Below are 121,896 nucleotides of genomic sequence, written 5' to 3' on the forward strand. Positions count from 1 at the left end.
TTATCACAGAGAAAGGAGCTTCAGTTGAGGAAATGCCTCCATGAGATCCAACTGTAAGGCATTTTCTCAATTAGTGATCAAGGGGGAAAGGCCCCTAGTGGGTGGGACCATCTCTGGGCTGGTAGGGTTCTATAAGAGATCAGGCTGAGCAAGCCAGGGGAAGCAAGCCAGTAAAGAACATCCCTCCATGGCCTCTGCATCAGCTCCTGCTTCCTGACCTGCTTGAGTTCCAGTCCTGACTTCTTTGGTGATGAACAGCAATATGGAAGTGTAAGCTGAACAAACCCTTTCCTCCTCAACTTGTTTCTTGGTCATGATGTTTTGTCCAGGAATAGAAACCCTGACTAAACAAATTGGTACCAGCATAGTGGGGTATTCCTGTGACAACCTGACCATGTTTTGGGAGGACTGTGGAAGGACTTTGGAACTTTGGGCTAGAAGATCCATTCGGTGTTAAGAGCTCTGTCAGATGTTGTGTAGGAGCTTGGAAGATAATGTTGAGAACAGTGCAGAAGATGGAGGCCTGGCTTGTGAAATTTCAGAGGGAAAATTAAAGACTCTTTTCAGGGCCATTGCTGTTTTGATTGTGAAGATTCTGTAGTTCTGGTTAGCTGGGGCTGAAGAATCAGCTGTGATTAACAAGATACCAGAACTAATAAAGCAAAAACTTTGCATTACTGGGACTATTGATGCTGGTTAGCTGGAGCTAAGAAATTAGCGGTGATTAAGAAGATACCAGCATCATTGAGGTGACATCTTCTGGGAAGTGTTTTCTGAGAGCACAAAGAGGCTGTGTTCCAGAAATAGCCAAGGTTCTACTTCATGCTGCAGCAGGACTTGGTAATGTGTAAGGGTCACCCAGGTGGTACTGGTTTTGAAGGCATGAAGGGGTCACAAAGAGCAGCTGAAGCTCGGCACTGTGAGAGGCCATTGGTGAAGGTGCAGCCTCAGTTGCAATTGATGGCCCAGGACTGAAGGGGTCATGCAGTGTTTTGGAGATGCCAGTACCATGAGATGACCACCAAGAGCAGCAGCAGTGGAGTACAGGCATCTGGAGCCTAGAGGACGATGCGTGTGCTACAAAGGGCATGGCTGGAGAAGTGACCCAAGCTCTTGGAGGATCCCAGAAGATCGTGAGTTGGATCCCAGACATTGGATGGTTGGAGATTGATTTTTGCTTTTGATTGTGACTGTGCCCTGATATTTTCCCCCTTGAAGGAAGAAAATATTTTAGTGGAGCCCACAGTTAAGAGACTTTTAATTGTAAAAAGACTTTGGATTTTAAAAGAGATGGACATTTTAAAGAGATTGAAATTTTAAGAATATGTAAGGACTGTGGGACATTTAAAGTTATTTAGACCTTGGGGATGAATAAGGATGTAAGGATTGAAGCTTACTAGTGATGTGTTTATGTGTCAAGTTGACAAGGGGTCAATTGTACTGGCTAGTTTTGTGTCAACTTGACACAGCTGGAGTTATCACAGAGAAAGGAGCTTCAGTTGAGGAAATGCCTCCATGAGATCCAACTGTAAGGCATTTTCTCAATTAGTGATCAAGGGGGAAAGTCTCCTTGTAGGTGGGACCATTGCTGGGCTGGTAGTCTTGGTTCTATAAGAGAGCAGGCTGAGCAAGCCAGGGGAAGCAAGCCAGTAAAGAACATCCCTCCATGGCCTCTGCATCAGCTCCTATTTTCTGACCTGCTTGAGTTCCAGTCCTGACTTCCTTGGTGATGAACAACAGTATGGAAGTGTAAGCCAAATAAATCCTTTCCTCCCCAACTTGCTTCTTGTGAATAGAAACCCTAAGACAGTGGGTATGCGTGGAACACGGTCTCTTTGCCAGGTTTATGTGACTGTGTTTGGACACGTTTTCTCTATAACAGGAAGTAATGCAGACGAGGTGTTTACATGGGGAGGGGGGGGCTGGTGGCCAAGAATCTCTTCTTTCTTCCGAGAATACTCCATATACTAACACAGAGTTTGTACCCGTTGCCGATGGTACAGAAAGGGATTTCTGTAATAGAGATGAGCTCTACAAAATTTGAGCCCACAAGGCCATAATGGAAGCTGGATTACTGATGCATGCTAATAAATGAGATGTGAAAGAATGTGTGACAGTGGCAGAAAATCCCAATTTTTAAAAACAATTTCTATTAAAAATTGCCAATGGTATATCCAAGCGTGTTGTATTCTTATTACAAGAGTGGCTTCAAGAACTGGCACGGATGGCGTCACCACTGAAGGTAAGGTGACCTCTTTTCCCAGAATGTGGACCGATGGAAGTGCTGGACTTTACTTGAAAGCTGCAAACATTAATAGATTAAAAAAAAAAACTAACAAGTTTGTTCAATAGGAAGGAAAAGATAAGGCTTTGTATTTGAAAACAAGGTGAAGTCGCACCTCCAGTCTGCTTTCTTACTCATCCCTCCTAAGTACATTAAAGTTGGGGTTGGCATTTTATCACGGGGAATCCTCCAGGACATTGTGTAGCCAAGAGAGAGTACAAATGGACAAGGAGACATTTTGAGCAATTGACACACAGCTATCTGTGTGCCCCCTTCACTCCTCAAGCTGAATGCTCCATCCTTTATCCTTCAAGTTAAAATCAGGATGCATACTGTTTCCACTATTTAAAGATGTACTAGAGGCAGGCAGATTTCTGAGTTCGAGGCCAGCCTGGTCTACAAAGTGAGTTCCAGGACAGCCAGAGCTATACAGAGAAACCCTGTCTCGAAAAAACAAAAAAACAAAATAAAGATGTACTACCATGAAAATTATTTTGCTTAAAGTTGTGTATCTACCTCAAGGGCATGCTAACAGCTTCCATTTATGTTCTAAAGAAAAGCACAGAAATTAGTAATAGCCTTACTTAAGTGTCATTGCGTACACCCTGTTCCCTTCCCTCTGTTCTGTATTAGTCAACTCACCCCTGCCCAAAATTACTGAGCTGCTCTTAGGGAAAGGCATGAGACTGTGTATGAATTTCTGCTGCACAGTAGCAAATGGAAACACAATGCATTGTGGGATATCTGCCTAGTGCATTAGTTTTGAGTCACGATTGGTAGAACTGCACAGTGAATAAGTATCAGGTTTCTTTGTTTGTTCGTTTGTTTTGGTTAGTTCTTATTCCATCTAAATTACAGAATAAAATTTTAATTAGCCAATCACAAGAAAATAGCAAGGAGAATGAATTGCTTACATATGGGCCCTGGCATAAGGCAAATGATAGCCTGGGCACTCCATGCCACCTAGACCCAGTGCCCTTACCCGCTTCTCCCACAGTTCAGCTGTGTCTGTAAGCTGCTTGCTGTCAAGTTGTGCAACAGAGAACAAAAGTGGGGTGTGAGTTCATGTGTGAAAGCCAGTATCGTGTGCTGCTTCTTCCCCGTCACCCAGGCTTCTCCTCTCTCTCAATTGTAAAACGATGAACACACACTAAAGGGTGAGGGATTCAGTATAAGAATTGTGTTAAAGTTCTCCATACACTTGTGTTAGTCTATGTTATGACCGTAAAGATCTCAGATAATGAGCTTATAAAACTAAAAGGATTGTTTGGGCTCCGTTTTGAAGGTTTACCCAATAGCTGACTGCTCTTGCCGCTTCTGCCCAGGGGTGCCAGCAGATCAGGCAGCAGTGTAGAGAGCAACAGTCACCTGCTTCAGGGTGTGAGACAGAGAGAAGGGGACAGGGCATCCCAGAGACCTGTCACATCCCACTAACTCCCAAGTCCTAAAGGCTCCCCCCACTCCTTGGAGCTGGGAACAGAGCCCTTAACTCATGGGCGTCTGGGGGACACCCCAGATCCGAGCACACACCAGGCTGCACCAAGCAGAGGAATGAATTCCTGAACTAGAAGGCAGGCCTTTTATTTTGCCTACTCAGAGGAGAAATGGGTCAGAATGGAAATGAATGAAGAAGCCTACACAGCCCACGGGGCATCACACAAACAGGACCTTTGTATCCATTCTAAGGGGAGATGAAAAGAAGAGAGACAAGAAAGTGTACTTTATAAAGCAGTGTTTGAAAACTTGCCTCATACCTGGAACGGTGCAGCCTTCCAGATCCACAAGAGTCAAAGAATCCCAGTTAGGTTCAACTCAAGAGAACCTTTCCCAAGCATGTTATAATCAAGGTGTCAAAGACAGAGACCTCCAGATGTGGAAAGAAAGATGTCAAATCACACTAAAAGAATCCTCATTAGACAACCAGCAGATTTCTTAGCAGGAAATTATCAAGAGACATGGAATAATATACTTAAGAGGACTGAAACTATAAAGAAATTCCAGCCAAAAACACTGTTGCCCGGCAAGCTATCCCTCAAAAATGAAGATAAAAAGAAAAAATTCTTCTCAGAAAAGCAAAACCTGGGTCAAGAGAGGTGTCTCAGTGGTTAGAGCACTTGCTTTCCAAGCAGAAGTCCTGGCGTGCACAGAGGGATGGCTCAGTGGTTACAGCATGCTGGCCAGGCATGAGAACTGGAGTGCAGATCCTCAGAATCCATTTTCATGCCATCTGGGCATGGTAACCCCTTGTACTGGCTGGTTTTGTGTCAACTTGACACAGCTGGAGTTATCACAGAGAAAGGAGCTTCAGTTGAGGAAATGCCTCCATGAGATCCAACTGTAAGGCATTTTCTCAATTAGTGATCAAGGGGGAAAAGGCCGCTTGTGGGTGAAACCAGCTCTGGGCTGGTAGTCTTGGGTTCCATAAGAGATCAGGCTGAGCAAGCCAGGGGAAGTAAGCCAGTAAAGAACATCCCTCCATGGCCTCTGCATCAGCTCCTGCTTCCTGACCTGCTTGAGTTCCAGTCCTGACTTCTTTGGTGATGAACAGCAGCATGGAAGTGTAAACCAAATAAACCCTTTCCTCCCCAACTTGCTTCTTGGTCATGATGTTTGTGCAGGAATAGAAACCCTGACTAAGACAAATTGGTACCAGCATAGTGGGGTATTCCTGTGACAACCTAACCATGTTTTGGGGAGGACTGTGGAAGGACTTTGGAACTTTGGGCCCAAAGATCCGTTCTGTGTTAAAAGCTCTGTGAGATGTTGTGTAGGAGCTTGGAAGATAATGTTGAGAACAGTGCAGAAGATGTAGGCCTGGCTTGTCAAATTTCAGAGGGAAAATTAAAGACTCTATCCTGAGCTAGTGCCTCACCAGCAAGAACACACTGGGGCAACCGGATTCTTCTGCAGCAAGCTTTATTGCTTCATCAGGAGGAAGACCCCGAACCCCAGAAAATGGTGCTGCTTATATATACCTTAGCGTGAAGTGTCAGCACCTGATTTGTTGCTCGCCCATCGCCTCATTGCTACGCCTCGGGATGGGCAGTGACTTGGCACGAATTCACTCTTGCACCTGCGCACATTGCTTGTTTACCAGTTAGGCACAGCGGAAGCCGGAGCCATCTTGTAATGGCGATTGCTTACGGCTCTCCACAAGACTCTTTCGAGGGCCATTGTTACTTTGATTGTGAAGATTCTGTGGTTCTGGTTAGCTGGAGCTGAAGAATCAGCTGTGATTAACCAGATACCAGAACTAATAAAGTGAAACCTTTGTATTACTGGGACTATTGATGCTGGTTAGCTGGAGCTAAGAAATTAGCGGTGATTAAGAAGATACCAGCATCATTGAGGTGACATCTTCTGGGAAGTGTTTTCTGAGAGCACAAAGAGGCTGTGTTCCAGAAATAGCCAAGGTTCTACTTCATGCTGCAGCAGGACTTGGTAATGTGTAAGAGTCACCCAGGTGGTACTGGTTTTGAAGGCATGAAGGGGTCACAAAGAGCAGCTGAGGCTCAGCACTGTGAGAGGCCATGGAAGGCCATTGGTAAAGGTGCAGCCTCAGTTGCAATTGATGGCCCAGGACTGAAGGAGTCATGCAGTGTTTTGGAGATGCCAGTACCATGAGATGACCACCAAGAGCAGCAGCAGTGGAGTACAGGCATCTGAAGCCTAGAGGACGATGTGTGTGCTACAAAGGGCATGGCTGGAGAAGTGACCCAAGCCCTTGGAGGAGCCCAGAAGATTGTGAGTTGGATCCCAGACATTGGATGGTTGGAGATTTTAGCTTTTGATTGTGACTGTGCCCTGATATTTTTCCCTCTTGATGGAAGTTTTTTAGTGAAGCCCACAGTTAAGAGACTTTTAATTGTAAAGACTTTGGATTTTAAGAGAGATTGAAATTTTAAGAATTTGTAAAGACTGTGGGACTTTTAAAGTTATTTAGATCTTGGGGATGAATGAGAAACTAAGGGTTGAGGCTTACTAGTGTTTTTTTTGTGTGTGTGTCAAGTTGACAAGGGGTCAATTGTACTGGCTAGTTTTGTGTTAGCTTGTCACAGCTGAAAGAAAATGCCTCCATGAGATCCAACTGTAAGGCATTTTCTCAATTAGTGACCAAGGGGGAAAGGCCCCTTGTGGGTGGAACCATCTCTGGGCTGGTAGTCTTGGGTTCTATAAGAGAGCAGACTGAGCAAGCCAGGGGAAGCAAGCCAGTAAAGAACGTCCCTCCATGGCCTCTGCATCAGCTCCTGCTTCCTGACCTGCTTGAGTTCCAGTTCTGACTTCTTTGGTGATGAACAGCAGTATGGAAGTGTAAGCCAGATAAACTCTTTCCTCCTCATCTTGCTTCTTAGTCATGATGTTTGTGCAGGAATAGAAACCCTGACTAAGACATCCCTGGAATTCCAGCCTCAGAGGATAGAGATGGGATCCTCAGAGCAAGTTGGCTAATAAGACTAGCCATATTGGTGCACTCTGGGTTTGATTGAGAGACCCTGCCTGCTTCTGTGATTAAGGTGGAAGAGTGATCAGGAATGATTACTGACACCAGTCACGGGCATTCTCACACACACACAGGTGCTCCCAATGCAAACAGGCATATACACACATGCATGTCACACATATGTGGGAACAGAAAAAAAAAAAAGCAAAACAGAGGGAACTCATCAACACTAGAGCAGCTACTCTTGGCTGATTATCTAAGAGTAGGTGTATATGGACACCAAGAGACAGCTCTCTATGTGAGATTCTTAGTAGGTGGGTGGGACTGGCCCTGGCAAATACTGTGCTGGCCTTGAGTATGTGCTAATGCCTTGAACAGCAGAAATAATGAGTGGAAGACTCTCTGGGGGAGTTTGTAGAGCCATCAGCCAGATGCAGGTGCACATAGGTCACTGGCTAAGTCTCATACCACTGAGCCATCTCTCCATCCCCTCTGATATGGTTTTAATGTGCCTGTGCTCAAATGGTCCTGACATAAGTCTCAGCTCTGTGAAAGGATGCATCCTTACAGGAGTCTCAGCCTCAAGACAGCATCAAGTTTGGTAGGATGGGTCACAGGGCTCTGAGGGTGTGTGGTAGTACAGATGTGAGGAATCTCGACCATTCTTCAGATGGTGTTCAGGGCCTCTGAGGACTCCTCCATAGTCATCTGTTAAAAATGTTAAAAATATCTGGCTTATTTATTCCCATAGGAGTGTTGAGCTGAGTCTCTGCCTGCTCTAAACCACTAAGATTGTATAAAACAGTAGCTTTTGGGCTGTGTATTCTCTTGGGTAACTTCATCTTCTAAGCAGCATTAGGCTCATTTGGGAGGAGGTAGGATGACTCTGCTCCTTGCCATAAACATAGCAGTATTGTCTGTTCATCACCACAGAGTGACAACTTTTCCCTAAAATGGAAAAGGTGCCACCTTCAATCTTCTTAAAATACACTTGGGACCATTTGAGCACAGGCGCATTAAAACCATATCAGAGGGGATGGAGAGATGGCTCAGTGGTTAAGGACACTGGCTGTCCTTCCAGGGGACCTGGGTTCAATTCCCAGGAACCACATGGCAGCTCACAACTGTCTGTAATTCCAGTTCTAGGATATCCGACAGCCTCATAGACATGCAGGCAGGCAGAACACCAGTGTACTGAAATAAAAATAATAAATTAAAAAAAAACATATCAAAGAACAGCCTTATCAAACACTGCAGTTCAAGGAAGGAGGCCAAGCCCCACCTGGACTCAGTAAAAAGCAGGTGCCTATCCTCACGATCTTGAAAATCCCCTGTAGCCTGTTGTCTGACCACCTGATATGCAGCTCCAGGCAGACAACTCCGACTGCCCCTGGAGCATCAGCTCAGCTTCCTGCGAATTACTGACTCATCCCATACTAGTGTCACCTGTCTATCATTCACTTGCTGTGTAGACCACGTACCACAACTTTCCTCCACAGCTGCTCTTGGAAAGAGGAAATCCAGCAGAAAGTATCATTGAGCTGTTCCATTTTCTCTCTTGATGAATGGGAGGCTAAGGCACCACTGCCTCTGCTGCAGAGCAGGGCCCCTCACCTGACGGATATTTTCCCACAAAGAACTATAAGGACAAAATAATTGTGCAGGGCTATTGTCCCAGACATCTTGTTGACCTGTGCCTTCAAAGTGTTTAGTTCCTTCCCATTCGGTTCAGAGGGAAGTGGGCCTGCGTAATTGACCAGGAAATAAAGGCACACGGGCTGTTTGTGCCCCCATTAGCTAGCTAATGGAGGTCACTATGTCTGATTGGAGTCAGGTTAATCATTCAGAGAGCTGTGCAAGGGAGACTCCAGATCTTCTGTTTGTTCATCCTGTAATTATTTTTCTGGCCTTTTTCATTGAAGGTATGGTCAACATGCTGTTATTTTCTAAGTGTCTTGTGCTTTCTTGTTCCTTTGTTGAACTCTCTTTCTCTCTCTGACTTTTCCTGTATTATTGCTCTGCTCTACAGAGAGCAATGCCACAGTCACATGGGGAGGCTCGCTGAGTTGCTCTGCAGACAGTGATGTGAAGGCCTTATCTAAGGTCCACAAGTGACTACTACACATTGAAAACGTCTTCGTTGTCCACAGAAAAATTAATTCAACAGAATCTCTAAGGAGGTCTGACAATGTAGCTCAGTAGCTAGAGTGCTTATTCACCAAACACAAAGTCTGGGCTTGAACCCCACTACTGAGCACAAAGCCCAGGCTTGACCCCTATCATAGCATAAACTGGGAATGGTGTTGCTCAACTGTAATCCCATCACTCAGGAGGTGGAGGTAGAAGGATCGAAACTTCAGTCATCCTCAGCTACACAGTGAGCCCGAGGCCAGTCTGAGTTATGTGAGCTCCTCACTCCAATCTATCTATCTCTATCTATCTGTCTATCTGTCTATCTATCTATCTATCTAGGTCAGAAGAAAGAAAAGAAAAGAAAGAAAGAAAGAAAGAAAGAAAGAAAGAAAGAAAGAAAGAAAGAAAGAGAGAGGGAGAGAAAGAGAGAGAGAGAAAGAAGGGAAGGAAGAAAAAAGGAAAGAGAGAGAGAGAGAGAGAAGGAAGGAAGAGAAGGGAAGGGAAGGGAAGGGAAGGGAAGGGAAGGGAAGGGAAGGGAAGGGAAGGGAAGAAGGGAAGGGAAGGGAAGGGAAGGGAAGGGAAGGGAAGGGAAGGGAAGGGAAGGGAAGGGAAGGGAAGGGAAGGGAAGGGAAGAAGGGAAGGGAAGGGAAGGGAAGGGAAGGGAAGGGAAGGGAAGGGAAGGGAAGGGAAGGGAAGGGAAGGAAAGAAGGGAAGAAGGGAAGAAAAGAAGGGAAGAAGGGAAGAAGGGAAGAAGGGAAGAAGGGAAGAAGGGAAGAAGGGAAGAAGGGAAGAAGGGAAGAAGGGAAGAAGGGAAGAAGGGAAGAAGGGAAGAAGGGAAGAAGGGAAGAAGGGAAGGGAGGAAGAGACCTTTAAGGAACATTTATAACATGCTAACAATTCTATAGTTTAAAGATAATCCATCCTGGGGATGTAATGGTAGAGGGCTTGCCTAGCATGGCTAAGTCCCTGAACTCAATTCCCAGCATGGAAAAAATTAATCTTGCAACCTTATTTTTCTGTCAAGGAAGACGTCTCCTCGGTGATTCGTCTGCCTGCCCTGGAGCCGCCTGCAGTGCTGCTGCTCCTGGCCGCCACCCGTGTTTGGTTATTACCTGTAATTTTTGCTGATGAAGATATTGGGATCATGTCTTCCGGCTCAGCAATCCGGGCCTGTCTGACTCGGGCTGACAACTTACAGGAATGGAGTTTGCAGGCTGCAGAGTCACCAGCCACTGGGTTGGACTCTGGGCTCTATGTTTAATGTCCTCTGTGACTTCACTAGCCTATATTTTCCTCATCACTGAAGTGAGGATAATATTAATATTTATGTCATACACGTTGTATGAATGTTAATTATGAACTGAAGTAAATTGGCTAGGTGGGATGCCTGACAGGGCTCAGGGTTTGCTTGCCGTCTGCTACTGTGTTGGGGCCAACTTCCCCAGTTAGGCACAGCAAGCCAGGGACCTACGGCCCATAAGCCTTTTCAGGGTCCTCAGACATAATTTCATTTTAATTCTCTTAGATTTGAATTAAAATGAGTGTGAAATGAGGACTACCTAATACTTCTTTCAGCCTGAATTATACTTGTCTTTTAAGCACTGCAGTCATAAAAGACTGTTTTATTTGAAATTAGGGGCCTTCGAAGTGAACATGCTGGGGACCTGGGAAAGCTACCACATGGCTGTAACTTTTAACAGGTGCGACCAAGGTCATACTAAGAGCTTCAGCAAAATGAGAGAGGTAAAAAACAAAATGTCAACATTGTAACCTGGCTGGTCCCTGAACCAGGGGCAGTCAAGGCAGTCAATGAAAGCAGTGGGGGCAACAAGAAAGAAAGAAAGAAAGAAAGAAAGAAAGAAAGAAAGAAAGAAAGAAAGAAAGAAAGAAAGAAAGAAAGAAAGAAAAGGAAGGAAAGGAAGGAAGGAAGGAAGGAAGAAAAGGAAGGAAGGAAGGAAGGAAGAAAGGAAAGGAAGGAAGGAAGGGAAAAGGAAAAGAAAAGGCTTTTGTAACAAATGAGTATGTCTTGTCAACCATCCTCGTCAAAAATGAAACACAGGCCTTGGAAAAGAATGTTACTTTAGTTAGCTAGCTGCTCAGTTAATTTCTATGGCTCTGTGTGTTTGCTACCCCCTGGGGACACGTCTGCTTATAAAGCTTGTTCTGTCCAGAGAAGGGTGCTGCTCACATTGGGTGGCACCTCAGCCTCGCAAGGTCTGGGATTACAGTTGTGTCCCATACTTCATGATCTGGGGTTTAGATCCGTAGCCTTCTCACTCTAACACTTCCAATTACTCTTTTTATCTTTCTAACTTGGCCAGGGTCTGTTTTGGTTGTAACATTGGGGAGTCTGGATAAAAGTGTATCTATCCTCTTCTTAACACTAGTCAAGCTAATCTTTCACAGATCTTCTCAGAGGCCCTTCGCTCTGACAGTAGATTGCTTCAAGTTGACAAACCTGCCACATTCAGTTACATAGAGAATCTGAAGCTAACTGGGGCTGCATAACACACTGCCAAAGCAGCAAAAAAGGAGGAAAAGAAAGAGGGAAAGGAGGCAGAGAAAGGATAGGCGAAGGAGGAAAAGGAAGAAGAGACAGAGCGGCTTCTGCCACCACTGCCATTTCACCAGTGTTAGAGGTCAGGAATGGAGGTAGGTACAGAATGTAATGGTGTGATAGGCTCGTGGATTCCGTCATCTTCCTATCAGTTCATTTCTTCTTCTGTGTCAGAGTCCCTTGATCTGAGATAACATTCTGTGGAATCCCTTTATGATAGACCAGCTTTGGGCAGGTATGTTGATTGACACTACAGACAAAAAAAGGCAAATCCTTACCCAGCAAGAAAAGCACACTGCTTTTGCCAGGGTGAAGTGATCTCATCCATTCAACTTGCCTGTGCAGTAACTGGTACCCTCCTTCAAACAATGGGACCCTATCATTACCATTTGCAATAGATATTTGTCATTTTGGATGACCTCCATACGAATAGTCTCCTTATCTGAGAAGCCTCCAACAACAGAGAGAGATCAGGCTTCATCTCCCGTTATAGAAGCCCAAGGAGGGCATTACATTGCCCATTTCCTCAGAGCCCAAAAGGTTGACCAGATGCCTCTCCTAGTTCTTCATTCACAGTGTGGGGCAGTCAGCTTTTTATCACTGAACAGGATCGTGTTTTGTTTTGTTTTGTTTTGTTTTGTTTTGTTTTGTTTTTCGAGACAGGGTTTCTCTGTATAGCCCTGGCTGTCCTAGAACTCACTCTGTAGACCAGGCTGGCCTCGAACTCAGAAATCCACCTGACTCTGCCTCCCAAGTGCTGGGATTAAAAGCGTGCACCACCATGCCCGGCTACTGGACAGGATCTTATGTAGCCCAGGCTGGTCTCAGATTCTACATGAAGGAGAGTGTGGCAGCTAGTTTTAATTGTCACCTTGACACGATCTATCACTAGAGAGAATGGCCTCTGAGAAGGTCTGTGAAGGATTAGTCACAGGAGTCAAGATACCAAAATCTAGTATTAGGAGAGTTCTGCTGCTTAGCAACAATGAGAACACAGTTGATTATCCATGAGTAACCATGGTGACAGCATCCCCATGAAAAGTCTTAGCTTAGTGGTGCTTCCTTTATTTCCTGCTAAGATTGTTGGTGATTATGGGTTTTGTTGTTGTTGTTGTTTGTTTGTTTTGTTTGTTATTTGCTATTTCATTTGTTTATTCTCTTTTGAGACATGGTCTTACTCTGTAGCCTACACTCACAGTATTCCTCCTGCCTCCGCCTCCCAAATTCTGGGATTACAGTTGTACCCCATACTTCATGATCTGGAGTTTAGATCCCTAGCCTTTTTGTTCTAATACTTCCAATTACTCCTTTTATCTTTCTAAGTTCTCCAGGGTTCGTTTTTGGTTACAACACTGGGGAATCTAGACAAAAACGTATTCTCTCCTTAACACAAGTCAAGCAATTGGCATGGTAGTTAGTCCAGGCAACAGAAAGCTATTGACCATTGCCTGTAAAATGCAAATACCCAGGCAAAGCTAGAGTAAGCAGTGTGGCAAGTACGTTCACAGGACAACATACACATAGCCTGAGCAGCTGGGGCAGTGCCTCACTGAAGGAGAGAGAGAGTCAGAGGCAGCTGATGCAGTTACTGTGGTAACCAAACAAGCACCACATTTCTCCCACTTATATTTGGTTTGTGAACGCCAATGACCAAAATCTACCTAGTGTGAGTGATTTGTGCTCATTCTGCCATGTGGCCTGTCCTCCTTCCTCCTGAGAAGAAACAGCTGAAAAGGAGAAATAATCACACCTTCACTGCCATCTTTTTCCCTAGAGTTCCTAGTGTTTGTTAAATACAGCAATATTTACTTCCACACCATTCTGAATCAGTCCTCTCTCCTTGCCTTTCTTCCTCTCGCTCCCTTCCTTTCTCCCTCTTTTCTTCCTCCCTCCCTTCCCTCCTTTTCTTCCTCCCTCCTTCCTTCTTTCCCTCCCTCTCTCCTTTCCTCCCTCCTTTCCTTACATCCTCCCTCCCTCTTTTCCTTCCTCCCTCTTTCCCTTGCATCCTCCCTCCCTCCTACCAGTCATTGTCTTATCTGTCACAGCTTTCACTTTATGAAAGCTAATATGTATATTTCACTTTGAGAAATAATTGAGACAGAGAAATGTAAAAGACAGAAGCAATGACTGTCAACAATCATATTACCTGGACACTTACAGCATTTGTAGTATATATCTGCTTACCCATTTAACATTTTATTATTCACTTTATTTCTCAAAACAACATTTTAAGACAACCACATACTATCATATAACATTTTTACTCATTCTTCTGATATTCAAAGGGAAATTATGACAATCATTTTCTCACATACCTAATGGCTCTTTTGACACAGTAGAACTACTAGGTTAAAAAAATAAAAAAATATTAGTCTATTAAAAGTACATTTGGGGGACTGGATTGCTCAGTGGTTAACAGAACTTGGTGCTCTTCCAAAGGGGCCATGTTGGGTGACTCGCAGCCACCTGTAACTTCAGCTCCAAAGGACTTAAACACCCTCTTCTGGCCTCATTGAACACACACACACACACACAGAATACCCTCGTACAAACACATACTCATAAGCAAAACCATATTAAAAACCTTAAAAATATCTTTAAAAGGCATGTTTTGATGTTACTTTTCAGACACATTTCACTAGCTCACACTTTCAGTTTGATTTTTAACAGAAAAGATGTCATCTGTTTTGATGCACACTCTCTGGAGTCTTTGCGCAAAGTCAATCTCACATGATACTTTTAAAACATCTTAGCTGGCTTGATATAGTATTTCAGTGTTCTCTGACATATTTAGGTTATACATCTGTGGTGGAGAGATGACTCTGTTGGTAAAGGTGCCCACCGTGAGAACATGGAGACCTGGCTTCAGCCCCCTAGTACCCACATAAAAAGCCAGGCAAAATGGAGCCTACAGTAGCTGTACGGACAAGGCAGAGAAACCATTCTAGCCAACCAATGGGCTCTTATTTCAGTGAGAGAACCTGTCTTAAAAACAAATGGAAAGAACTGAGGAAACCACCCTGTCTGGACCTTTTGCCTCCACACACACATGCACATAAACATGAACACATACACTTTTATATGCACACATACAAAAGTCCTGCTCCTGCTTTGAGAATCATGTTGCCATTCATCTGTGATATCAAACTCACAAACGTACAACTTAGTAAGGAAAGATGCCAGTGCAGCTTCTTCATCAGAAAGACGCCTACTATAAGCCCGTAAGCTTATTTTAGGGAGGAGGAAAAGTATCTCGACTATAATTTCTTTTTCTTAATTAATTTTTTATTAATCATTCCATTCATTTATATCTCAAATGGTAGCCCCCTTCATCGTTACCGCTCTGCACCCCCCATCCCATCCTCCCTTTCCCCCCTCTCCTTTGCCTCTATGAGGGTGCTTCTCCACCCACCCACTCCTGCCCTACCACTCCAGCATCCCCTTACACTGGGGCATCAAGCCTCCACAGGACCAAAGACCTCCCCTAACATTGATGTCAAAGAAGGTCATCTCCTACTACATATGTATCTGGAGCCATGGATCCCTCCCTGTACACTCCTTGGTTGGTGGTCTAGTTCCTGGGAACACTGGGTCCAGCCAGTCAACATTGTTCTTCCTATGGAGTTGCAATCCCCCTCAGACCCTCCATTCCTTCTACCAGCTCCCCCACTGTGGTCCCTGAACTCACTCTGATGGTTGGCTGCAAGCATCCACATCTGCATTGGTCAGTTGTTGGCAGAACCTCCCAGGCAACAGCCACACCAGGTTCCTGTCAGCAAGCCCTTTTTGGTCACAGCAACACAAAAGGACTATAATTTCTTGATATAACTGACTAACCTGAACAAAGAGCAATAACTGAATAATTCAACATCGAGCATGTCTGCCATTGACTGTGCAGCAAATGCTATGTGTACATTTTCTATCCTGTGGTAAACCCATTTCTGCAGGAGTCTTAAAGTTCAGTTGTTTTATCTGAGTCTAAATATTATAGTAGCCTTGTCATGTCACCACAAAGTAATTTCTTAAAAGCAATTGCAAGCTATAAAACTAACAATTATTCGATAAGGTGCTACTGAAGAAGCAAGATGCTAGGGGCTGATAAGACATATAATTTGTGGGGGAAAGGACTTCAGAAGGTGGTAACTCAAGTACCATTGACCCAGACAGTGTGTAGAGGAGAAATTGATGCTGGTTTTCTTTCTTTACAAGGATGTCGATTCTACGCTGTCTGCGTGGCCTCATAGTAAGAGGTATTTGGGGTAACATTTTTCAAGTCAAAAGCCAATGTGCCACTTGCTTTAATTTCCAAAGTACAATGAGGTTTTAAACCAATCCTCGGACCCAGGATTTTTCAGCCAAGTTTATGGCCCATTGTAGTTGATTTGTGTTATTTTATTCTTTAAAAAAAATGGTTTTAGAACTTTGTGCCTTAGGAGGAATGTCATCTTTCTTTGACATTCAATCATTGCCTACCGAAGAGTGGATTTCAGGACTCCCTTATACAGTATATGTGCATAATCTTGTTCACGTACATCCACACTGTGTCTCCGCTTTGCTATATCCCTCTCTCCGTGGTAACTGGATCACACTTTACTTGAACCCACATTAATTAAGGGTTTATAAAGGCTGTTCACATACAAAGACAGTGCTTTAAAGATATAAAGTGAAGACTTCATTAAGAAGATAACTAAAAGCCACGTGATTTTCTGGTGTTAACACTAGAATTAGCTGGCCAGAATAAGCGAGTTTAAAGTCAATAGCAGTAAGGACATGGGGGGGGGGGCTACAAGTCAGCGTTATCCAGAAGGGAAATTGACACTGTACATCAAAGCTGTAAAAGTGTCCATCCTTGTTGGCTAGAAATCCATCCTAAGAAGACAATTACTTCTGCAGAAAGATTTATGTGAATAGACTCATTGTGTCCTTACCCACAAAATTAAAAAATAGAAATAACCAAGAATCCAATAACAGGGAGATATCAGATTGAAGCCCATAAAACTGATTATATTCAACTACTTCAGTACCCATGTAGTGAATACATTACAACGATTGGACATAATTTATAAATCAGATTCATGGATTAAAGAATCATGGGGTGGAAGAATATTTAATGGAGTGGAAAAAAAATCACAGTGTACTGGTTAGAGAGCAAAACAGGGTACAGCAGAACTCTAAGTAAAATGCCCTGCAGTGCTGGGTGAGTACATACTTGCGTGGTAACTTGTCACATATGTATATTCCCTACGGTGAGGGACTATGAATTTATGTCTATGCATAGTTGTGTATGTATCGCCTTTAATTGGCTATGATAACTTGGCATTGTTTTGTGATCATTAACACACACACACACACACACACACACACACACACACACACTTTGCTTCCACTGGAGCCATTCACAAACGGCTTTGACCTTCACAAAGAGTCGTTGACCTTCCTCCTTTACAGCTAAATGCTGGTGACTGAAGGCAAACACTGTACTGTCCACTCCAGGATTGGCTCTGTAGCTGAGCAGTCAAGTGAGGAGCAGGGCCTGTAGGGAAGAGCATCCCTCGTGCTTCCTAGAAGGCCAAAACATGCTCAGTGGAGGAAAAGGATTTGAAGGGGAGCTCCTCCCTGGGAGGATTGGGGGTGGGGCAGGGGCTTATAGCTTGCACGGGCTGACTGACCAGGGTTTGGGGCAGGACAGCAAAGGCTGAGCCAGGGTTGCTGGGATTCCTGAAAACTTGCTGAAGCTCATGACAGGGAAAGAAAAGCAAAAGAAAAGCCAGAGGGTCTGTCTCTATAGTAGCGCTCACTGTACTGTGGGACAATGGTTTTGATGCCATTTCCCAGTAGGATTGGGGATGAACTGGGGGAATTCTTGGTAGTCCCCTGAGCACCAGCATCCAGAGCCATGCTGAGAAATCCAATTGAACTGACTCCACATTCCACTCCAAAACACGTTATAGGACAAAACCATGTTATAGAATCGAGCAAATGGTGAAAGTCATGAGGAAATCCAGACCCACTCCAAGACACATGGCTTCTTTAAACTACAGATTCAGTTACTTCAATGTCCAGCGCATTTTCTCAGAAAGGACTTGGAGGAAACTCCCTCCCAGGACCTGAGAATTTCTGACTTGGTGATGAGCAAGGGGTTCTTCCCAAGGTCTCACAAAGCAGTACATTGAAAAAGGCTGGCGAGAGTTACTGAGGAAATGCACAGACTCGCTAAGTAGGTTCATGTGGACAGGGACTGTACACCGGCGGTTTAACTACAGCTCACTCCTCAATGGCTGGTAGCAGCCACATGCAGAGCTCTGACTTAATCCTAGCATTGCCTCTGAGCCAAGTGTCCTTGCCTAAATCACTCGGAGTCCATGTTTGTCTGTGTGCAAGATGAAGGCAGTAATAACACAAGTTAAGGGGTCCTGTGGAGATTGAGTTGAAATGGGGGAAACTATGTTGTTTAGACATAGAAGGTGTTGTTGTCCAACATCTCTTCTGCTTCGTTTGTCTTCTCAGTCCGCAGTAGTGTTGCTGGTTACTCTCATTCATTTCACTAAGAAACACAGTGTACTTCCATCAGCAATGGTAGCTTTCAATGACAGAGATATGGAAAGAGAAGTTATGACAGATGAGGCAGGAGGATTATACGTTGAGAACAACCTGGGCTGTCTGAGTTCCATGCAAGCCTAAGTTAAACAGCAAGATTGAGAAGAGCAGTACTGGGGATGTAAGTCAGTGACAAAATGCCAGTCCAGCGTGCACAACACCTTAGGTTCAGTCACTACAGAGAGACGGGTGGAATACTTTTGAGTTCTCAAGTCTTTCTGTCTTATAAGTCCATTTGCTGTTGTCTTTTTCTGTAAACAAGCATACCAATGTCATGTTTCAAAGATAAGTTTGATTTCAAAGTTGAGTTTGTTTATCTCAGAAATAAGCTCATTTAAACTTTTATTTGGGGGTCTGGAGAGATGTATTAGCAGTTACAGGCACTCACTGAAACAGGGTCTTGTAGCTCAGCTGTTTGCTAAGTCTGACTCTGAACTGATCCCCATACTTCCAATTGCCAAGGCCTGAGATTACAGCTGTACACCACAAGACCTGGCCTACATTTAGTGTGTGTGCAAGTGTGTGTGTGTGTGTGTGTGTATGTGGGTGGGTGTGTGTCAGAGAGAGAGGAGAGGAGGAGAGGGAGAAGAGGGAGAGAGGGAGATGGAGAAGGAGGAGAGGGGGAGGGAGAGAGGGAGAGGGAGAGAGGGAGAGAGGGAGAGAGGGAGAGAGGGAGAGATGGAGAGAGGGAGAGAGAGAGAGGGGAGAGGGGAGAGGGGAGAGGAGAGAGAAGGGAGGGAGAGGGGGAGGGGGAGGAGGAGGGGGAGAGGGAGAGACTACATATGCGGAAGCCAGAGCTGTTGTCTTAGCAGCAAACTCCTTTATCTGCTAAGCCCTCTTGCCTGCCTCTTACATTAGATTGTAAGAAATCTTAAATCTGGTGTGACTCCTGGTAGGTTGCCCATGTGGCAGTGAGTGGTGCTCCACCAATATGCATTTGGGCAGCACTATATACTGGTTGTCATAGCTAGGGTTCCATTGCTGTGAAGGGACACCATGACCAAGGCAACTCAGATAAAGGCATATACTTAATTGGGGCTGGCTTACAGGGTCAGAGGTTCAGTCCATTATTATCATGACAAGAAGCACGGCAGCCTGCAGGCAGACATGGTGTTGGAGGAGCTAGGGTTCTACATCTTGATCTACAGGCAGCAGAAGGGGGCTGTCTTCTGCAGGCAGCCAGGAGGAGGCTCTGGTTCCACACTGGGCAGAACTCCAGCATAGGAGACCTCAAAGCCCGCCCCCAGGGTGACACACTTCCTCCAATAAGGCCATACCTCCTAGTAGTATCACTCTCTATGGCCAAGCATTCAAATACAGGAATTTGTGGGGGCCAAACCTATTCAAACCACCAGATAACATACAATAAAGAAGTTCCCAAATCTACTTAGTTTCACTTAACTTGGTATTTTAAAAATGAAAGACATGGTGTTGACTTTGAAGACATGTTGATATTTCTAATTTACTTTCAAATAACGTCAAGGTAGACGCAACCTGTGGTCCTACGTGTGAAGGGAAGCTTAGTGCCCCGCTAGCACTTCAGCTCCAGAAGCAGTAAATGCCAACACTCTGGTTATGAGCATCTCAGAAAGCCCTGCAATCTGAAGTATTTTCAATAAATACAGAAAATCCTGAGAAATACCCTACAGTTTTCTAATTGGCTTGGTACAAACATTAGTCTTTTGTTGTTGTTGTTGTTGTTGTTTTGTTATTTTTCGAGACAGGGTTTCTCTGCGTAGCCCTGGCTGTCCTGGAACTCACTCTGTAGACCAGGCTGGCCTCGAATTCAGAAATCCGCCTGCCTCTGCCTCCCAAGTGCTGGGATTAAAGGCATGCACCACCACTGCCCAGCTGAAGGTTTTTTTGTTGTTGTTTGGTTTGTTTTTTTTTTTTTGTCATTATTTTTTTATTGGTGAAAATTCTGACTATGGAGCAGAATGAACTATGGAGACGAGCTCTGTCTGGTAAAACTCAGAGCCCTGAAGGTGGATGATGGACTGGCAGAGCGGAGCATTTTAGACATTCACTATTCTCTTATGAAGAAGCCACACGGATCGAGCATGTCCTGTCTTGTTTTACATGTATGAATGGTGGCAAAGTCTTAGTCTTTTGTTTTCTATGCATTTTGCTGTTGGTTTTGTGTTGCCTGACATTTACTGTAGAAGAAATGGAACTTTCACATAAGACAGATGTTCTAGCTGCAGGTGGTGGCACACACCTGTAGCCCGATTGAATCAGCATTGTTTCAACTACAAAGCCACCCTGGGCTACATAATCTAAAACTAGCCCCCTGGGATGCAGAGTGCAATTCTGTCTCACTATATACCAACAAAATACTTTAAAAATATGGGGAGCATCGGTGCCATCAGTCTTCTCAGAGCAAAGGTGTGTGAGCCATGCTCCGTTCCTTACTTGTCTGCTGCTCTGGCAGCATATTCTGGCAACCATACTTTGGAAAGAAAAGAGTTCCAGAGCGTGCAAAGTTCATTATGGTAGAGAAAGCCCATCAGCAGAAGCCCAAGGCCAGCCTGGCAGTCAAGAACAGACAGATCACATTTCCTATGCATACTGGAGGCGGGAGAGGGGAAGGAGGAGAAGGAGAAAGAGGAGAAGAAGAAGGTGAAGAGTAAGAGGGACCAGGTTATAAAACCTCATAGCCCACCAACAGGATGTGCTTCCTCTTGCAAGGCTCCTAGAGGTCCTATAACCTTCCCAGGTGGAGAGCAAATATTCATGCCTGTGAGCCTACAGGGGACAATCCGTGCTGAAAGCACAGCACATGCATGCACAGATGACTCCTCTGTCATCAGACATCTGCACGTGTGCAGCAATGGTCTGATGTCTGCTTTCAGCAAGCAGCATAGTGAGAGTTGAACTTGACTCACATCTAATGTTTCCAGTGACTCCTACTACTACCTTAGAAACAGACAGGCTGGGGTGAAGGATGCAGGTCACGTGGGGATGTCTGCCCTGTTTACATGGGGTCCTGGATTTAGTCTCCACCATCACAAAATAACAAGAAAATAAAAATAGTACTCCACAAGACTCAAGTATTCTTAGGGCTTTGTTTGCAATAAAATTCACCTTTGAAGATATAAGCCAGGCATGGCAATGGACATCTTTAAGCCCAGCACTAGAGAGGCAGAAACAGGAGGCTAGATCAGCTTGGTCTACAGAGCTAGTTACAGGTCAGTTAGGGCCACAGAGTGAGACCCTGTTACAAATAAATATACATCTAGATGAGTGGGCTGTAACCCAGCTCAGTGGTAGAGTGTTTGCCTAGCACTCAGGAGGTCCTGGGTTCAACCCTATTTGTGAGAAAACAAGAGGAAAAGGAAATCATTAGGCAGTGTGGGTTGGCGAACATAAGATCTGTAAGTGGGGAAATAGCTGAATAAAACAATTCTAGAAAGCTAAGGGAGAAGACGACTTCTCCTGAACGTATAGCCAAGCTTGCACTTATTTTTCTGACTGGATTACCTCTGGCAAGGGAAGACGCTGAGGAAATGAGTGAACCTCTTAAGAATGTGTCCAGTGCTCCAGCCTGGAAATAATCCCAGAGCTGTGAAGTCCCGCCAGCCTCTCAACTCTGTCCCGAGCAAAACGATGAGAGAGAAAATAACTTCCTGTTGTTATGTCTGTGTGGCTGTCATCCATGGAGCCCAGGAACCAAAACAAAAAGTAAAAAACAGCAATGGAACATTTTCATGAGCGTTCTGAGTTATTGAACATAGCTGGGCCGTTCTAGAAACTGAGCTCTTTTGATGACCCCTCCTATTGAGACTGAACTAAGAAAAGAAATTCCTTCTTCCTGTAAGTTGACTTCCTCCTGACAATAAAGGACAGGGTCAGGCAGAATTGTGCCACAAGAACAATTATGTACAGGTAAAGGTCACCTACTCATGTCAACATGACAAAAGTCCAAGTTCTGTGGCTTCATGTACCTAGCCCATCTTTACAAAAATGTCCCTCGGGTAAGCTTAAATGTTCTAGCAGGAAGAGTCAGTCAAGTTCCTAGAATCAGTTAACAAAATCCTTGTCAGTAAGCTCTCGACAAGAAGCAGTTGTTGACCTTAACCTAAGGGACCATGGCAAAAGTGGGAGTCAGTGGCTTCCTCTGTACTTCCACTGTGAAGGGCTGCATAAAATTCCCTTCCAGGGCCAATGAGACACTCAACAAATAAGGATGCTTGCCGTCAAGACTGACAGCCTGAGTTGGACCCCAAGATCCCACTTCGGTAGAGGGAGTCAACTGATTCCCACTAGTTATCCTCTGAGAGAGAGACAGATTGAAAGAGAGAGAGAGAGAGAGAGAGAGAGAGAGAGAGAGAGAGAGAGAGAGAAGAAATTGAACAGAAGCACTTGTCCTTTGAAAATCACTACACGTTCCTGCAGACATCCATTGATAGAGCTATGAATAAAGAAGATAGGATACCTGTGTTCAGTGGACTATTATTTGGTCTTTAAAAAGAGGGGCTGCAGAGATGGTTTAGTAACTAAGGAGTTTGGTTTCCTGCTCTGGGGACAGGCAGTTCACAACTCCAGCTCCAGGGAATTGGACACCCTCTTCAAGTACCCACAGACAGTTGCATGCATACAGACACAGAAACATAAACAAAAATAAACTAAACCTTTAAAGGAAGACAGGAAAACAACCCGTCAACATGCTATGATGTGGATGAAGCTTTGGGATGGATGAAGTTAAGTGAAAGGCAAACGCCATGATCCTACTGAACCAGGAATTTACAGTGATACAACGCATAGACAGAGGCTGTGGTGAGCTCAAGGAAGGAGGAAAGGGCAGCTATCATCATCCAGCTGTGGGAGGAGGTCTGCTGCATCATCCAGCTGTGGGAGGGGTCTGCTGCATCTCCACTGTGGGAGGGGTCTGTGGCATCATCCTTCAGGATGGAAGCCTGAAGACTGGCTGCACCCAATGCTAGTGTAGTTAAGTCCACCAAACTACACAAGGATGGTTCAGACTTGTGTTGTTGACCACAACTTTTATTTTTTCAGTTAAAAAAATTATATCACAGGTTCATTAGACCAAATAATAAGTTTTATTGTTGATTGCATATGTGCATTCTTTGCTTTATTATGTATATATGTATATTAAAATAATAAAAGCATTAAAATATGAATGATGATTTATTAGAAGATAATCTACTCAGATCTTCGTTAGGACTTTTAAGACATTTTTATTTTATGTGTAGCTGCGTGAGCATATGCCACTTTGTGCCAGACAGGCTATTGGATCCCCTTGGAACGAGAATCATGGCAGTTGTTAACCATCTGACCTAGGTGCTGGGAACCAAGTTCTGGTTCTCTGGAAGATCAGCGGGTTCTCTTACCTGCGAAGCCGTCACTGCAGCTCAGATCTTCCACCATGTTGAAGAAGTGGAAACACAAGAGGTGAGTTAGTCAGAGGCTTCCACGGGATTCTGAACAGGAGTTCGGATACCTCAGTAGTGTTACTGCTTGGAGCCAAACCCTGATAGAGTCTTGTCATTCTGCTCCCTTTGGCCAGTAAGAGAAAGACAATCAGGCAGTGGGCGCTCCCTGGCTCTATCACCATTCCTCTTGGATTGTCTGCCTGTCTGCCCTTGGGGTGTGCTGGCTGGATTGAGCAGTGACCAAGAGTGACAGTGGTGGGCCAGGGTTGTGACTGAAGTCACAGCAACTTATAGGGAAGAGGCTGGAATGGAATGAAGATGCCCACTGCGCAAATATCTCAGGAGAAGCATGCCAAGAAGAGGAGCCACGGCCTGTGACGTCCATAAAGTCGGTGAGCTCCGCACCACAGAAGCCCAGCAAGGCCAGTGGGCTGAAGCAGAGGGAGGATGCCGAGCTGACAGGGCCGGACTGAGGAACCTACATTTGCTACTTTCAAGCAAAACCATTGGAGGATCTTATGTGAGGGAAGGTCAATTTGATAATTGGTTTCTATGCCATTGCTATTGTTTTATGAATGTGGAACCTGGGGCAGGCATGACGAGTGTGAGCAGGGATGAGTTAGGAGTGGGGGCAGGGATGAGTTAGGAGTGGGGACAGGGATGAGCTAGGAGTGGGAACAGGGATGAGTTAGGAGTTGGGGCAGGGATGAGTTAGGAGTGAGGGCAGGGATGAGCTAGGAGTGAGGGCAGGGATGAGTTTCAAGGCTGCAGCAATAGACAGGGCAAGAGAGAGTGGGAATCTGGGTCTAGGCTAGGGTAAAGAGAGAGACAGAGAGAGAGATACACAGAGAGACAAAGAGACAGATAGGGAGAGAGAGAGTCACATGCTTTGACATAGTCAGCCCTACCCCCCATGGCCCACTGGGATTTCTCACTGATCCCTTTTCTCAGTGTTTCATGCCATGTGTCTATGCCTCTCTCTCTCTCTCTCTCTCTCTCTCTCTCTGCATGTGTGTGTGTGTCCTCTATGAGAGAGACATGTAATATTTATCTTCTGACGTGCTTATTTTCTAAAACATGAGACGCTCCATCCAATTTTTCTACAGAAACAATCCAGCCTCGCCCTTCTTCACTGCTGAAAAATACCCCCATTGTACCACAATTTCTTGAGAAGGGCTGGGCTCGTGTGGTTTTGAAAGGCTTCTACTGATTTTTTTGGTAAGTGAAGAAGGGCTTGGGTAGTTTTGAATTTTTAGATTTCAGTTATAGATAAGCAGCCAGGTGAGTCTGAGCTGTCCTGTGTGGGTGTGCTGGGGGCTCTGCTGACACAGAGCCATGAAGAGCCAGGCTTCCTGTCCTGTTCTGCAGGCTTTCCCGAGGACAGTCCTTGCACTGTGTTTCCTGTTGACAGTGGAGAAGTCAGTTTTGGCCTTGACACATCAACTGTAGTACACAACGCAGGGAAAAGCAAGTTAAGAAGAAACAAACACAGGCTAACAAATGTGTGGGGCTGCGGGGGGAGGGGGGGCTCACAGCTCTAGCAAAAAAATGAAAAAGTGGAGCAGACATGTTGGGACTCAGATCCACATAGATTTCCCCCACTGGTCTTCTCTCTTACCTACCATTACTTTACCTGCCCAGGATGCTGAAACGTCTTGCTGCCCTCACAAAGACACACACACACACACACACACACACACACACACACACACACTTACACACATAACTAAAAATAAAAATAAAATCTTTTTGCAAGGAAGCGGTAGTGGGAGAGAGATGACTCATGATTAAGAGCATGGACTGCCCGTGGAGAGGACCACTGGGTCAGTGGCATGGTGGTGCACACCTTTAATCCCAGCGCTCAGGAGGCAGAGACAGGCAGAGCTCTGTGAAGTTGAGGTCAGCCTGGTTTACAGTGTGAGTTCTAGGGCAACCAGAAAAAAACCCTGTCTCAAAAATAAAAAAGACAAAAAAAGGGGGGGGGGCAAAATCTTCTTGCACTCTTGAACCCTTAAAAAGAATTTTACAAATCAGGGCATCGCTTCAGACATTTTAATTGCCTTCTAAAAATAAGTGCAAAGCTGAAGATATATTAACGTTTTAAAGTACAGTTGCCTGGCTAGAGAGAGAGTTAAGAGCATATGCTGCTCTTGCTAAGAAAGAGTTCAGATCCCAGGGATCTATCAGGCAGCTCACAACAGCCCGTAACTCCAGCTCCAGAGATCTGGCGCCCTCTTCTGGCCTTACGGTGGATCTGCACTCATAAGTGCTCATACCCACAAAGTAACACACATATAAACATAATTTATTTTTAATTAAAATATTAAAAAAAAGAAAATGTATAAAAACCCCACACAGCTTTTAGGTAACTTGGAGTGTTAACAAAAACAAAAATACAAACAAAACGAAACAAAATCAAACAAAACAATTCATTTAAGCACCACCGTGCTGTCTTCCCATCTGATAAATCCATTGCCTCCTTAAACCCTGCTCAGCTGTCTAGCCCTCACTTGCTTTTCTGCAATGCACACATGTACAAGCTTTACTGTTGATGTGCAGAGCATTTTCTGAGACTTATTGTTAGTAATTGAGGCACGGGGGTGGGAGATGCTATGGTTCACTGGAGAAAGCCATTTGCTGACTCGGCTAAATTCCCCACACCCCACGTGGTGAATAGTCAACTCCTGAAAGCTGTTCTATGACCTTGATGCGTGCTCTGGCATGTACACACACACACACACACACACACACACACACACACAAATAAATATAATAATTAAGATTGGAAAAAATGAAACTATTTTTGCTTTATCCAGACATCAAGGGAAAATCAGAAAAGGTCTCTCACTGAACGTGAAACTCGATGATGTGACTAGACTGGCTGACCAGCAAATCCCCAGAATTCACACGTCTCTACAGCCCTCCTCCCGCGTATTTTGAGAAAGGTATTCAAAAGAATCTAGAAGAACTGTCTGGGACGGGTAAAGCTGCCCTTAGAAAACTGAGGGCCAAGAAGCGGGCCTCCCGCTCTCTCTTGGGGAGCTGGCAGGGTCACGCGCTGTCGGCGGGATGAACACGTGTGTTCTCGTGGTCACCAGGCAGAACAAACTTTGCTCTGGGTCAATGAAACCATTCGCATTCTCCCAGCCTGGCTGGTGGGAACGCTTCTGAATTAAGATGGGGGAGTGTTTATCACCAGTGCCTCCGTAATGACTTAGGACTCGGCTTTGCTTTTCCACTGGGGTCACCTTTTGCGCTGCTGGGAGATAAGAGAACTGAACCGTTGAGCTGATAAGAGGCGCAGGCTGTTGCTTTTCTCCGGATCACCTCTGGATCTGAGTGAAATGTAAACAAAACCGCAGGTGCATTTGAACGTGAAACACATTCTCCAACAGAAGACTCGCTTGAGTGAGCTGTCCCTTGCTGGAAACAATGGGCTGCTAATCCGGTGACTGGAGGCAGCCCGCTTGAAGCCGTGTGTGATCCTGGAGGCCATTACAGCTGAAATGGAAATGCTAGCTACCCACCTTCCCTATAATTTCTCGGGAATCCGCAGCCGGCTGCGATGAAAAGAGCAGCTTCCAGCCATTCACCTTCCCTTCACAGTAACCTTGATAAGCCTTATGCAAAACACATTTTATTTTAAATCTAATCTCAGGTATTCTGCCATTGGAGTCTCTCTGTCTCTCTGAGAAATTAAAACCCAGAGATTCTAAGGAATTTACCCACGGGGCAGTGCTGAGATCCAAGAACTGACACCGTCAGACTGAGAAAAATGGAGACTGTCTTCACAATGCACTCTGGGAAATTTGGATCTGGACTTCAGAGTACCTTAGGTGATTCTTTCCCCCTGACAAAAATCCAGATGAAAATTAATCTTCCTTTTACACAGAGTGTGGTCATTTTTCTACTCTGGAGAATGTTAAAGTAGGGGACATTCTTGGAATAAGAATGGCAAGCCCCCATTTCACTTAAAAGTTTCCCCAGTGTAGAAGAAACTTTCTCATCTATGATCTCTGCTGGACAGCAATATGCCATCAAGGGTGGGCCAAAGGGTTGGTGGTGTAATTCAGGTAGCATGCTTGCCTAGCATGCACAACGTCTGCTCTTCCATAGGACCCAGGTTCAATTCCTAAGCCCCACATGGTGACCTCCAACCATCTGTAAACCCAGTTCCAGATGATCAAATGCTCTTTTCTAGCTTCTGCTGCCATTGGGCAAGCACAAGGCACACAGATATGCGTGCGCCTATGAAATGAAAGTGACATTTATAAAGACGAGGAAGGAGCTAGAGAGATGGCTCAATTGATAGAATGTTTATCACACAAGCGTGGGGTCTGAGGGTAACCCCCAGAACTCACACAAAGTGGGTGACACCAAGGCTTTCACTGAAAGAAGGCAGAAATGGGTGGAGGCAGAGACAGGAGGGTCCCCGGAGGCTTTGGGGACAGCTGTCATAGCTTATGCAGTAAATAACAAGAGACTCTGTCTCAAACAAGGAAGATCAGAACCAACCCCAGAAGTTGTTCTCTGACCTCCACATGTGGGCCATGGCATGTGCACTGGCATGCACACACAGTAAGAATAATGCAGAGAGAGAGAGAGAGAGAGAGAGAGAGAGAGATCCCACACTAGGCTCTGAATCCAGGAGAGGTCTGTGTGCCTATGGTGATCACTCAGGGGTCCACAATGGGATGGTAAGATTTTCCCCCAACTGAGATCTTCAACTGAGCCTTGGATCTACCCTCACAGTTAAGAGGAGATGCTTAGCTAGATGCACGCAAGTAGCAGGGAGCTCCTTTGACTGGAATGATCTGATGGTGGACCTCTGATCTCCACATGCCCACCAGCATCTTCAGGGCATGCAGAGGAAGTAATGCATGCCACTGTCAGAGAAAGGCCATCACTGGGACCCCTCCTATCATATTTTAAGAGACAGGCTAGGGGTAGACTGAGGCTTTAGACCCCTACTGCAGACCAATGGTCTGCATGTAAATGGAAGTGAGAAATCTGGAATGCAGATGTTTATGGCTCTCTTGGACACAGGTGCTCAAGTTGCTCTGCTGTGGGTCAAATGTCAGAGGAGCCTCAGAAACTCAAAATCCAGGCTGGCATATCATGAAACCAAGTCGTTTGGCATTTGTAGCAGGCTAGAGACTATGAGTGCCTCCTGTACACAGAACAAAGCACTGGTCCTGGTGCATTCCAGATGTGGCTCTATTGAGCAGGTCATCAAGGGCAGCCTATGTCACAGGAAGTGGTCCAAACTGATATTATACCACACTACACTAGCCCAAAGACCATAACTATTTTAAGAAGCCTTGGAGGCTGGGATCTTGTGACCCACCATTTCCCTGTTTTGTTTTGTTAATATGAAAGAAAAGCAGGAAATAGTATACATATACATATATATGTATATATAACACATATATGTTTTTATTTGTGTGTATGTGTGTGGGTACACATTTGTATGAATGTATGCTCATGAAGGACAGAAGAGGATGTCAGATCCCTGGAGCTGGAGTTACAGGCAGTTGTGAGCCAACCAATGTCAGACTCTCTCTCTGGTCCTCTGAAAGAGATGCTGACACTGAAGAGAAGTGACTCTTGGCACTGAGATGTCCCTCCAGTCCCTTCCGTTTCCCAATTTGAAAAGTCTGCTCTATAAGGGATGTGTCCAGGACGTGAAAGCTACAGCAAGCCAGCACCCACTCAGCTCCACAGCACCTCTTGATCGAGGCCTCTCAGATGTGTGTTCAAGCCGAACACGACTTGGCAGGTGGCCACTGACCCGGCCAATGATGCTTTCTCCAGTTCCTTAGGGAAATTGGCCATGACTAATATGCCTTCGTGTGGCTAGGGAAGCACGCAGTGAGACAACTTCCATGGGGTTGGACCAGCAGAAGAGTGAGCTCCCAACACAGGTCTTCTGTCTGAATTACATAGATAACATCACTGTGGTTGGCAGTGATCAGAAAAAAAAAACATTTCATTTGAAGGACAATGTGCTCCAGGCAATCACCTCAACTAGGTAGATCATTAATTCTGATAAAAGTCAGGCTGGCCTAACAAATAACTTTTTGAAAGGAATAATTTAAGTCAGAGTATGCTGTAACAAACCAAGCAAGCTTTAAGGAAAAATCCATGACGCATGGTCTCCTAAGCTCTAAAGGCACCTTAACCAGTGAGAGCCAGCTACTGACCATGGCACCTTGGCCAGTGAGAGCCGGCTACTGACCGTGGCATATTCTGTTGCTAGGCATTTCCTTTTTCCTCTGCCCCCCTACCCACCCCTAAATGAAATGACAGAGGAACAGAGGAAGAAGGGCACAGCTGTGTGTAGTGACACTCACCTGTAATCCGTACCACTTGGGAGGGGGCAGTAGGAATGTCAGGTGTCCAAAAGCATCCTCCAAGACATAGTGAGTTCAAGGCCTGTGAGATTCTTTAAAAAAAACAAAACAAAACAAAGCAAAACAAAACAAAACAAAACAAAGAGGATGGATGTTTTATTTGTTTCTCACAGTGTTGCAAAGCCAATGCTTCAAGGTGGGAAAACAACAGCCAACACAATACATGGTAAAACAAAGACAGCACTCTCCTTCCTCTGACACTGTACAACATTTCCCTGCATTCCCAGGCATTTCCAATGAGAAGACACTAAGTCTCTGAACAAAATCCAGTGCTGGATATGGGCACGTTACAAAATTATGTAATATACACCACTGTTATCTTGAATTATGAAAGTCTTATAACCAGTAGGTAGGGTCTCACCATGTAGCTGTGGCTGGTCTGGATCTTGAACTAACATCTGCCTGTTGAGTTCTGGGATTAAACAGTGGTCTGTCACCAAACCCAGCTTATAACCACTTTTCACCGCAGATGATCTTAAGAATTCTAAACACCAGAGCTTAACCCCTAGGCCAAATGCTTAGTGTGGTGATTATCAAAAACCTGTACACTGTGTTTATCCACATCCATTAAGAAGTTGGGGGTGGGTCTAAAGTAGCATTGTCAAGAACACTTTCTTTCCATCAGTATTGCTAAAAGTTATTTCAAATCTTCCATTCTCCGCTGGTTTAAGACAAGTATGCTAGAGCAGGTCACGTCCAGTTTTATCTGGAAGTGGAGGGGTGCCATCCATGAAAGTGGCTGGTGCCATGGTCACTCCTCAGTGGACTTCACGTATTTCTCATATGCTTCTTCACTCATCATTCATCTAGCTCTGAAGGGTCACTCAGAGTCATCTTCATCAGCCAACCATCTTAACAGGATTTGGTGACGAGCCCTGGGTTTGCAGCAAATGCTTCATTGACTTCAGTTACCTCTCCTGACAGAGGTGAGGAGAGTTTACTGGCAGCCTTCACGCTCTCCAAAGCGCCAAACTCCTCTTGTTTTTTCAATTTTGTCCTCACTTCGGGCAGACTACAGTAGACAGCATCTCCCAAAGCTTCCTGTGCAAAATTGCTGATTCCCATTGTTCCAAATACCTTCCTCTGTTGTTACCCATTCATGTTTCTCTGTGAATTTCTGCACCGACAGCAAAGCACATCTGGTGTGCATCTAGCGGACAGCTGCAGTGTTCGGTGTTTAGGGTCATGGTGGCAGGAGGCCAGGGCGGTACCCAGGACACAGGACACAGCCCGAGGTCCCGAGGGTAACTCACCCATGAGATTCTTTTTTTTTTAATTGGGTATTTATTTCATTTACATTTCCAATGCTATCCCAAAAGTCCCCCACACGCTCCCCCACCCACTCCCCCACCCACCCACTCCCACTTCTTGGCCCTGTGATTCCCCTGTACTGAGGCAGATAAAGTTTGCATGACCAATGGGCCTCTCTTTCCACTGATGGCCAACCAGGCCATCTTCTGATACATATGCAGCTAGAAACACGAGCTCCGGGGATACTGGTTAGTTCACACTGTTGTTCCACCTATAGGATTGAAGATCCCTTTAGCTCCTTGGGTACTCTCTCTAGCTCCTCCATTGGGGGACCTGTGATCCATCCAATAGCTGACTGTGAGCATCCACTTCTGTGTTTGCTAGGCCCTGGCACAGTCTCACAAGAGACAGCTATATCTGGGTCCTTTCAGCAAAATCTTGCTAGTGTATGCAATGGTGTCAGCGTTTGGAAGCTGATTATGGGATGGATATAGCAGTCTCTAGATGGTCCATCCTTTCGTCACAGCTCCAAACTTTGTCTCTGTAACTCCTTCCATGGGTGTTTTGTTCCCAATTCTAAGAAGGGGCAAAGTGTCCACACTTTGGTCTTCATTCTTCTTGAGTTTCATGTGTTTAGCAAATTGTATCCTATATCTTGGGTATCCTAAGTTTCTGGGCTAATATCCACTTATCAGTGAGTACATATTGTGTGAGTTCCTTTGTGATTGGGTTACCTCACTCAGGATGATGCCCTCCAGGTCCATCCATTTGCCTAGGAATTTCAAAAATTCATTCTTTTTAATAGCTGAGTAGTACTCCATTGTGTAAATGTACCACATTTTCTGTATCCATTCTTCTGTTGAGGGGCATCTGGGTTCTTTCCAGCTTCTGGGTATTATAAATAAGGCTGCTATGAATATAGTGGAGCATGTGTCCTTCTTACCAGTTGGAACATCTTCTGAATATATGCCCAGGAGAGGTATTGTGGGATCCTCCAGTAGTACTATGTCCAATTTCCTGAGGAACCACCAGACTGATTTCCAGAGTGGTTGTACAAGCTTGCAATCCCACCAATAATGGAGGAGTGTTCCTCTTTCTATACATCCTCATCTGGCCACCCATGAGATTCTTAAAGGTCCTCAATTTTATTCATTTACTTTTGATTGTAATTTACTACAGTGTCTCATCTCACATAGCCCAGGCTGGGCTCAAATCAGTTTGCAACCAAGCATGTGCCACCATCCCTGATTTTGTGCAGTGCTGGGACAGAGCTAGGGCTTTGTACCTGGTAGGCAACCCCTGTACCAGCTCAGCTGCATCCACAGTCCTCCTTGGTTCTTTTAAACAAAAAACCTGGACAACACTTGCCAATACCAACTGGGGCTGATAACAAGAACATGGCACTGCTGGCCTTGGCTGAGCACTATCTCTGGTAGCACTAACCAAATGCCTGTCTTTAAACAGCAGCGGTTGGCTCGTCAGTGGACACTAAATCGGGATAGAAAATACCACCGGTGCGTTATCAGTGCTGCCAAGACTTAATCTACCTCTTTTCAACTGGGTCAGTATGAGCTGTCATTAAATCGACTTCGATCATTAAGTAGAAGCAGAACACAGGACCACGACTAAGCGGGGCTCCAGAATGTCACACACCTTCATGAGTCAGTAAGTACTTAGTTCACAGAAACTCAAGAAGGTCTACTACTACCACTACCACTCAGTCACTACTACAAATTGAAGGCCTCTCCCAAAGGAGGTTTCCCGCAGGACATAGCCTGATAGAACAACCCAAACGTTACTCTGCTGAATGGCAGTACTCTCTGCTCTTTGCATGGTCGAATCATGAGCCATGAAGGACAAGACTCAGCACCCTAATGGACAAACTCAGTGCCACACAGCCAGCCACACAGGCTGCAGCCAACTCTCCCTTGCACACTCTGTGCTATACCTCAGACCTCTGTACCCTACCCAATGACCTCACTACAGAGTCAGGAAAATTGCAAACAAACAAAGCCAAATTCAACCTGTAAGATGCCAATCTGGGGACAAGATCTATAGCAGAAACTAGCCCTGTGCTACAAGGACAGTGGCACATACCTGTAACCTTGACACATACCTGTGACCCTCCACAGGCAGATGTGCAGGGTCATCTTGAGTTCTCCAGGTCAGACTGGAAACAGATTATATCTCAAAACAAAAACATAGCCTGGTCAAAACCACAAATATTTGTTGTTTATGAAAATGGACATAATAAAGGCCCATTTACCAAGCCATAACAAGTAGAACACACAGGTCTACACAAGCTACTCCAGACCATTAACCATGAAGTTTCCAGGGTTCATAAACAAAACACTACAGAAAGGCTAGACACACACCTGTGACCTTTTGTTTGAAAAATGCTAAAGATGCAGAGGGTACCTTGTTCCAGGCATTGTGTGATGGGAGATTAGCCTTACCTGTCATCTGGACATGAAACCCCATGAGGGATGACTTAGCCTCTGGGCATGAGTAAGGGGTTGTGTTGTTTAATTGTTGGGTTAATATAAGTGGGAAAACACAAGGAAACATTGGACTGCACCATTGTCAGAATGTTGGTCTGGCTATTTCTAAAGTTATGTGTCCCCCCACCCCCACCCACCACAAGACTATGGAGCTGTAGAACAAAATTACTACAATATGGCTGAATGCCCCTAATCCAAAACTCTGAAATCCTATTTCCCATTCCGAAACTGTTTGAGCACTGATACTATGTTACAAGTGGGAAATTCCAGACCTGGTCTGATATAATGGGCTGCAGCTAACACCAAAAAAATCTAAATAGAACCTTGACCAGATTGTGTGTGTAAGATGCATATGACCAGATAAACAGACTTCACATTTGGATTCAGGTCTTACCTCAAAGGTGCCTCATTATGCGTATGCAAATTCTCAAACACTTGAAAACAATCTAAATCCTACTGCTTCTGTATTTTGAACAAAGGCTACTCAACATGGAGTAGCTTTAAGACCATACCTGCTGGACTAGAGAGATGGTTCAGCGGTTAAGAGCACTGACTGCTCTTCCAGAGGTCCTGATTCCCAGCAACCACATGGTGGTTCACAACCATCTGTAATGGGATCTGATGCCCTCTTCTGGTGTGTCTGAAGACAACTACAGTGTACTCATAGAAGGAAATGAGGAAATCTAAAACAAACAAACAAACAAACAAAAGCCTATATCTGTTATTTTCTGTTATTTTTTTTTATTTATTGAGACAGGGTGTAGGTTTGAATGAGACTAGCACTTATAGGCTTATATATTTGAATGCTTGATACATGCTTGGAGAAACTGTTTGGGAAAAATTAGGAGGTGTGCTGAAAGAGATATATCACTGGGGGTGGGCTCTGAGGTTTCAAAAGCCTAAGCTATTCCCAGTTAGTTCTCTCTGCCTCACATTTGTGGACCAAGGTGTGAACTCTTTGCTGCTGCTCTAACTCCAAACCAGTCTGCCTGCTGCATGCTCTCCAGCATGGTGGTCGTGGACTCTAACCCTCTAGAGCCCTGAGGCCCAAATCAAGGTCTTTCTTTTGTAAGTTGCCTGGGTCATGGTGTTTTGTCACAGCAATGGAAAAATAACTAGGACACGGGATCTCTATGTATCAAGTGCTCCAGCACAAACACACACAGAGAAAGAGAGGAGGAAGAAGAGAGAGGGGGAGGGAAAGAGGAAGAAATCAAAATGGAAAAAAAAAAATTAACTTTCGTTTCTTCCTAGTACAGAACTAAAAACAAGGAAAAAAACCTACCTCTTCTTAGAAATCAACAGGAGGAAATTATATCAACAAGAACAAAAGTCCATTAATTAATTTTGGTTGGCAAGGAATTTGACTGTGCAGAGAATCATTACATAATTAATTTTAGTTGATACTCAAATAATTCCTTCTATTTCAGAGTAGAGCAAACATTTTCAGAGTTAAATACTTGTGTAGCCCAGTGGTTCAAACCCCCTAGGTACTGAAAGGCTCACTCTAGGAGTGGGTTTGACATTATACAGCGTTCATCTTTAAATTGTCAACTATAATGAAGACTATACGAAGCCATCAAATACTGTTGGCGGAACACTGTCCCTTTTCTCAGCTGCCTGTGAGTTGCTATATGATATTGATTTTTCTAGAGTCTCAACAAATTTAACCATGACTAAAACTTTTCCCTCAGTTTACAACAGAATCTGTAGTTTCTGCATGTGTAGCATTTTATCTACATGGACCAGGGAAAAGTCTTGGAAGATGGTCAAGAACGAAGAAAATGTGAATGGGTTTTGACCACACCTGCTCATCATGCCTGAAATTCAGCCCAGGTGTATAAAAAGAATTCCCACCTTCTTTACTGAGTTTGGCTTCATTCTAAGCACAAAGGAAAGAAAGAAAGAAAGAGAGAGAGAGAGAGAGAGAGAGAGAGAGAGAGAGAGAGAGAGAAAGAGAGAAAGAAAGAAAGAAAGAAAGAAAGAAAGAAAGAAAGAAAGAAAGAAAGAAAGAAAGAAAGAAAGAAAGAAAGAAAGAAGAGAGGGAGGGGGAGGGAGGGAAGGAAGGAAGGAAGGAAGGAAGGAAGGAAGGAAGGAAGGAAGGAAGGAAGGAAGGAAGGAAAAGAATTTTTGACATACTAGTTGTCTGTTAACACATGTGAAATTTTACACTGAACTATAAATTCAATATCCACACAATAGCATGAAGTCAGAGGACTTGTGGAAGTCCTTCCACTGTGCATTCCAGGATTTGAATTCAGGTCCTCAGGCTTGACAGCAAGTGTTTTACACACAAAGCCACCCCACTGGTTTCTTTTGGATGATTTTTGCTAATGGGTAATCATCTTTACTGTAACTGACTTTCAGAGTGCTTCAAATATAACTGTAAGCTTTAATCCAAGAGTGGTGAAGGAGCTGAGTGTGGTGACACAAGCCTGTACTCCCAGTATTTGAAAAACTGAGGCAGGAGGATCTCCATAAAATAAAGACAAAAAAGTAGTGGGATTTTATGTAACGTTGACACCCACAAGGCTCAGGTAGCACACACCTATAACCCAGTGTCAAGAGGGCTTACAGCCAGGTACCACCATGCTGCCTTTATGCAGTTCCAGGGCTTGAACTGAAGTTCAATGCAAGCTACACAAGCACTCAAACAACTGAAGTACAGCCCAGCCCTCGTCTTCGTTTTCGGAATGTGTGACGTGGGAGTGGGGTGCTTCCAGCTCTAATGTCCATCATCCCGTCTGGAAGGAGATATGGCAATGCACTGTGATGTAAGCACCTCTTACATTCTGAGACTAGAACCTCTGCTGGACCTTACAGCCATAGTTAATAACCGAACCTGCAGTCACTTAAAACTTCAGAGCGCTATTCTGCTGTCCTGCTATTCTGCTGTGTTCTCAGCCAGTTTCTTTAAACCTGCTTTTATGAAAACAATGTAACAATCGACTTTACTTGCTTGGATTTTCCAGAGTCAACCTTTACAGCCTACACTAATGTGTAACTGTAATTTTAAATTATGTACTCTTCCCTGACCCAGATAACGCATAAAGCTGCAAAGACAAAGGTTGGAAGCAACTTCCTAAAATCCACCATAAAGGTTGAGTGAAACGTTTATGGATGTTGGTTGATAAACAATAATGCTTGTTGTCTGGGGCAGTTCAGATGAGTTGGAGCCAGTGGTTTAATACCTTGTAAAACTGTGAAAGATTTCTGTAAGTCACCTATTCCTTTCTCAGTAGGACGCTTTCTATGCTGTGAGAACAAAGGCCTTTGTTAGGAACACACACGCTCAGACAGTCACACATGGACAGACACACTTCGTCACACATGGACAGACACAGACATAGGGAGAGATTCACAAGACAACTACCATTTTTAGGCAGGCAAAGGTTCTGACTCGCATGACAGAGGACAGAAGACACACAGGGAGCAGGAAAGAGAGAATTCAAATCTGGACTAGACCTTGGTTAAATGCCTCCAAGGGGGAAACAACCTTCTTCTCTCCTTAATGCAATAGGAAGGTGCTCTGGGTGTACATTCTCAAAGTTAATCACTCACTGGTCTTAATCCAAGCAAAGAAACAAAAGTGAAAGTCCACAGAGCCGAAATTTAAGGCTGCTAGGAAATCAGTCAAGTTCTGGGAAAGGCTCACAGTTGGAAATCAGCAGACAAACAAGTACCTGCAGGCATACCCCAGGAAAACAGCTCTCCTGAGACCCTGTTGTTTTGTAAATGTTAGAAAGGCCTGGTAAGGTCAGCTCTGAGCACCCTTGCTAGCTTCTCTTGGTTAGGACTGTGAGCCTTCTCAGACTAAACTGGAAGTTAATTAAACTTCTCAGACTAAACAGCAAGGCAGATCATGCTGGCTGACAGAGGCACACATGTATTTATGTGTTTCTGTTTACTTACTTTAGAATATTCTTATACTGAATATTATAATGCTAATATATGTTGTCAGTACATGTCAGACTTGCATTTTCTCCTGGGGCTCATCTTTTTTCTTCTACCATCATGAATGTAGATGAGTAAAAGAAAAAAAAATGACAAGACTATACAGATATACATATGTGCACATATACACATATATGTGTATACACATATATATTTCCATGGGTTCAAGGACAGCCTAGGCTATAAAGTAAGCCCCCCACCCCCATGTCCCTACTGAAAGGAGACAGGGGAGGAGGAAGGGGAGGCAGAAGACAAAGAGAAGAAAATGGAAAGAAAAGAAAAGAATGTTTTCTTTTTTCTTTTATTTTCCTTTTGATTTTGGAAGTTTAATATTTTTTCCTTTTTTTTGCAGATAGATTTTTTAATTAGGTATTTTCTTCATTTACATTTCAAATGCTATCCCAAAAGTCCCCCATACCCTCCCCCTCTAACTACCCTACCCACCCACTCCCACTTCTTGGCCCTGGCATTCCCCTGTACTGAGGCAGATAAAGTTTGCACGACCAATGGGCCTCTCTTTCCACTGATGGCTGACTAGGTCATCTTCTGATACATATGCAGCTAGAGACACGAGCTCCAGGGTACTGGTTAGTTCACATTGTTGTTCCACCTATAGGGTTGCAGATCCCTTTAGCTCCTTGGGTACTCTCTCTAGCTCCTCCATTGGGGCATCTGTGATCCATCCAATAGCTGACTGTGAGCATCCACTTCTGTGTTGGCCAGGCACCAGCATAGTCTCACAAGAGACAGCTATATCTGGGTCCTTTCAGCAAAATCTTGCTAGTGTATGCAATGATGTCAGTGTTTGGAGGCTGATTATGGGATGGATCTCCGGGTGCAGCAGTCCCTAGACCGTCCATCTTTTCGTCTCAGCTCCAAACTTTGTCTCTGTAACTCCTTCCGTGGGTGTTTTGTTCCCAATTCTAAGAAGGGGCAAAGTGTCCGCACTTTGGTCTTCATTCTTCTTGAGTTTCATGTGTTTTGCAAATTGTATGTTGTATCATGGGTATTCTAAGTTTCTGGGCTAATATCCACTTATCAGTGAGTACATATCATGTGAGTTCTTTTGTGATTGGGTTACCTCACTCAGGATGATGCCCTCCAGGTCCATCCATTTGCCTAGGAATTTCATAAATTCATTCCTTTTAATAGCTGAGTAGTACTCCATTGTGTAAATGTACCACATTTTCTGTATCCATTCCTCTGTTGAGGGACATCTGGGTTCTTTCCAGCTTCTGGCTATTATAAATAAGGCTGCTATGAACATAGTGGAGCATGTGTCCTTCTTACCAGTTGGAACATCTGGATATATGCCCAGGAGGGGTATTGCGGGATCCTCCGGTAATACTATGTCCAATTTTCTGAAGAACCGCCAGACTGATTTCCAGAGTGGTTGTACAAGCTTGCAATCCCACCAACAATGAAGGAGTGTTCCTCTTTCTCCACATCCTCTCCAGCATCTGCTGTCACCTGAATTTTTGATCTTAGGAAAAGAATGTTTTCTATGATAAGAAAAATACCGATAATCCCGGAGACTGCAAAGTGGAGGGTTGAGTTAAAAGCTAGCCTGGGCTATGTAATGAGACTCTGACTCAAGTCAGACCAAGCACCCTGCAAACAATAAGGGCGAAAGAAAGAAAGGGAAAGAATTTAAGTCTAAGCATAAGAAAAAGAATCATTCTATATTTGTCAGAAGAAACATTGAGAAAAAGAACTGTGTGTGTGTGTGTGTCTGTGTGTGTGTGTTTAAGAGAACAACATAAAAGCTAACTCTACTGCTTCTTGTTTATTAAGTTATGTTTAGGTTTGGTCTGTTGCTATGTATTGTAATGCTAAGTGAGGGCCTCCAAGACCTGATTGTACCCAGAGATGAGAGTTTGCACATAGACCTAAGTGATGCTATGTGACTTTGCTCCCAAGTTATTTTTAATTAGTAAATAAAAATGTCTACAACCTATAGCTGGGCAGACTTGAGATAGGTGGTGCTTAGTGTTCTCTGCCTGGGATCTGAGGAGAGGCAAGGAGGGAAGAAGAGGGGAAGAAAGGAAAAAGACTCCATAGGTTGAGTCATGGAAACATAGCCCGGAGGGCGGGCAACTGAAGTTAAGAACAGCCCAGATGAAACACAGTAATAACTCGGGGTTATCAATAGGAAATAGATTTTAATAGCATAATGGGTAGATATCTGCCCAGCTCTAGTGCTGATTAAGGCTTATTGTAAACAATAAAAGGTGTGTGTCTTTTTTCCAGAAACCGAATGATCAAAGGCAGAGTAAAAACCTCGGGTTAGGATTAAATATTTCAACAACGAAGTTACATCCACTAGATTATTTTCTGAACACAAATTTTCTTTGTCCGAGATGGTTGGAGGTCTTTCATGTAAAAGAAAGGCTCTGTCAAGGTCGGTAGAGCATTGAAATAGCAGACCATTTGAGTCTCCAGTGGCTGAGGCAGGAAGAGGAAAGGGGTCACCCTCTGTCTCAGTCCAGCTGCATCCTGCCCCTAGGGGAGGAACAGGGTTCTCTGCCCTGACACTTCCCACTACAGAAGGCAGGTTAGCCTTCGGGTTGAGCAGCAACAGCTGCGGGTGTTTCTCCACTGAAGAAAAATTCCGAAGAGGTGAACTTGAAATACTGAAGGAAAGGAAACATAAGGTTCAAGTCACTTACATCGCAGAGTAGAGCCTTAATCCTGCTACTGGAGCCTGGAAGCCATCCTAATTACCCAAGCCTCCGATGGAGCAAGCATGATGAAGCAAACCTAGAGACAGAGATTGGTGGAGACAGTACTATTTGAGTTCAGGTTTTGGGGTTAACGATTTCCCTTTTTCAAAAGGAAACAGGCCGACCAGATGTCTCCATGATCAAACCTAACAGTTTGACAGAACCAGGCGCCAGCTTTGCTCTGTGAACAATGAAAGCAAAGGATTTGATTCTTTGTTTCCCTTTACGTTTCTGGAAAATTCCAGTGCTCAGCCCAGGAAGTCTCGTCTGAGAGCTGTCAATTCTGTGGTTGCACAACAGGTTGTTGTGAATTTACAAGGCAGGACAGACTTGCCAAGTGCCCTTGACTGAACTTCAGTGTCCCCTACTGCTTCTTCCCGCGCTTTGCTTCCTCCAGCTACATTCATAAAGACTATGCAGGAGGAAGAAGCAGTGTTGTCCCCAGAAAACCAGTTTCTATAGTAACTGTAGCAGCTGGCTGTCGAGGTAAAGTTAGTGTATAATGAATGTGTACTGTTTATGTATCTACATTCTTTGAAGGGGCAGGCAGGGGTAAGTAGGAGTCTCATGCAGTCCAAACGGTTGTCAAAACCAGTCTGTCACTTGTCACTAAGGATGACCTTGAACTCCTGGTTGTCCTGAGTGCTGGGATTACTGGCATTAGTCACCACATGTGGCTTTGCATACCTGTACTCTTAAACACTGAGTACCTTTGCCAGCCTGCTGTTCTCCCAGGTGGAAATCACCCTCTTCTCCATGTGATGAGGTGTTACGAATTCTGCAGGACTTGAGGTCAGCACTGCAGATTTCGACCCTTGGAAACTGCTCCTGAGAGATTAATGTGGCTTTTTTCCAATCATATATATATATATATATATATATGTGTGTGTGTGTGTGTGTGTATATATGTATATATGTGTGTATGTGTATATATGTGTGTATATGTATATATACATATACACACACACTCTGTATGTATGTGTGTGTATATATATATATATATATACATATACACATAGTGTGTGTTTGTGTGTGTGTGTGTGCCTTGTATATGTGTGTACGTGTGCCTGATGGGGCTAGAGGAGTAGCAAATACTCCCAACCCTTGAGCACCATCTCTCTAGTCCTGAGATTCATTGTAGCCGGCAGCAGAAAATTAATTTGCTTATAATTTTCAGGAAACTGGGTGGAGTATATCATAGATAAATTTTGAATTGAGTCCAAAATAATAAGGTAGTGTATTCTTTTGGTGAGGGTGCTAAGTGCATTGTTGGGGTCAGGTCCTGTCACAGGAACACATTCACTTGGCTGTAGTCCCAGCTTTAAGTACATTACTGTATTCAAGTAATTAAGTGAGCTAAAGCCTATATTAATGTAAAAAGAAAAAAAAAACTCGAAGTCTTCTCCTGCATGGAAAAAAATCCAAATTGTTTTTTTTTTTTTTTTTTTTAATTCATAGAGAAGGAGAAAAAAATAAGAAGCAAAACCAAACAGATTAGCTTTCAAATGGTAAGACACAGGGCACTTCAAAGTGGCAGGGAATAGAAAAACCAAGCTGGATTGCCCTGAACACTTCCTCCCTGCTGACTAGCTTCCAAAATGCTGAGAGACACCATGTAGGCTAACGGGAAATGAAAGTTACCAATGGACATAGATCCCGCATGCCACAAGGCAGGGTTTGGCCCCTGAGCTGTGACTGTTATGAATGTAGCTAATCAGTTTCTAGTTGAAACTAGTCACAGGACAGAATTTTGGCCAGGCTCTGTAAACCTGCCCAAATCCCCAAAGCTGGGAAGGTCATAGGCTGTAGTGGTTTGAATAAGAATGGCCCCAAAGGCTCATATATTGGTCATTAGGGAGTGGCAGAGAATAGGAGATCCAGCATTGTTAGAGTGGTTAGGCCTTGTTGGAAGAAGTGTGTCACCAGGAGTGGGATTTGAGGATTCAAATGCTCAAGCCAGGCCCAGTGTCTCTCCCTGCTGGCTTCAAATCCAGATACAGACCTCTCAGATGCTCCTGAACCGTGTCTGCCTGCATGATGCCATGCTTCCCACCATGACAATAACAGACTAAACCTCTGAACTGTAAGCCAGCCCCAATTAAATGCTTTCTTTTTTTAAAAAAATTATTTTTAAAAAAATATTATATACATATGTATATATAAGAATATATGTATATATGTATGTATATATGTATATGTATGTATATATGTATATATGTGTATATGTGTGTATATGTGTAGATATGTATAGATATGTGTGCATATATATATGTATGTACACACACACACACACACACACACATATATATATGATGAGTACAATATAGAGACACCAGAAGAAGGCATCATATCCCATTACAGATGGTTGTGAGCCACCATGTGGTTGCTGGGAATTCAAATGCTTTCTTTTATAAGAGTTGCTGTGGTCATGGCGTTCCTTCACAGACAGACAGGAGCAGAGCCATGAGGCAGAGAAGAGGATGGAGCACAGAGAAGAGAGAAAGGGGGAGAGAGAGAGAGAACAGCCAGGTATACCTGGGAACAGAGAGCTAGAGTAGTGCAGCAGAGCTGTCCTGTTCTAAGCAGCACACACCTGAAGTACCTAGTGAGCTATTGCTAGGTTCCTGGGAGGAGCCTAGCCGAGTCTCCCCTTAAGCTAACACCACAGTCGTCCATCAGCAATCTTGTTAATAGCACACTGGGGGAAGAAGAGAATTCTGAAGGATGTTTTTGCTGGGTTTCTTAGTGATGCCGAGTTTTTGAGCCAAGCTTTCTTCAGGCTCCACAGTGAGAACTATGATTTTAGAGCCTCTTGTAGGTATTATGAGCACCACTTTCAGAAGGGATAACTGCCAGTGATACCTGGATGAACTGCTAGGCACCGCTAGGCAGCAGACATTGGTAGGCACCCAGGCACATGCTGGCACACACAGACTGCACACAGGTAGGCACTGGCACACATGCAGCAGATTGGCACCCAAGCCACACATAAGTCTACACAGACAGACAGACAGACAGACAGACAGACATGCAGAGACAGGCTGCCAAAGGTGAAGGGGAAAAGGAAAAGGCTTGGATGCTAAGGCCAGATTTATACAAAATCATACAAAAGCGGCATCCTGCCAAAGTAGTTGCTGCGCAGATTGTATCAGTGTTTACCTTTGGAATCTAAGACATCCTGAATCAGCCTCACCCTGGCATCCATCACTAGCAGCCTTGGCCTGTGCTGCCTAAACAAACCCGGGCCCTAAGGCTTCATTCTCCACAGTGAGTTCCAGACACAGCACTGCAGCTTCTGAGCACTGAATCTTTGCAAAGGCCATTTTAGCTTTTTGAGCCTCAGCTTCTCTATCCTCTCCAAGTGTGGTAGAGAGTGGGGCAAGAGACCAGTCTGGGCTGGAAATTAGCATAGGAGGAAAATAACTGGTCAAAAGGCACCCTAGAAAAAAGAAAAAGAAAAAAAAAAGATAAAAAAAAAACAAAATTAATTAATTAATTAATTAAAAAACAAAAAGGAACCCTGGAAACCCCTACTGGTACAGATGCAGAGCCACTCTGGAGAGTCTGGAGTAGTGGAGGGTAACGTTAAAGTGCACACTCATGGGCCCGGTGGTTCAGAGCACTTGCAACTCTTACCGAGTACCTATGGTAGGTTCCCAGTGCTCGTATCCGGCAGCTCACTACAGTCAATAATTTCAGCTCTGATGAATCCCATGCCCTCTTGTGGCCTTTATAGGCTCCTGGAACCAGCATGGTACATGGGCTTACACACACTACCCAACTACTTAATTTCGCTTTTGAGTGGTGATTTTACGTGCTAATGAGCCTTGGAAGGGGTAAACTTGAATGTAAGAACCTCAGGTAACAGATAGGACATTCCTAGAAAAGTGAAAACATGCAAATGAGTGAAAAAGCCTGTGTTCTGCATATCCAAACCACTGGCATTGTGTGGCATAAAGTCCTCATCTTTGTATGGTAGGGCAGTTTGAGCTACTGAACTCTTGCTTTGCTCCTTACTGCTTCCTCCTTTGGAAGTGTGTCTTCTCTTAATAATCCAGCCTTACTTCTCCTGGGCTTGTGAGCCTTTGCTCTATTCCTTCTTCGTGGACATAAGAATGTAGGACTGCTTTGGAAGGTCCCTCTGAGCCTGGGATGTTCTGATATCAGAGATGTTCACACAGAATTAGCGTGAAGGAACCTTGCCAGGTGTGTTCTGTGCACACATGAGCCATGCTCCCAATTAGTGAGCATGCAGATTCCGGTGTCTCACTCAACAAACATAGGCGTAGAGTTTAGGAAATCATCTTGGATTTGAGGTCCGGGGAGGCATTCTGACCTGAAAAGCATAGGCTGTGGAGGCACACAGACATGGATTTAGCAGAGCCTTCGTGACCTTTCGGATCGCTTATCTGCTCTGTGTAATGTTACACTCTTTGCAAAGTGAAGAGCTTCCTTGCAAAACGCCTGAGACAGCGTGGATGCAATGAATAATTCCATCTCCAAAGACCTTCCAGGAACCAAGGATAAATGGTACCAACACAGGGTCAAACTTAGTACATCCTTTTATAATTAGGACCATATTTCAAGGTCAATAATGAAAATAACTTAAGCAAATTCTCCATGATGAATTTTTGAGATACTCATTATTTTTTATTATTTTGCATGTGTGTGCACGTGAGTGTATTGTGTGTGAGTGTGCAAATGTGCAGGTACCTCTCCTGCTCTTCCAAAGGACCTATGCTACTCACAACCAGCTGTACTATAGCTTCGGGGGATCTGAGGTTCTTTTCTAGCTCTGAGGGCCCCTGAATATACATGGCAAACTTACACACACACACACACACACACACATTCACAAGAATAAAAATACTAAAAAATAAATAAGAATAAGGTGGAGGAGAGTGATAGATACCTGATGTTGACCTCTGGCCTCCGTGTGTGTTCATAAGACCACCCACACTTTAATTATCCTACTTCATCATTGTTAGGCCTCCATTTGCTCAACCCATGAACTAAACTCTATTTTAGATATGTACTATAGGAAAAACAGTGTATGTGGGTTTTGACCCTACTGGTGATTTCAGGCATCCATGTGGGGATTTAGAATATGTCCCTGTGCACAAGGACCTACTACTACAAAGACTTGTGCCAAAATAGAAGTACAAGAATACTCACAAGATGTAAGTCTGTTTTTGTTTAGAAGCGGCACATGGCCCCATAGGGCGTTAGATGACAGTGGAGAGACTCCTGAAGGCCAGAAGAGCTCCCGATCAGCTAGGTGTAGAGCCTCACTACAGACACGGAGACGAAGGCTGAGCAGACATCCATCTCTCCAGAGCAGAAAGCAAACGCATGCATCAGAAACAGTGGCAAGCTGGCTGGAGGTGGAGTCCGGTCAGTGGAGTGCTTGCCCACAGCGCCTGTAGCCCTGTATTAGATCCTCAGCACTGAATAAACTGGAGGCAGAAGCAGGGGAGCAGAGGTTCAAGGATAGATACAGTTTATGAAGTGTATATAATAGAATGCCATGGAAGTTAAAGAACAAAGTCCTGATATGTACCAAGTGGTAAAGAACCAGACACTGGAAATACACGACTTACACAATATTTAAAAGCTGACAAACCAGCCATCACAACAGCTAGTCTAGGTGAGGCTACATTGGATGAACCATGTGGGGTGATAGAGACATTCCATAGATGTACCTTTAAGAGTCATATACCTTGTATGCACATTATATGCAAATTCTGTCTTATTACACATATGAATACAGGATCCAAAATATTAATAAGTTACATAGGATATGGAATGTATATAATAAAATATAAAAAGCTAACAGTGACTGGAAATGCTGTTGTCAAGCAAACTCAAACTTCACAGGTTAGGGTGTTTGCTTTTGGTATGTATGGGGAAGGGGGCTTAAGAATGGGTCTTACTCACGTAGCCCAAGCTGGCTTCAAACCCTACATCCTCCTGCCTTTAGCTGTGCTGAGATTATGGAGGTATGGGGAATGGCTGAGTGGTTAAGACCTCTTTCTGCTCTGAGTTCAACTCCCAGCACACATATCAATCGGGCAGCTCACAACTGCCTGTATTTTCAATTCTAGGCATCCTAACACCGTCTTCTGGTTTTCAAAAGCACATTTCCACACATGGTGCATACACATATGTGCGCGCGCACACACACACAAACACAAAGTAAGTAAAAACAATTTTTAAAAGGTAGTTGAAGAGATTATTTTTAGTTCCAGAATCTCTCTCTTTGTAGCACTAAATGTAAATGTGTGTCAACTGTGCTAACAGAGAAGTCGGGGGTTGTAAAGGGGTAGTGATCTATTTTCAGAGATGAGTATATGAAAGGCTTGAGGTGAGCCTGAAGTAACAGCTGGCTGGTTTCAGAAACCTTGGTGTCATGGGTTATTTGATAGGGTCTTTTCCCAGGCAGTGCTACAGCTCTTGTGCGATAGATGCTTTCAGATGATGGAGTAATTCTCACACATCTTTATTCCTTCAGGATAGGATCTTATATACAGTTTTGGGGTAGGTTGGGCCTGTCAGCAGGTGCTTGGCTTGGCCTGAGATGCCTCATCTACATGAGGAGGGACTTGTGGGTGCTGTCCCTATGTGACCGATGGCCACAATTCTTTCTATGGGGGACTGTGGCCATGTTACAGGGGCCTGGAGTCAGGAGCAGGCAAAGTTACTATTGTCCCTTCTAGGTCTCCGGGGCTTCAAGCCCTAGTTCAACCTGACCAGGCTTCCTCTCACAGTCCACTGCCCCACACACTTATAAGTGGATATTATCCACAAAGTACAGAATAATCACACTACAATCCACAGACCCAAATAAGCCAAAAAACAAGGAAGATTCAAGGGAAGATGCTTGAATCTCACTCAGAAGGGGAAATAAAATAGACATTGGAGGTGAAAGGAGGGAGGGACCTGGGTGGGAGAGGGAATGGGGAGGGTGGAAATTGGCTGGGCAGGGGTCAGGGTGGGGAGGGGAGGAGGGTACCTCTATGTCCTATGACAGAGACCAGGGATGAGGAAGGCTCCAAGATGCCAGGGAGTCTCTAGCTGAGGCTCCTATCAGTGGAGGATATGGATCCTGAAGTGGCCATCTCCTATAGCCAGGCAGGACTTCTGTGCAGGGATAAGGACACCAACTCACCCACAAAACCTTCCACCCCAAATTTGTACTGCCTACAAGAAGTGCAGGGACAAAGACAGAGCAATGACTGACCCAACTTGTCCATCCCATGGGCAAGAACCGATCCCTGATGCTATTAATGATACTGTTATGCTTGCAAACAGAAGCCTATTGTAATTGCCCCCTGTGGGGCTCCACCAGATGCCAATGGAAACAGAGGCAGAGACCCATAGCTAAATGTTAGATGGAGCTAGGGAAGTCTTGTGGAAGAGTTGGGGGAAGGGTTGAGGAGCTCAGAAGACATAGAGACTCCACAGGAAGACCAACAGAGCCAATTAACCTGGACCTTTGGAGGCTCCCAGAGACTGAACCATCAACCATAGAGCAAGCATGGGCTGGCCCCAGACCTCCCACACATATGTAGCAGACTATAGTTTGGTCTTCATGTGGGTCCCTCACCAACTGGAGCAGGGCTGTCTCTGAGTCTCTTGCTGTCTGTGGATCCTGATCCCCTAACTGGGCTGTCTTGTTTGGCCTCAGTGGGAGAGGATGCACAGGGTCCTGTGGTGACTTGAGGTGCTGGGGTGGGTTGGTGCCCAGGGAGGACCTCCACTGTCTCAGAGATGAAGGAAAAGAAGGTGAGGCAGGGACCATGTGATGGAGGACTGGGGGCAGGGGAGGGGATGGCAGTTGGAATGTAAAGTGAATAAATAAATAAATACATAAATAAATGTAAGAAATGTTGTCCTTTGTGAGAGTTGCCATGGTCATGGTGTCCCTTCACAGCAACAGAAACCCTCTAAGACATCAAGTGATCTGATACCCTCCTCTGGCCTCTCTGGACACCTAAACACAAGTGCCATATGCTTACACAGGCACTTAACTATACAATGAATAAAAATTTTAAATTTAAAATAAATATATACATATCTTAAAATACATTTATACAGAAAAAGAATATATTCCAGTTTCTCTGAAAAGCCAAGATCAAAACATGTGCTCTTGAGTAAACTAATTAGCTTATCAATTTCCTAACTCACAAAAGATGAAAGAATATTTAAGGAGGCAATATTTGTGATGTAATTATCACAAATATGAGCATTCAGTATATCCTGTTTCTTATTGCTAGTGTTTCACTCTAGATTTTATGCAGTATTTAAAAAAAATGTCTTGCACTTAGAATTTCAGGTAATGTAGAAAACAGTTTATAAATAGAAAATGATTCAGAGTAGCTTATGTGTCATTTTGTTCTATTTTGGTTTTGTTTTTGAGACAGGGTCTGGCTGTGCTTGAACTTCATATGCAGTGGAAGGTGGCCTTGAACTCATGGTCCTCCTGTCTCTACATTCTGCATGTTGAGACTGTGAGTATGCTATTAGTCTAGCTTACATATGTGTATTTAGTGGTTTTTAATGTCATTGAAATGTATGTACAATTTGAAATGAAAGCTAACCCACACACTGTGATGTTGGTGCTTCATAAGCTCCTCCATCCTCTGTTTCAAAATTAACATATCCTACAACTCCTTTTGTCTCTGATGTACCAAGCATGGCAGCCAAGCCAAGGAGGAAGGAGGGCACATCACTCCATCACCAGCAACCATGTCCCCTCTGGTTTACAGCAATTTTTCTGTATTATGTCATGCCAATTTCAGAACTAGAAAAACATAAATAAAAGCAACTGCGTCATCGGGGCTTAGAGGTCACTTTAATTTGGCTACATAGAACTTCATGTGCTGTTTGGGACACAAATTTATTATGGGACCAGTGAAAAGGACAAATGTTGATGGTGAGAGCAGACAGAACATTGTTCATTACATTATCTTCTTTTTCGACTCCTGCTCAGTAGAACTGGAACAATAATCCAAGCTTGACTATAACTGACCTGCCTATTGTCTCAATCCTAGGAACAAACTTGGGGCAGGATTGTAGAACCCATGTGAAGAGTGGGGCCAGACCCCAGGGAAGGCTTGAAGTAGGGACCACTGCCTGGTGGCAAACTTCATCTCCTGCTTCTACACCATGCCCTTCCTTCCTGCCCACGTTTGTTCCAGACCTCCTGTTTCTATGTTTTCTCAACAAGCTCGTTCTTCTCATTCTTAATAGGCAAAACCAACTTAAGGAAGGATGGCTTAGCGAGGCTCAGAGTTTGGGGGTTCAGCCCAGCCTGGTGGAGAAGCCATGGCAGTAGAAGTGTGGGGTATCTGCTCACATAATATCAGTGATCAGGGAGCAGAGAGAGATGAATGGATGGTGCTCGCTTGCTCTTTCATTTGTCTTCAGCTGAGGAGCCAGACTCTGAGACTGTGTTTCATGCAAGGCTAGTCTTCCCACTCAATTAACCTCATCTAAAAAGACTCTAAGGCACACCCAGGAGATTATCTTCTAGGGGATTGAGATTCTGCCCAGTTGACAATATCAACCAACTTTTCCCAGTTCACGGTCTGTCAGTAAGGGAAGTCGGGGTAAGAACTGAAGGAAAGGTGACCACTGGTTTGGTCTCTCTAGCTTGCTCAGTGTGCTTCCTTATATAGGGCAGGACCACCTGCCCATGGATGGCACTGCCCACAGTGGCCTGGGTCCTCGCAGAGTAACAATAATTTTGAAAAATATATCACAGCCAGGCAATGGTGGCACACACCTTTAATCCCAGCACTTGGGAGGCAGAGGCAGGCAGATTTCTGGTTCGAGGCCAGCCTGGTCTACAGAGTGAGTTCCGGGACAGTCAGGGCTACACAGAGAAACCCTGTCTCGAAAAACAAACAAACAAATAGTATCACAGACTTACCTATAAGTTAATCTGTGAAGGCATTCTCTCAGTTGAGTTTCCCTCTTCCTAAATGACTTGAGTCAAGTACACACACACACACACACACACACACACACACACACACACACACACACCAAGAAACCTAACTAGCAAAGTGTTCCTTCTTCTAGTGCCTGGTCTGGTAATGAGTATGGGTGCTGTCACTTTATACCAATAGGTGGAGAGGAGCAACAAGCTTAAAATTCAACTAATTCAGGCCCCGAGCTGGTGCAAATGTATCTGCCACACTAGGCTGGCCAATGGAGTTCAATCCCTGCAACTCACATAAAGACTGAAGGAGAGATCCAACTCCACAAAGTTGTCTTCTGACCTACACACACACACACACACACACACACACACACACACACACACAGCCAGTTTAGTGCTGGGCTCAGTATTCACAGAGAGCTCTCATTCAAGGCCTAGTAAATAGGGAAAGAATTAGTTCCTCATTCTTTTTTCTTTTTCTTTTTTCTCATTCTTGACATCAGCTGTGTCCCTTCATGGGCCAGCACTGGAGGAACCAGACAGGTGTGGTCTCTGGACTTCATCCTTCTGAAAGATCCTGACAGAATGTAAAAGGTGACAGAAGCCCTGAAATTGGCAAAATAGACTTCATTGTTAGTAGAAGTAGCTTCACTGATTTAGAAAAATAGAGATGCACAATGCTCTGGCCGCTCCTTGAACCCATGTGTCTGCCAATTTTCTGACGGTTCCTTGAACCCAGGTGTGTGCCCACTGCTGCACCTCACTGCCAGGTGTTTGTGATATTGGTTGCTGAGATAGAGTCAGAAAATCTCCCCAGCAGCCACAGTCGAGACCAATCCAGAATTGCTGCACCTTCATTAGAGTCCTTCCTTATTTCCCTCCCGTACCCATTTCTTGAGAAATCAATCATTTTAGAATAGACATTGTTTAGATCTGGAAATCCCCTGCTCCCTCCTTCTCCTTTTCCCCTAGAGGACCTATAAAAACTTGGACCCCTTTCCCCTCAGGGTCGGCTCCTCTACCCCTGCATGGGATACAAGTCGTCCCCGGAGCTCTGGCTTTCCCCAAATAAAAGCCTCATGTGGTTTGCATCAAGTTTGGTCTCTCGTGAGTTCTTGGGGGTCCGCTATTATCCCAAGACCTGAGTGAGGGTCTCCCTTTGGAGGTCTTTCATTGGGGGCTTATCCCGGGATTGGCATGACCACCCACATCTCCAAAGACCCACTTGGAGGTGAGATTTCTTATCTAAAAATATTTCTGTAAGTCGGCAAGGCTCAGTACTGAAATTTGCAGCCTCTATGTTTCATGAGAAACAGAGACTTGTGCCTCGGGATGAGGCACAGAGTGTGAACAGCAGACGTGCTGGAATCACCGGCTGCCTGCTCTGGGGGACTCCCGGAGCGAGGGGAAGGACTCCAGGAGTCCATCTGGGGCAGGGAGTGAAGAGGCCTGTAGTCTTCCTAGATTAGAGGACTTATGCACTTCCCCGACATTTTGCATTTCTGAGTTGGTTTTGTCTGTCTGTTAGAAGACGGGCATTTGTCAGTGTGTGTGTGTGGTTTTTTGTGTGTCTGTTTCATGTGTATTTTGTGTGTGTGTGTGTGTTTTATGTTTTCTGTGGTTTGGATGATGGACAGACTATAATGACCCCCCCTAAGTTTGACTTTAGACCACTGGACTGAAGTTAGGTCAAGGGCCCATAATCTTTCAGTAGAAATTACAAAAGGACCTTGGAAGACTTTTTGCGCCTCCGAGTGCCCGGCTTTTGATGTAGGATGGCCACCGGAGGGGACTTTTGATTTGACTCTTATCTTTGAAATTAAAGCCATTGTTTTTCAGAGCGGACCTGGGTCCTACCCAGATCAACATTACTGTCTGGCAGGACCTCATCCAGAATCTGCTGTCATTCCCAGCATAGGTCAGGCTCCTGAGCCCTGACCCTTTGCAAAACAAAAGCGAAACCAAAGGTTCTGCCCGAAATGGAGCCTCCTCTTCAACCCACAGATTCCCCCCAAGAGGGGCCTCCTGAGTGGTCAGAATCTCCTCCCCCTCCACCCTATCTTCTACTCCCTCTGCAGGCCCAGCCCTGGGACCGCTGGCAGCTCAGCCAGGGGACTGGGACCCAGAGCCGACGAGCCCAGAGTCCCCCAGCAGATGGACCTCCTGACACCACTTCTGCTTTTCCTTTGCGAGCTGTGGGCAACCTGCCTGTGGACCCGCAATCTCTGCAGATCTGTACAATTGGAACACTGGGTTCCCTCTGGACTGGCCAGATTGGAACTACAACACGGCTCAAGGTAGGGAGAGGTTGGCAGTTTACCACCGGGCTCTGGTCTAAAGGGAGCGGCGAGACACCCCACCAATTTGGCTAAGGTAAGAGAGGTGATGCAGGGCCCTACCGAGCCCCCGTCTGTTTTTCTAGAAAGATTGATGAAAGCTTATAGACGCTATACTCCTTTTGACCCAACCTCTGAGGGTCAACAAGCTACGGTCGCTATGGCTTTTATAGGGCAATCAGCATCAGATATTAAGAGAAAGTTACAGAGACTAGAAGGATTACATACCATGGCTTTACAAGATTTAGTCAAGGAGGCAGAAAAGTGTATCACAAGAGAGAGACAGAAGAAAAGAAGAGAGGGAGAATAAAAGGGATAAAAGACAGGAGAGGAACTTAAGCAGGATATTGGCTGCAGTATTAGCATAAAAGAAGGAACATAAAAGAAGCATAAAAGAAGGAACAGGCCTGAGAATAGACAGACAGGGTACCTGGGCAACAGGGAACCTAGACCTGGAGGAAGAAGATCTGTCCAGAAGACTTTAGAGAAGGACCAATGTGCCTATTGCAAAGAAAAAGGACTGTGACTCAAATACCGGCACTGGCTACTCCAAGACAGGTGAGAGAATTCTTGGGCTTTACCCCCTGACCAAGGAAAGTAGAGAATTCAGATGGATATCAGAACATCAGAGAGCCTTTGAAAATATCAAGGAGGCCCTTTTGACTTCGCCAGCCTTGGCATTGCCAGATCTAATCAAACCCTTCATCCTCTATGTTGATGAGAGGGTGGGGTTGGCCAGAGGAGTTCTTACTCAGGCTCTAGGGCCGTGGAAGAGGCCCATGGCATATTTGTCTAAGAAGCTGGACCCAGTGGCCAGCGGATGGCCCACATGTTTAAAGGCCATTGCTGCAGCAGCCTTACTCGTTAAGGATGCCAACAAATTAACTTTGGGACAGCAAATAACTGTGGTAGTCCCCCACTCTCTTGAAAGCATTATCTGCCAGCCCCCAGACTGATAGATGACAAATGTCCGGATGACCCACTACCAGAGTCTGTTGCTAACTAAAAGGGTCGTGTTTGCTCCTCCTGCTATCCTCAATCCTGCTACCCTCCTGCCTGAAATGGACTATTCCTCGCCCGTTCACTGCTGTGTGGATATCCTTGAAGAAGAAACCAGGATCCAAAGTGATCTACGCGACCAGTCGTGGCCAGGCGTTCCAAACTGATACACAGATGGAAGCAGCTTCCTAGTAGAAGTTTTTATAGATACCTTTTCAGGATAGGTGGAGGCCTACCCAATGAAAAAAGAAACTGCCAATGTTGTGTTAAGAAGATCCTAGAAGAAATTTTTCCATGGTTCAGAATACTTAAGGTAATAGGGTCTGATAACGGATCTGCCTTTGTTGCCCAGGTAAGTCAGGGACTGGACATCCAACTGGGGATTGATTAGAAATTACATTGTGCTTATAGACCCCAGAGTTCAGGACAGGTAGAAAGGAAGAATAAAACTCTAAAAGAGACCTTGACTAAATTGACCTTAGAGACCAGCGGGAATGACTGGACAGCCCTCCTTCCCTTTGCCTTGTTCCGCATCAGGAACACAGTGGGAAAATTTAAGCTCACTCCATATGAAATCCTGTATGGGGGGGGGGGCTCCCTTGATCACTGAAGTGGGCAAAGTGTTAGATCCTCTAGAATTTAACCCTGGTCCTTCATTGTTTACACGCATGAAAGTCCTAGAAGTGGTCAGAAACACCGCCTGGGAGTAGCTTAAGGAAGCCTACGAACTAGGAGATTTAATGGTACCACACCAGTTCCAGGTGAGAGATGCAGTTCTCATCCGATGACATCGAGCTGGGAATCTAGAACCTTGTTGGAAAGACCCTTACATCATACTGCTGACCACCCCCACTGTTGTCAAAGTAGAAGGCATATCTTCTTAGATTCATGCCTCTCACGTAAAGCGAGCTCCTGAAGAACAAATCCCCTTGGTTGACCAACCTCATTTCTACTCTGATGGGCCCTCTAATAATTTTGCTCTTACTGCTGACATGTGGCCTGCTAATTCTTAATAAATTGGTGACCTTGGTGTTAAAGAATGGATTGGTGTCGTCCAGGTGTAAGTACTAAGACAACAATACCAGTCTCTGCAGAACCTTGAAGAAGAGATTGCAGTCTAGTTCTAAGATTAGAACTAGTAACTAGAAGAAGTGGGGAATGAAAGATCCTGACAGAATGTAAAAGGTGACAGAAGCCCTGAAATTGGCAAAATAGATTTCATTGTTAGTAGAAGTAGTGAAAGACCCCCGGAGGGCAGACACTCACTCAAGCCTCGGGACAGCCGCGCACCCAAGAAGACACTGAGACCGAACTTAAGATGTAGAGAGTAAGATTTAATACAGCAACGACAAGAAAGCACATAAAAAGCACATAAACCAGAGCTCTGGGATCGAAACTCATACACCCAGCATGGTGCAGAGGAGAATCGATGCCCGGCCCAAATTTTTACAGGCTTTTATAGGAAAAAGCCAGGGGAAAAGTACAAGTTTTACGTCACCAAGGGGTCGTGTCCTATATTTTGGCAATGTACCCGATCTATTGGAACATTTTGGGGTAGTACCAGGAGGCCCCTATCTCAAAAATGTTCTTGGAACAGCCCTCAGTTAGGAGGGGTAGGACTAGGTTTGTTCCAGGAGACCCTTATCTAAAAAATGTTCCTGGAACAGTTTTCAATTGGGAGGGGGTCGGACTCTGGGGTAAAGAGTTCAGGAATGTACTCTGAGGTAAAAAGTTCAGGAGTGTTCCGGGAACAGTCCCCAGATGGGAGGGGTAAGAGGACTCTGAGCTGAAGAGTTCATGGAGAGTTCAGGTGTCCAGTAATTTTCCTCTTTCAGTAGCTTCACTGATTTAGAAAAATAGAGGTGCACAATACTCTGGCCACTCCTTGAACCCATGTGTCTGCCACTGTTATGACCATTTCTTGAACCCATGTGTGTGCCCACTGCTGCACCTCACTGCCAGGTGTTTGTGATATTGGTTGCTGGGATAGAGTCGGAAAATCTCCCCAGCAACCACAGTGGAGACCAATCCAGAGTTGCTGCACCTTCATTAGACTCCTTCCTTGTTTCCCTCCCATACCCATTTCTTGAGAAATCAATCATTTTAGAATAGACATTGTTTAGATCTGGATATCCCCTATTCCCTCCTTCTCCTTTCCTCCTTGAGGGCCTATAAAAACTGGGACCCCTTTCCCCTCAGGGTTGACTCCTCTACCCCTGCATGGGATACGAGTCGTCCCAGAGCTCTGGCTTTCCCCCAATAAAGCCTCGTGTGGTTTGCATCAAGTTTGGTCTCTCGTGAGTTCTTGGGAGTCCGCTATTATCCCAAGACTTGAGTGGGGGTCTCCCTTCGGAGGTCTTTCACTTCTGCCTATGCCTCCCACCCTCTGAACTAGAATCAATCATTTGAATTGGTCAGACTTTCTGGTCCATCGCCAAGCAAAGAAGGGTCCTGATTGATCTGGAAGGAGAACATTGAGTGTGTACTGTCTGGAGGCTACATCTCGTACCTGGTATTTTTGTGGGGCAGATACTGAAAGCAGGTAGATATTGTTCTATTTCACACAGGCAAACTGGCTCTCTTCCATTGCCGGAGCAATTGCTCTTCAATTTCAATGGCAGAAATAATAAGTGTAGTTCTAGTACAATATCTATGTCCATTATCTTGGCTCAGATGGATAAAAAACAGTGACTAAAAATATACTGCTAGCCTATTTGTTTCTGTGATAGGGAAGGTTGACCTTGAACTCATTGTACAGCTGAGGCTGACCTTGAACTTCTGATCCCCTGTCTACACTCCCCCAAGCACTTGGATTAGAGTTGTGTACTATCACACTTGGTCCCTGGGGTTCTGGTGATCCAACAAACTCAGCCTTTACGGATGTTAGATGAGCTATCGCTGAGCCATACCCCTGACTTACATCATTTTTTGCCCTGCTGGTCTTACATCAGAAACATTTTCTTTTATTATTATTATTTGTGTTTTAAGCTTTGTTTAGAGAACATTCAGAGAAAATCTGCTGTGATACAAATTTGCCTCAAATCCATTCTGAGTTGTATATTTGCTTTTCTATTTTTCTTTTTTAAAAAATGCAATTTACTCCTTTTCCCACACCAAAAAACGTTAACAAGCCATTGGTAATCTGTCAGAAAATTGCTTAATATCTTTTGCCACTCTCTCCTGAACATCAGTTGTATACATGAAAATGTGCTATAAAGGTCCCTGGTGCTCGGCCCTTGCTGTGCTGATTGATGCTCAGCACCAGGCTTGCCTTTCCAGAGAAGAAAATCTCTAGGCTACTTCCACCTTCCGAACAGGAATCTGCATCCCGACTAGATGCTGGGCTGACTCCCATATGCAGGGTGACATTTAAGAAATACTGGCTTAGCCAGGTGGTGGTGGTGCACGCCTTTAATCCCAGGCAGGTGGATTTCTGAGTTCGAGGCCAGCCTGGTCTACAATGTGAGTTACAGGACAGCCAGGGCTACACAGAGAAACCCTGTCTCGAAAAAAACCAAGCAAACAAATAAAAAATAAAAAAATAAAAAAATTAAAAAATAAAGGAAAAGAAAGGAAAAGAAAGAAAGGAAGGAAAGAAAGAAAGAAAGGAAGGAAGGAAGGAAGGAAGGAAGGAAGGAAGGAAGGAAGGAAGGAAGGAAGGAAGGAAGGAACACTGGCTTGGGGATGGGCGTGGAGATGTCTCAATGGTTGAGAGAGCCCTGGCTGCTCTTCGGAGGACCCCGTGTGGTTTTCAGTACCCACACGGTAGCCCACAGCACTCTTTACTCTATGGCTGCAGAGGCTGTGTCTTGCCCAGCAAGGTCCAGGTAAGACTGAGGCCATTGCTCCAGACTGAGCTGCGGTCTGCAGAACTAGCACGTTTAGTTCCTGCTATGTCCTCTGTCCCGTGTGAGCCAAGCACCAAGCTTTTCTCCTTAATCCTGGAACATATTACGTCTGGGTTTCCTTTTTTAAATGTGGCCATCAAACAGAAATCCCTGCTGAGCTTTGCTGGAACCGACCTGGTAGTTTTGACTTTGGAAGGCCACGCAGCCTGGTCTCATTTGATATTTTCTGAAGTGGTTCCTTCACATCTGAGGAAGCACGATGCAGTGCATGGGGTCTTCAACAACACAGTAAAGCCAAACGGTCCCGTTCTCTCCCGCTACAGTGACTAGGCCTTCAAAACACAAAACGCCATTTCCCCCCCAAGTGGATAGCAAATATATCTACCTTGAATAAAACCGTGGAAATAATATAAAATTTAACAAGCTGAATCACTTTGGTGGGCAGAGGGATGAGTCATGATTTAACAAAGAATCAGGGTGAGTCCCGGTTTGTTTGGAAAACTCATTTTCTTTCAGGTAGTCAGGAGAATTCAAAAGTTTTCCTCTACTGCCAAACCATACATAATTTAATTTATTCTGTGACAGAATATGACACGGCTTCTTGTTCATCTTTTGTAAATAAAAGAAAACTACTGGGAAATGTTTTCTTTTCAATTTTAAGGAAAATAGTGTATGCGTGAGGTGGCTAGCAACATTGACTTTCACGGGCGCCCTCTGCTGGCACCTGCTGGAGACATTTTTATTTTTATTTTTATCTTTATATATCTATTGTGGACTTCAGCGTTTTGTTTTGATTTGATTTGTTTTCACGAGCAATGAGGTTATGGAATCTTCCTCTCCATCTTAGGAAAGCTGCTGAGGCTAGGTATATGTCGGAGGTATCTTTGCATGGAGGGCCAGAGAGGCCATGTGTGAAGTGTGAAGGGGAAACCTGGAATTCCCTGGAAACCCCAAAATGATGCAGATGCCACAGCCATGGGACACCTGCCAAGGAAAGCTGTTAACAAGATGCGGAGCCTGCACAAGAGGGAGAAGTGTGTTGTCAACAAGGCTGGAAAAAGTTGGAGATCTGAACAGTGCTTTGACATCAGACATGAATACAGTATTTGGAGATTGCTCAGCTGGTTTTCAATCTTGCTTTGATCCACTATATCCTCACTATGCCGTCTTCCCTCCCTTTTGGAATGGTAATGTATATCCTGTGCCATATGTTGGAAGCATGTGATCTGCTTTTTTATTTTGATTTTACAGGGGTTTCCGTTAAGAGGTTGCCACAGTTCAGAAGAGACTTTGGGCTGACTTTTGAGGGTGGACTGAATGCATTTTTACAGTGTGATATGGCTACCAGCCTATGGGGACCAGAGTGTGGAATGTATCATGTTGATACCAGACTAAACCTCTGAGACTGTAAGCAAGCCCCCAGCAGTTTACTTTGTCTTTTAACAGTTGCCTTGGTCATGGCTCTTCCCAGCAACAGAACTTAGCATAATACATTCAAGTTCAAAATAGGATAATAAATGAGATGGGCAGACACAGCCAGCTTTAGAATTTGTTTTCACTACTGATACTTCTCTGGCTGAGATGGTTCAAGTCCACACTCATCTTTTCTAATATCAGCACTGAGGACAGACATGGAACTCTATAGCCCATCCACAGAAGGCTTCACTTGGACAGGGGAACATAGTGTCATCTGGAAGGTCACAGAACTACCTGTCTGTGACAAAATTACAGTTACAGTTAGTCTAGGGGAAGAAGATTTGGGGCTGTGACCTGGAGACAAAGAAAGGAAGGGATCAGTGGTTCCAGTTGGAACCAGACAGTGCAGGCAAGGGAAGGGCCAGAGGCATGCTTCCAGACGGACCCATTTTATTTCCAAACAAGATTGCAAGCATGAATAAACTTCCCCAGTACCATACTGGGTTTCCATTCTATAAAATGTATTTATTCCTAATGCTCTTCATAAAATCTGCCTTCCCCTTTGCAGTGGGGAATTGGGCAAGAGTCAAAGGTTAAAAGGTCATGCACAAAACATTCCATTCGGCATCATTCTGTAAGTCTGAGTCCTCACAGAAAACACCCAGAGGAGTTTACTATGCTCTGCAGCACCTCAAGATTGTCCTTCAGTATTCCAAAGTGTGACCTCCTCATAACACAGGAAAGCGAAGCCAGGCTGTCTTAGACCGGAGAGATCAGGCTGCAGAGTGTAACATACCTGGAAGAATAAAGCCCCAAAGAACAACGAAACTAACATATCAGATGATGCGGTGGTGGCCCCTCTGCCCCCATGTTCTCTTGCATCTTTGAGACCCCTTCAGACATCTGCCACCATTTACTGTCCATGATTTCTGCAGAATTTGGCTCACAGTTTGGGAAGAGAGATGCCATTTTGAGAAACTCTGTGAATAATTACATTTTCCTCTTTCTCAGAGGTAGATAAAGTCAAAATATAGTTCCCACCTTTAAATGGTGCAGAAGGGAGCAGGAATGGAGCTTCAGGTGTAGCTCGGGGGTAAAGCGCTTGCCAAGCATGTAAGGCCTGGGGTTCCATGCCCAACACCTTAAAAGATGGCTGTCACTCAAATAGGAATGAAAATATCAGGTTTAAAAAACACTGTGATTCCAGCCCCCCATAACAACTTCAGCTGAAGATGGGTATCAATTTACATCATAAATGTGAACCACAGTAACCCTGTGGAGGCATTAATGCTATGTGGCCAATTAAAAAAAAAACAATTTATGAGCAAAGTCAGTCTTCAGAGATGAGTAGGTTAGTGTATTCTGAATTATGACCTACTAAAAATTACCTTAGAAAAGACTAATATTGGAAGAGGCCTCAAAGATCAGGTTATTCTACTCTCAGATTTTAGCTAAAAGGGAGACCAGTGACATGGGCACATCAGCAAGGTAGCCTGTGCAGTAGTTATTTCCATATGCAGACAGCACACGCTCACGCTCATACACTCACACACACACACACTCTCTCTCTCACACACACACACACACTCACACACACACTCACACACAAACACACTGTGACATTGCTCTGTACATAAAGGTGCTGCAGCTTTTATGATAAATGAGAAGTCAGTGAGTAAATTCCCACTTGTTATCCTGCTGCTGGAAACCAGAAACACGCACCCTTCCTAGAGTGGAAAGGTCCTGCCCTCTTCATGATGAAATGGATCAGGACTTGGCTGAGTGGTCTCTGCTCAGTCCCTTAACGTAGCACGGACTATCAGCAGAAGCGGGGTGATAGGAAGAAAGGCAGGGTGCTCAACTCATATCTAATCTGGAATCCCTTACTATGCAAGATGCCCACACTGGCAGTGAAGACCTTCTATGAAGGTAAGGCTCGGCAGTTAGAACTTCAGGACAGGAATGGAAGGAGAACTAAGAAGAACAGGCAGTGCTAGCATCTGCCCTTCACCCAGAGGATTCCCGGGTGGGTTCCCCTGGCCAGCATGGGCAGAGTGAGTCTTACCTAAGCTGTTAAACTACAGGTTGGTTCTCCCTCATCTGAACAACTCGGGACCAGAGTATCCAAGGTTTTCATTTTTCTAGACATTAGAATATTTGAATTGAATATACATAATAAAATATCTTAAGAATGGAACCCAAATGTAATTGAGATATTCATTTGTGCTTTTTATACATCTGATCTACATAGCCTGAGGGTAGCTTCACACAATAGGTTTAAAAATTTATATACAAAATAAACGTTCACTGGAATTTTCCACTTATAAGACTTGACTCAAAATTTTGGATTAAGGATGGCCGACCAGCATCATGTACCTAGTACAACATGACGTACTAGGTAGAAAGTTTCTAATTATTTTAATTTGCATATGCAGATAAATATCCAAGTATTTGACCCTGACTTACATGTGGTGCCTACCATTCTTATCTATCTCCTCAAAAAATTACATGTTGATATAACTTTATGGTAGTTTTCTTTTTAAAATACCTTTTATCTTAAAATTTTTATAATGTTTTTCAGAAAAACCCTGTTTAGCTATATATATTGACATTAAATAACTTAAAAAATAAACAACTGCTATACCAAAATAGTCCCATTTTCAGCTACGAGTGAAAAGGTTGAGTTTTCGATGCCCTAGGCCTTCTGCCAAAAACGGACAAAGCCTTCTACAGGCATTGCTGGTCATCTTAAGCTATTATTAAACATAACTTATTTCCTTACTCCCCCGAATATATACACGCGACTTCTAGTAATTTATGCCAGGAGTACTCTTAAGTAACAACAGACCGTTATTTTTCTACCTTTACTTATTTCATAATAGGAAAGTTACTCTACAGTTAAATAAGTTTGTTCCCCAAAGATTTCCCCAAGGACATATCCAGTGCAGGTGGCCTCCCGTTTTCTTAGGAGAAAAAAGTAACATTCAAGTATCCCTTTAGCCTCACTGAATTTACAGCAGCTAGCTCAGAAAATTCACACTCCTGAGGAAGAAAAGCTTTCGAGAAGAAATCTGTCTTGCTAGAAATCCTGTCAAAATTCCCACAGGAAAGACAACATCCTGGGAGGCAGAGGCTACACAGTCCCAAGGGCTGGCCTCAGAGTGTCCACTAGACGCTGCTCTGCAACCCGCGTCAACCGGAGCAAACTGAAGAAAGGCTCATGGTTGTGTTGTTGTTGTTGTTCCTCAGAATTTGCAACCTTACCTAAACTTTTAAAAACCGCTCTGGAAAGCACACAACAGAAGCATGACCTAAGGCTATTTCTAGCTCTTCAAACTGTGGCCATTCCTACCTAGCACTCGGGCTTCAGAAAAGAACAGCAAAAACTGAGTCATTTGGGAAACCACGTTCAGATGTTCTTAACCGCGTTAGTCAGAGTCACTTTGCAAATTATTATAAGGTCTGTAGGGTACAGATTTCAGTACTAATGCAAAACGAGGGAAAGGTGCAGATGATTGAAATGCGCAGTGGTTTTTTTGTTTTTGATTTTTTTTTCCAAAGCAAACGGAGGTCAAGAGCTTCGTGCCTCTGAGGAGTTTCCTCCGTCACAGGTTTTGATCCAGCCATTTGATGTAACTATTCCTAGTCCGGATTCCCACGGAGAAGTTGGTCGGCCAGCTTGTAAAAATCATACAGCCGTGGAAGCCGTCCTCAAAGTGGTCCAAGGTCACGTTCACACCCGCACTCTCCAAGCGCTTGGCGTACATGATCCCATCGTCCCGCAGGACGTCATGCTCGCAGGTGAGGATGTAGGTCTTCGGGAGGGCCTCAAGCACTTCCTGCTCTGCGATGAGCGGAGAAGCAGCAGCGTCCAGCAGTTGAGGGATCTCCTGGACGATCCTGGCATTCCCTGTGGTCTGCATGATAGGCTTGTAGTTCTTTTTGATGGACGAGGGCAACAGGGATGTCCAGTCGAGACGGGCCCTGAGGGCTGCAGCCCTTTCTACATCAAGTGAAGTGTGGTTGTTCACAATCATCGCCTCTACAAAGTCGTAGTTACCCTTGAAGTAGTCTAACCAGTACCTAACCATGACGTGGCGCGGCAGGATCGGAGTGTTCACGCTTTGCTGGTAAGAGGGTGTGTTGAAGTCCAAAGCCTGCAGGACTGGGTAGACCAAAGCCTGCAGTTTGAGCTTATTCTTCAGGCTGGCAACGTAGGTAAACTAGAATAGAAGAAACATATTTCATTTTGTGTGGATCCTTTTACAGAATGCTTTAAATAAATGAACACGTTTTCCCCTCCAGAATTAAAGCGCACCAAGCTACTGGACAATCCCTAAGGAACGGTTTACTGTTTGTGACTCATAGATTCAAATCAATTCATGGTTATGTGAACTCTGATGTCGCTAAACCCCCAAGAATACTCTACTTGTGTCTATTCTTTTGTAAGAACACACCTCATTGCGTATTACCTATGAGTAAAGTGTGGGCCACATTTAATTTTTTATTCCCTATGTCAAATGGCAATGGCTTCTGGAATAGGGGGGGGGAAACTCACAAATCTTCCTCTTCTAGTGAAGGATAGGGACTGTGAACGCAGGGACTCCAGGGTTTACATGTGCTCGGTGACAAGCTGGGACCTTAGCCTCTCTTCTGGACAGGCACGCAGGGAGCACTTGCCCAGAGTGAGCTTGATGTGGAAAGAAAATGACTTCTAAGGGCAGCAACCTCAGCTTACCAGTGACTCCCCAGGGTGACTATATTGTAATTCCAGCATTTAAAATTCTAAGAGTAGATCTAAAAAGAAGGCGGCGTGTTCCACAGGAACTGAACAACCATCACTTTGGAAGTCCCTCTCCTGGTAAGATGTATGTGACAACCGTGTGCATATGGTCTCCCTGCATCCCTGGAACAGTCCTGAAGCCAGACGACATTGTCTTCTCATTCCCAAGGCTCACAGAACAAAGGGAGTTAAGCCATGGACTTAACAGCTCTCCTATCCGAAGCAGAAAGTCTGTCTTTGAGGCCTATGAGCCAGGCATGGTGCTATGCACCTTCAGTCCCAACACTCTAGGTGGCTAAGCCAATAGGATCAGAAGTTTTGGGTTAGCCTGAGCTATACCGTAGACCTCATCTCAAAACAAAAAAACAAAAACAAAAAGAAGCAATAGAAACTGGGAGTGTGGTAGTACAGGCCTGTAATCTCAAGCCTTGAGAGGTAAGAGGCAGGAGGACCAGAAGCCCAAAGTCATCTAAATTACGGAAAGAATTTGAGACTAACCAGGGCTACATGATATTCTACCTCAAACAAACAAAACAAAACAAAAACTAATAATAACAATAAAAACTACAACTTTGGAAATTGGCTTAGTCTTAGAAATTTCTCTTAGAATTCTAATAGCCATAAGGACTGAAATTTAAGCCAAAATATTACATTGTGTAAATCCAAACAGTATGAGGCCAGTGGGGTTAGTTCAGGTCTTCCTGAGGAACACTAGCATTTTCTGAGACACTTTTCAGCACCCACTTCAGAAAACCCCGTGAGAAAGGCCCCGGGACAGTCACGTGAGGGTGCTAGCTACCCACATGGCGGGTAGCCCAGCACCGCGTGTGAAGACTGTGGGCGACAACTGCGCATGCTCACCCCATCCCATCTATCATAAGGACCCAGAGGCGGAGCTGTTGTTACCTGCTGTCCAAGGGCGGCGGCCAGATTCCCACCAGCACTGTCTCCAGAAATACCGACTCTTCCAGGGTCGACCTTGTACTTGTCTAAGACTTCTGGCTGCAGGAAATATTTAGTGGCACGGATGACATCATGGATTTGCTCCGGAAAATAAACCTGTGGGACTAGCCTGTATCTGTGAAGACAAAATTGGTGTTCATTTCAGGATATCACCACGTTTTAATGGCCACTGGACATTTAGAGAGAGAGAGAGAGAAAAAGGCAAAAGCCAGAAACAGACAAGAAATTAAAACAAATATATGATATAAAAATAAACCATTTGTTTTCTTGTAAAGTAGGCAGAGGAACTTGGTATGGACGAAGTCCTTTTTTAATTGTTCAAGCTGACTCTTCTACTTAGAGTCCCACAGCCCAGTGTTAGCTGAAGGAGTCTGAACTGGGGAACTGCCTTCATCAGACTGGACTGTAAGCTCATCTGTGGGGCACTTTCATGCTTACTGAAGTATGTGAGAGGGTCCATCACACTGTGGGCAGTATCCCCGGGACAGATGTCCTGGGTTGCTATGGAAGCAGGTTGAGCCCTATCTAGAGAGAGCAAGACAGTGAGCTGTGATGCTCTATGGCTCCTGCTTCATTTCCTCCTTAGATCTCCCCCCAGCCTCCCCTCAATGCGGACTTGAACCAGAATGTGTATGCCAAGTAAGCCTTTTCTTATTTGGCCACAGTGCTTTTGGTCACGTTTTATCACAGCAACAGAAAAACAAACTACAACACCAACCATGGTGGGTGAACAGGGATACTCCCAAGGGGAGGCTGAGGCAGGAGGATTGGGGTTTGATTGGGTGGAGGGAGGGGTGTCTCTGTGACCACAAAGGTCAGCGGAGTGTCCGTCTGTATGAAGCAAGAAGCAAGTGTCATTCAAGGCGACTCAGTGGCTGGTGTGGGTTCAAACTTCAAGAGTCTGACACTCGACAGGTTATTTCAGGTAAGTATGGCACAATCCAGAAAGAGTTTCCTGGTGATAATTAATTCCATCCCCTTTACCAATAAAGCTTAAGGCTTGACTACATCAAAACTCTTTGTAAAGTACATGTGGCCCTTCCATAACGATGGGTTCTGTAGATTGACTACATGTGGCATCTTAATGGTCTGGGAGGGGCCAATCTGGTGTGGTCTTGGCCCTACAAGCAGCACAAAAGGGTCACCAGGCTATGAACTATATCCATCCCCAGCCTTCTGGGAGGAAAACAGGTTATACATCTCTTTCTCTGAAGAGATAAGCCTGTGTGACTAACATTCCTGGATTCCCTAGTGCTTATCTGTGAGCACAAGGACCTCTGTGCCCTCTTCTACTGGATGAGGCCAGCCTGGCTCACATCTCAAAAAGCAGCTTTTCAGACACCAAACTGCCCACCGCCATCAGCTCAAGGCTGGAGTGTGCAGGCGCTCCTCGTTAGGATCCATAACGAACTTTGGGGATTTATTTCGGAAAGTCTATCTACCACTCTGGTGGCTCTGGGCGAAACGCTAACTAACAGCATCAGCCAATTCACTGGCCTCAACTTACCACACTTCATTCGCTAACTACAGTAAAGCTGTCTGCTGGAGAGGCCTATGCAAGGAGCTATTCAGTCCAAGGAACGCACTTACACAGTGCAACATGAGTAAAATGTCTTTTGAACAACAAAGGGAAAACTAAGTTAGCATACAGCCTCATCCGGATCCTCCGGGGTCTCCCCATGAGGCACTCTTTGCAACACCTGAGGGCTCTGTCATCTTATTCTGTAGAAAGTGTCAGAACCCTGATCGTGACAAGGGCCCACGCTCAAGATGGTCTCGGTGTGTATGGATGGTCCTGTCTGGTTCTCACACGTTCCCATCCTCCTCCTGTGCTAATTTGACTTATCCTTGGAGCCTTATGCTTCTGGGGCTGAGCTGGCCATTCAAGGAGTGCCTTGGGCTGTAATCTCAGTCTCTTATGGAGCTGAGGCAGAATCCTGAATTCAAAAATCCTGCTGGTTCACACACTAGCCTGGGACATTTAATGAGACCTTGACATAAAATGGAAAAAAAAAAAAAAAAAAAAGGCCTGGGGATGGGGATACAGGCTCAGTATAGCATGTAATACTGCTCCATAGACAGGAGGGGGTTACACTATTTATTCCACTAGGTGGCGACATCTCTCAATATTGGAGTTATCCCTGCTCCTCCATGTAGTTTCTGATTTCAAAGAAAACAAACAAAACAAAAAAGAGATGCACTTCAGGAGTCAAGACATGAAAATATCTTTTTTTTTTTAATTCCATCACTGTCTTAGAGTTTCCGTTGCTGTGATGAAACACTATGAGCAAAAAGCAAGTTGGTGAGGAAAGGTTTACTCAGGGCAGGGACCTGGAGGCAGGAGCTGAAGCAGAGGCCATGGAGGGTGCTGCTTCCCATGGCTTGCTCAACCTGATTTCTTATAGAACCCACGAATGGTACCACCTACAATGGGCTGGGCCCTCCCCCGTCAATCACTAAGAAAATGCCCCACAGCTAGATTTTATGAAGGCATTTTCTAGATTAAGGTTCCCTCTTTTCAGATAACTCAAGTTTGTGTGTCAAGTTGTCATAAGACCAGCAAGCATTGTCACTTCCCCACATATCATAATAAACAGAATCCCTAGTTGCACAAGGGGTTAGTTCAGTACAGAGCTGTACCATGATACACACATGCATTTACCAAGTTTTCAGGCACTCTTCTACAAAGGGCCTCAGAGTCTTTGGGTTGAGGGAAATAAAATCTGGGAAACCTGGTAACCTACTAATTAATCATTTCAGCTAATAGCTTACTGAACTAATATGGCAAGCAATCCTGAGAACCAACAGATCATCCCGCTAGTGCCTATGGTACCATTGAAGATGCACAGTCTAGTCCGACCTAGTGGTACTAGCCTGTGCTCAACTACCAGAGACCAGGGGAGAAAGCCCAAAAGTTCAAGACTGGGCTGTAAAGTCAGTTCAAGGCCAGACTGGGCAACTTATTAAGACTCCATCTAGGGGAAGGAAGAACAGTGACCTAGCATGTGTGACTCTAAATTCAATTACTAGTACCCCTAGTGCCACCATACCCATAATCACTTAATCTCTGTGCAACCCTTTTCTTAAAGACCATTTCTAACCGTGTAGTGCTGGCTCAGAACTCACAAAGATCCACCAACTATCTCTGCCTCCCAGACACTGGAATTGAAAGTGTGCACCACCATACCCGGCACCTCTGCTTGAGCTAAAATATTCCTAAATTTTACTCGGTAAGGAAAGATACTGCTGGGCTGGAGAGATGCCTCAGTGGGTAAGAGTAATGACTGCTCTTCCAGAGGTTCTGAGTTCAATTCCCAGCAACTACATGGTGGCTCACAACCATCTGTAATGGGATCTGATGCCCTCCTCTAGTGTTCTAGTGTGTGTGTGAAGACAGCTGCAGTATACTCATATAAATAAAAAATAAATAAATCTTTAAAAAAATGAAGAAATTCAGGAGACTGCCACATTATCAATATTTAAAATAAAAACAAAAGATACTCCTTTTGTATAGCAGAGAGTGAATATACTGAAAGCAGTGAGATTCCAGTCACTTCAATGTAGCAACATTTACCTGAGAGAGCTAATAACTTTTGCAATGTATTTATAAGATATAGAAAACTTAAGAGTCAGGAGGAAATTCATGGGTGGTTTATCTAAAGAAAAGAGACAGCCTGGCCTAGCAGCAGAGACCAGTAATACCACCAGGCTGGGATTAGAGTGAGTCCCAAGAGTGAATTCAAAGTCAACCTGGGTTAACTGCAGACGATCCTCTCTTAAAACATGAAACAGAACAAAAGCCTGGCTGTACAGCTCAGTGGTACAGAATTTGCCTGGTATATGTGAGCCCCAAGAGAGAAAGGGAAGGACCAAGGGAGAGAGTGTGCCTACTGTCTGCTGCTCAAGCTATGTCCCTGGAAAGCACTGGAAAAGTGTGTGTCACCTTATCCAACTCAGAGCTAGAATTGTGTGTGTGTGTGTGTGTGTGTGTGTGAGAGAGAGAGAGAGAGAGAGAGAGTGCATGTTGTTGAGTATGTGTTTTTGCCACACACTGAAAGTTCACATTACTTCATTTGTGCAGTAAATACTCTTAGTGTCTCAGAACAAACATCATGATTTGGTTGGATTAGCAATATTCCTGATACAAAATTACCACACATGAACACCATGCTTTTTCTTGTTGGGAGAGGTGGCACACACCTATGATCCTGGCACACAGGGCTTAGAGGCAGGAAGATGAGAAACTCAAGGTGTATGTCAGCTATGCAGTGAGCTTGAGGCAAGCCTGAGCTGCATGCCATAAACTACAGAAAGCCTTACCCAAGGTAAAACGTGTTATCTCTCTCAGCAGATGGGCTAATCTGCACCCAGACGTAACTCTAGCGCCAGGCTAATCTGCACATGTAACTCCAGAGCTCTGGTCATCTATACTTATGTAATTCCAGCATTGTGGTACTCTGCACACATGTAACTCCAGCACTGTGCTAATCTGCACACATGTAACTTCAGCACTGTAGTAATCTACACATATATAACTCCAGCACTGAGGAGACCGGGGAGGAGGGACACACAAGTTTGAGACTAGCTGAGCACCATAGCAAGTACAAGCCAGCCAGAGCCATAGTTGCAGGCCAGTGTCTCAAACAAGCAGCAACATAAATATATCACACACATGCTTTCTTCTAAATTCTGACTGCACTTCACCTAGCAGCTTCTCAAAAACACTGAGGTGTGAGCCCTGCCCCCCAAATACTCCAATTCCACTACTGTTGGATCTCTCCAACATCTATCTTAAAAGAAAAAGCCCCAAGAAGTCCCAGTGTTGCACCAGGTCAGACACATCAGAAGCCTATCACACATCCTCCTTTCTCTCCCCTCCTCCCGGGCCACTTCCTGTTTCTTCCTGTTTCCAGGATTCTTCCCTATCATTTCCTCATCAAAAGTCCCCTCCCTTTCATTCCAAGTGACACTTCTTTCAATAACTTTTTGAGTCCCTCTTTTCTGGCCGCCAAGCCCTCTGACAATACACTGTAACTCAGACACCTCAAATTTCTTGAGAAAAGAAAGGCTAAGACTAGTCAGATGTCAGACAGTTCGACTGAGCCCTGTGAGCTAACACTTGGTTTTGCTGAGGCAGTGTCTCCTGGAGCCCAGACTAGCCTCAAACCACGAAGCTCAGGGTGACCTTGAACACCTCCCCCTGAGTGCCAGGATTATAGCCATGGGTTAAATGTCTGGCATAAAAACCAGGTTTCCTGCAATGCAGGCACTCTACCTCCCGCCCCAACACTTACTTTAGCATTTACTACGGTGACCAGGGGAAAGAGGCAAGGCCGAGAGACTGGTAATCTGACATCCGGAATCTCACTAATGTCCAACATGGTTGGAACAAGTATTGTCCCTCAAAACTGACATAACCTGGAGGCCATGCCGCCTGCTGTCTGCAGAAGGACAACGTTCGCCTCAGGTTGTGCCAGGTGGGTGAGAGGTTGTATGACGATGGAGGATGAAATCATCTTCCTGTTAGATTCAGCGCAACAGACAGAAGGGTCACAGCCTTTCCAGATACGGGGTTTTTTTCTTCTCCCAAGGAAATTTCAATCAGTTCATCATGGAAACCATAAAAGGCTTACCATCCTTCAAAAGTTTAGAGAACTTCTTCAATAGGGGAAATCCAAAATAAATTAATAATTATATACAGCTTAAGCTCTCTCTCGGATAGAGACAACTCGAGAGGAACAATCTATGCGTTCTTTTATCTAAGTTCTTTTTTTTTATTATTATTATTAAAAGAACAAACAGTAGGGGCTTGGAATGGAGCTCAGTTGGTAGAGTGTTTGCCTTCTATGAAGCCCTGGGTTCCACCGGCAGCACCACATAAACCCAGGCATGGTGCCACATGCCTACAAACCCAGCTACTCAAGGAGTGCAGGCAGGAGGATCAGAAGTCCAAGGTCACCCTTAGCTACATAGCAAGTTCAGAGCCAGCTTTGGCTACATGAGACCCTGGTTTTTTGGTTTTGATTTTGCTTGGGTTTTGTTTGTTTGTTTGTTTTTGTTTTGTTTTTAAAGGAGGAGGAGGAACAAGCAGGAGGAGGCGTTCAGACAGCAGCTGTACTGGAAATCAAGAGCTGTCTTTTTTCTGTTGGAAGCGCAGTTTGGAGACCAGTCTTCCTTGCTGTTTCCACTTTCAACACTGGACTCTTGAGAACGTGAAGTGTTCACACCTCCCTGACTACCAATCCTTCAGCAAAGGAGGGTGGCCATTAAAGACTTTGACTGACTGGATAGACAAACACTCAATAAACCAGGAATGGTGGCTCTTATCTCCCCAGCACTTCAGTGGCTGAGACAAAGATTTCTGTGAGTATGAGGCCAGGCTGGTCCATAGGCTACAGGATAGCCTCAGCTACAGAACGAGATCTGGCCTCAAAAAAGGTGGGAGAAAACAGATAGCTCAGTGGGTAAAGCACTTGCCCTGAACACTCAAGGAGGGTCTGATTTGAATCCCCAGAACCCACGTACCAAACACATAACATGGCGGTATGTGCTACTAATCCAAGTATAGGAAAGAGAGAGACTGGTGAGAGCCCTTGGGTAGACAGCTCCAGAGGAAGGACACCTGTGGTTGTTCTTTGATTTCTCTATGCTTGTCACATGCATCCACAAACAAACACACCCAGTGGGGACCCACAAATCAGATCCGTATTGGGAGGATCCACAAAAATCTTAGAGGTTTGGGGCCCAGATGTGAAGCCTTTTTAAACAGTGCAACTCTCGCAATGTGCTGTTCCCAGCTTGCGACTTCCAGAGGCTCACAAAAGCTCAGTGGCAGAACACTTGACTAGAATGTGTCAGGTCCTAAGTTTGGTCCCAAGTTTGTGAGAAGGAAATGCCTTCCTGAGACTCATCTGTAAAGGCTGAGACACTCCAGTTCCAGGTGCTTACCTTGACTCCCTCCCCATTCACAAACAAACCTCACCCTTAACCTCAGCCCAGACACTCTGACAGCACTACAGAAGGAACCCAGGCTATCCAGGAGACTGTGGGCTTCTAGCTTCCTCTCCTGGTGTAACTGCTGAGGCTAAAGAGGGATCCGCAAGACCCAGTGTGAGCCAGCGGAGCCAGACTTCCCAGCTTACAGGGGTTTTCTCTGTCATCGCTGGAATGGGAATACAGCATAGCTCTGTGTGTGCACATGTGTCTCACAGTACAAGTATGTGTGTGCATATATACGCAGAGGCCACAGGTCAACCCTGGCTGGCATTTCTCAAGATGCCACCCACTTTCCTTTTGAGACAGCATCTCACTGGCCTGGCACTCACAGGATAGACTTGGCTGGCAGGCAAGTGAACCCTGGGAGCTATTCCTCCACCTCCCTTGTACTAGGATTACACATTGGCACTTTTCTCCGGTTTAAGTAAGTTCTGGGGATAGGATTTAGGCCTCCATTCTTACACAGTAAATACTTTGCCAAATAAGCTATCCCTCTGAACCACTCCCTCCCATCTCAAATTCTAAAGGATCTCACGTGGAAAGAGAAAGGCCTCAGCATTTCTTCCCCTTTTGGGATTTTATTTGAAGAAGCCATCAGGGAGACAACACAATTTAACTAAGAATGTCTGAAAGGAGCGACTTTCACCTTAGCTTCAGCAAAGAAAATCAAAGAAAATTTTCTGGAAGCAGCCACAGGCTCCTCTCCGTAGAGTTAGACTGAGTGACGTTGTTTGATACTGGCTGGGGCAGTCGTGGCCAAGTGAGCATGCGTTGAGCTGATCTCGGTTTGTGTTGTTTTGTTTGGTTTGTGTTCAGAGAGGTTCGAGTTGAGCTGATCTTCTCAGTTTTTGCTGGGTTTTTTGTTGCTGTTGTTTTTAATGTGTGTGTGTGTGTGTGTGTATGTGGAGAGAAAGAGAGGCTGGAACCCAGAACCTCACACATTTGAAAAGAGCAGTCTACCCCTGTGTCACCTCCCCATAGCTCCACTTAACCACTCCAGGAAGAGAAAAACAAAGCAAGGCAGATTTAACAGTGAGGTAGGTGACCGTGTGGCTTTCAGATTGCCACATACCTAAAGCTACATAAGCACAGTGTCCCATAAAAGCACCGTGGCCCCAAATTTTATGGAGAATAAGAACAAGGCCCTGAAGTGTTCAGTGCTTATACCAGGACAACCATCAAAGCCCACGCACATCCCCATCTTGTGCAACTGAACTAACAGCAGGAACCTCAGCTCAGCAAAGCTTCAAGCTCTCCCAACATTGGGTGGAACGTTATGTGGTTTGAGGCATTTATATAGAATAGTGAATAAATACAGAAGAAATTATTTATTTAATTAAAAGCAAAAACTTGGATGTTTTCCACAACAAAGAGGGTTGTATAATGAATCCCTTATAGAATTTAATATTATCCAACATCCAATGTGTGTTGACAACCGAGAATATCCAGGTTTATTAGTATGATGGGTAACTTTGGTTGAGACAGTCAATGTTGGACTACCTGAATCCCAGTCTGTAAGCCACTCTAATAAATCCTCTTTACATACACATTCATTCATATATACACATATGTACATATCCACTCTCTTGACCTGTTCCTTTAGAAAACCCCAACTAGCAAATTATCTCATAGTGTACCTTTGAAAAGAAGGTGTGAATCTCTCTTGTCCCTTCATCCCATGATCCTGGCCAAAGGTTAAATAGCAGTGTGGTAGAAATACCCTACTTGGTGAATATAAAAACAAGACAGTCCTAGGTTATATAAATAAAAATATAGCCATGTAAATTAGATATGACACCTTTAATTTACCAGATACATACTGTACAATTAATGCGTGATGCCAGCACAGTGCCCTATACGGCCTTAAGTAGGAGGCCCTGGCTTTACCTATGTTCTAGAATAAAGGCATGTCTGTGAGTTAGCTGCCAGGCCTGTCCCTGACTGCTGCAGACCAGCACAGGCAGCGCATGTATACGAATCCCATGACGTGAGGTGATTCCATTTCCGGGCTACCCTAACCCTCGCCCTCCAGCTCCCAGAGATAAATAACCATCACCAAAGGCCCGATGCACATGGAGCAAAGCCATCTGCAGGGGATGCTGTGGCAGCGGGTCTCTCTGCTAAGGGGAGGGGAGGCTCTGGGAGAACCCAGCACCTACCACGTTGCTGGAGACTCCTGGGATCCTCTGCCCTCAATCTTATTTTCATTGGTGAGAGCATGAGCCCCCCCCCCCCAATCTCTCAAAGCCCTCTCATCCAGCCACCATAGACTTCATAACCATGCTCCTTTGTCTACTTAGGTCTCATTTTTCCTTAAGGGACTCTATTGACAGCAGTTTGTTTGTTTTTTAAGTTTGTTTTGTTCTCTTTTTTCTTGAAGACAGGGTCTTATGAGTAGCCCAAACTCTCTCTGTAGACAAGGATGACCTGAGCTTCTTACTGTCTTGCTTTTAGGGCTCCATTGTTGGCATCACAGGCATACGCCACCACACAGAGCTGGAGACCAAATCCAGGGCTTTGTCTTCAATGAAAGCTGGGCAAGGAGCTGACCTACACTGCCAGCCCCAAATACTGCTTTCTTAAAGTTGCATTTTCTGACCCTTCAAACAACGGACAGTCTTGCCCATAGATGTCTCCATCTCTGCTCACCACCCACTTCATATCGCTCTTCACACTTAAACTTCTGGGTCGAGGTTTTTAGACTGTGAGGGTAGGAGCTAAATCTTTCTCTGTGATATCAGGACTTAACCCTGCAATTGGCCCAGGACAGAAAGGAAATCAAGGAGAAGAAGGAAAAGGAAAGAAGTGAGCTAGTGAGAGCAACTGTGCTCCCAGGTTAGACCTACGGCGTTCTCTTGGCAGGGGAGAGGAATACAATGGTCATGTGATGCTGGCTAGCCTTTAGCTATAGGATATAAGGCTTTCTGTGGCTAGCCTGGGCCCGAACCCCCTTATCTCATAATTACTGTCCACAGTAAGTGTGCACTGAATAATTTGTCATTTGGTCACAGCACTACTCACGCAGACTTACCTGCTCAGTGCTTTAAGAGGTGTCCAACTGTTTGACATTGAGAAACAATGCAGTCATCTAGAAACACATTTGAGTGCATTCACAACTATCCTGGGACAGATGTAACCCATGGGCTAGCTGAAGGTCGGACAGGTCTATGAGAACACCAGAGGCCCCTTTAGTCCAACTGTCTAAACTGTTCCCTGGACACATCTGAGGTCCCCATCCCAAGTCAGCCGGATTTCCTTGCTGTTCATACTGCAACCTTACATAAGGTGCTGGGAACCCAGGTGAAGCCTTCCTATTTCTGTTCCCAGGAAGGATTCCTAATCCCATATTGCTTATGGGTTTCAGTGAGCTGCCTGAAGGTGGCTCTGCACTGTGTTCCTCCCAGTGGTGAACATCTGAATGCCCATTATCCAGAGTCAGCCCAGTGGGAAAGGAGAAGGCAATTGCTTCTGAGTTTTAGCTCTTTATCAAAATCTTGATCATATTTTTTCTACTTTTCTGGGTGCTACGATAAGCCTCGACTCACATGTCACACTCACATGTAACACGCCCGTGTCACTGGAGTCAAGGGACTGCTGGGGTAGAGAAGGGTGTGTAGCAAGAGCTCAGGCTGTGCTGCCCATTGTTGCTACTGAAGTCTTGAGGGCAGGTAAACAAGAGCCCGCTGAGGCTAGATCCTCCATGTGCCAAGTGAGGAGAGCCTGCCTGCCTTCCTTCTGGAGGCCTTGTGAAGGTATAGGTAGAGGAAACCCCTGCAGCTTCTTTAATACCACATTCCAGGGTCTTGCTCTAAGGGCTTGGCTCCTTCAGTGTCCTTCTGTCCCCTGGCCAGTGGCCCAGGCACAAAGACAGAGTTGTTGAACTTCACTCAAGAGATCTCAAAGGTTGGCTGCAGGTTCAGAAAAGCCTGGAAACGCACATGGCAGGTACAACTAAATCTGCTGAGGTAGAAGCCTCCTTAGCCACACTGTGTGAAGCCCAGGCTGCTGTTACAGGGTGGGACTGCCTGATACCTCAGTAGAACATCTCTTCACTTAGACTACAGCAGGAGGATTCCCTGCTGAACACCAGAGGCCCTTTTAGTCCAACTGTCTAAACTGTTCCCTGGACACACCTGGGAGGTCCCCATCCCAAGTCAGCCCGATTTCCTTGGTGTCCACACTGCAGCCTTACATGACGTGCTGGGAACCCAGGTTCCTGTTTTCTGTTCCCAGGTCTACAGTAGGGCAAGGGGGTTGAGAGCCACGAATGGGAGGAAGGCAGAGGAAAGGGAGAACTGGATGAGCCTGGGTTCATATAAGCAGTTGGAGCATTCCCTGTCTGCTTGTGTGGCTGTTATCAGTTTCCTCCTATCTAGGCTTCCTACTAGCAAGGCGTGGGAACCTGTAAAGCTTCTAGCCCGGAGTCAGTCCCACACACCACCTATGTGTCTACTTAGCTGCCTGACGGCCTTTGGATGACTCATTTTTTTTTTTTTTTCTGTGAAGAAAATAGTAAAATACATACTGTGTGGGAGTGTGAGGGTGGTGGGGTATGTGAGTGCACACATGTGTGTGTGTGTGTTATGCATATGTGTTGCTTCATGCTCCTGTAAGTGTGTGTGAGGAGGCCAGAAGTTAACTAACACTGGGTGTTTTCCCTATTGCTCTTTACCTAGTTTTTTTAAGATAAGGCCTCTCAGTGAACTTGGAGTTTAGCAATTCAGCTGGACTGGCTTACCAGCAAGTCTCCAGGATCCTCCTCAGCATTGAAATTATAGCATGCACTGCCACATCTGCCTTTTGGGGTTTGTCAGTTTGTTTTATTGTTGTTGTTTGGGTTTTTGTGGTGCGGGTTGCTGGAGATATGAAGCAACCTTATGCTTGCACAGAAAGACTTAATCTATCGAGTCAGCTTCCCTATGCTTGGTTTTGGTTTGTTGTTGTTGTTTTGAAACAAAGGGCCTTACTTTATAGCCCAGATTGCCCTAGAAATTACTACATAGACCAGACTGGCCTAGAACTCAGCAACTCTCCTGTCTCTCACCAAATGCTCAGACCACATGCATAAGTCACCAAGTTATACTACCGTGGTTGGTTTATATGAGAATTTAGACTCTTAATTCAGACTCTTCAAGCACCCATCATACAGCCAATAACTGAATTCCCTGTGTGTGCTGGGAAGTTTTTGAGCACAACTGATTCAGCAACGAACAAAACCCCCCATTACCCCCATGTGCATTACTTCTATTGCAAACATGTGATAGATTAAATGTATGGCCTGTTGAACATAGAAGACAGCTTCAGAGATAGAACGAAACAGGAAAGTGGCTGGGGTTTCCCATGTAGCCATCAAGGAGGCCTTCATAAAGGGAAATCTGAGGGAAAGCGTAAGTCAAAGACTGAAATGAAAGCATTGGGACCACGCTGGCATGAGACAGGGATGAGATGTGATGTTGCCATGGTAACAGCTGTCAACTTATTCAGTTACTTCATAGTTGCTCAAGAAAACAGCGTCTAAGAGAGCCAGCAGAGACCAGTCTACCACAAGGCTTACTAATAGTTACACATGTAATGTTTGCTGCGTATAGTGCAGTGTTTCTGTCAAACTTACAAGACTACATTTTAAAAAGCCTGGGAATACAGCTTAGTAGCAGGCACTTGCTGAGCATATTTATGAGGTGCTGGGTTGAGTCCCTAGCACTGCAGGCAAACAACAAATGCAGAATATTTAAAGTAAAGTAAATCAATGTATGATTAAGCCCACTTCAAAAACAATGACGTAAACCGGGCGTGGTGGCGCCCCCCTTTAATCCCAGCACTTGGGAGGCAGAGGCAGGCAGATTTCTGAGTTCGAGGCCAGCCTGGTCTACAAAGTGAGTTCCAGGACAGCCAGGGCTATACAGAGAAACCCTGTCTCGAGAAACCAAAAATAAACAAACAAACAAACAAAACAATGACGTAGATAGACACATCTGTAATCCCAACATTTGATGCTATATTTTATTTTTATTACTAAGTTACTAGACTGTTACTTAGAATTTCTTCTTAACAACATTATGACTATTGGGGGCTGGAGAGATGGCTCAGCAATCAAGAGGGCTTGATACTCTTTCAAAGGACCAGAGTTTTGTACCAACCACCCATATTGGGCAGCTTACAAATACCTGTAATTCCAGTTCCAGGGATCTAACACACTCTTCTGGTTTCTGTGCGCACCAGTACTCATGTGCACATACTCACACCCAGACATGGACACATATGAAAAAATAAAAGTCTTAGTGAGAGTTGTGACTAGTGGTAGCTACTCACTCAATAGAAACGATGACGGCGTTCAGCTCCTCAGCCATTGTTGTGCACAGCTGGTCATAGTAGCTGATTTCTAAGAGAGAAGAATGAATCACTACAAAGGTGGCCATTCAGGCTGTCCACTCGCACACACTGCAGAGTATAGATTGTTTTTAGACTAAGATAATAATAGCAACACACACTGAGAAACGCACGTGATCCCGGTGTGTGGCCCTTGCTTCTGATCCCAGGAGCTGAGAGGCAGAGCTACAAGGATCAGGGGTTCAAGGCTGTGGCCATGGGCATTATCCTGGGATGCATGAGACTGCTCAAAATCCAAACAACTAAAGAACAGGAAGGGGCTACAGGGAGAGGAAGGGAAGAGGAAGGAGGGAGGAGAAGGGAAAGGGTGGGGATGGGTGGAGGGATGGTTAGAAAGGGAGGGAAGAATGAAAGGCAAACAGACACACTCAATTGCAAATATTAAATCTATTTTATGATAAAATGTAATTATTATAATAGGAAATCAGTACTGAGTGAGTTTTGGATGTTTTTAACTTACTAAACATTTCATTCTGAGCTATATGAAACACACCACGTTCATTCTGATTTTGAAGCCCTTCAAATAAAAAGAAAAACCACAGCAAACTAGCAGTTTCCTCCGTAGAATTAGAAGAATTTATACGTTTAACATCCTCATTTGCTGTGATTCGGGGGAAATTACCAATGTAAAGAATGGGGTAGTTTCTTTACACCAACAGAGAAGCAGAGTTTTAGGAAATTTTAGTATTTCCTAGAAAGGAGACTCAAATGCCCTCAGGAACAATATAATTTTAAGAGGTTGATTTCTTTTATGTTTTCTTCCGATACTTTACAACCCACCAGTCTAGGATGTAGCACAGTTGGTAGAGCACCTGCCTATCAGATATGAAGCTTCGGGTTTGAACCTAACACCACATTAAGTGGGGGAGGTAGCAGACACCTGTAATCCCAGCACTCAGGAGGTGCAGGCTGGAGAATGGGAAGTTTAAGGTCATTCCTGGCTACATAGTGAGGCTAGCCCAAGTACGTGAAACCCTGCCCCCAAACAAACAAGTGAACAACAAAAAAGATGTATTGTTTCAGCAAAGGGCCTAATACTTCCTTCTTTAGTGACTCGGAAAGTAAGTCCTTAGAAGCAGAGGATTAAGGACTCCATACCTGCCTGCACACTTACCAGTCCAGCTCTCCCTCAGGCACACCAGCCAAAACTAAGGGGCAGCCAGGCTGACTCTCATAATGACACCATTCTGCCATCTCTACTTTCTGTCTTGGATAGGACATCCCACCTGACATGTGTCCAGTGCCACAGACTATCTGTCCAAGGAAGTGACCCTATCTTATTCATTTTTGGATCTCTGTCTCTAGCATACCAGAGTGATGATAATGCTTAGCACTGGTTGTCAATTTTACGAGATGTAGAATCCCCTCTGGGCGTGTCTGTGACAAGTTTCTAGGCTTGTTAACTGGGGAAGGAAGACCCATCCTGACTCAGGGTGGAGGGAATCCATGGGTCCTGCTCCTAGACTGAAGAAAAAAAGTAACAACAACAATGATAAAACTGTAGATACAATATAACAAGCTGCCTCATGTTTCTGCCCATGGCCTTCCTTCCTGCCACCATAAACTGTACCCTCAGAATGTAAACTATAATAAAGCCAGCCTGCCTGCCTGCCTGCCTGCCTGCCTTCCTTTCCCCTTCCCTTCCCTTCCTTCTCTTCCTCTCTCCTTCCCTCCTTAAGTTGCTTCAGTATTTTGTCATAGTAACGAAGAACCAACTGATACAGTGGTGATCCTCGGTCCAGGTCTGCCCACAGCTTTGAGTGTCTGCACTAAAAGTCACCTTTTGAACAAACTAACATAGTCAGTGGGAACAAGCCAGTGAATAACAGAATACCTGATGGGTATAGAGCTAAATGAGATGGAGTTCTGAGAGAGTTGTACATTTTATATTTTGTGCATTAAAAGTTCAGATAAAAACATAATAAAGGAAGAGACCAAGTTTCAATTGCTTTTTCTTTATAGTCTGTTAAAATTACATTTTTATTTGTGTGTATCTTGTGTTGGGGTGTCACAATGCCTATGTAGAGGTCAGAGAACCATTCTGGGAGTCAACTCTCTCCTTTTCCCACATGGGTCCCATGGATAGAACTCAGTCATTAGGCATGGTGGCCAGCACTTCTGTCTGCTGGGCTGTCTTCCAGCCTGACAGTAGGTTTTCTGGGTTGAGAATACCAAAAGTTCTGGACTCTGGATGAAGGAGGTCATGGTCACTACAGGCATAAGCCCTGAGATTGTCTGTACCCATGATTCAATGCTAGGCAGCCTGCTTCTTCCAATTGGTTCTGCTCATGAGAGCTGTCCAACTACAAAGAAGATGCCTCTGGACTTGGAAACACTGTGTGTTTTCTTTTAACAGCTGCATACTTTCGGTATTTTACTCTTTGGGTTTAGAAAGCTAATGTTGAGTTACCTTGTATTAAGCAATGCCCACTCTATTTTGTAAGAAGAATCCTTCAGAATCAAGTTGATAAGGGCTACAGATAACTATCTCACGTGCTTATAAGGATGGTGACTTCTGGTGAAATGAAGGTGAGCTTATTTTCATACGGAAAGCGAGTATCACTGGATTACAGTAAGTCTATGATTTAGATCATGGGAGCTTGTGCATGCAGCACAGCACTCTGCCATCGAAGCTACATTCTGAGCTCAGAAAAGACTTTCAAAGCAATCAGTACTAAGAAGTAAATCAACAAGGGCTGGGGCTGGGGCTCAGCTGTAGAGCAACTGTTTCACGAGTTCGAAGCAATGCTTTCAACCCCCAGTGCTATAGATGGGAAGATATGAAGGAAGACAGGAAGAAAACAAGGAAGGAAGGAGGAATCTCTGTAGACCATAACCGTATAAACAGAAGAGACACTGACAATGTGGCCAGGGTGACCTAGGAACCAGAATGTTCCAGGAGAACCAAGGGTCCCATTCTTAAACAGCAATCACGCCCCTCCCAGAGCCCCCTGAAGGTGGCAGGGACTTACTTGCACTAGCCAGGGCCCAGCCTCCTCCGTGGATATAGATGACGCTGCGTCGCAGCGGCTCTTCTGGTTTTGGAGAACCTTCAAATACTCGGACTTCTACCCCATCGAAGTCGGTGTCCGTCACCTTCACTTTCGGAGAAGACCTTGCACTTTGCTTGCCAAAAGAGGTGATGATGAAATTCAGCGCGATCAGATGGTGGTTCAGTCCCAGGGAATGTATCAGGTTACTCTGCAGGGTTGTGGAGAAGAGGAGTGGGAGCAACTGTTAGCATCAGGCAGATACACAGAACAGTGCTCACTAACACGTGTGGGGGTGTTTAGCTTGCTTTTATTTTTCGAGAATATGCATGTACATGTGTGCATGCGTGCATGTGTATGTGTGTGTGCGTGCATGCATGCATGCGTGCGTGTGTGTGTGAGAGAGAGAGAGAGAGAGAGAGAGAGAGACAGACAGACAGACAGACAGAGGGAGGGAGAGAGCCCACTAGAGAGCAAGGATCTCACGATGTGGCCCCCTCAGACACTGAAACTTGCTATGGTAGACCAGGCTGGCCTCAGACTCACAGAGATCTGCCTGCCTTTGTCAACCAAGTGCTGAGATTCAAGGCAGGCTTGCACCAACACACCTGGTTCATTTCGCTGTTTTGAAATAGGGTATTTTGATACTCAGTATTCCCGGCTTGCTGGCTGGTGACAACCGAGTTCTTGCAAACAACTGTTCCTGGCCCTGAGTGAGTGCCACTGGACACTTAGAACATGACAACAAACTATTTCCCTTTGAGTCTTAGAGCTAACAACATTGACCCTCCCCCTCCCCTTACCCTCCCCCCCTCCCATGCCCATCCCATCTCTCACACACTCTCCTGTCTTCCCCATACCCACTCCCACACCCTTTTATTTTAATGGTAGTATTTACATAGAACTCCCAGATGTTATCACTTATTTTTTTGCAGTGCTGGGAATCACTGGGGCTCACCCAGGGCCTTGAGAATGAATGCTAGACAAGTGCTCTACCACCAAGTCATACTTCCAGCCCTGGCAAAATATATTCAGCCCTTCTAAAAGACTCTCTCTCTCTCTCTCTCTCTCTCTCTCTCTCTCTCTCTCTCTCTCTCTCTCTCTCTCTCTTTCTCTTTCTCTCTCTCTGAGTCAGGGTCTCACTAAATAGCCTGGAACTCTCTGTAGCCCACTCTTGAAGAACTGAAATTTTAGACTTGCACTATTAGGCTAGATTGCTGCTTTCTAAATAACTGTAATATTTTGTTTTCTAAAAGCCAGCCTAACATTCCAAATAAATAAACTACAATAAATATAAATAAGTAAATACCAAGACTGGAGGAAGAATACTTAAGTGTTGGTGAAAGAAAGGAAAGCTTTATATTATATTATTTGTAAAGCTTCTGTGTTTAGATGAGTCTGCTCTCTTGAGAAGTGGAAGAAACCATGCACACACACAACCAGAAGAAACAACACAACCAGAAGAAACAACACAACCAGAAGAAACAACACAACCAGAAGAAACAACACAACCAGAAGAAACAACACAACCAGAAGAAACAACACAACCAGAAGAAACAACACAACCAGAAGAAACAACACAACCAGAAGAAACAACACAACCAGAAGAAACAACACAACCAGAAGAAACAACACAACCAGAAGAAACAACACAACCAGAAGAAACAACACAACCAGAAGAAACAACACAACCAGAAGAAACAACACAACCAGAAGAAACAACACAACCAGAAGAAACAACACAGCCAGAAGAAACAACACAACCAGAAGAAACAACACAACCAGAAGCTTTTTGGAGATAGCTAAGGACTACCCAAGCGAGGTATGGTTTAAGCCTCTGAACTCAGAATGTAGGAAACAGAGGGATTGCTGCAAGTGAAAACCTGTCTGGGCTATCCAGAATTCTGGGCTAGCCTGAGCTATACAGTAAAACCTTGTCTCAATAACAAAAGGATATCTGCACTGAGGCCTCATAGGAAGTACAGTTAGAGAAGAGCCCTGAGTCCCAGCAAAGACCTTTCAGAGTCATGGCTTATGGAGCGAGAACACAGCTCCTCAATCATGAAGTCCAGAGTTCAGAGCCCAGGACTCACATAAAAAAAAAAAAAAAAAAAAAAAAAAAAAAAGCCTGGCGTCCTGTAAATTCCCATAGTCTCACTGAGGGTCAGATGCCCTCGTCTGGACTGTACACTCCCTCCCTGCCCCTGCCACACACACACATATACACTCAGTCAAAACCACAAGTAAATAAACCATTAAGAAAATTCTTTCAGTGAAGGGCACAGCTGGAGAGCACTGGTGCTTTATTACAGACCATGAAGCCAGGCTCTGACAACAAGGTCAGCTACCGATGTCAGAGCCTCCCAGTAGGCCACAGTCATCCCTCAGTTTCCGGACTCGCGGACCCCAGCTAAGATAGTTGTCTTGACAAGCACACCCACCTGGGTTCCTTTGGGGGATGTGCTGAGTTATGATCGCCTGGCTCAGTTTACCCAGCCTACCTAGGCAATGCTAGAAAGCGTTCCTCACAAACCCACCAGGCAGTACTCATGACAAATACGAGCAGGAGGTGAATGACCTAACCATGACCAGCATTCTGGGACCATTCATTTACCATAACAACGGAAAAATAGATATTGATAATTCAATCTCTATATATGCTCTGACATAACTGTTCACTTTACTGAACAGCTTGAATTAATTGTTAATATCCATCACGTTAAATAAATGGAGGGCCAGCAAGATGGTTCTGTGGGCAGTGGCACTTGCCGCCAAACCAGACAATCTGAGTTCAATTCCTGGAGCCCACATGAAAAGGGAGAGCTGCGTCCTGCAAGGTACCCTTTGACCTCCACATGCTGGTGATGGCTATGTGCATATAAATAATTAAATTAAATTAAATAATTCAAATAAATAGGTAAACAAACACATGTGCATAGATTGTGTTTGTGTGTGTGTGTAATTCTAAATTTAAATTCTTTAGAAAATCAGAAAATATCATTTGATTTGTATAATGAAGACTACCGTAGGTCTGACTATGGTAACAGCTACACTGACCAGGGCATTGCCATATACATACATCCAGATTCCATAGTAGGCACAGCATGCTGGTCCAACACACAGCTCAGTTTACCCAGGCCTCCCCAGAAACACTTCTGCTTCTTAGCTTGCATTCACTTACATTAGCTGTGTTTCTGCAAGACAATATACTTTGTTTGCAACAGTGGGTGGGGGTAGGGGTGGCACTAAGAAGAAACTGTTTGTCAAGGAGAGAAAGCAAGAGAGGGAGAAAAAGTGGGTGGTAGAGAAAGCACCCAGAAAGCTGCCACAAGAATGGTGACATTTAAAATTACTGATAAATTAGAGAAGCAAGCAAGCAGTTCTTCCAGCACCAAGTGTGATAGTGCAAGCCCATGATCTCAGTATCTGGCAGGAGAGGCGGCTCCTGATCACACCAGCTATAGTGAGGGCCAGACCAGTCTGGCATATGTGGGTTCCTGTCCCAACAAAACAATCAGCCAACCCATAGTCAGCATGTTATCGTTCAAATTTGAAAACAGAGTCTGGGGCTCAGTTAGGACAGTGCTTGTCTATCAAGTGCAAAGCTCTGGATTCAGTCCTCAGCACTATGTGAACCAGGAGTGGGGGTGCACATCTGGAATCCAGGAGAGGTGGTGGAACCTGGCAGATGAGCAGCTCAAGGTCCTTCTCGGCTATGTAGCAAGTAGAGGCTAGGCTGTGCTATGAGACCCTGACTCAAAATGTGTCTACCTCCCAAGGTCTGGTGGCCAAAGGGCAAGTGACAGAATACGACCAGAACTGTACTCCAGGACTGGAGAGATGGCTCAGTGGTTAAGAGTACTGACTGCTCTTCCAGAGGTCCTGAGTTCAATTCCCAGCAACCACATGGTGGGTCACAACCATCTGTAATGGGATCTGATGCCCTTTTCTGGTGTGTCTGAAGACAGTGACAGTGTATCCACATATATAAAATAAATAAATCTTTTAAAAAGAAGAAGAAGAAGAGAATCATCTTTCTGCATCACAATCTGGTCATGTTTTTTGAATACTGTAAAGTTGGAGTGGACTTTATTACAGTTATTACTTGGGGTAGGTCTGTTTTGAGACGATCTCATGTCAAAGTATATTTTTAAGTACAGGTCTGGGGAAGAAAAGGTTGCAACAGGGTTTCACTATGTAGCCCTTGGCTGTCCTGTCACAGTGCTGTGTAGAACAGGCAGGTCATGAACTTAAAGAGATTCCCCTGCCTCTGCCTCCCAAGAGCTGGGATTAAAGGCTACTGTGATCAGCTTGAAGGACAGATTTAATTTCAGTTGCTGTTGGTGCTCAACTTCCATGACTACTGTAGGCTAGAGAAGGAACATAGAACAGTGGTGTAGACATGGGTCTCTGGTTTTGGGCAGGGCCCCACATTTCAACCCCAGCAAAGACAGAAAGAGGATGTGAAGAAATGGAAGTTCTCAAAAAGAACCAACTGTGGTGAAATGACAGCTTCATCCCCACACGCCAGCCATCCCTCAGGACAGCTGCAAACCTCCCTTGCTGGACCTGCCCCAGCTTGAGTTCCAGCTCAGCAAAGGGTACTTTCGTCCCTTTCCATCTCCTTCACTGCAGCAGCTGCTGAGAGCTTGTACCCTTGTGTTTCCTCTCTCCAGCGTATCAGTGTATAATTCTCAACTATGGCTCCTTTGCATACTTTACTTTTTAAGAATTAATTATTTTATGTATATGAGTATACATAAAATATAGCTATCTTCAGACACACTAGAAGAGGGCATCAGATCCTATTACAGATGGTTGTGAGCCACCATGTGGTTGCTGGGAATTGAACTCAGGACCTCTAGAAGAGCAGTCCAGGCTCTTAATCACTGAGCCATCTCTCCAGTCCCCCCACCCCTTTATTATTTATACACAATTCTAAGAAACTGCAAAAGGGATTCTGTGTCCATGGTGGTACAAACAATCAGGATGCTGAGGCAAGAGTGTAAATCAGGAGTTTGGATTGCATAGTGGAACGCTATCTCAAAACAAAATAGAACCTGGGAGAACAACATAATTTAAGTGGCCAGTTGGCATGAGACGACAAATAGGCAGACAGACAGACAGACAGACAGACAGACAGACAATGCTGCCTGTTAGCAATCCTTTCTCTGGTAACTTCTCAGGTATAGAATGGCAAGATGAGCCCATTGCAGTCCATAGCACACAGCCAAGACTTACTGATGCAAAGGTAGTCCCACAACCTATTTTTTAGAGTATGTGACAGGGTCAGGCCCCTTTCCCTTCTTGAACTGGATGGCCAAGATGTTCTTTGTGGGTTGGGTCACATTAAGTGACAGCAGACCAGATGAAAGCAGACTTCTGAAGTAGCCATGGAGGAAAAAGCCTGTGCCTGGAATAGGAATAAAGCCCTCCAGAAGAGGGATCCTTTCAGGCAAGAACTGTGAATCAGGCCATCTGGGATGAAATGGAAAGTATTCAGAGATCACCCTGATCTAGTCCAGGGTCTCTTTCCCTAGCTACCTACTACTCAAGAATTAACTATTGCCTGCCTTCCTTTAGATGGATGGATGGATGGGTGGGTAGACAGACAGATGGACTGATGCAAGACTCTAACTCCGGTCTTCAAGGGTCAAGGTGAAAAGATCATCAGTTTCGGATCAGTGTGGACAACAAAGACAAAAGAAAAGGGGCAGGGGCAGGGAAGACAAAGGAGGATTAAGGTGGAACTTCCCCAGTAGAAACCACGTCCTCTTTGGCTGGATGCTGGTAAATTCCTTGTGTGAACTCTCCAGAGACCAGCCCATCGTTGCTTTCCAGCCCCCATTTCTTCTTTCTTTTTCCAGGATCACAACTGATACCACTCTGTCCTGTGATCTTGTCTATCACAAGCTTTTTCGAAAGTGTTTCTATGCATAAGGTCTTCTTTGCTCTCTTCCAACCATGTGACCTACAACATTCTGACATTCAGCCCTTGACTCACCAGCTCACCAGCGGCCTGCTCAGTCAAGCACCTACCAACCTGCTCCCCAAAGTTTCCTCCTCTCTAACTTCCCCAGGATCTTGTCTATTGTGGATCCACCCCACTGCTGGGGTGCTGGGCTAGGGAAGTGCAGAGAGACACTACTCAGGGTATAGGAGAATGCAGTCTAAGATGCGGGAGGCCAAAGTTGGGGTTCCCTGACTCCAGGATATCCAGTCGTCACTGGGGTGCCACACAGAGGAGTTTGGAATGAAGGACTGGGGATCTGCGGGCCCTGGACAAGGATGGGACCATTGGGGGCCCACAGGCTGAGGACAACAACAAACCCGGAGTCAGGGAAAATGAGGAACCCCAGTTTAGCTCATCAGTGAAAGTCCTTAGCTTAATGCAGCTGTCTAGAAGCAGAGAAAGGCTTATGGGAGACTTAAGCTGTGGTTCTGTAGGTGAAGGCCTTCTCCATGTAGTGCAGTCCATGTTTATCCATACCATTTATTGACTGTTTGTCGTGGAAAATGAATGCCATGCCAACTCCTCAGGGTAGACCAGACATTAAATACCTTTTGCAGGGAGGAATGTCTGGGAAGGGAAATTTATTGGCTAAAACCTCAGGGCCTCTAGATACCTCATTAGCATGGAGAACTCTGTTCTGGGCTATGTGACTGACCAACATGGGGAGTGTGTGAACACACGTTCCAGGCCGGGAATCTAGTAGGGAGCAGGGAGGTGTCTACTGTCTCAGGTAGGTACTAAGGTATTGGGTGTCAGACCCACTCTACCTTAACAAGTTTCCTGGCATGGTCCACTGTCTATTATGCCACAAAACTCAGTGTATTTATCACTTGGGAGGCAGGTGCTATCTTCTTTTTAAAAGAGGGTCTCATAGCTCTCAGATTGACCCCAAGCTCACCCTATAGTAAAACATAGCCTTGAATGTCGGATCCTCTTGCCTCTACCTCCCAAGTGCTAGGATTACAGGAATGTACACCATGCTAGGGATCCTGGGGCCTCCAGTATGTTATGTAAGTTGGGCACCAACTGAGCCACCTTCTCAGTCTTTAGTTTGATTCTTGAGACAAGGTCTAGCTATATAGCCTAAGCTGGCCTCAAACTCAGGATCTTTCTTTTGGCCCCAGTCTCCTAAGTGCCAGGATTATAGGTGTGGCCAATGTGACCAATGCCTGCCTTTGTGTATGTGTGTATTTTATAGATTAGCTCTTCATCTCTGGCCCAGAGTTTATTTGGGGGGGGGGGGGGTTGGGGGCTGGAGGAAGGATATTGAGACAGAGTTTCTCTGTGTAGCTAGCTCTGGCTGCCCTGGAAATTGCTCTGTAAACCAGGCTGTCCTTGAAATCAGAGATCTGCCTCCCAAGTGCTGGGACAAAAGGCATGTACCACTGCCACCTGGCTCAGCTTTCTTAAATAACGATGCCTCCAAAGTTCTACTTTTTTTGTTTTATTTTGTTGTGGAACTGGGGGCTGGTCCCAAGGCTTCTCAAACAATAGAAAATACTCTACCACTGAGAGTCATTCCCCACCCCCATCCCCTTTAAACTGTTCTGTTTTGAAGCATGGTCTCACTAAGTTTCCCAGAGGAGCCTTGAACTTTTAAAACTTTTAAGTTCTGTGCATACATCAGCGTGTGTGTGTGTGTGTGTGTGTGTGTGTAGAGCACATGTAAGAGCCTGCGCTCTCAGATTCCAGAAAAGAGCACAATGGTGAAGCTGCCCAACCCAGAAGCTAGGAACTGAACACAGGTTCTCTGTGAGTTCTCTCCCCGTGAACTTTTTAATTTTAAACTCCTTGTTTGATAGTTTTTTTTTGTCACCTTGACCCAAACTAAAGTCATCTGAGAGGAGGGAACCACAATTAAGAATATATGTTTATAAGATCAAGGTATAGGGCATTTTCTTAATTAGCAATTGATGGGGGAGGACCCAGCCCATTGTGGGTGGTGATATCCCTGAGCTGGTGGCCCTGGGTTCCATAAGAAAGCAGGCTGAGCGAGCCATGAGGAGCAAGTCAGTAAGCAGCACCCATCCATGGCCTCTGCATCAGCTCCCACTCTCCAGGTTCCTGCCCTGTTTGAGTTTCTGCCCAATGATTCGATGATGAACTGTTATATGGAACTGTGAGTGAGATAACCTTCTCTTCACACCCTGCTTCTGGTCAGAGTATTGCATCACAGCAACAGTGAGTCTAACTGAGACAAGGTTGAAGGACAACTTTCAGGAATCAGTTCTTTCCCTCCACCATGGGCTCCAAGAGTTGAGTTCAGTCATCATACATGCGTAGGAGTCTTTTGAACCTGCTAAGCCATCTTGCTAGCCCCAACTTGAGCTCTCAATCTTCCTGCCTCAGTCTCCTGGGTAGCTGAATTTACGAGCCTGCATTAGACAAAGCTCAAAGCTTAATATTTTATTTCACTCAACGTCACAATTTTTGCTTGCCTTACAAGAAAATGAACTTCATAAATGGCACCGTGACTGGCACACAGGAGAGACTCAACAGCTGCTCGATAACTTGAGTTGAAGTGACTCTATTTGAATACTGATCATTTTGGCACTGTCTCCCGTCCCTCGTCTGTCTTTTTCAAACTCCGGATGTACATTTCCAACCATCTCCAGGACCTAGTTTATAAATTCCTCAAATTTTACCCGAGCAGGGCTGGGAAGGTACAGTGCCATGCATCCTGTGGTGGTTAATCTTTATTGCCAACCTGAGTGGACACACCTCTGACACACTGAGAGTGGACACACCTCTGACACACTGCTGAGGTCATTTACAGAGAGTTTAACTGAGCACAGAAGACCCACCCTGATTATGGGCAGCAACTCCCATGGGCTGAGTTCCCAAACAGACCAGAAGGGGAAAGGTGAACGAAAGCTAGCATCAGGTTTCCTCTGCCCCTGCTCCCTGATGACAGATCCAATGTGGCCAGCTGCCTCATGCTCTTACCACAATACCGTCTCCACCGGAACAGACGGTATCCCCAAACCACAGAAAACAACAGAACTATTAGACAAAGCAAACCCTCAGTTACATTGATTTGCTTCAGGTAGTTTGTGGTAGTAATTTTTAAGTAACTAATAATCCCAAGCACCACAAAAAAAATTAATACCCACTCAGACGTTAGTGCTGTGAGTCACAACCCCTCCAGGGGGTCACATGACCATGTCACAGGGGTTACCTGAGACCACTGGAAAACACAGATGTTTACATTACGATCCATAACGGTGGCAAAATTACAGTTATGAAGTAGCAATAGAAATAATGTTATGGTTGGGGGGTGGGAGTGTCACCACAGCAAGAGGAACTGTATTAAAGGGTCACAGCACTAGGAAGGTTGGGAATTGCTGTTTTAGTGACTCACGCCTTAAATCCTACCACTTGGAAGAGAGAGGCAGGCAGATTGCCAAAAGTTCAAGACCAGCCTACACAGCAAGTTCCAGGGCAGCCAGAGCTACATGATGAGACCCGGGTTTAAATAAATAAATAAAATTAACAGGGTCTACTCTTCCTTCTTCTGACAGCAGTAACTCACTAAGTTCTCGGCGGACTGTCTGGCCATCTAGCTTCTAAGGCAACCAAAGCTTGATTCTCTGCTCTCCTCCTTCCTTGTTTCTCAGTTTCCAAGCAGTCATTGATTCATCTCTCTACTCAACCAGCCAAAATTTTCTGGAGGTCGCTCTACTGGGCTTCCACTGTGACAGTGACCCTGTGCTGAAGCCCTGGTAGGAAGGAGATAGTCTACAGGGAAACACTCTGCTCCTGCTTCAGCTAACAGACTACTGAACCATGGCCTCAGAGAATGCCAGGCTGGGGGGTACCTAAAAAACACAACCAGATGAAGAACTTGCCTGGCAGGAAGTGATGCCACACTATCTCTATCATATAGAGATAGAGATAACTTGTATTTGCTGTGTTTATATTACTGTGCTTTGTTATATATGTCTGCCTCAGACAGCTGTCAAGGAACGCAGGGACACTTGGCAATTGCTGATAACAAAAATCACTGTACCATGCAAGGTTACTGTTATTCAGTAAATTCTGACATCAAGACATAAATCTGTCTGTTTCTGGTATAGAGTGTTCTCCCTGCAACTGCTATGGGGAAGGTGGAGAGAGACTAAGAGCCTTTCTCTCCAGTTTGGCCAAACTACAAAGAAATCACTTTCCTTATTAATTAGTCCATGGACTCGTTCACCTGTAGCCTGGTGACACCCCGCCAACGCTGATGCTGCCTAGATGCAGATGGCCTAGATGCAGATTCCTAGAGCTTGCCCTACTAACCTGAACTGTAGATAACACCCTAACAACATCTTACCCACTGCTGCTGCTGATCCTGCCCTAAAGCCGATGTCTTAGCCTGGCTGGGGTCGAACTTCCTGTTCCCTGGGGCAGGGGCTATGTGTGCCTTCTAAGCATTCCTGCTACACCCCACCCTTTGCATTCATGCATACCTTGTATAACGTATCTTTTACCTCATATTTTATTTGGCAGTGTTCTTTGGAAGCAAGCAGGCACAGCACATGCAGGCACAAAAAACAGCTGATAACTTTACAGAGACTCTGTACATCAGTTGACAGTGGCCAGGCATCTGAGCCTCGCTGGTAGTATGGATGCTTTGGTCATAGAAATCAGCACCCACTACAAATCAGGGTAACCTACTCACACTCCTGACCATTGATTGGTAGAGGCTTCATACACTTTCAAATCACCCCTCTATTTTTCCTTGCTCTGTTTTGTCAAATAAGCCTTTTCTTCCAACACTGAGATTATGTTGGACCCAGAGTTCTCTATGGTACATAGATGTGTGGAAGATGCCACAGAAAAGCATTAGAGAACATCATAAGCCACCCTGCAGCTGTACCTCAGTTGGTAAAGTGCTTGCCTTGCAAAACTCGGTTTGATCTGCTGCACTGCATAAACTAGGTGTGCTTGTGTGTGACTATAATCCTGGCACTTGAAAGGTAGAGGCAGGAAGAACAGAAGTTCAAGGCTATCCTCAGCTACACAGCAAGTTTAAGGCCAGCCTAATAAATAAATAAATAAATAAGTAAAAATAGTCCTGTAGTGGTGGCACACGCCATTAATCCCAGGCAGAGGCAGGTAGATCTCTTGAGTTCTGAGCTTGAGGCCAGCCTGGTCTCCAGTGAAAGTTCCAAGACAGTCAGCGGTATACAAAGAAGCCCAGCATCAATAAATAAATAAAATAAGATAGATAGATGACAGATAAAAGAACATCTCCAGACTCGACTGGTCAGGACCAAGGAGCCAATGTCCCACTCTCCCTCCAGCCTTTCCCCCACCCTCTGACACTCTCTGCCCGGTTCATGTCTTGCTCTCCCTTGCCTTCCAAGCACCGTGTAAGGTAGAGTGAAAAGACAGAGCTCCGGCTGGGGATGGCTTTACAGGGGCTCAGCACAGTCAAAAGAGACAGACGAGAGTTAAGTGCTTTTCTACTCCTACTGAAACACCTTGGCAGTGTTCAGTAAAAATATTATCTTCTAAAGACACAAGTACCATTCCCGTAGGCCACCAGACTATTGATGTAGTCATTCCCCAACCCCCTCCTCCCCCAATGACATTTTCTTTAAAATGTTACTTTGAAAGAAGGAAAGGGCTGAAGCCCGATGCTAGCCATGGAGGAACCTGTCTCTTAGGAGTCCATTTCACAGTCTGACTTGTCAGAGGCCAGGCAGGAGAGACCAGACAAAGCTGACTAGTGGAACCACACAACGGCTAGGCCTTCTTAGCTCTGCAGACCACTTGTCCTCCTGGAAAGGTGGTACCTCCTGTCATGGCCTCCTGAGGATGGCCATGGAAGGCCCTGGGCCTCTTTCTTCATCCCTCTGCCTGGCATTGCCTCAGTAATTAGGCCTCCTTTTGTCACTACGGTTTCTTCGTTGAATTGGTCTGTTGTGGGCTGGTGGCAGAGTCAAGGCTGTGAAGGCGCCCTGGGCCAGCCTCTGACCTCATCAACTCTAGAAACTAACTCCTTGCTACTTCTCACAGTGCAAACCAGATCATGAGTCCAGTCTGATAAGGCCTGCCTCTGAGGACCCACATCTTCCCGAGACCTAAACTGTGGGAGACCCTATGTTCTTCCTAGTGTCAAAAACAAAAGACTCGAATGCTAATGCAATGCTAATCACTTTGTATGTTATTATTATTGAGTTTTAAGAGTTCTTTATATATACTGGATACAAGTCCCTTTTCAAACACATTATTTGGAAATATTTCCTTTTATTGGGTGGCTTTGCATTCTTTCTTTTTGTGTAGGCATGTGTATGGTGTGGCACATGCCTATTAGTGTGGGGTGTGTTCACGTGTGTCGATGTATGTGTCCATGTATATGGAGGCCAGAAGTCAACTTCCAGTAGCCATCTTTTCACCTTTTTAAATGTGTGTGTGTGTGTGTGTGTGTGTGTGTGTGTGTGACACTAATTCTGCTAGGCTAGCAATGCAAAGAGCCACAGTGTCTTTGTTACTTTGAAAGAACTCCACTCCTCCCATACTTAAATTATAGGCACATGCTGCCATGCCATTCCCAACTTGTAAAAAAACAAAACAAAATGTGTTCTCGAAATCTAACTTCAAGTTCTCATGCTTGCTTGACAGACCCCTAACCATGAGCCTTCATTTTCACATTCTATACATTGATTTTTTTAAAAATAACCATTGAAGATTCTTTTTCTTGCTGCTCCCTCCCCCCAAAAACTAAAAGGAAAAGAAAAAAAAATGTTTTCTCCTGCCTTGGGTTCTGATCCTAATCAAAAGCCCTCCTGAGGCAGTGTCCTGCTCAGAGCTGCTTCTGCTTGCCAGGACAAATGGCTCTTGTTTTCCTTTCATTGTTCCAAACAGCAGCTGATTCAACCTGCAGCATTAAAGAACAGTGCTTGCAAACAAAGCCTTCCCCACTCCTTCTGAAATACAGCAATCCCTGCTTGCCGGCTCATGCCCTCCGCCTGGCTGCACACACAAGCTCCACAGCCCACAGCACTGCACAAGCTGGACTACTTTCCACAAAGTCCAGGAAGCAGACAATTAGATGAGATCTTCAACAAATGACTTCCTGTTTTTACATCGAGGGCTCTCTATAGTTTAAAATCTGTGTAATCTCTTACGTGGTGGGATATACATTATTCCTCAAATGGTACATGAAGTCTAAACATAAAGGGAAGTGATTTTATAGATATTTACCAATGTCTGAAGAGTCGGATGATAACCTGCTCATGTATATCCACAATGACAATAATCAACTAGTGCATTCCATATAAAATATTTTTAAAACATATTATATACCCTTTTGTATGGCTTTAGAACCATTTGAACTTCCCCTCTCTGGATTTCCTGAAAGTCTTATGAATAGGAAGGTGGGCAGCCCACTTATTTTATGCTCATTTGAGGCTGAGCTGTTAATTACCTAGCTCAGTTCCTACTGCACCACAGCCTGAGTGTCTCTGACTCAGTAGCTCACCCAATTCTGACTCATGACTCTGAATATTACTGCTCAGAGCTGGAAGGCAGTCACTACCCAAACAGCGCTCCAAGGCACACCTCTCCTATTACTCGTGCTTTGCAACATTACAATGAGCAGAACTTCAAATCAGGAGGAAGGGAAGCAGGCTATGAAACGTCCCACAAACTCTGTGTCCTGGCAGCATGCTCTCTATCTGCCAGCAGATCTGCTCAGCAGTGCAGCAGGACCCGGCACCAGAACAAAAAGCCCAGGCTTTTACAGCAGGAAGCAAGCAGTCCCACAGTCACTCATTAGTCTCAAGTTCAAACAACTGAGCCACAACTTGTGTGGAGACCCCAGGAGGTGCGCTGGCCTGCAAGCTCAGCCCACAAGGCTCACTGATGCAGTACTGGCTGTCCTACAGAGGATGGTGTTTGGATGGCTCCTAGACTCGCACTGTTTACAGAAGCTGCTGGTCCAAACAGACTGATGTAATCGAAACAACTTACTCTCGTAGGGGCAGAGAGACAGCTCAGCAGTTAAGAGAGCTTGCCGCTCTTCCTGAGGTCCCAGGTTTGGCTCCCAGCACGCATGTCCTGTGACTCACAACCACCTACACCCAAGTTCCACAGGCTCTGATGCCCTCTTCTGGCTTCCACGGGTATGGGCACTCACGTACACATGCCCCCACATAGACAGACATAATAAAAATAAATCTTTTAAAAAAGGAAACCATTTCATCTAGATCTACAATTACAACAATGTCAACTGTTTAATACTAGGCAAATCCAGGCAACATCAAAGTATCTGCAGGACAGAGGGGTAATAATACAGTAACAGCCCCTTCCGAGGAGATTTTATGGGTTAATTACAAGCAAAGGGTTTTGTGTATAGTTTTCATCCACTCTTTTTGTTTGGTTCTTTTTGGAAATTAGGGCTCACCCTGTACTGGAGGGTCCCAGAGACTCCAGAGCTCCGCGTTCCGTGAGGAGCCTGTGCTCATGAGCAAAGACCACGGTGATTCCAAAGTGGCTCTCTGACTCCACATACACGCACATCACCTGAGAGAGCACCCACATATGCGCAAAGGAGCAAACACTGGCTTTGAAGCTGGGCACCCATGCACACAAGCCGTAAGGAAAATACACGGTCTATTTTCCACCACTTCACTCTAATGCTCAACTCTAACACGCAGTCAACTACCAGCGGCAGAGTAAGTGAAGGTCAATACTTCAAACTGGCTCACTGCACTAACGTTTGTTGAAGCTTGGGGCCTTAGACTCTTTCAGGGCTACCCAATTTCTTACTTTTGGGCGACTTTGGAACAATTTTATTATTATTATTATTATTATTATGGTTTTGCTTATTGTTTTTGACACAGGGTGTCACAGGGTTATCTTGCAGCTCAGGCTGGCCTCAAACTTGCTTTGAGTTATTGCTTGAGTGACAGGAGTCCACCACACACCGTTTGCATGTGGTGAGGGCTGAAGCCAAGGTTTTGTGCCTGCTGTGCAAGTAGTTCCGCCAACTGAGCTACTCCAGCCCTCAACTCACTGCCAACAGACTCCATACAAATACTGGCACCAGAGTCCTTTTAGATGTCCCAGAAGATTTGGTAGAGTCAAACCTAGTGCAGAAATATTAATGAAGGGCCATTATGCCACATGATGCTGTACACCTACAATCGATGAACTGGGAAAGTAGCAAGAGAAGCAGGTTTCCAAGCCCAGGCTGAACTATTCACCAAGTGTGAGACCAGCCCGGATTACACAGGGTCCTGTTTCAAAACAAAAGGACAGAGATTTTATTTTTAACTATGTATGCACATATGTGAGAGTGTATGTAGGTTTGAACACCTCTTCGGGGCATGCACATTTGAGCACAAGGCCCAGGCAGGCACTGGAGAGAAGACGACATTAGATCTCCATGACCTGTAGTTACTAACCGTTGTGAGCTGACTCGTGTGTGTGCTGGAAACCCAATTCCACTTCTTTGCAAGAGCAGTGTGCAGTTTTCACCCCTGAACCATCTTTCCATCCTTGATTTATAAATGATAGGAGATGGAGACACAGACAACACTAAGGATGCATTCATTCTCACCCCTGGTACCAAGTTCCCACTCTGTTACCAGGTTCTATACAAAGAGAAGTAACCACGGGCTAAGAATTACCCCCATCCCTGACCCCTCAAGCAATAAGGACATCTTCAGATCACCTTGCTAGACTAGAGCTGAGAAAACAATGGATGAGACCACACCCTGGCCAGGACTGCTTAACTGTGCTATCTTCTACCCAGTGCCCAATTCTTCCACTGAACCCTTAAGGTTACATCAGGACCCCATAAGATGGGCTTGGGGACCCCTTTATGGGCCACTTCTTCCCAATGGCCTCCTTACTCTGCTCTTCTCTCTTCCCTGTCCTTACTGGGCATGAAAGGGGAAAGGCCAAGCCTAGCCTGTTGGAGCTGCCCATTTCCAGAGTTTTGGCCTAAAAGCTCCAGTTACAGTAACTGTGTGCTGATAACCAAGACTGAAGAACCCTGTGACTTAATCAGGGCTCACTTCTCTCTGACTCACAACAGCTCAGCCTTTTAAAGGCACTGGAAATCCTAGTGGTAAAAAAAAGAAAAAAAAAAAAGAGAGACAGTTATTAAACTCCGTTTAGTCTTTTCACATCTACAAACTCCTCTTAAAACTAGCTGACTGAGCAGAAGGAAGAGATGGTTCCATGGATTAGAGCGCTTGCTGCTCTTGGAGAGGACCGGGGTTCAGTGCCCAGCACCCACCTGCTGGCTCACAAGCTACTGATAACAGCTCCAGAACATCTCAGTCTCTCTTCTGGCCTCTGCAGGTACCACACATGTACGAGATGCATATACATACATGTTGGCAAAACATTCGTGTAAAATTAAGCCAATCTAAAAACCAAGTTTTTAAAACTAGTTTGGAGCTAGTCTAGCACATCTGTTTTATGAGGCCCAATTCCTACCGGCCAGAGGACAGGCCCAAAGCTCTAGCCTACCAGAGTGAAGAGCAGGTCTTACTTGTGAAGCACTGCTTATTGTCTACCAAACACTGACACCCAATCTTTCACCTGGGAAGACCACAAGTATTTACCATGCCTGTCAGGGAAGGAACGGGATAAGGCCACACTTTGCCTGATCCAAAATCCAAAGGGCTGTGCTGCTAGTGCCGACCTGTGGGACTTTGTACTAAATGCTGCCCCACGGAGGAGCAAGGCCAACTGAGGACTCTTCTCACAGGTTCCACAAACGAGAGGGACAATCGCAGAAGCAAGTGTCCCAGAGATGTGCACTCAAGACTCTTCACAGTGGAGAATGAGCCGAGGTGAATACAGACAGGGCCCTCTACAGAGGGGCGCATATGCAAGGCTGCCCGCCCTTCCTCTCCACTGTCTCCTAACCACACAGCCTTCTCACTCTCCTTCCCCTCCTCTCACACCAAAGCCTTCCAGTGACTCTAGAAACCTTAACATACAGGAGAGAAACGAAGGCTTCTTATGAATTCCCACTACCCCCACACTCAGGGTAAAGGAGTAAGAAAAGAGAGCGTGAAGAAGGGGCTTTAATGGGAAGTGGGAAAACATACACATGCTGCTTCCGCATGACCCAGTTAAGGGAGAGAGAGCCAGTGTAAGAGAAAACAGAGCATTCCAGAGAGAGAAGGGAGAAGAGCTTTGGGTATCTGATTTCCGCTCTAGCTGACAGCATGAACCTGAGAGAGTGGGGCCTTAAAAATGAGGCAAACTAAAATCTCTTGCAATAGCTGAGAATTTTATTCAGAATACCAGCCATTTTATACTCTGAGGGTTAAGGAGAATCACATGACAAGGACACGCCGCACGTGACAAAACCATTTTCCACAGAGGCGTGTGAGAACAGCTGAAGTAAACCACTCCTACCCGACACACCTGGGAGGAGCGTGCACACTCATTCCAAGAACAACTCTGTGTTGTGAAGAAGCTGAGGGCACGAGACTCTGGTTTTCTTGGAGTTTTCTCACGAGCACTCAGAATTTTCACATGACTCCATCTTGGACTATGTTTTGACAGTACTGACAAAGGCAGTTGTCCTATTTTCTTTCTGTTACTGTGACAAACACTGACCAAAACCTACTTGTGAGGAAAGGGTTTGTTTAGCTTACTCGCTATATACTCCATCATGGAGGAAGCCAGGGCAGGAACTCAAGGAAGGGACCTGAAGACAGGAACTGACGTAGAGGCCGTAGAGGAGCTGCCTACTGGCTCACTTCAGGGCTCACATTCAGCTGCCTTTCTTACCCTCCCAGGACCACAGCGGGCTGGACTCTTCCACATCAATCACTCATCTAGGAAATGCCCTCACAGACATGGCACAGGCAATCATTGGAGGCCATTTCTCAATCGATTCCCTCTTCCCAGATAGCTGACAAACACTAGCCAGCAAGCACACAGTGAGAGAAGAGCTGGGAAGTGTGGAGAGAGACAAAAGGGAGTGTGCTGAAGTGAAGCAAGCCAAGTCACACTGCCCCAGCCCTCCTGGGGAACAGTAAGCAGGAGCCTAAAAGACCAGGAAGGCAGTCCTGGAGAAAAGAGACTGCAGTCTTTCCCTCATTTACAGGTACCAGTACTGGTGGACTGAGTGGCAATGGAGAAAAACCCCATCTGTCACTGAGTGACCCTGAAGGTAGTGCTGGGGGCTCATCTAGAGAGACAGCCTATAGTTTAACACTGGGTGATGCTAAGGACCTGCAAGCAGGGAACAATTAGAAGTCAACGGTGGGAAAACAGCCCGGAGAGCAGGCAGGCCAGCTGCAAAGTACAGGTTACAGGAAGTTCAGCTCAGAGGAAAACACAGGGTTTTCCCTAACGTTTAACGCCTTCCTCGGTGGCACAGGCAATGGCAGATTTCAACCGAGATTAACCAGAGCCTGAGGTCAACAGGTGAACTGGCCTTGGGAGCCAGCTCTCTGTAGGGTTGCAGAACTCTGAAGCCCAGTGGGCACATTGACATCCACAGCTGGATCCCTCCAAATCGGTGATTAACACTACAGAGGTCTTGAAAGCACACAGGTCCTCTGCCCATACAGACCTCACTGTTGTTGCTCCACCCATCCCAGTGTTACTTCCCAGCGAGAACATTAGACACCTCAGGAGATATCCTGTCCAAGGAGGGTGAGACCTGCCCAACACACACTCTAAGTGTGGCCAGAAGAGGCCCCGGAGATCTGAAGGGAAGACAGCAAAGAGAACACAGCTTTTAACACAGCAGAAGCCACAAAAAGGGCTCACATTCACAAGTGAACACCAGCCCCACACAGTATGGAGAAGACATCCTGTTCTACAAATGGTACTGGGAAACTGGATATACACATAGCAGATGCAACTAGACCCGCATCCCCCACCCCCCTTTGGTTTTTCGAGACAGGGTTTCTCTGTGTAGCCCTGGCTGTCCTGGAACTCACTCTGTAGACCAGGCTGGCCTCGAACTCAGAAATCCACCTGCCTCTGCCTCCCAAGTGCTGGGATTAAAGGTGTGCGCCACCACTGCCCGGCTCAGACCTGCATCTTTTACTGTGTGCAAAAATCCAGCCAAACTGCATGGCAGACCTGGATGTGAGATCTAAACTCTGAAACTGCCGGAGGAGAAGGCACGAAACACATTCTAAGACAGAGGCAAGGGTCTTCTGAAAAGGACTCCATCGACACAGGCACCAACTCCTGGGACTGACAAGAGGAACTGTGTGAAGTTAAAAGGCAAAGAAACAATCGGCCCACTGTCCATCCCATGGGGTTCATATTAAGAATGCATCAAGAACAGCAAACACTCTGACCAGCAGCCCAGAATGAAATGCACTTGTCACGTAAGCCTGGCACCCTGATGTCAATCAGTGGGCCCTTATAAAGCATGTAGGGGAAACAGACTCCACAGTGTCGTCCTCTGACCTCCACATGCCATGCCACGCCTTGCACAGTGTGTGTGCATACGCTCTAACAAATAAATTAAAAAATGCAAAACTAAACACTCAGACCACAAATTACCCATAAATAGGCTAATAAACAAAAAGGCAATTCTCTCTTTTCTTTTCTTTTTGAGATTATAATAGCTTTCTTTCAAAATAGGCAGTTCTAAAGAGAAATACCCATGGATGATGCATATCTGAAAAATAGTTCAACATCCTTAGCAATGGGGAAATGCAAATTAAAATTGCCACAACTTGGGCTGGTGAGATGGCTCAGTGGGTAAGAGCACCCGACTGCTCTTCCGAAGGACAAGAGTTCAAATCCCAGCAACCACATGGTGGCTCACAACCATCCGTAACGAGATCTGGCGCCCTCTTCTGGAGTGTCTGAAGACAGCTGCAGTGTACTTATATATAATAAATAAATAAATCTTTAAAAAAAAAAATTGCCACAACTTGGGGTTAGAGAGATGGCTCAGCGGTTAAGAGCACTGACTGCTCTTCCAGAGGTCCTGAGTTCCATTCCCAGCAAACACATGGTGGCTCACAACCATCTGTAATGGGAACCGATGCCCTCTTCTGGTTTGTCTGGAGAGAGCAACAGCTCTTTATAATATATATATATATATCTGTCACAATTCTACCTTGACTCAGTCAAAATGGGTATCACCAAAGCAATAAAAACAAATGCTGGCTAAGTAGAAGGTGAGGAGGTGGAGGAGGAGAAGGAGGAGGAGGAGGAGGAGGAGGAGGAGGAGGAAGAGGAACCGTTCTATCCTATAGGGAGGAGTGTAGCCTTCATCAGGGAAATCAGAAATAGCTCCCTCAAAAAGTAAAAACAGAACTATATGACCCACCCACTCCACTTCTGGGTTTTTACCTTAAGGATTGTGTGTTAACACACCACAGCGATACCTACCTGTCCGTCCACATTTATCACTGCAGTATTCAAAGTATCTAGTAAATGGAACCAGCTTGGAGGTCCACCAACAGATGACTGGATGAAGAAAAGATGGTATGTGTATACAAGAGAATTCTAATTACCCATTACTAACATGAAGTCATGGGCTGGGGATATAGCTCATTGATAGAGTGTTTGTCTAGCATGGGCAAGTTCCTGGGTTCCATCCCCAGCATCAAATTTTTAAAAAATAGTAACATCTGCAGAAATTGGTTAGAAGTATAAAAGTGTGTGTCTGTCTGTCTGTCTGTCTGTCTGTCTGTAGGTCATAAAAGTAGGAAGAGGGCAGACCATAAGCAATGAGGAGGAGCTCTTAAGAAAAGCAAGATGTGATAGCATCATGTGACATGAGAGCAGAAGAGGAAGGATTGGGTGCAGGAGAAGGATCCCCAGGAGGCAGCAAAGCAGGCAACAGGGAGACCAACAGAGACGGAGGAGGAAGAACAGCACTGCCATACACGTATAAAAACGCCACAGTCGAAACCCATGACTTAGTACATTAAGTTCTAAAAAATTCAGTTTAAAAGCTGAACATGGTGGTCCACAGATTGAATCCCTGTACTCAGAAGGCAGAAACAGGGGAATCTCTGTGGATTCAAGGCTAGCCTGGTCTACACAGTCAGTTCAAGACCAGCCAGGGGTAGAGTTAGGTCCTATCTTAAATTAATTGTGGGCTGGAGAGATGGCTCAGCCATTAAGAGCACTGACTGCTCTTCAAGAGGTCTTGAGTTCAATTCCCAGCAACCACATGGTGGCTCACAACCATCTGTAATGAGATCAGATCCCTTCTTCTGGTGTGTCTGATGACAGCTACCGTGTATTCACATACATAAAATAAATAAATAATTCTTTAAAAAATTGTTTTAAAAGCTGTGGTAGCCTAAACTTTGGAATCCCAATGCTTAGGAGGGTGAGACAGGAGAATTGGCCATGATGACAAGGTCAGCCTGGATTAAATATAACAAAAGCTTGTTACAAAGAAAAGACATCATCATCAACAACAACAACAACAACCCAAAAGGTAGAGAATGAGAGTGGATGGCATGGGTGGAGTGCTTGCCTAGCATGTAAGAACGGTGAGAAGCTGTGGCTCAGTTCTTACATGAGCCAGGGTCTAAAAGGAGGAGAAAAGGGGAAGCGAGAAAGAGAGCGAGAGAGAGAGAGAGAAAGACAAACTATCATGGGTTTTCTCACAAGCAGGCTCCAAATATATATACACCCCTAAATAATAAATGTAAAAAAAATATTTAAAAGGAATTATACTGACCTATCATAGAAAATCCAGGCAGCCTATGCTCGCTTGCGTGTGTTCTCTCTCTCTCTCTCTTTCTCTCTCTCTCTCTCTCTCTCTCTCTCTCTCTCTCTCTCTCTCTCAGCACTTACCTGGGATGCTACTGTTCATATCCACTAAGCACTAGGAGGAAGGCTATTTATAACTTGGTACTATACTGAGCGATGCCCAAAACTGTGCTAAGGGTCACAGACAATGTCAACAGTCTCTCATCTGACCCTTGTCCTTGAGGTTAGCAAATAGCTATAGATTTTGTGGTGGCCCAGAAGTGCCGTGGACACACAGGGCTGTACAACCAAGCACTGGTGGGAGCTGACAGTGAGCCACACAGAAGACCAAAGCAAAAGAGGTGCAAGTTCACAAGTGACCCTACATGGCTACCGCATTAATTACTTCTCTCTTGTGGGAAAATGCAAGCCACATTTTGTTTTGAGACAGGGTCTCACAACATTGCCCAGGCTAGCCCTTTCTGTAGCTCAGGCAGTCCTTGAATTCCTTCTGTCCCAGTACCACCAAGCCTAACAGAAACTGATTGAACAAATGGCTGTACAGTGTTACTGTCTATGTTTCTCTCCCTTGTCACCTCCAGGTTTATATTTTCTGAAGCCAGGACAACTTACCCTGTCCACTTCCTACTTAGATTCTTCACGGGAAGGAAACAGATAGGCAGGGAAAAGCAAACAGTCTGGCTGGCAGGCCTTGCAGGATGCAGGCTGGCTTGAGAAAGGGCCGTAACCTCCTCTGCAGGATTAGCACCCTGCCCTCTGCACTCAAAGCTTCTGTGGATGGACCTCCCTGCCTCTTAACCCACTTATTCACTTAGGAAATTTACAAGGGTTTCCTTGGTGCAGCAAGTTTTCAAAGCTAGGTACATAGGATGGGGGTGGGGAGCACAGCCCTGTCCCTTCCCCTCAAGAGACTCTTCTAACTAGACAAAGGAAGACAGACTTGGTTGGGGGAAACAAATTATGTAAAGGTAACTGAGCAAAGCTGGGGATGGTGGTTCACACCCATCATCCAGCACTTAGGAGGCAGAAGCAGAAGAACAGCCCTAAGTTCAAAGCCATCCAAGCTACAAAGTGAGATGCTTATCTGGGCTCACAGGAGAAGGAAGAGAAGCAAACTCAACAAATGCACAGCTATCAATGGAGAGATCAATGACCCAAGAAAAGAGGGAGAAGCAAGAACAGGGTGAAGGGTGAGAGGGGGTAGCAGGATAGGGAACTAGCCTGGGTTGTTTAAATGTGAGAGCCTGCTCTCTGTCCACAGGTTCATCCTTCTGATGAGCACAGGGAAGCTTCTGTCTCACGGAAGACGCCACAGCAACCAACAATTTCAGTGTTTGGTTCAAAGTCTAAACAAGACTGACTTCCTGAAGCATCAGACTAGGGGTCCAGCAGGACAGATTTATTATGATGTCTTTGCTGACAACAAAAAGCAACTAAATCTAAACAACAGAAATCCATGTTGTTTTATGTTGAATAATAAAAGTTACACGTCATTGTACAGGTGTGACACAGTTTTTTGTTGTTGGCTTTGCCTGTTTTAGATGCTAACTACCTGTAGCTTCACACACTAGGCAAGAGCACTACCATTTTTATTATTTTGAATATTTATTTATTTACTGTGTATGTGTGTACATGTGCATACATGTGAATGGAGACCCAGAAGAAGGCATAGAGAATCTTCCTCTCGTGTTCTCTGCCTTGTCCCTTGAGGTAGAGTCTCTCCCTGAACCTGGGGTTTCCTTTTTTTTGGGGGGGGAGTGCTAGGCTGGAAGCCAACAAGCCCCAGAAATTGATCCTCTTCTTTCTGCCTCTCTTGGAGCTGGGGTTACAGGTAGACCCAGGACATCAAGTGTGTTACAGGGGTGCTGCGAGCCAAAGTCCAGTCCTGTGATTGACTAATTAGTGCCCTTAACTGCTGAGCCACCCTTTCAGCACCCCCCCCCAAATTTTAATATGCCATTTATTTCACCAAATAGTACTCTTGAAAAATCATACATTGTATGCTTTCAAGATCTTGCCCTTAGCTTGCTGAAAGCACCACAATTAAAAGCATATAGTAGATATTTCTTAACAGAGAATGTTTGTTTTTTTTTTTAATGTGTATGTTCTCCTTCTCCAGTAGCCATACTAACCTCAGCTGCATCCTAAGTTTAGTATATGTACTGGCCAGATGAGCACGGACAGGTTTGGTTATGGAGAGATCTTTTAGAAACTCAATAGAAGTGGCTTCCTATATGTACCATCTTATGCTACCTCAGAATAAGAAGAGGAACAGGAGGAGGGAGAGAAGGGAGAGGAGGAAGAGGAGGAGGTGGTGGCGGCAACAGTGGCAGGTATCTGTATGTTGGTAACTGGACCTTCCGCAACAGCAACCCAGTATAGGGGTCTCCTGAGACCACAACTGCCACTTTCTCTTCCTGGTCCCCCAGTCCTGGCTCAGAGATCAGCATTGCTTCTTGTTCTTTCAGACTCAGACAGGACAAGCTCAATGGCAGCATCTGTAACCACGAAGATCTACTCAGCACATGGAGTGACCTGTGAATTCTGACCTCCTGTCCTGACGTGAAGTATCATGTGCACTTCAACTGTTCCACGACGGACTAAGAAACTAGTGGCTTCAATCTTAACTGAGCAGGCTTCCTACCCACCTATTGTGAACTTCATTCCGAAGTAAGCAGAAAGGCTACTCAGTGTGTGAAGAGTCTAGATATCAGCTAGGGAGAAGAAAGAGAGAGGAAGGGGGAAGGGACCCATTAATGGGTAAAAAGATGCAGCTAGATAGGAGGACTGAGTTTAAGCTCCTATTATACAGAAAGGTGATTGGAGTTGGTAGTTTTAACTCTGTGTGTGTGTGTGTGTGTGTGTGTGTGTGTGTGTGTGTGTGTACACATACAGAGTGCAGGTCCCCAAGTCAGAGGAGTCAGATTCCCTGGAGCTGGAATCACAGGTGACTGTGTGCCACTAAAACCAGCACCTGAGAGAAGATAAGGGGACCAGGAGGTCAGGAGGTCAAGACCAGGTCCAGCCACACAGTAAGGTTGAGACCAGCCTGGGCTACATAAGATCCCATTTCAAAGGAACCAAAACAACAACAACAACAAAAAGTTAGGAAATATGAAGAATGTCAACCTCAAGAAATGATATATGTCTAAGGTCATGGGGAACTAAAATATTATGGGTTGATAATATACAACTTATACATCTACTAATAATTACTACACCACACACATTTATACAATTATCTGTCAATAAATTAGTTTAGAGGAACTGGAAAGATCACTCAGGAGTTAAGAGCACTGGCTGTTCTTGCAGAAGACCTGGGTTCAATTCCCAGCACCTACAGAACAGCTCACAAGCATCCCTAACTCCAGTCCCAGAGGATCCCATACCCTTGCTGGGCTCTTTGGGCATGTTATAAATGTATTTATTTCTCAAATTATTTTTGAGACAAGGTCTCACTATGTAGCCCTGGCTGGGACAGATAAGGTTGGCCTCAATTTCATACAGAAATCTCTGCATCTGCCTCCCAAGTACTGAGATTAAAGGTGGGTACCACCATGCTTGGCTTTAAAAAAACAAAACACACTTTTAAGGGAGTCCAGATTGTAAAATATACTTTTGCATGGACAAACTGTGTACTAGTATACTCCATTCTTATACCCTTGGAACTCTTTGCAATGTGTAACACACCAGGAAGGCACATAAGAAGGCTACCAGCCTCAAACTCTCTCCCTGGAGCCAGACTTACTGTTCTCAACAAACCAAAACCCAGTTCAGCATAAACGGTAAAATCTTAAGGTGGCCCAATGAGAAACCACCAACTAACGTCTAACCAAGAGCTGTCCAGTGACTCATACACAAGTAAGGCAAAGCCTTTCTCCTCTCCTCGGCCTCCCTGTGGTCTTTAATCCACGGTTGCCTTGCACCCGGTTCCATTCCCACTTCCTCTGACATTCTTTACAAGCTTTGTTAAGTCACACCCTGCAATTTTTGCTTTTAATTTTGATGCTTCATTGGCTTAACAATAAAAAGATGTATGGCTCTTAATCATCTGTCTCTGAAGTACTCTTCTGTGATGCAGGGAGCACAGCTCTTCCCATCTGTATGGCTTCAGTAATTGCTTCCCTGACTGCAGAGGCATCGCATCGACTGTAACTGAGAGCAGCTTTGCATTAGAGGTGTGCTTTATTTATCTATCCCACGTTGAGTGTGGCTGCTCAACATGAATGTAACGGGGTATTTCTGTGGATGAGAGTTGGCATGTCAAATGCATCGAAAGGGAAAATGGTGGGATAGTTTTCATAAATGTTAATATCATGAGTTATTTTGTGAAAATCCTGATATTCAGGGTCTTTTTCTCAAAATAAAAAAGTCCTTGTTAAACCAGAAAATAGATAGATAGATAGATAGATAGATAGATAGATAGATAGATGGACAGGGGGACTGACCAACCAAGCTTTGGCAATGAAATAATTTGTCCTGTCTCACTGTTTACCTGTGGATGACCTGGAACTGGCTATGCAGCCCAAGCCATCCTGAATGTTCCTGCCTCAGCCCCGAGAGCACAGTGAGCCCCCATCTGGTTGCAATTTGTGGATTTCTGCCGAGTCTGTGCTGCCTGACTCACCAGCTGTTCTTCACTCAAATACACTGTTTAATTTATTCTGCCTCAAGTTTGTCCTTTAACAATATCAATATTCTCCAAGACAAAATTTATCCGTTCATATATTCCAAGTTTTGAGACAACATTTCACATAGCCTAGGCTGGCCCCAAGCTCATTACATGTGAGTCTAACATCGAATGTCTGATGCTAACCTCTACCTCCCTAGTCCCAAGAGTAGAGGCATACACCACCACACGAGGCTCAGAAGTGGTCATATGCTCACCCCTGGGTAATGCATTCACAAGGTGTGACAGCGTTTAGAGTTGGGGTGGTAGGGTCGGAAGAGGGGGGACATTGAAAAACCTGGACTAGAGGCTTCTGAATATTAGTGAACAAACTATGAAGGCCAGTTGATATTGTTCACTGCTTAGCAGTCATGTGCCTGTAAAGAAGTTTATGAACTTTGACCCTTCGCCCTCCCCCCACCACACCCAAGGTACCAAGGATTGAACCTGGGACCCACATAAGCTAAGCAGGGCTCTGCCACTGAGCCCCACTGACAGCCCTCTATTCCTTCTCTTAATAAAATGAGGATATTACAACTTTCCAAAGTGGATGCATTTATAATTCGCCACATAGATCTGTTATTATGCAGAATCCTCATGACTGACACCCCACCCTACAACCAATATGCATACAAGAAGCAACAAGCTGATTCCAGTGCCCCACAGCCCAGGCAGGCAGAGCATCTCAAAGACGACCTCTGACCGGTGACACGGCCTGGGTGGGCAGACCACACCCAAGAAAACTCCTACCTAGTGCCACACAGCATGAGTGAGTTGTAGCTCTCCTGAGACGACCCCAGACACCCAGAGGCTTAGGGTGCCACCAAGATGAACAAGTGGAAGAAATGAAGGAGAAGCAGAAGGATTTGGGCACAGTGAAGAGAGGTGGAACTGGAGACTCGAGGTTAGCGAAGAACTGCCTGATGTGAGTAGCCAGAGATGCCACCTAAGGACATGGTAAGGTTCTGGCCCTGCAGCAGTTGGGGGTCTCTTACCACCAAGAGCCAAGCAGACACCCCTGGCCTGGGCTGCCACCTGATACCATGATGCCCGAGGGCTCTGCAGAGCTGGCCCCACCCCTTGCCTGGGCATCATGGGAGAGCTGGCCCAGGTGTGAGAGCAGGAGAGCGTCCCTGCCCCTTGCCAGCTTCACCACTCAGGAGAGTGGCCTGTACCTCATCCAGGAAGCACCATAGAGCTGCCCATGGTTTGCATGGGTTACAGGTGAGCCAGTCTGTGAGGACAAGAGAGCTGGCCTCACCAATAGTCTGCCATGTGGTGCCCTGGATGAAGGAAAGATGCCCTCCCCCCTCTCTTGCCCCTTGCCACCTGCGGCAGGCTGGAGAGGTGGCCCCACCCCTCGATGGCTACAGCAGTTGGTAGAGTGGGCTCTGCACCTCGCATGGGCAGCACAGTAGAGCTGACCTTGGTGGTGTGGGCATAGGTGAGCTGCCCTGAGGACATGAGAGTGGGAGAGCTGAGCCTGCCCCTTGCCAGCTGTGACACTGGGTGGACTAGTGGGTCAATGATAGAGAGCTGATGGGCTGACTACCTCAGCTACCACACAGACCAGATTCAGGGCTTTGAGTTGGCCCACCCCAACATCTACCCCATCTATAACTGCTAGAGTGCATGGAGGCTCCAGTCCTACAGGATCTCCAGGACACAGGGCAGCAGCTGGAGATCTGAGAGGACTCCTGGTACAGATCCATTATTGATGGTGTAGCAGAAGCCAGAGCCCTCGAGCCAGGCCAATGACTCACTGCAGTGAACATGTGCAAGTCAAGATGTGTGGATAAAAGGGTGTACCACGTGACACACTGTGACACGCCACAGCTTCCACACAAGGCATTTTTTTTTCTTTTGGGGGGAAGCTACAAGGGCAGAAGGAGAAAATGAAGGGACAGGGAGATGAGTGGGGTTGGGTGCATGATGTGAAACTCACAATGAATCAATAAAAAGTTTTAAAAAATTAAACAAATTTTAAAAAAAACCCTCAGTCAGAGGTTTTGTAGCAACCTCAACAGCCTCACCAAAATGGACGTTCAATCATTAAGAAGCGAGTCAGGGAGACGGCTCAGCACATAAAGGCACCTGCTAGGCCTGGGGACCTGAGTCCAGCCTCTGAGGCTGATGAAGAGGAGGAGAACTGAATCCTACAAGTTGAACTTTGACCTCCACGTGTGTGCTCTGACAGACCTGTGCCGACACACTCACGCACAAAATTAATAAAAGCAAAAGAAATTTTTTAAAAATTAAGCATTTGAAAGAAAAAAATGTGTGGCACAAGCTTGTAAGTTGATTAGTGTGTGTGTGTGTGTGTGTTTGTGTGAGTGAGAGAGTATGTGTGTATGTAATGTGTGTATGTGTGTTAGTGTGTCAGTATGCATGTATGTGTGTTGCCCCTCAATTTACATAGCAGAACACACACACACACTCACACACACACACACACACACACACACACACACACACACACACTGACCACCTGAGACCTGACCCCGGGGACCTATATAACAGAAGGGAAAACCAATTCCTATAGGTTACCCCTCGACTTACAAGCATGTGATCCAGGCACTTAAGAAGCTGAGGCAGGAGGAGGTTGAGTTCCGGGCCATTTTATATGGTGTGACCCTGTCTCTTTAAACAGGAAAAGAAGGAGGGAGAGGAACTCTGTATTCAACCTGGAAAGAGAAGGCTAGACCACCTCCATGTGAAGTGCAAGCTTGCTGGCCATCTTTGGAAAAGATGGCCTAGAATTAACAGCTAGTATTTAGCCCAAAAAAAGCCTGTAGTTAATTAATTCCAAAGTCAAAAACAAGCATAAATCTTTAAAATTATTATGAGGAAGTTGGAAGCCCAGAAAACAGCAGGCTTGGAAAAAAAAAAAAAGCCTGCAGAGGAAACAAAAGGAGGTTTTCAGCCAAGTTGAGAGTCAGAAGCACGTGAGCACTGAGGTCAGATCCTTGAGGCAGTGAGGGCACCAGACCGAAGGAAATCAGAACCAGAAACTCCTCCGGCTCCTTTATCGTAAATGACTGTCAAAACCAAAACCCGTCAGAGAGCAATCTGCCCGGTGGAGGGGAGAAGCTTGTGTTGAGAGATGCATGGGCTACTGGCCAAAGCAAGAGGGTAGGCCGGGCGCCTCTGAGGAATGGGGACAGGAGACAAGGTGTCAGACACACAAGGACAAACTAACTCACAGCAAGGCTGTTAGGGGACAGGAAGCTGGGTAGAGGACTGCTGACGGGGAGATACAGTCAGAACAGAGCACAAGGCACACAGCAATGGAAGCCAGTTAACTGCTTTGTTTTGTGTCTTTAATATATTAAAGGAGGCAGTAAGGGACATCATTATCCTTAGAGTGTTACATAAAGTACAGAAAAGCCATGCTTGTTCGAATGGTTGGCTGGATCTAATTTTCTGCGATGAGGTGTTGTACATAGCCCAGGCTAACCCAGGTAGCTCAGTCTGGCCTTGAGTTCTCAGTATTACTGCCTTTGTGTCATGAGTGTTGGAATATGAGGTATGGGGCATGAGCACAGTGGAAGTCAGAGTGTCTCTTCACAGTAAGATACTGTGTGTCCCAGGAGTGCCTTGGACTAGATTTCCCAGTCTCCATCCAACTCCACACACAACCACCCTTTTGCTGTGACCCTGACCTCAACAGGTTACCTTCCAGTTAGCCAGCATACCCAACTGTTTACTAACAGACTTCTTATATCTCAGTAGTGCCCTCCAAGGACCCAAACCTTACCTCACCCACCAGCAGACGCTCTCAATCAGACTCACTGCCAACACTGCTGTAGCTCTCAGAATCCAGCCCAGGGCTCACCAGACCTCCTCCGTCTCACCCATCCCACATTGGCAGCCCTCGTCAGCTGCCCTCCAAACAACTCCTAACTCATTATTTTCTTCACTTTTTCTCCTGGATAACTAGATTCTGCTTGAAATGTCAGTTCCTACACTACCAGTGGGGATTCCTCTAAGGCTCAGTGATGCAGTGCTGACCTAGTGTCTTAGGGTTTTGCTGCTGTGAACAGACACCATGAACCAAGGCAACTCTTATAAGGACAACATTTAATTGGGGCTGACGCTAGGTTCAGAGGTTCAGTCCATTATCATCAAAGTGGGTGCACGGCAAGCGTCCAGGCAGACATGGTGTAGGAGGAGCCAAGAGTTCTACATCTCCATCTGGAGGCTGCTAGGAAAATACTGGCTTCCAGGCAGCTAGGATGAGGGTCTTAAAGTCTACACCCACACAGTGACACGCCTACTCCAACAAGGCTACACCTACCTACTCCAACAGGGCCATACCTCCAAATAGTGCCACTCCCTGGACCAAGCATATACAAACCACCACACCTAGTAGGCATGAGGCCCTAGCAACAGAACCAGGAAACAAACCATAACACTCCTGAGTGCTAGCAGTAGACTTCCTTGGGAAGTGCTTGCCTTAGCACGGTGGAAGCCAGGGGTTGTCAGCGCCTCATCAGCAGCAGGATGCTGAATGCATGTGATCTCTGAACTTTGGGGGACAGAAGCAAGAGCATCCCAAGCTCAGGGTCCTTCCTCAGAGGATACATGGAGTTGGTGACCAGCCTGGGCTATGAGAATCTAAAATAAATGCTGGAGATCGTTCTAACACACAGACTTTACCATGCAACTTCCTGCCGTCTTTCCAGACCACAGACAAAAAGCCACTCCTTGCCCAGCCCACACTTCCCTCTGACCTCCACTCTGGCCTTAAAACTTCCAAGGCTCTAGCTGGTTTAAGCTATTTTTAGGCCCTCAACTATATCACCATCTCTCCTTGAGCCCCTCATTCATATTCTGTTGCTAAAATGCCCTTTGCCTCTCTCTTGTGAGAGCCTGACTTCCATTTTCTCAGCTGGTCCCTGTGCCACGTTAGTTAGCACCATGGTGAAGCTCCTAGGCATGGCAGCGAGGCAGCCTGGCCTTCACCTGCCCCACCTCCTCAGCGCTGCCATACTGAGCAAGTTACTTTTCTTCCTTTTGAGTCCTCTCCTCTTGCCACATAAAGAAAAATGCCATGTTGCTGGAGTGACGCAATGAATCACATGCGAAGCACAGGCTCTGAGAGAGGCAGTGCTCGTGATGTTTAAAGACTGTGAGGGTGCTGTCAACACTTAGCCTTGCTAACAGATTAGAAGAGGGAACAGGCCCAGTACCCAGGGCCACTTTCTGCTACTTGGTCTCATGTAGACTTGACCTTCTGATCCTCCTGCCTCCACCTCTCCAGTGCTGGTATTACAGGTGTGTACCACCCAGCCCTGACTCCAGGTCTGTGTCTGGTGTCCTTTTGCAGGATTTTGTGGGCTCCATAAAAGCCCCATCTGTAACTTATGTTCTGTCATTTGAGTATAGCCCCGGTTACTATCAGATGGTCCCACACATCTCATTCAGCTGGCAACCCTTGTTGTGTAGCCAGTTCTTGTTGTGTTAATTGAAACATTCCAGGAAGGTTTCTAAAGCCCAGGAAGTAAACTCACAGGGCCCAGGAAGCTCATGAAAGGTACAAAATTCATAAAATTTGCACACACACTCCCCCCATGGGAATACAAGTTAATAATGGCTGGGATCAGTGACTCTCTGGTGGAGTCCAGGACAGCATCACCCATGCCGGAGTGGGCTTTTCTATGACACACTGCCTTTGAGTTACCCATGTTCCTGTAACATATTCATGTACACACTAGACTCATAGGGTTCACAAAGGGTTCACAAAACAACCCTTGGGTGGAATGGTTTCTTTGGCTTGTCATTGATGCCTGTTTGATTACTGTGAAGAGACACCAGGACCTCAGCAACTCTTATAGAGGAAAATATTTAATTGGGGCTTACAGTTCAAAGGGTTAACCCATTATTGTCATTGTAGGAAGCATGGCAACACGCAAGCAGACATGGGGCTGGAGAGGGAGCTGAGAGTTCTATATCTGGATCAGCAGGCAGCAGGAAGAGAGATGACTCTAGGCCTGACTTGAGCTTCTGAAACCCCAAAGCCCACCCACAGTAACACACAACAAAGGGAAACCTACTCAATAAGGCCACACCCACCCCAAGGGCACACCTCCCAATAGTGCCTCTCCCTATGAGCCTATGGAGGCCATTTTCATTCAAACCACCACCTTATCTTAGATAAATAGGTATTTGTTTTCATCTCATCAAGAAAAGTTCCACAGTGAGAACAGTTACCTGTCTCCCATTCACTCTGCTGCTCCTAGCACCCATCGTTCAGCTAATATTTGTTAACGGTTGGAGGGATCGTTCAGTGGTTTGGGTCCTTGCTATGCTATCCCCAGAACCCAGGTAAATGAAGGAGCATAGTTGCCTGCCAGTGATTCCAGCTTTGGAAGGCAGGACAGGGCATCCCTGAACAAGCTGGCAAGAGCTCTGGGTTTGATCTAGAGATCTTTCCTCAAAGAATAAGGTAGAAGATTGATGGCAGACTATTTTGGACCTAGGAACAGTAAGATGGCTGAATGAGTTAAGACACCTACTGCTAAGTTCAACCCTCAGGTCTTACACAGTGGAAGGAGAAAACAGAGTCCTGCCAGACATCCTCTGACCTCTACATGCATGCCATGGCATGCACATATCTATACACATTACATATACACACACACATACACATCTGCACAGGGATGCCGATGCCCACACACATGTGAATGTACGTACACACATGCACTCGCCACAGACACACTGAAAAGAAGAAGAATGTCTTTATTGAATAAGCACCCAATGTACAGCTCAATGATGGAAGACACACTTAGCATGCATGAGGTTGGGTGTCTTACTAAGTTGCCCAGGCTAGCCCTGAACTTGTCCTTCTCCTTAGTCAACATTTCCAACCACTGGGATTACACAGGTACACCATCACATGTGCACATATGTGGACACGCACTATATGCGATGATACATATACATTACATGTATGCATAAATGATATGATGACTTCCAGGTGGTAGGATTTTAACTTGATTCTGGAAACACTGAAAAATCTATGGCTACCATTTCATAATAGGACACACCTCAGACTGTCCTGGGAACGCTGCCAGGCTTGTTGCTTGGCAACGCAGTGGCTTTCTCTCCCCTTTAGTGGGGCTGGAGAGTGAACGGAGAACCTTGCTCATAGGCAAGCGCTCCCACCGAGAGCTTCATTTCTAGGTCCCATTCCATCACTCCTTCATCCCATTGCTTTGTGAGAGAGGGTCTTACTATGCAGCTCAGGCTGACCTTGAAATTCTTAATCCTCCTGCCTCACATTTCCAAGTTTGTAGGTCTTTCCTTCACCCTTTATAAGCATAAAACAGAGGAAATAAATAAACAAGCGGATTACTACAATACAGTCTCCTTGGAGGCTAAGATAAACACATGCTGGTTATTCATTTATTTCCTACTGTGAACTATGCCTTGTGTTTGTTAGACACACATTCTACCCTCTCCTCTCCCAACCCCCTTTAAGTTTTTATTTTGACGCAAGTGTCTTACTAAGTTGCCCCAGCTAGCCTTGAACTTGCCCTGCTCCCATGTCAGATTTCCAGGAAATGGAATGACACAAGTACACCACCAAACCTAGCTAAAACTAGACCGACCTTGCCTGTCTCTCCCCCTCTTCTTACCCCTCTGGGTGCTAGGAATCAAATCTGGGTCTTACCCATGCTGGAAAAGCACTCTACTGCTCAGCCACACACCAGCCTCCTGCTCGTTATTTTTAGAGTAACCGTGTATAGAAAGAACCTTCCAGAATGAAAGGTTCCACACCCTACAGAAATGTCTGCAGGCCAAGTTTGGAAACAGGATAGGTCTTCTCACAAAAGATCACATAAGAGGGACACCCTCTCTGTGCTCAGGGCTGGATTTGCCGAAGTGCTAGAAAAAAATTAAGCTGGGTCTATTTAATATTTTATTCCCTTACACATCTGGTAACTGAGTCAACCTGACCTTACCACTTCCCAAGTGCTGTCTGCAGAACACAAGTCAGCCTGCTCACCTATTAGAATAAATACAGAGTAAATACCTCCCTGCAGGTGAAGCCTTTATGCCGCCTTGTCTTTGTAGGAAATCCAACTGAATTAGCTAATCATATCACTATGGTTACTGACCCCTCAAACTTCCGTGACGTAGTGGTCTTCATCCCAAGTCTGGAGGTGGCATACAAAACTGTCCCCTACCACACTACCACAGTCCCAGTGTTCCAGAGTCTGATGGGGAATTATCACAAGTTCAAAACCAGCCTCCACCAAGGACATAGTAAGGCCAGCCCAGTCACAGAACATGACAATGTTTCAAAAAAGAAAATCATTAAAGCTTATTCACGAATAATCTAAAGTCAAATTAGTACACCAGCATTCACCTCTCCTGGGCTACAGAGGCAATGTGAGCAGCTGCCTCAGGTCCCCATGCCATCCCTGCCCCATGGACTACATCTCCTCACACCACAAGCCAAAAGAAACCCTTCCTCTACTTAGAAATAGTTAAAATTTACCTGATATGGGTACAGTTTTCCAGTTCAAAACTTTATGGCAAAGGTCAGTACACTAGAGTTCTGAAGTTTCCAGCTAGGCTGTAATTTCAGTCACACCCACACAATCCAGGAGCACAGCAAGGCCCATAGAGAGCTCAGGTGAGGTCATGTTACAGCTCTAAGTATGAGGAGACAACTAACAGCTTTGCTTAGCTTAGCTAGTCCAAACGCTCTGTCTTCCATAAGACAAAGAAGGACATGGCCTGGTGCTGTGGTTCTGTGCTCAAAAAGAGGGGGAAGTCAGTAGACACAACAATCTCAGGAACCTTTCTTTTACATTATGTCACTAAGAAGATTCATAACTGATGCTCTATGGATCTCTCTCACTGGACACTGAGCTAACAGACTCAGCCATAGTATATGACCAGAAAACCCCTGAGATCCTCCTGTCTCTGTCTCTACAGTGCTGGGACCACGGGCAGGTGATGGGAACTTGGGCAGGAGCTGGGAACACAAGCAGGTGTACTATATACAGGTTTTAGATGCATGCTGAGGATTCGAACTCAGGTCCTCACACTTAGAAAGCATTTTACTTTGCTGTCTGAGTTATCTCCCCCACACCCACTAAACATTATTTTACAGTATAAACATTCTAGCTGAGTTGACTACATTTAATATTTTGTTTGTTTAGGGATCAAACTCAGGTGTCGCACGTGCTAGGCAAGCACGCAACCACTGAGCTATCTCCTCCTCTATTGTTCCTGAATTTTCCTCCATTTAAATGATTGTGGGGTGCCTCGAATCTGGGGTACCTCTGATCTGGAGTGGCTTGGATCTAGCACATGCAAGATAAGCACTCTACCACTGCACTGTGTACCAACTCTCTTTCCCTTAACACTTAACACGCAATGTTTCCTCTGTTTCTTACAAATGACCATGTATTTGGACGAGCAGGAGGTTCTCAACCCCGAAAAGTATCTGCATCTCTAGCTACAGCCTTGCTTCTATCCATGACGTAACAAAGTCTACCCAACGGGACTGGTGGCCAAGAAAAAACATGCTTCCAACGTTTCTGATGGGCACCGCCAAATCATGTTCCCCCCACCCATCAGTGGTTGGCTCTGACAGTCCAACACAGCACCCAGGGGGCATCTGCTCAACCTTTTCTTCTTCTCTTTCTTTTTTTTTAACACGTATTCCAGGCTAGCCTCAAATATGCTTTGTACGTGAAGATGTCTCTGCCTCTTGAATGCTGGGATTACTGGTATGCACTGCCAAACCTGGTTTAGGTGGAGGTCAGGATTGAACCAGAACCTCGATCATGCTTGGCCAGCTCTCTACCAAGTGAGCTACAACCCCAGCTCACTCATATATAGAACATTTTCAAAGAGGCTCTTAGACATGACCCCTGTCTGTCCTCGGGCTTCCTTCATCATCTGCTCACTTTCTGCCCTCCGAGAGCACCCTGCCACGGTGGTGGCAGCTGTGAGGTCTGAAGGCTCTGCTGTCACACTGAAATGTGCCTGCCTCATTGGCATCTTACTCCCTTAGACCAGTGGTTTTCAGCCTTCCCATTGCTATGACCCTTTAATACAGTTGCTCATGTTGTGGTGACCTCAGGCCATAAAATTATTCCATTGCTACTTCATAACTGCAATTTTGCTACTGTTATGAATTACAATGTAAATATCTGATATGCATGATATCTGATACGTGTGACCCCCACCTAAGGGTGAGAACCACTGTCTTAGAAGCTCAGTCAACTAATCTTGTAAGCTAGTCATACGTGCTGGATTACCTGGATAGATTAAGAAAAATATAATTATCATTACTACATCCAATAATATCCTAAACAAATGTATCCATTACAGTATTGTGTCTTATTTACATGATAATACAATTTGAAGGAATTTCGTTCATTTTTTGATAGACAAGTATCAGTATATACCACAGGTTGGCCTTGAACTTGAAGCACCCACCTTATGAGTGCAGGAACAACCAAGGTTCTTTTGCTACAACTGAAATCACCTGGGGGACTTTTAAAAAAGACACTTACCTTGCAGGAAATGCAGCTCAGTGGCTCAGTGCTTGCCTAGCAGGGGTGAAAGCCTGCACCTACAGCCACAGGAAAATAACTGCTCAAAACACCCAGAATTCCAAGGAAATGTGGGAAGGAGGATGACCCAGGCAGGAGGAGTTTTTAGTTTTTAGGCAGCCCTAGCACTGGGGAGCCGAAGACAGGAGGATAATGGGTTCAAGGCTAGCCCCTACTACAAGAAGCACTTTCTCAAACAAACAACAACAACAAAAAAAAAAAAAAAAGAAAAAAGAAAAAAAAGAAAGAAAGCAAGAGACCTGAGCAGTTTCCAGGATCCCCCAGGAAGGAAAGCACAATAAACATAATCAGAAAAATCTGACCCAGGCACAAGGCAAAAGAAAATGTGAGGCGCTGTAGGCCTATGGTAACAGGACAAGGACGCACTCAAGTAATTAATTATTTGTAAACAGGGCCTCAATATGTAGCCCTAGCTACCCTGAAATTCACTATGGTCACTATGTAGACCAGGCTGGTCTTGAGCCCACAGAGATCTGCCTGCCTTTGCCTCCTGAGTGCTAGAGATGTGTGAGCCACCATGACATGCAGCACTCAAATTTCCTGACATTAGAAAGAAGGCCAAGCGTAGTCTCTTAAATAACTTCTATTGCTTTTTAAAATTGAGCCAAGTGATCTAAACCAAAATTATTTGGCAAACAAGCCTATGCCAACTTCATGGTGGCTCTCTAGGTTCTAAAGCTATAAATCAGCTGATCTTATGGTTTGAGCAAAATTGGGACAATCCAACAGATTTTCCTCACAATCCACGGTGGATCTCTGTGGCTTTGAGGCCAGCCTGGTGTACTTAGAAAGCTCTAGGCCAGCCAGACAGACCTACATGCTGAGACCCTGGAGGGGAGATAGGGAGAGGGAAGGCCCACGGACATAACTGGGCCAACGTGAGAATGTAGCTCAGTGTCCACTATCTGCCCAGCATGCACAGAACCCTAAGTCTAGTCTCTGTTTGGGGGGAAACTCAGGGAAATGGCTTTCCACACAGATTATCCTTTCTTCTGCTCTGAATGGTCTTGTCAATACGCTCAGTTTAGCAAGGAGGTGACCAGAGCCACTCTCTGAAGACCTACTCCCACGCTAGCACGAGGGGGGAGGGGGGGGGACACATATTACTTCATCAGTCCCTGGGACTGCCTGGCATCCCCTCCCCACAAGTTCCTGGCATGTTGGAGGGCCCACCATAGAAGCCCAGCACAGCATGGCTTCCAAACTGGAAGGTTTGGAGGTTTGGAAGGCATGTTGGAGAAGAAACACTTTCCTCTAAACCTGGACTTTCCTAAATGGCCATGATACGGAAGAGTTCTTCGGTGACCTGAAACACGAATAGACAAAGCATCTCCACACCAGCACAGCACTGTTCTTTCCTTATGCTAACCTATTAAAGATGGCCAGCCCAGCCCAGTATAGTCTGCAACCCTGGTCTCCAGAATCTCTGTCAAGTGTGCATGTACTTCATGAGGCTTTCTTAGTTGCGTAAGAGAAGAGAACAGACTACTGTTCCCCATTCTGTTAAAGCCTACATGGTGCCTCACAAACCATGGTGGATCTCTGAGGGAGGTGCCTTTAAATAAACTCCAAGGACAGGCAGGCAGGAAAATGATGACCCGAAGATCAGCATGAACAACAGAGCCAAGTTTGAGGCCAGCTTGTTTGAGACGGGTAGCAAGGTCTTGATTCTGAAAACCAAAATTAAGAAAAAACAAAACAAAACAACTATAATCTGAACACAAAGGATATAGTTCAAGGGCTGCATAGAAGCTCATACCCAGACTCAGCTACAAGACAACACCCCCCAACACACACGCAGAGTGCAGACAGCTCCATAATGTCAGCATGAAGATCTGCCAGCTTGACCCACGTAGTGAATTCCAGCACTTGGGAGGTAGTGGCAGGATCAAAACTTCAAGACTAGTCTGTGCTACACACAGAGTCCAGGTAGAACTACATACTGAGACTCTGTCTACAAAACAAAGAGAGAGACCGACAGACAGACAGACACAGACGCAGAGAGACCAGCTGGAGCTTATGGGTTAAGAGCACTGGCCCTGGGTTCATTCCCAGCACCCCCACAGAGGCTCAGAACCCTCTTTAACTACAGTCCCAATATCCCCTTCTGGTCTCTGTGGGCACTCCACCCACGTGGTACACTGACATACATGTGTGCAAAACACCCATACATAAAAATTAATTTAAAAAAAATTAATGCGTGTTCATATATCTTATTAAAAATAAGGAGGAAAAAAAAAAAAAGAGCAGGTAGGTAGCAGCGCATGCCTCTCAGCGTTCCTGGGGCAGCTGCAGGCAAGTTAGAGGCTAGCCTGGTCTACAGAGCAAGTTCCAGTATAGCCAGGGTTATAAAGAAACTTTGTCTTGAAAAAGCAAAACAAAACAAAAACAGTATTAAGGCTCAGTGTTGGGCAGAGGTGGAGGGTGGCTTGATTGTGGAGAAGCGCTGGGAACCTGCATATCTCTGACTACTCAAAAATACGATGCAGTCATGGCGTTCAGCCTTAGCTGCAGACTGTGCTTCTGATACTAAAAGCAAACCTCCTACCATGGAATAAACCAATGACACTGTCCTCCCCACGGGAGAGCAATGTACAGGAGCAGGATACAGTGCAGAGAAATGCCACCCTGCAGGTTAAAGAAGGCCACACCGCTCCGGCTCAGGCCAAGGTTATCTCCCAGACATCGAAGGACGCAAAACAAATGCCACAAGAAAACAGCCTTCAAACAGGGACCTTTACAGCCCTCCGGGATTGCTAGTCTCCCGGCCTTCTTTTCTTCCGCTGAGCTGAGAAATGCCAGGGAGAGAACCGAAGGTCAGAACGGTTTCTCCTAGCCTGCGGTCCCCAGAAGGAGCGCTAAGGCCTGGGGACATTAGGAGGCTGCCTATGCCCGCTTCTGCTCACCGATGAATCATAATCCCCTTAGCTAAAAAAAAAAAAAAAAACCATTTAACTCCTCCTTTGCCTGACGGTGGGACAACAGAGGTGGGGGCGGGGGTGGTTTATAAATTACCAAAGGCTTTGGCTCAAGACACAGCGAACCAAGAAAGCAGGGGAGCTAATTAGGTCCTAGGAAAGGTTAAACAGCTGTCAGAGACGCCAGGCGAGGAGAACTTCACCTGTTTCCTCTCCTATCTGCCCGTGGACTTCAAGGATGCGAACAGGACACCCTCGGTGCCCGGGCTAGGGGTCCTGGGGAAGCGTGCACTCTGAGAATACATGGGTGACACCGGGTGCCCCCACTGCATTACACGGATGCAAACACGACACCCTCAGAGCCCAGAGATCAGAAGAAGCAGGGAGAGGCAGATGCGCGTTCACGGAAACACGGGATATCCCTATTGCAGGACAAGGATGCAAATGTGACATCCTCAAAGGGCCCATGGGCAACCGAGATAAGCGATGGGGGTTTCGTTTAGAGGAGCAAGGACGAGACGGGGCATCCCCTTTCGCTCTGCTCACCACTTGCTGCGCGCCGCGGAAAGTGGCGTCCAGCAGCATCAGTTTCCAGGGGTCGGACACCGCGCTGGGCAGTGGGATGTACACGTAGTAGGCGGCCAGCGCCAGCAGAGCGGCCAGTAGGACGCATGACGACCTCATTGTCCCCAGGCCGGGCTGTCCGGAGCTGACCGCGGTACGGTGCGATGCTACCCGGAGACGACCAGCAAGTTTCTGCCAGCCGCAGCTGCTGTTTCACGTGTTCCTCCTCAGGCTGCGAGCCAATCACAGGCTGCGTCGGGAGGAAGTGGGAGCGCGGATGTGCCCCCTCCGCGGTGTCCTTGCGAATAGCTGCGGGCTCGCCAGGTTGCAGGAAGCAGGGTGGTGCAGCCCGGAGGACACACAACAACCAGCAACCCCTGGCGGACACTGTGAGTATGACTGCCTGCGATGCCAAGCTGCCTCTGAAGGTGTGGCAAAAGGGGTTCCGGGTCAGCATGAGCTACCTGAAACAGTATCAGAAGAAAAACTAACAGTAACAAACAAACAATAAATCCGTTGGGTTTGGCGCACTTAACTGTTATCCTTGG

The 121,896-nt window shown here is 45.3% G+C and overlaps 1 protein-coding gene and 1 pseudogene across 1 annotated transcript; both read right to left on the bottom strand.

Moving 5' to 3' along the window:
- Window positions 1-30,569: 30,569 nt before the first annotated feature.
- LOC110291069 (glycine cleavage system H protein, mitochondrial pseudogene) lies at window positions 30,570-31,075 on the bottom strand (annotated as a pseudogene).
- A 28,147-nt stretch (window positions 31,076-59,222) lies between these two features.
- Nceh1 (neutral cholesterol ester hydrolase 1) lies at window positions 59,223-121,656 on the bottom strand. The gene is made up of 5 exons (XM_021158285.3): window positions 121,331-121,656; window positions 80,894-81,122; window positions 77,844-77,913; window positions 64,482-64,653; window positions 59,223-63,015 (listed from the first exon to the last, which is right to left on the bottom strand). The coding sequence occupies exons 1-5, from the start codon at window positions 121,466-121,468 to the stop codon at window positions 62,398-62,400; spliced, it is 1,227 nt and encodes a 408-aa protein (XP_021013944.1). The 5' UTR covers window positions 121,469-121,656; the 3' UTR covers window positions 59,223-62,397.
- Between the last annotated feature and the right edge of the window lie 240 nt (window positions 121,657-121,896).

Source organism: Mus caroli, unplaced genomic scaffold (assembly GCF_978045245.1).
Source record: "Mus caroli unplaced genomic scaffold, Mus_caroli_1 scaffold_3, whole genome shotgun sequence".
NCBI classification, from domain to species: domain Eukaryota; kingdom Metazoa; phylum Chordata; class Mammalia; order Rodentia; family Muridae; genus Mus; species Mus caroli.

Bases quoted from the DNA above. Each gene is read 5' to 3' on its own strand.
- Nceh1 (XM_021158285.3), bottom strand. From the start codon at position 121,468: ATGAGGTCGTCATGCGTCCTACTGGCCGCTCTGCTGGCGCTGGCCGCC. The intron at 81,123-121,330 runs GTGAGCAGAGCG...ACAACCCTGCAG, and splicing joins TCCGCGGCGCGCAGCAAGTG to AGTAACCTGATACATTCCCT. The intron at 63,016-64,481 runs GTAACAACAGCT...CTTCTATTCTAG, and splicing joins CCGCCGCCCTTGGACAGCAG to TTTACCTACGTTGCCAGCCT.